This window comes from Sander vitreus, chromosome 21, assembly GCF_031162955.1.
Source record: "Sander vitreus isolate 19-12246 chromosome 21, sanVit1, whole genome shotgun sequence".
Lineage (NCBI taxonomy): Eukaryota > Metazoa > Chordata > Actinopteri > Perciformes > Percidae > Sander > Sander vitreus.
Window position 1 is genome coordinate 5,330,241 of NC_135875.1, and position 144,179 is coordinate 5,474,419.

Genomic DNA, 144,179 nt, shown 5'->3' on the forward strand with positions numbered 1-144,179 from the left:
CCTACCGTCCCTTCCTCTCTATCACATCTGTCCCTTTCCTCCTTCCTTCCTAAGTCTGCTTCTGATTCCTCCCTCTATCTACAGTCATAATGCCAAACATTCATCTCAATTTGAAGTCAAGTGTAAAAATGGCAAATGTTCAATTTATGAATGATTGAGAAATCAAGAAATCCATTCTCTCCAGTTACACAACAATACATTGTTCTTGTTTTTTGAATGTTGTGAATGCTGTGAGGACATAGCTTATTTTCATTTATTTTTTTAAGTGATTGTGCATAACTTTTCCTGTAAAATAACCTGAATGTAATAAGCAATTTGTCATAAAGTGTACTTTAAACTCTGAACATCTATCTAGCACAATAGAAGAAAAATGTAAATTGTTTTTTGATTTCAAAATTATTTGGTATTTATTCCCAAAGTACATGTTTTTTTTAAATAGTTTTATCTTTAAACTCTTTCATAGAAAAAAAGCTTTTTCTAGTTTAAAGTTCACGTTGGTGAAATTCATCCACCACAATGTTCTCCTTTTAAATGCTAAAATGTGTTTAATATGCCAGTTGTTTAGAAATAACAATAACCATGCATTAAACATAAAAAAACATTTTCCACCAGCTACCTTGTGAAGACCAGATCATCCTGTTGAAGGGCTGCTGCATGGAGATCATGTCACTGCGGGCTGCCATGCGCTACGACCCAGAAAGTGAGACGCTGACACTGAGCGGGGAGATGGCTGTGAAGCGCGAGCAGCTGAAGAACGGCGGGCTGGGCGTGGTGTCGGACGCCATCTTCGATCTGGGCAAGAGCCTGGCACAATTCAACCTGGACGACACGGAGGTGGCGCTGTTGCAGGCCGTGCTGCTGATGAGCTCAGGTTGTTGTTGACTTAAGAATATCTTTTCTAAAACTTAAAGCTGCATGACAGTGCCTGTGTAATTATCTGCTTAGAACATTGGTAGTCTAGGAGCTTTAGCTTAGTGTAATGTAAATTTTCATTCTTCTTTGCCCTTGAAGACACAATTCCCTGACAGTCCATATTCATTACCCGCTGCTTTACACAGTACATATTGTAGCCTATTATGAATCAGAATGTAATTATGGCCTGAAGATTAAAGTCCACATACATTCAGTGTTGGAAGGAGGAAATCTAAATCTCATCCTAAATCTGATTAGAGGCCTTAACTCTTGGTACATCATAGAAACTCTAACATGAGAATTTTGGGGGTGACAGACAGACAGTAACAGTAACTTTATGCTTCACATAAAACATAAAACATCACAAAACAGCATGAAAACATCGTGAAACTTAAGAGACATCTGACATTGACAAAACTGCAGCTTAAATAAACCTGTAAGAATTACAGTGCATGTGTATTTATTGCACATTGCTCTGTTGCACTAGGATTTAGCATTAGAATTCATCAGCTTCACGATGATGGGAACAAAACGATAACTTCAAGCGGTTGGATTTACACTTTGGCACATGGAGTCTTCTTCCAGATTGCAGAGGTTCGTATTTAGAGAAGAGGGGATCTTGAGAGTCTGTAGTGATTTGTGTTGCTTGCTTCATGACTGCCTGCTCATACAGGCTCTGTATGGGCTCATGTTATTTCTTCCTAATTACCTTCATAGCTGTTTTGTTGCACCGTTAGGTTACCAAACCATGCAGTGATTCCATATCTAATGATCCTCTCCAGGATTGCCCGGTAGAACATCAGAATTATCTGGCTGTTCACTCACTCCATACAGCCTCAATCGCCTTAGAAAGTAGAGTCTCTGCTGCACCCTATTGCACAGGTTATCAGTGTGTGTTTTCTACCATAGAATGTTGTCAATGTGGACACCTAAGTATTTGCACTAGGACACCTGAATGATTGTCTGTCTGGCTGACCACTGGCTCATCGTCAGTCACTTGCCTCGGATCGAGGACCATCTCCTGTGTTTTGGTAACATTTAGAATGAGATGGTTAGTGTCACACCACTTGATGGAGTCTTTCAAATCGTGGTACACAGAAGGGTCCATGTCCCTGTGGAGAAGGCTCAAAATCACAGTATCATCAGCACATTTTACAATGTAATTATGGGTATCCACAGGTTACTAAAAAGTCAGAAAATATGAATTTAAAAAATGCTACAAGCCCACACAGTGTTTCCCACAGGTAATTTTGTTCATAATAACACATGAAAGTGTTCACTGAGCTGACTGACAGTCAAATTCTCCTGCCACAATGTTGACATTTAATCAGAATCACATTTAGGTAATGGTTTCATATGCACTCATTTCCCCTCCCTCTCTTCTCCCCCTCTTGCTTGTCTTTGCTCTTTCCCTCCCTCCTTTTCCTCCACACCGACTCTTCCTGCCACCAGATCGTTCGGGCCTGACCTGCATGGACAAGATCGAGAAGTGCCAGGAGACCTATCTGCTGGCGTTTGAGCACTACATCAACTACCGCAAGCACAACATTCCTCACTTCTGGCCGAAGCTCCTGATGAAGGTGACCGACCTGCGGATGATCGGGGCGTGCCACGCCAGTCGCTTCCTTCACATGAAGGTGGAGTGTCCCAACGAACTCTTCCCACCGCTCTTCCTGGAGGTCTTCGAGGACCAGGAGGTGTGAAACACAGTTGCTGCCACGCAAAGGGAAGAGGAGGTTGGGGCAAACTGAGAGATGGGAAGGGCCATCATCTTTATAGGGGAAGGATGGAGGGAGAGTCCTCTCGGCAGGAATTTGCATTTCTCCATCATCACATTTAAAGGATGTGGTTTAAAAAAACTGGAACCAACAATAACGGAAACAACACACCAGGAACAAGAGAGTCAAGCAAACAGAGGATTTTGTTTTACGAACACCCTCTCCTCCACCTCTTTCTCCTCCTTTTACTTACCCCTGTTTTGAGATTTGTGTGGGGGCCCTTCTGTCTGAGCATAATGTCTTATCTAGTAAGAGCTGTAGCCATTTACCAAGACACATACACCGATACACACACACAACACACACACACACACACACACACACAGCCACAGCCTGTTCCACCTCAGTTTTTCAGAACAGCGCTCTTTGCAGGGGTCCGTTCCCCCCCCCCCGTGGTTCTTTTTTTTATCGGCCACAGAATAACACACCTTTTGAAGCCCATGTTTCCAGCTACCGATGCTGGCCAGCACCTTTCAGTATTATTTCTGAATAAGTGTTAAGGCAGTAATTCAGAAAATATGGACATCATTGACATATAATTGCTCACAGTCATGCAGGCACACGCAATCAGCAAACACTGCGCATTAAAATGTCAGCAGATGCTTTAAGCATACATTGGTGTGTAATGGCTGCTACCAGACCTAGTCTTTTATCAATTCCTCAACTCAATCTGAGCCGTTTCAGCTGTTTTTGGAGCTTCTTCTTAGATCCCAGTGAAACCGGTGCTATATTTATATAAGGCTACTCCAGTTTTATGAAATTGTGTTGTCTACCTTTGAAAACATTTGCAGAACATGGGTCATATCTACCTTCAGTTTTGTCATTGGACCAGCTCCTGTGACGCACACACACACACACACACACACACACACACACACACACACACACACGAGCAAACTTGCCTTGACATTGCCTGTGCTGCTTGTGCCAGAAGCCTACCGTCTTATTAATGACAATTAAGCCCTTCTCTCTCCAAGGAGTTACTGCATAGAAAGAAAGAAGGGAGGGGAGAGGAGGGAGGATCAGAGATTGAGGAAACCAGATGTAATAGCTGGCCTGTAGAGTCAGAGCCAGGGTCAGAAGTAAATCTCCCACATGCAGCCAGGTTTTCAATAGCAACCACCAGCGAGACGGCAAAGCTCATCTTATACACACACACACACACACACACACACACTTTCTCTCTCTCTCTGTCTTTCTCTCACACACACATAAAAGCATAAACATGAAAACATACAACATCACCTCAGAGTAACGTGAATGCCTCATTTTACTGTATGCACTGCACAGCAGTGTCAATATATACAGCCCTAACCTGCAGGGTTTGTTCAGAGTCCTCTCCTCGTGGACTCAGCTCAGTGTGGCCCCTCCAGGCTTCCATACACATTTGCCTTTTTTTAACCATGGGCGTCACTGAGCGCAGGCAAATGCCAATAAGGCTACCATTTACCTCAAAGTGGATACACCCTGAGGCTGGGGCAGCAATACTGCCCCTGTGGTGTCAGGCACTACCTCACCTCTGTGGACACAGGGCAGCTGCCCTCAGCCTACACACAGACATACACCATTCACCAAGTTGGCGCATGTGTAGGTTAACGCACAAATGTGCATAATATTTAAATTGGTGCACACTTGTAGTCATGGAAAGACAAAACACTCACGTTATATATACACACACACACACACACACACACACACACACACACACACACACACACCCTCAGTGCTATCACTTGGTTGAGGTTGAAGACAGGAGGGCCAGCCATCCCCCCGGAAGGTTTTACCAACTCCAGGGAATGGGACCCATTACATTCGGGTTATCTCTTTTTGTTATATGGGACCAAGTGTTGTCTTTTGAAATTTGGATTAACCTGTTCCTGTCTAAACAGAAACGGACTCACAGAAGCGACGAAGGACAGTGTAGATGTGCAGCCCAGCTGACACACATTTACGCAAGTTGCAAGAGGATAGATGACCTGAAAGAGTACCTGAAAACCCTGTGTTGGCCGGGCCTGTTGAATTAGCATGCAGAGAAAGGGCTGTTTCCTTCTGCATCATGGCAATCTTCCACAGTACACTCATGATGGCTGCCATTGGATATTGATAAATGCATTGACAGTGCATTAGACGTAAAAAGGTAGAATGTTCTCAACGGAAATTAAGCTTCTTAAGAGGCATTTCTTTTAGACTCGTGCACTTTACCAATGCTTACCACTACACCGGTAATATCTCTCGACAAATATCCATGGCAGATATCATAGTGTACTTGCCAAAAGACCATTCAAGAATGTTGATTCGATTATGAAAGCCCACTTTGTCCATTCCAATTCTGGGGCCAAGCTTAGTCTAACTGGGTTTACCACTCTTACGAGAAGAGAATGAAAGAAAAGAGAGACTGAGAAAATCTATTTTATATTCAATGCCAAGCAGTAGTTCATACTGGGCGCTTGTACAGGATGGGTAATCTGCACCCCTGAGAAGTACCTAAGCAGAGTAACGTGGCAGGGATCGTGGGGAATTGTCACAGATGGCCACGCCTCACTGCTTTGACATCTGGAGCAAAGCTGGGAGGAGAGAGGAACTGGAACACCATCTTTGGGCGCAATGGTGGAGTCTGGTCTACCTCCAAGAAGAAGAAGAAGCCCTTCACAACCATCATCACCACTTTCGGAGATCCATCACTCACGCTCCGCCTTACCCTACTCTAGCCTATGACAATGCCCTTACTGGAGCCTAGCTCAGACTAAATCGCACCCTTCCACCATTATAACAGCCCCCACCCAGCCAGGCTGGTGGGAGTTTTTGCACTACTGCAGCAGTCCCCCCTTCAGCCCCTTACTCTCAAACTTTAACCAACACCCCTTGTTGGATTACCCATTAGTTTCCCCTACCAAAACTTACCTCATTTGGGGTGAGTTTTGGTGGGGGATACTAATTTTGGGGTGAGTTTTGGTGGCTCTGTTTAACAGAGGCTGATTGTCGCAGTGGGCTCAGTCCCAAACCTGACCCATTGTCAGCACATGACCCTCACCCCTTAACCAACCCAACCAGGGTTGGAGAGAGACCGCTGCGTAAGAGGGCTGTATAGCACTTATTAATTCTCCCTGTATTACTCATTTTCCCATTATCCTTCCTATAGACACAGCCCAGAGACATTTCAAATTCTGAGCCCTCCCTTCCGTCATCTTCTCTCCCCCTCTCCTCTTCCCTATGCACCCTAGCTATCGCACCCACTCACCGCTGATGCCCCCAGTTTTTCCCAGAATCATTGACACCAAACGGGATCCAGGCCTCTCCCTTGTGAGACAAGGCTGGCCATAACTGCCCTTTTAGAGTGGCGCCACCGAATGAATGTGAACGGCAAAGCAGTAGCCATTGGAGCGAGAGACTTGAACGCAAGATTGTGAGGATGTGAGAGAAGAAGAAAGCGTTGGACAGGAGACAAAAAGCTGAGGGACTCAACCCTCACTGCCATCATTGACATGGGTAGGAGAAAGGGTGATGTGGCCGGTTGTAAAGACAATGTTAGCAAACACTTGTGGGAAGGAGAGACGGTGTTGTAGGAATATGTACAGTCTCCCCTTCAGTTCCCACACAACAACCGCATATGAGCCCCTGCTCCCATGCCAGCTGACAACCCCAAATGTCCCCCCCCTCAGCTCCCTCCAAAAGGATGACCTCCAACTTTCATATGGTGAGGATCAGAAAGAGATCCCTCATTCCAGAGATGCAGGTTTAGAATTCCAACACATCTTCGTAAAAATAACTGAAAAAGAGAAGAAAAAAACCGTATTGGTCCTTTGTTCTCGTGAGCTGCCTGGATATGTGTGTGACAGTAGGGGTTATAATGCTGCTTTACCGTCTGAGTCTGATTTAGATTAAGAAAAAAAGATATATGAAATGATTATGAATCTACAAAACAAAAAATGAAAAGAGATGACTTAAAAAAAAAGACTCCTGAACAAAAATATTGGAGATTTGTTTCATTTTATCATTGTTTTCTTATTTTTCTGTTTGTTTTTTGACGCTTAAACTGCTTTGTGAAAAAAAAAAGGAAAAAAACAGCTGTAGTCACTTTTTGACCATGCGTGCAGTGTAACATCGAAAATATTTCACTTCTTTTTCACATCTATACTTTGTGTTGATAAGCCAACTGATCTGTTTGTCTGTGTGTCTGTCCAGTTGTCCGTCCCCTTTTATCAGGAGGAATTTACAACCAACAAAACAGGAATTTCTTTTTTATATTTTTGTTTCTTTTTTTATTAAATACAACTTTGGAAAAAAAAAAAAAAAACACAAATCGGAAAAAATAATGCAACAGAAACTGAAAATACTAAAAAAAAGAAAAAGAAAAAAAATAATCTTGTCATACCTCACACAACACAAAACTCAAAGGAACTTGGGAGGAGTCATATTTTACAGGCACATGTGAAAGTTCAGAGATTAGCATTTATAGATTAAAAAACCATGTATATGTTAAATTAAATAATATGTGCTTGTGTGTACGCATCAGTAGAAGTTACAAAAGGACTCTTCTCTAAAGCTTTTCTGCTCTCTCCCTTATTTGGTTGTGAGATGCTAGAGATCATCTGCTAATGTGGGCACTTCTCCAACTTAAAGGCACAGTCTACAGACAGTAAACTTAAAAATGTGAATGGCCCAGTGTCTGAGGGATGATGACTTTTGTAATGGCTGAGAGTTTTATGGTATTGAATGTAGCTGACAGGAGGGGGCTGGACCTGAACCCGGCACCCACAACCCAACTTCCACACACCAGCAGAAAAGATAGTGGTGTCACATAGACGTTACAAACAAACAACAACATTGAAAATATACTGTATATTGCCCATCTGCAAGGTGCAATACTATGCTATGTATTTTTGTAAGTTTTCTGTTTTGATTTTATTTTCGTTTCATTTACATTTTATTTTTGGCCATAACCAAGGATGTAAATACAAACACATACAACACTCGAGATTTATTGCAACAAAAGCAAAGTAATGTATAATGCTTCATACATTTGTATGTGTGCACTCTCTCACATGTGCATGCTGATCCATATTCAGATGTGCCCCGTGACATTAATCATGAACCCTGTGCCTCCTGTTGTTTGCAGAGAGATAGATTTGTATCCCTCATATACACATGAATGGCTATAGTTGTGTGTGTGTGTGTGTGTCTGTTCACCTATGGAATCAGTTTCAATTATTCCAAACTATTGATGTGAGTGTTACCAGCAGCCACAGTGGCTAAAGGTTAGAAGGGAAGTGAGGTGGTTTTAATGAGTAAAGTGGGAGGTGGGGAGAGGGACATATGAATAGAATGTAGGCAGGTTATTGTTTGTTGTGAATGTTAGATGGCGTGGCTGCAACACACCCACATCAAAGTTGGAAAAAGCCAAAATGGATTTCCTCATTTGTTCGCCCACCACTGCCTCCCAGAATCCAGCCTAAAACTCTTGCAAGCATAGTTTTTGCTACAAGGTCATAAACCTGGTCCAGTTTACAACAGGGACTGGTAGAGAGGCCCCATTTACACTTATCATTTAAAGTGTCTTGAATCCAGATAAAATCAAAATGCATCATGTCTTGGTTTTCGTGGGCTACATGCAAATCTAAGTCAGCCCCACTGCAGTCAAGAGAGTGGTGGTAATGTACCTGAAGCTGTTTGGTAACTCCCAAAATAACTTGAAGCTTCAAAGGCTACTTCCATAGATAGCTTACTGATGTAGTTATACGTTTGAGGAGTAAAGATTTCAGATGCATTAAAACCGTAAATACATCTGAAACCACCTCCCGAGTTGACTTGAACAATCAGATTTCAATCCATCTTCAATGCCTCTTAGATACATTTCTAATTCTTTGAGATCCAGTAGCTATCCAATCTGCCCCCAGACATAGAAGTGAAGTGTAAATGCAGTCTTAGATGATGACAGTTTTTTTTGTTTGGTTTCAGCTCTGATTGGTTAAAGCTGAAAGTAATTTTGGTCTATGATGATACCCCTTACTCGAGCAAATTGACCACAACAAGCAAAGTGAGGGTTTTAAGGCTGGCTTTGCGGGGGCCTCCAAGCCCACAACTCCATAGATGATATGATCCTGTTTCATTCCCTCATGTTGACACATTCAACAAGGGTGGACCCCCAATGCCAAATGTAGAGTTTGTGAAGACATGCAAGTAGAAAGATGTCTATGCAATTTCCTTCCTGCTCCTTCCGAAAGACTAGCTCAATGTAACAAACAACGAGCCAGTCTTGCTTATGAAATCAAATTCGGCCTGGTTCTTTACGTGACCTAAAGGCCCCTGCTACTTTGTGTGGGTGAGGGCCAGGACTGCCTGGGTGAGCTGGCCTTTAGCCCAGCTGACTGGCTGGTCCTCAGGGTCGGTAACTTTCATAGTAGTTCAGGTCTCAGAGAACAAGTAGGAGGGGTACTGGGGATGTTGTGGAGAAAAAGGATTCTACGAGATGTGCTGTTTTTTGTGAACTGCTCAGAAAGTGGGTGTGTGTGTGTGTGTGTGTGTGTGTGTGTATGTATATGTGTGTTGTTTGGAAGTTTGGGTATGTCTACTCGATGCGATGCTCTCATTGTTTAGTGGGTTGATCCTTAAGGCCACAGATTCCAAGGTTTAGACAAGCCCCTACATTCACTCCTTCTGCAATATGTGTGTGAAGCTTTATTTTTTTTATCCTGCGACCAACTTAATGTACCCTTAAAGAGTATTCTGGGTAGTTGATGTCCATCAGTAGGATGTATGTAGCATGAGCAAGTTTACTTAACCCATTACCTCTGCTTTTGAGACGTGAAAAAAGGATTTGACTTTGCAAACACAAATCTTTAAAAGAACATGCCGACTTACTGGGACTTTAGCTTATTCACCGTATCCCCCAGAGTTAGATAAGTCCATACATACCCTTCTCATCTCTGTGCGTGTTGTAACTCTGTCTGACGCCCCCACCGCTAGCCTGGTTAACACAGGTCCTGGAGGTAACCGGCTCCAACTAGCCTACTGCTCCCAATAAGTGACAAAATAATGCCAACATTTTCCTATTTACATGTTGTGATTTGTATAGTCACAGCGAAGTTGGAGCTAGTTGGAGCCGGTTACCTCCAGGATCTGTGCTAACCAGGCTAGCGGTGGGGGCGTCAGACAGAGTTACAACACGCACAGAGATGAGAAGGGTATGGATTTATCTAACTCTGGGGGATGTGGTAAATAAGCTAAAGTCCCAATAAGTCGGCGTGTTCCTTTAAAAAGAAATCGACCTCACCCCACTGAGATAAACATCTACAACCTACTGACCCCGAGTTGAACTTGAGCACTTAACTAAAATGCACTTTCAATGGCCCATACCAACCCACAGTATGTGGAAAATCTTAAAGCAAAATAAAAAAATATGAATGGCACCCAAGCCAAATGCCTTTTGCACCATTCAATCTTTTATCAACCCTCAAATAAACAGAGTAGCACCCTCTATGCAAATAAACAGAGTAGCACCCTCTATGCAACAGCATTTAATAAGTAATTATAAAGTTTAAAACATTTTTTAATGAAGTGCAATAAATGAATGAGTGAACCTTTTGCCGCTTTTCTCCCTCAGCAGATCTTTTTTATGGGAAAATAATCTCATGGTTGGTTTTAAAATGTGCCCACCTGTGAGAGCATCAGCTTAGACCCATTCCACAAACACACACTCACTCATACACACACACACACACACACACACACACACACACACACACACACACACACACACACACACACACACACACATACATGCACACACACAAACACAGACCACTTTTTGTGACTGGGTAAAGGAAGCTATTGAAGGATTCTCTCAGGTAAAAGAACATTTTCTAATAAATGATGATGAACCTTAGATGAAAACCCATTGTTAACTCATCTTTTGTTTTTGTCTTCTCAATTTACAATTTACAATCAGCAACGTACCTTTTTCTGTTCTGTGTTCAGTCCTTGAAAATGTGTAGACATCCAGGCTTCAAGGATTTGGATCCTAAGTCTACCTCAAGTACAGAGTCATGTCCTCATTGCTTTCTTAGGTCCTAAATGAAAACATGTCCTCATGTGTGGAGGTGGGCGAGTGTTGTGTCTGTTTTGTTTGTTTGGGGGTTGTTTGGTGCTGCACTGTATGGAAGCCCATTCTTGCTAGGACAGGGGTCTCCAACCTTTCTTCATCTAAGGGCTACTTTAAAAATACTAAAGTGGCCAAGAGCAACTTGCATACATTTATTTACATAACACACATAAGCTGAATGAAGTTACTGTTTGCAATACCCAAAGCTTATGAAAAATCTTCACTTCACATCCAGGTTCATGACTTTTTTACACTTCTTTTAGCCCAAATAGTTAGCTACATCACTTAAATTTCCCCATCGTGGTCCAAGAAAACATTACCACTTTACACTTCTATGGCCCACAAAGTTAGCTACCTCACTTTTAATAGCGTCGTAATTTTGTGTCGTAGTTTGTCAACCTATTGGCAAATAACTGGAAACCTGCTAGCAGTAGAGAGGGCTGGTACGATTGTCAGCAGTGCCTGTCGGTGCAGTAAAGCGATGGAGCCAGGACCACAGGCAATCGCTCACCAAGTGCAGTAAAATTTGGCGGACCAATGTGGCGAGTGGTAAATACATCAGCACCAATATTTCAAGGACAGGCTAGTGTCGCTATAAATTTAATAAGAAAGTGATCTGACACCACAGATGTGACAGGAGAGCCAGTCGGAGCAGAAGCCTCTATGCTGCGTGATAGAAGTCCAGGTTGTTTCCACTTAGTAGGTTCATGTTCAAATTGAGTGAAACAAAGTATCAAGAAGTGACAAGGCTACTAGAAGATCGAAAGCTATATTCAGGTGAATATTAAAATCACCAATAATCAATATCTCAGTGAGTAACAAGGTCTGACACAAAGTCTCCAAATTCTTCTAAAAGTTGTGAATATAAGATCCAGGCAGTCGATAGAGTACTACAAGGTGGAATGGTTGGAGTTTGTTGACCTGGACAGACCGTAAACAGTGGCTAGCAATGGTAATTTAACAATGTGGGTAATGGAGTCCCTGATTATTAGCATGGACTACTAATAGGGCTAGCGAGGGTGGAAAACCTGTTGGCAGTTGGGAGAGGTGACTGCAAAGCGGGCCACACAACCAGTTGCTTCCCACACTGCGGAACAGGAATAAAACTCAGACGAAGCTATGCTAATGCTTTCAGTAATCTGCTATCAAGCCTGTGTCTGAAGCTATCTGGAGTGCCTGTGAAATCTAAGGTAACGTTAGCAAAGATGAGGGGTTTTTAACTGACGGCCGCGTCTCTCCAGAAGAGACACCGTATCTGCAAAGGTGGAACAGTTGACACAAACCATAGTAACACAGTTAGGAGGTTGCATTAGCTGTGGGTGAAAGAGGATAAGTTTGTAGGCTAGGATTGTGTAAACAAAATAAAATGAAAAAGGAAGATGAAATTTTGACTTAGCTCAACATTATTACAACATATTTTGTACTTAAACAGTCACAAATTAGTATGACATAATCTTAGAAAGTAACATTTTTAATTTACAATCTCATAATTTTGACTTGACTTGAGCGCGTTTATTTTTATCCCTAAATTGTCTTATTAATGACTAAGTATGACATGATCTTGATTTAAAAAGTAATTTATTTAATTTACAATCTAATAATTTGGAGTTACCATAAGTATTTTTTTTATTTCTATCATCCCTAACTTTTTAACCTTTTCTTTCTGGCAGAAATGGGCTTCCGTAGAACAGTGAAAACACACAAGATCTGTGTCTTTTTCAGTCAAGCCAACCTATTTAAACTTCAAAAATTCAGCTTGATCATGAATAAATAAAAGATTTTGACTTTTCTCATAAATGAGTGCCAGAGTGTACAAAGGCAAATTCAGCCCTAACTATCAGTAACAGTCTAGTCTTTGCACTCATCGTGCCAGCTGCAATATCCAGCTCTCCCTCACCCATTTGAGTAATGGTGTGTATATATATATATATATATATATATATATATATATATATATATATATATATATATATATATATAGCTGTACGTGGGTCCATCCTTTTTCAGTGTGGTTACAGTTTAACTTTGTGATGTTCTGAGAGGTTGGCATGGCTAAAACCAAGGCTGTGTATGTACAATGTTCATGCTCATGTGAGAGAACTGTGTTCTGTGTGTGAACGCTCTGCAACAAAAGTCCTGATGTCTGATCAACCCTTCTTCTCTTTCCCTCTCGAACCCCCAAAAGCACCTTTTTAGGCCGCGGTACATGGCTGAAGTCTGTGAAACACAGTCCTGTCATAGAGTTGTATTATTTATTTTGAAGAATGTAAATAATGTGTTCAGCAGGTATCAGTAAAAAAGGGGAGCCATTTATATGTGTGAGTGGTGCGGTTGTAGAAGATGAAAACGGAATTGCAAGAGTGGGTAATATTTAAGAAAAGCTGCAAGGATTCCCACAAACAAAATCCAGACCAGAGCAGAATACTGCCGGGCCTGCAGTTCAATGCTTTGGAGTGTTGTTTCTCTTTCCAAGTAATGGCCTTATTGATTGCAATAGTATCCCTCCTCTGCAGTATTGTTTTACATGCATGGCACTAGAGGATTTATTATAAAGGCTTGCACATAGAAAATGCATGCTGTGGAGTTGGATCTCTGGTAAAGAGTGAATTAGTGTGCTGGGTGGTAACAGTTGACGATTCCCGAGAGTGATTTTTAGGTGATCGCAACACACAATATTAATTGACTAAATCTAAGCCAATACTTCCTTTGTGGCCACATTAGCACAAAAAGAAATCAGTTGAGAATATTTAAGCCCTAATGAACTCTGCTTATTGGGCGCATCATCGACAGTTAAACATTAGATACGCGTTCAGTTTAAATTGTGACTTTTATGTGTTAATGGCTGAGTAAGAGGCATTGTGTAAATAGAGAGTTGTATTGATCATGAGATAACACTACACCACCTCACACCGTCCCTCCTTTAATGGCCCATGGACCTCCATTCGCTGCCCTGTACTACTATCTGGCCGCTAGACATTATGAAAAGCTTTGAGCGGATCACTTTCCTGTTTTCAAACCGTTGCCTAGTACACCAAATCCCAAGACAGAACTAAAAGCACTTACAGGTGGTGTTGTGGCGGTTTTGTGCTGCTCGGACGATCTACAAGGAGATTTATAGTCATGAGGATATTTTTGTAAACGGGTGGGAAATCACATGCCTGGACAGCTAAGAATGTACACAAATTAGCTCATCTTGTAATTGTCTAATCAGAGATATAGATCAGAGATTAGATACATTATGTAAATTGTACGGTAGTTAGAGAAGCTCTGTGCTCATAAGAAAAAATATGCAATGTTTGTCAGGTTGAAAATAAGGTTTTGAATTGGTTCAGAACTGCTCAGGTTTGATAAATCGGCCTCAAAAGGTGCTTTCTGTCCTCGTTCCTCCCTCTGCTCTTGGTCCAACATATCTCCCTTGTCTGTTCACACCCTCAGAGCACATACACTATCAGCTCTTTTGGCACATACGGTACAGAAGCCTATGGTTGTATGCAAAACCAGAGGAAATGCTCTCTGCTCAGCTCACCTTAAAGAAAGGGGTCAACTTATGAACCGTTTCCACTCTGTAGCAGGTCCAAGCCACTTTATACTGCACCAGCAAATCACCAACAACCACCTCTTTAAGGCTCCATGACCACTGGGAACATCTTCTCTACTGTACCACCTTTTTTTGCTCACACTGTTTACCATGGCAAGTGTTGCATGTACAGACAGCTTAGCATGCTTATAGTATGTTGTTAAAAACATTTAGCAAAAACACACTTTGCTTCAAAGTGGTTTCTTCAACAGCGGGACCAGTATTTCGCTAAAAAATACCTGGTGGACGCAACAAGTTCTACGTCTTGTATGCAGTGGCTGGTGCTGGTAGAAGTTTCCATGTCAGATTTAATTTATAGATGGGGTTATGTTGTACAAAGGTCTACGAACTGTCTATGTGTCTGTATTCACTATTCTACAACCCAGTGTCCTAGTAGATCATCTCAAAATGAAAAATGATTTCATGATAAATCAAGAAAAAGTAAACACTTTAATATAGATCTAAATGAATGGACTGTAAGCATCGACAGTGTGCAGAGTTTACTTTGTCTTGATTGAACACAAAGATGCCTGAAGGTCTGGACAGTGCATTTCAACCCATTTAGCAAACCGTGTGTTAAGATCTTTCAGCAAATTCAACCAATAGAGTAATGCTGAAAAGCAAAATCTGCAGAGGTGGAGTCCTCTCGGGGTTACGTTTTGATTTGTTGTTTCCTTTGGAATTGACTTTTTTTCTTGTATTTTCTCAAGGACCGCCTGCTCAGTATATTTGTGACTATTCAAACATACTATAACTTCATCATTTCTAACCAGCACTAAACCTACAAAAAAGAAACATGCAAACTAGCTAACTACCTTTCTTACTTTTGTATCACTCCTTCAAGAGTTCCTTGTTTCACTGTGACTGCAGAGGCTGCTGGGAAAACTATCATGTGTTCTGCAGACACTCAGGGGTCACAGCCTGTCCGGTCAGGATCAGGATAAGTCGGAAGGTGCCAAAGACGGGATGTGAGGTGTTTTTGTCTGTTATGTTGAAAGTGTGTTAGCCTGTTGTCGTAGCTCTCCATGCAAACTATAAACCAGGCAAGTCCTATTATCTCTACAGATACCTGGGAACAACTAAGTGCAAAAGACTGAAGCACTCGTTCTGATCCAGGGCCATCATGCGTATAACGGTCCTAGATGGGCATGTCCTGAAACCCGTACATTACAGTCACTCAGCAGCTCATCAAATTAGGGAAGGTTAAAGGCAATCTAAGTGACTCATAAGGTGGAAAATGATATGTTAAAGTAAAACAAAATCACACATTACTTTGACTGAGAAAGGTCTCCTCTTTTGAAGCCAATACATTCTATGTCATATTAGTGTTAGGCGAGTGCCAAGTACCCACAAAATAACCAAGAAAGGTCTCTAAAGTCAGTGTATGCCATGTGAAATCAATCAATCAGATGCCGCAAGATTTCTTCCTCTATATGTAAAGGAGTCTGCTGTTTTATTCAGTAGAATTGCTTTAATATGTCTTCTGGGCACCAGTTTCAGCATTTCTTACATGCTTTGTATTGACAATGAACATATTTAGGGAGCTGGATGCAGTGCTGCCACTCAGCCTTACTGCAAATGTGTCCCAGTGGCCATTACTGCCATGAAAAAAAACATTTACCCCATGGAGCGCCATTATAAAAGAGACCTCTGAAAAACTTTTGACAGGACGCCTCAAACTGCATAATTACTCTTTCCTCTTTGCCAGAGGCCAGAGATGAGCTCACGGCGAAATTTTCATTCAAGTGAAAGGGTGTCATCTTGGAGTTTACTATCCAGTTCTTATAATACATTATGACATTGACTTTAGAAGGATTTCTTGGTCAGAAAAAATTGTTTTGGAACTACGCTCACATACTTTTACCACCTTGTAAGTCACTAAGAAGATAGCATTCCATGATAATGGTATTGAATGAATTTCGTGAGCCGGTGGGTTACTAAAATGTCCAGGTTTGTACGTATCATGGCCCAATATTAGGACATGCTAAGGAGAGATTTCTAGAGAAAATAAGAAGCCAAAAGGGAATAGCAATCCAGAGTAAAATGAAAACATTGCGCTTGCAGCGTATAGCAGAGTTTGCAGATACATCCTAGGCTAGAGTCTACTGCAAAACACTGAACACAGGACATGCAGGGAAACACATAGACATTCAATGTACTAACAGTAGAGATCTTTCCTTTAGTCTTTATCCAGAGGTGCCAGATATTCATATATTTTCAGTGTAATACGAAGAGTAGGAGAAAGTATTTAAAAGTTGATTCTGTTTCTGTGACTGACATTTTACGGGATACTCTGAAATGGCCCTGATATCACAAACCCCAGCCTCCTGGTATTTGGTGCATGTTAAACCAGAACACGAGAAGTCGGTTATCTGAAAATATAATACATATTATATTAGTCCCAGGTTTTGTTCCTTTCATCTCTGTTTCTCTCTTTGTTTAACTCTCAGATGACACCACTTTCACAGTCATGCAAATAAATGAACAATAGTTAGGATTTATTTCAAATGACATACAGTCAAGCTTTAGGCAACACTCTCTGGGCTACATAATTACTCAGTCTTGTTTTTCAAATAAACACCCACATGCACAGGAAACCTCCGATTATCTACTGTGATCTCCTCTCACACCACCCAGACCTCCATCACACCAAACCCTTTCTCACCTGGACCTGTCCTCCCTGTGATTACCCAATCCCCTGCGGTTCCTCAGCACCCCTTCCCCTCCCCTGTTTCCCCCTCCTTCTCCGCCTCCCAAAAAGAGGCCAGTGGGTGGTGTGATGTCAGGTATTTGTGGTGGGCTGCTTACGACATGTCCAGACAATCAGCGTGTTCGTAAATGTCAATGTGTGATTTTCAAATCTTTGTTTATGGTCAGGGTTTTAAAGGAAGATATTTTTATGGTAATTGTCGCTGGTCTATTTTACTATATATTTATGTAATAAATATGTGACTAATCTTACATCTCACTGGCTCTTTGGGCTGTTATTGGCTCTCAGTTCTCCAGCAGGCTACATCATGTGCTGGAGGGTTTTAATTAATGGACTAATAAATTAAACCCACAAAAACCTTCTTCTTGTTATCACCTCATTGTCTCTTGTTATATGCAGTTGTAAATGTTGACTGATGGAGTCACTGTACAAGGGAATAAATGACATGTCATTTCTCTATCATGACTGTATCATGTGTTCAATCCAGATTGGTGAAATTAAAGATGGGATAGCTGAGTATGTTCGTAAAATAGAGGGCTATGTGACTCTGAATTGATCATTTGGCCAATATTAAAGATGCAAAGTACATTATCACTGCATCAACACTTTTAAATCCTCACTCAAACATGCTCTGCAGTCCTGACACAGGTTTCAGTAATAATAGATGAAAATGTAAATGTCCCCGCATAGCATAATCCAAGATTAGCACTTAATCCTACTTAGATTGAGGACAGCTATGTTTGCCAGTGGTATGCGAGAATCTCCATTTGGTGAAAAATATTTGCATAATTGGAAAAACAATGCTCTTTACAGTTTCATGCAGCAGAAGGATGTAAACTCAGTGGGCTGAAATAATGGCTAAATGAGGAGTAAACACTGTTTGTCTGGTCAAATCTGTGTCAGCGTGAAAGACAGGCGCTGGCAGCACTGCTCAGTTCATCAGCGCATGTCACAGCACGTCCTGTCTGACGTATCGACAGATCAAATCAGATGTCTTTCAGAGTGCCGTGAGGTTTCCCAGTGAGAGACAGCTGGTCACAAGGTTATGACTGCTAGTTCTTCAACCCAGAATGAGTTGTCGTCACAGATGGGATGGCTGTTGGCCTGCACACTTAGTCCAACAACAACAAAAAATCATTGTCTCTGCTGTTGATGTGTTATCCCCCCTCAGTGAGTGCCAGCCTGTTCTGTTTCACTGAAATGCTGGGGGAAAAAATCTACATTGTAACACTTGCCTTGTAAATCCTCATGTCATGGATGTATGATTCATGCTTTTGCTGCAAATTGGGGCAATTTGGATTAGCAACCCAGCAGCGCAGCAAATTGTAGAAAGCCTGTCATCAGCTTCCTTGTGACACCTTAAACTCATACGGTACAAAGATGGAGTAATATGTCTTTCTAAAGAAACTTATGAGGCAGAAAATGTACCACGTAAAATGGGATTTATGGTTGAAGAGTTATTGGTTTCCTGTACAAGTCCGACCTGTGGCACAAGACAATGTAAATGATAATGTGAAGTAAAAGTCTGCAGTGAAGAGTCAGGTTGTAAAGTGTCACTTGAGGGTGACATGTCCAGTTTCAAAGTGTATCACCATCTATCTAGTGGTTAAATGATAAAGAGCAAATGGTCAAAGACATAATCATAACCCTACTGTAAAATGTCAACTTTTAATAACTTTGAAGACAAACAGCTTTGTTCAAACTGTGTGCAGGAGAGTATAAGAACATAATAAAATAAAACACAGTATATGCAAAATACTAATGGAAAACATACAGACAATTGTAAATGAAGTAAATAAATAAATAAAAATATTTCCGAAATGGATTCTGCTAGATGACCCTATCCCCAACCTATTTGGGAGGGTAAATGGTATGTTCATGTACTACCGTAGACAAAAAGTAAGTATTCGTCTGACACATGTTCCATTTTATCTAAAGCTTTAGAATAATAAAAAACATATATATGTATATATATGTGTGTGTGTGTGTATATATGTGTGTATATATATATATATATATATATATATATAATTTTCCATTACATACAGTACTGTGCAAAAGTCTTAGGCAGGTGTGAAAAAATGCTGTAAACTAAGAATGCTTTCAAAAATATAAATGATTGTTTATTTTTATCAATTTACAAAATGCAAAGTGAGCGAACAAAAGAAAAACTATTAACACTTCCATTTTTGAAAGCATTCTTAGTTTACAGCATTTTTTCATACCTGCCTAAAACTTTTGCACAGTACTACATGTCTGTTAAGTCACTATCTATCGCAGAATGAGGTAACACAATGGTGATTGAGCAATGCATTTGCAGTATTACGAACTGGGTGTCTGTGGCGACATTCCGGGGAAAATTAACAAGCGGCACACAGTTATTGGCATGTTCTCCATCACCAGGCAGTGGTTGGTCAGCCAGAGAGGGTAGGCGGAGCTAACGCGACAACTCACTTGTTTTTTCCGGTCTCTGCTAGCATTGCGGGTAAACAGTTACTTCGGCTGAACAAACAAAGAAAAGAGCGATGCCTACAGATGATAAAACTGAAAAAACAAGTGAGAATGAGATCTAAAAACACACCTGCAATTACTGCTTATCACCATAGGTGCCGCCAAAGAAAACAGAGATCTTTGAGATTGCAATAGTGCATTCCATTTACCTCGGAACCTGGAAGCCGAAGCTGAGAATGACGTTACACCCGAGTTGAATGCGTTCCATTTACAAGTCGGATTTTCATTGTTTTCCTTAGCTCTAGCCAGGTTAGCCATGGTTAGTAATGCTAGTTTATAATATAATTAACGTAATAATAATTATATTACGTTGTTTTTTGTGCATTCAAACAGCGTTACATGTCCACAGATAGCATATGGACAGTACTGCGTGTACGACTGATTTAGTGAGACACAAATGACACAGAAGTGCTTATAACTGTGTGTTACTACATCTTTCACAACTCGATGCATGGAGCAGCCATGTTGGATTTTTATCTCGTGGTACTTGGTGGTTGCCCGAATTTGACCTCGGAGAATCCGAGTTCCGAGTACTAATGGAACGCACTATGACTTTAAGCTTGCTTAATTATTTATACAGAATATGGCGCCTTTTCAAGCCAGAATTAATAGATTTCTTTTGGCCACTTGGGGGCAGTGGAACTAGATGTTCACAGAACTTCGACATATAAATTTGTTATTGTAAATGTTTTAGCTAACAGCTGCCTATAAGTATTAGCAAATACAATGCAACATTAGCATTCCTTTGGATTTGTGTTTCTTGCCACCTGACGAACGTTAACCCAAGATTCACTCTCCTTTTTAGTTCAGTTTTTTGTCTCGATCAACTCCTGAAGGGGAAATATCTGCCTCTTTAGCTGCTAAATAGTCCACTATGTTTTTGTTTTACTATACATAAAACAAAAACAATGAGCTAAAAGACACTAAAGCGCTCCATAGAGCTGAGGGGAAACTGCAGAGTCTACTGATAATTCTCTTTGGGCTTTTTACATTAGGCTGCATCATTTGAAACAGTTTTAACATAAAAATATTGATTAGTTCAACTTTAAAGAAAAGAAGTTACTTACAGACTTTATCTCAAATTTGTGAAGTACTAGATAGTGAGCTTTTAGGTATTTGTTTTGAACACAACTTTTCTGCCAATGCCTACTTAGTTTTAACTGCATGTGTATGAAGGACAACTGTGATTCATGCTGCACTACTGTTCAGTATATAATGGAATGGAAAGGTCCACTCTGACTCATATATAGCTTAGAGTGTTATTGGGTTTACTAGTGTGCAGCACTGTGATGTGAATGACTTGAAGGTTGCACTTCCTTAAGAACACAGGTTTGTTTTTATTAACTTGGTGTGGGCAGCAGGGTGGATCTTTTTCACACAAAGTCCGCCATGTGGGTGGAAGCTGTTGTGGGGGCTGTGATCTCACAAAGGCAGCTTTTCCGCCAACCAATCCCACGCTTGCTGTTTGGACGATAGCCTGCCTCCTCCGATCGCCCTCCTCCTTTCCTCCCTCTCTCATGTGTGTGTCATGCGCACACCCCCTCTCACATGCACACACTTCATGCTCCGTCATGGCAGGAATTTTCCACTCAGCAGCAGTAGACCATTGCAGCCAGCTGTGCTGTCAATTTCAGTATATGCTTGAATCTCAAGGACTGTTTGCAGACACCCTTTTTTTTCCAACCCTGTTTTTTTTCCTCACGTGCTCAGCTACAGACATGCACACAACTACAGCTTCACAAAGTACATGGAGTACTGAACATGGTCCATGCATGTCAGCCAGCAGCTTTATTTTCATCTCTGTTTGTACTCTATTCTGTGCAAACTAAAAAGAACTTAAGACATGAACATGTGTGTTTACCAGGACAGTGGAGCAGAAGAATGCAAATCCAAGTACTGGGGGCCCAAGGGAGACAGGATGGCCTACTAATACCTCTCCCCCTGTCTCCCCCCCTCTGTCTCTTTCACTCTCTTGTACACACTCTTTCCTTCTAAAGAATCTTACATGGATCGGCTCCAACAGTAGCTTTCTTTTTCCTAGTCTCATCTCTATTTCTCAGTCTGTCTAATCCTCCCAGTCTCTCCGTCTTTTGTTTTCATTAGCGCTCACCATAGAGCATCAAGGACAGCCATGCACATGTAGCATGTGCTCTGTATGCATTAGAGGCCTCTTATGTAAGTGTGAGTCCACTCCCCTCCCCTTCCTGTTGCCCATACATTTTCCTCTTTTCTCTCAAATCAGGTCAGGTGAGGACGGCACAGTGAGTGAGACGACTGCCCTTAAACAGCCCCCTTCGGTGTAAATGTATACATGATCCTGGAAGCCTACACCACACAGGGGAGGCAAAAGGAAAGAAGAGGGCGATGTTTGAGGAATGTTTTTCATAAACATTGGCTGGATCCGCAGCAACATGAGAGAGAGAGAGAGAGAGAGAGAGAGAGAGAGAGAAAATTAATTCTGTATGAATCTTAAAAGCCCTAATTCTAAAAGGCGCTGATTGCCTAAAGTTATTTTAACTGGACATTTTGTCTACTTCCATAACACTATATGGCCAAAAGTATGTGGACACTCCTGTTCACTTTTGGTCTGGTTCTGTTTGTGGTTTGGACCAGGCCCCTTAAATTCAATTGAAGCAATAAGAGAAAAAAAACATTACTTCAACATTTTGGGAAATATGTACATATGTAGCTAGTGGCAGGGATTGGCTTAGCTTTGCATAAAGACTAAAAACAGTTAGCCTTGCTCTCTCCAATGTTCAAAAATACTTTCCTAGCACTTCTAAAACTGGATTTATAGTCGTAGCAAGGGGTTAACAGGAGTCCTGCCGTAGGTACCTGAGGTTTTGAATCATAGTTGAGTGTTGGATTTCACTCGTTGATCTCACCACTGCAACACTAGACACATGTATTGTTTCTAGTTTGGTGTGGAAGAACTTGACTGATCCACCCTGACTTCACCCAAGCAGTAGTCTATATCAACAATGTTTCATTTCCGGGAGTGCTCCGGTGCCCGGTGGAAATTCCGCCGGATGTTCCTCATGTTCGGCCGGATGTCCGACACCCTCCTCTTTCTTTGTGTTGGCATTTTAAACTCCGGTGGATTTCTGAGGACTATGGTTAACTGCTCCTCAGATCTCTGCAGGGTAAATCCAGACAGCTAGCTAGACTATCTGTCCAAACTGAGTTTTCTGTTGCACCACTAAAACAACTTTTGAACAGGCTCATGTTCCACCAAGACTAGTTTGGTATTTATACTAGGCTATAGTATTTTGCAGAGGCACCGTTGCTCCATCCGGCGCTAAGTGTCACCCAAGACGATTATGATTGGTTTAGAGAAATGCCAATAAACCAGAGCACGTTTTTCTCCCATCCCAGAATGTTGTGTGGACTAGTAGCCAGACCTTTCTCCGCAGCGCTGTGGAGGAAGGTCTGACAATGCGAGACTACCCAAGCAGCAACCTCCGGGCTTGAAAAGTGAATCCAATAAGGAAGTGCCTTAAACCTGCATTCTTTCTAATGGCCAGCAGGGGGCAATTCCACTGGTTACACATTAAAGTACGTACTGTATAAAATTCTATGAGAAAATGACCCTATTTCTCACTTGATTTATTACCTCAGTAAACAGATAGTTTAGCTAGTTACAAGTCGTCTTCAATACAGCATGGTGTTCATGTTGTAAATTATGGTCCCATTTAGAGAAAAATAGACGATAAAGCGGGGGATGCTTTAGAGCGTGGCTACCTTGTGATTGACAAGTCGCTACCATGGCTACAAACAAATTTGTGTTTATTAACACTGGAGTTCATGAATTATAGTAAACATTTATTTTTCTTTACTAGTTAACTGAACCCAAACAGCTAAATAAATTCCAGATTTAGTTTTTGACAGTACAAGGGGGAGAAAATACTTGGAAAATGAAAACTGCATTGACTTCGATCATGGGGGACTTCTGAGGAAAGCGACCTCCCGGGATGCATTAATGTCTGAGTCAACATAGGAAGACATAAACATGTAAAATGATGCTTTTAAAGTAAGCATGGGAATGTGAGAAATGACAAGTGAAGCAAAAATAATTACCAAAGATTGCAGAAGTTCAGTGCTTAAGTTTAACATACTGTAGCAAGACACATGCAGACGGCATCTCTTAAAATGATAAATGTCGGAGATTGTGTGAGCATGAAGTCATGCAAGAATTTATGAAAGGTTTCTAGATGATGAATTAAGCAGTAGTCTGTTGTAGCAAATAAGTGGCATGTTTATGACTGTAATGTGGATTAAATTTGAAAAGGAGATTAGGGGTTGACGGTCTGAGAGGAGAGTGCCAACTAGACACAGACAGAAATATTTAAACAGAGGTAGTGTGTGTGGGAGGGTCTGTAAGAATAGATTAAGGAGTTTAGTGTGTGCTGGGAGCTATATGGAGTGTGATCCCAGGCCGAGCTAAGGATGTCTCCTATGACCTGGATACCAGCATGTACTCCCAGCATTAACACCATACATCAAATGTAATACATTTAGACCTTTACGACAGCACGTACAAAGTTGTACAAAATGCAATACTGATTTACTGGTCCCCATTTCTCCCACAGTGAAACACTTCCAAGTCTCCATGAGTCAAAAACCTGTTATTGAGTACAAAACCATGAATCATGACACTTTGCAGTGACACTTTGTGTACTGGCCAAGTTAAAAAGATAAAGTCATAGTGGAAGCCTCAGCTAAGTGTTCAAGATTGCATGGTATGGTTCATTGCTATTAACTGTGTACAGTAGAGTTCATATGTCCTAATAGGTAAGACTTTTGGATAGCCTACTCTACATGGCCAAAAGTAAACGTGGACTACTGAAAATTACACCCAGATGCGATGTTGAACATTTCATTCCATAACCGTGGGCATTAATACATTCTTTCACGCTTTTGGGAATAATTTGGGGCCTGGTTGCAGAGATTAGTGAGGTCGGGAACAACTGGGGTACAATTAATCCCAAAACTGTTGGATGGGGTTGAGATCAGGATTCTGTGCAGGTCAGTCTGGCTGGACAACATTTTTTTTTATGGACCTTGTTTAGCGCATAGGGGCATAGTCATGTTAAAACGGGAAAGGGCCTTCCTAAAAAGTTGCCACAAAGTTAGTAGTCTATATTCTTGACGTTCCACTTCCGGTTTGCTATGTGGAGTAGCCAGACTCTCCTCCAGCGTGCTTTGGAGGCAGGTCTGGCAAAGCGAGACTACAAAGTTAGAAGCACAGAATTGTCTAAAATATGATTGAATTAATTGTAGCATTAAGATTGATTTGCTAAACGAGAAGTAACACAAACCATGAAAATCAGCACAAGACTAAAATTACACCTGTCCTCTTAAAAATGTGCATTTAACATTTACAAGAGCCATATCCTACAGTTCATAAAACAAGGACCAGGAGCATAATAAGGAGAAAAATATACAGGTTATATATTTATTTCACTTCATAGGTTAAATATTTATTTCACCTCAGAGATGCAATTGATTTGTTGGATCACTTTTATAAAATACAGATGATTATAGTCTACTGTCAAACCCCAAATGACAAATTGATCTTTGAGACCACTAGTATTTTACATTCATTGTTAGGGATTTTGGCGCCATCGTGCGACAAGTAGAGGCAAGACTGGCCACCCTTACGTAATACATCCATGCTACGTACTTCACGTAAAATACGGAAGTGAGGAAGTTGCCCAGTTGCCCACCACACATCCAATCAACATGTCTGCTGTTGTCTACCTTCTGTGAACAAAACAAGACTCGTGGAGAATGGCAGACGGTGGAGTTGACGAGCTATCGCAGCTTGAATATTTGTCTTTGGTGTCCAAGGTCTGCACGGAGCTTGACAACCATCTGGGAATAAGTGACAAAGATTTAGGTGCGTATTTTGTGGCCGAGAACTGCCGCTCAAATCGAAATATCCCAACTAGCTAGCTAACTAGCGAGCATATGCTAAGTAGCTAGCTGTTGTTAGTTAGTTAGCTAGCCACAGTGTTCTATGTAAACTGGCATGTTTATTTTCTGGACTGTTGCCATGCACAACATAATGTTAATTACCGTGGAATGTGTAGGCTTGTTGTAAAAGCGCAACATTGAAAGAATCTACGCTTCGTATTGTTTCAACGTTAGTTAAGCTAATAGGAGTTAACTGTAAATGTCCTGTTCATTTGTAACGTTAATTTGTTCATTGTTGCAGCTGAATTTGTCATCGACCTTGCTGAAAAACAGCCGACCTTTGATGGATTCAAAGCTCTTTTGCTTCAAAATGGAGCCGAATTCACAGTAAGTTCAACGCAAAATACTATATTAAGCAAATAGTCGTTAGCTAGCTAGTTAACTGTAACGTTACGTGGTAACTAACGGTTTTGTCTTCTGTTTGTTGTTTATCGTAGGATTCTCTCATTGGTAATTTGCTCAGGCTCATTCAGACTATGCGACCTCCATCCAAGTCATCTACGAGTAAAGGTAAGTTAATGTAGCTAACCGTTGAGCTGCCAAAGTAACGTTATTATTTAAGTTTAGTTTGTAACAATGTTTAACTATTAAAAATCGGATTGGGTCCTGCTTTGGTTGAACTCTACTCAGAGCTAAAAAAAAAAGCATATTTGAGAGAAATTTCCCCCAAAATACTGTGTATTTTGTACTTGTATGTTGTCTATTATTGTACTGTGCAACTGCTACATATCTCTAGTTTACTTGTACAATGTCACATAGTGTTATTTCATACATTTCTCCCTTGGGAATAATCAAAACTAGAATTAATTTATAACTGTCCTTTATCAGCCTCTGATGCTTTGGTCAAGCCGAAGACAGAAAAGGATAGGTTGAAGGAGCTGTTTCCTGCACTGTGTAGAGCAAATGATCCAGTGCCAAAGGTACGTTGCTTTAACACATTTGTAGGGGGTATTTGTTTGACTTGTAACCATTAATACAAAACAAGATCCTGACATGTTGACTGATTGTTTTTGTTAAAACACTTAAAGCACACAATTAAACATAAAAAGAGACAGGAGGTACATCTCAGTTCTCTTAAATTGCATCCCTGGCTCCTCCACTTGCCTCCCTACCATGGAAGGAGAGAGGTAACGAGGAAATGTGTTTTAGAGCAATGAGACGTAGTTTCCTCTGATGCGTCACATGAGTTTGTCAGCTGGACAACTGGACTGGTGGAGTTAGCAACCCTTCCAGCTCAGTGTTTCCTTTAGGAATTTTTTTAGCAGTGGGGGCAGGTCTGTCTGAACAACCCCGCCCCGCCGTCAAATGTTTTACGTATGAAACAGAACTGACACTTCGCTGCAACACAAACAAATATATTTATTCACCTCTATTCACACACAATGAGGCATATTTTCAGTTGTGATTGAACTGTATTTTTTGAGGGCATTTAATATCTACAACAGGTCTACACTTAGAACGGAACCACCGCGGTGACGTTTTTGGTGGAGCTGTTCGTTTAATAGTGGACTCGGAAGAAAGTGAACGTTTTGACAATAAACTACATCAACACAAATTAAACTGGACGGGCCCAATAACCTCTGAATAGTTCTACTTGTTGTTAAATTGCAATGTGAGCGGCAGGATAATTTAAAAGACAACCGCGACTACATTTTTTTGTACAGCCCTATTTCTGATACCGTGGTGGCAGAAATTTTGCCATGGTGGGCCGCCACTACAAAATCAACATAGAGGAAACACTGCAGCTGCACGGCTTCCGGGAAGGTTGCTCTTGTGTATCCGCACTTATAGCTTCTCGGTGATCCCTCCTCGATGCTCGCTCCTCGGGGCAGAAATAAGAGCTTTAAGACGGCCTTCACGAAGGAGGAGCAGAACAACTTCCGGCTCAGCAGAGGAGTGAGGAGCCATCAAATAAGAGACATGAGATGCACCTAATGTCTACAAATGCCTTTGCTGACATGTTTTTAATTTTGATGGGTGTATGCGTATTCTCAAAGTTAGAAAAAGGTGTTGTGTACCTGTGACGACCAACATGCCTGTAGCATAATGCAGTTTTCCAAAAATGAATTTGATGGGAGAACTAAACAAAGATGTTAACCAGTGAAAGTTGAATGGTACTGTACTGTGCTGCTAACTGTTTTTGTTTAATTGACTTTTTCTCAGAAGCTACTAGATGAAGATGATGTGAAGGTAGCAGCTGATGCCATGAAAGAGCTGGAGATGTTTATGCCCAGTGTCAGTGGGACAGACTCCAAAAGCAGCAAGAGCAGGTAAGATGACTATGGGCATCGGTCACATTTTTATTTGCCTTCTTGAAATGGATGTAAGTGATGTTTGCTTTGTTAAATATAGGAAACAAAAATACCACAACCAGCAAATATGCACTTCTATTAAGTTTGTGTGAATTAAACTTTTTTTTTTTTTTTAACAATTGCATGAAAACGGTGGCTTGTGAGGTTTACTTTATTGTACTTTTCCCACTCATTTATACAGGTCAGAAAAGAGCAGACGCCACAGCAGAAGTCGAAGCAGAGAAAGAGACAGGCACAGAGATCGGGACAGAGATCGGGAGAAGGACAGGAAGAGACGGCATCGCTCAAGGTCCAGGTCTCGCTCCAGAGACCGTGATCGGCACCGAGATGGAGACAGAGACAAAGATCGCGGCAAAAGAAGAGACAAATCTTCCCGCTGGTCTGAGCGCTCACCTAGCCCCAAAAAAGACCAAGACAAAGACTCTGACCGCTGGAAGGACAAACATGTGGACCGGCCACCACCAGAGGAACCTTCGGTTGGGGACATATACAATGGCAAAGTCACCAGTATTATGCAGTTTGGTTGCTTTGTTCAGCTGGAGGGATTAAGGTTAGTATTAAGTCACCAAAGTGCCATTAATACAACTTTGGCTTAGCCTACTGGTTACTAAGGAAACATTATTTATTTTTTTGTCCCAATTATCAATTCTGCAAATCGAATGAAACTCTTCAGGTCTGTGCTCCGGTTGCAAATGCAGTTCTATGACGTATACATGGCAGATAAGTGCCCAGAAAGGAGCTGTATTTTTCAGTGTTTTATTCCGCGAGTAAAGTTGACCATTTTGTTGTTTTCTGTATGTAGGAAACGATGGGAGGGTTTGGTCCACATTTCCGAGCTGCGTAGAGAGGGCCGTGTGGCCAACGTGGCTGATGTTGTCAGCAAAGGCCAAAGAGTCAAGATCAAGGTTCTCTCGTTCACCGGCTCTAAGACCAGCCTCAGTATGAAGGTATAAAGAACGGACAACAACGTATTGAACAGATTTACGTCAAGTTAGTCTGAAGCAGAATTTGTGGGTTTACAGATTTCCTTGTGTGACCCAGGTTGGAAAATTGAGATTTTGATAGCACCCATGGTACTTTATTAATTAAATGATTTAAAAGATTTGTGTCTGTGTGTTCAATTTAATCTGATATTCCATTTATATCAGAGCAGGTAATTGAACAAAATTGACTTAATTAGTGATTAAGCTTCTCTGAATTTCCCATTAGAGATATTTGGAAAGTGTATTTGGAAATATTAAGTTCAATCATCATGGGATCTTCTCTCAGGGTAGACTGACTGTTTTCCCCTGAATTTCCAGGATGTGGACCAGGAGACAGGAGAAGACCTGAACCCCAACAGGAGGAGGAACGTAGGCCCAGACGGAGGGGATGAGATCTCCATGAGAAACCCCGACCGGCCGAGCAACCTGAACCTGGGACACCCCCCTGAGCTGGAGCAGGACGACACCTTGGAGCGCAAGAGGCTCACCAAAATTTCTGACCCAGAGAAGTGGGAGATCAAACAGGTGGGTCTATAGAGTATGGATTTCTGCACACATTTAAGGTGGCAGAAGAGGCTTTGAAGAAAACACTGAATCCCTTTGTGGGTTTATTTTATCACATGCTAGTCTCTCATTGCCAGACCTATCTCCACAGCGCAGCCAATGAGGGTCTAGGCTAGTCCACAACATTCCGGGATGGGAGAAAAACGTGCTCTGGTTTATTGACATTTCTTTAAACCAATCTCAATCGTCTTGGGCGGCGCTAAGCGCCGGACGGAGCAACGGTGCCTCTGCAAAATAGCCTCGGGAAGGAACTTGTTTTGGTGGAACGTGTGTACGTTTAGTCATGCAACAGAAAACTCAGAGTGGAGAGAGAGTCTAGCTAGCTGTCTGGATTTACCCTGCAGAGATCTGAGGAGCAGTTAACCATAGTCCTCATAAATCCACCAGAGTTTAGAACGCCAACACAAAGGAAGCAGATGGTGAGGGACATCCGGCCGAAAATAAAGGACATCCGGCGGAACCTATAGCGGCACCGGAACAATCCCATTAAATGAAACGTCGTCTGTATAGACTAATCGCATGCCAATTCTCATGCTCATGTCTGTCTTTAGATGATTGCTGCCAACGTCTTGTCCAAAGAAGAGTTCCCTGATTTTGATGACGAGACAGGGATCCTTCCTAAAGTTGATGATGAAGAGGGTAAGAAGTGGCGCACTACAATTTATAACCAAATACCTGCAAAACTAATGCCATTTCCATCAGCATGCTAACACACTAAACTAAACTAGGGAACATTATACCTGCTGATCAGCAAGTTGGCATGCCAGTGTTAGCATTTAGCTCAAAGCACCACTGTGCACAGAGACGCTAGCATGGCTGTAGACTCATAGTCTATGGCTTGCTTCATGAAATATAACTTGTGGATGAGTGGACTGCTTGCTGATTGATCTTGTTCACTGCCATTCAGATGAAGATTTGGAAATTGAGCTGGTTGAAGAGGAGCCCCCCTTCTTGAGGGGACACACCAAACAAAGCATGGACATGAGCCCTGTCAAGATTGTCAAGGTATGGGGTTTGTGTGTTCTCACATATTTTGCTAAATACACAGGGGGGAGACTACACAAGAACTAAATTGAAACGCACAGTTTAGTTTAGATGTACTTTTGACACCGTTTCTGTGTGATTTAGGGAGAATGCTGAAATATTTAGTTAGATTTATTTCAGCCATCCATCCATACATATTTAGTAGATAATTTGTTCATTGACTGAGAAGCTGTTCAGCACACATTTTCAGTGACTGTAAATATATACAGCATCTATATCTAAGCAGCATGGTCTTGCCCATAGAATCCCGATGGCTCTCTGTCTCAAGCGGCCATGATGCAGAGCGCTCTGGCTAAGGAGAGACGAGAGTTGAAGCAGGCTGCACGAGAGGCAGAGATGGACTCCATCCCCATGGGGTTGAATAAACACTGGGTCGACCCGCTGCCAGACGGTAAGAAATCAATTAGATGTGTGCATTAAGTTATTTCTAAACCACAGATGTCGATGCTGAAGTACAATTGAGCAAATCCCAGTGTCTGCAATAAAAACATCTGCCAGCTTGAAATTTGCATACTGATAACCTTCACCTCTGTCTTCAGAGTTTTATGTTTGCTCTTGGCATAATCCAGTTTGAAAAACAATCTGTGCATGTCTTTATCAAAATCAAGCACAGACATGAAACTTGCTGAACGATGGCAGGCAGCACCCCTCAGGCTTGCCAGTACTGGAGATGGTTATCTGGTTTCCTGCAGCCCCATATCTGGCCGGATGGAATAGTCTTGCCATGGTTCAGTGTTCTTTTATCCCCTCCATGGCCCTAGGTGGTCTAGGCACTTTCCAAGTGTGGGCATTATCCTGCAATAACCATGAAGATCTCGCAGTGACATAGCTACAGATGCGATGAGATTTTAGTTGTTAAACACAGTTTTTCTTCATTATCGAGCACACTTCTACTCCTCTTTCACAGTTGATGGTAGGCAGATTGCAGCTAACATGAGAGGCATTGGCATGATGCCTAATGACATCCCAGAGTGGAAGAAGCATGCTTTTGGAGGCAACAAGGCCTCTTATGGAAAGAAGACCCAAATGTCCATCCTGGAGCAGAGGGAGAGCCTGCCTATCTACAAGCTGAAGGAGCAGCTCATTCAGGTTTGTCACAGTTTAAAAACAGATTTAGTTGTATGGTTCACATGGGAGTTTATACATGATTTTGATTAGGTTCTGTTGAAAATGTGATTATCCTTAAACAGGCAGATGTTGATGCTTAAGTATGCTCATGCTTTGAGATGTGTTAAATGGAAACATCTGCCAAATGCAAATTCCCAGATTTCTTCAATTTTGTTTGATATGCTTTTTATTCTGGTGCTGCTTAAGTTTGAACAACCCTCTACAGAAATGTGGCTAAAGGACAAAATACAGTACCGATTCCACAGTGCAGGTGGTTGCATCGTCTGTAGGTTTTTTTTTTTTTGTATTACCCATGTTAGTTTTACTCTTTTCTAAACAAAGACAAAATGCAAAAGGGGGAATGGCAGTGACTCAAGTGCCAGTTTGTAACATTTGCTCTCTGTGTTGATCTGTCACAGGCTGTCCATGACAACCAGATCCTGATTGTGATTGGAGAGACGGGGTCTGGTAAGACCACGCAGATCACTCAGTACCTGGCGGAGGCAGGCTACACCACCAGGGGAAAGATTGGCTGTACGCAGCCCCGTCGTGTGGCCGCCATGTCAGTGGCCAAGAGAGTCTCTGAGGAGTATGGTTGCTGTCTAGGCCAAGAGGTGAGTGCTTCATCATTTATTGTCTTCACATTTGATGATGATGGTAAAATCCAAAAAAATGTATATTTTGAAATTGTTTAGTTAAATCTCTAAAGAGCTAATATAGATATTTTTTTCGTCTAGGTGGGTTACACCATCCGTTTTGAGGACTGTACTAGCCCCGAGACGGTGATCAAGTACATGACGGACGGTATGCTGTTGAGAGAGTGTCTGATCGACTCTGAATTGGGCCAGTACGCCATTATCATGTTGGATGAAGCTCACGAGAGGACAATCCACACTGATGTTCTCTTTGGTTTGCTCAAGAAGGTAAGCCAGATGAGCAGAGGCTTTTGTGTTCATACATTCAGGGGAAAAAGTTGGGTGACATGTCAGTAAAAGAGACACTAAGTATTATTTTTTTGTCTTTCTCAGACTGTACAGAAACGCACAGACATGAAACTGATTGTAACATCAGCCACATTGGACGCTGTGAAGTTCTCTCAGTATTTCTATGAAGCGCCCATCTTCACCATCCCAGGAAGAACTTACCCAGTAGAGGTTCTCTACACCAAAGAACCTGAGACAGACTACCTGGATGCCAGTCTCATCACAGTCATGCAAATTCATCTGACGGAACCTCCAGGTATGATTTTAGACAAGACAGATGTCTTCAGTAGACCCAAACATCAGTCCACGTCTGAATCCACCCTTCCCTTGTCTCTGTCCAGGTGACGTCCTGGTGTTTCTGACTGGACAGGAAGAGATCGACACCGCTTGTGAGATCTTGTACGAGAGAATGAAGTCACTGGGGCCTGATGTTCCCGAGCTGATTATTCTTCCGGTTTACTCTGCCCTGCCTAGTGAGATGCAGACAAGAATCTTTGACCCGGCTCCCCCAGGCAGCAGAAAGGTGCCTATATTTAACAGTTCTCTTTTTTTAACATGGGAATATATATGTATATATTACATCTATTACAATTTCTGTATTAATTAATGTTTTGTTTGCTGCATGATGGTCCAAAAATATGCTGCTTCTGCAAATGATTATCTTGGTTATCTTTCTGCACTACTTATATAAATGGTCATTTATTTTGGTATGAAATGTCCTGTAATATAATCAATCAATAAATAGTCTGTGTTATAGCTTCTAATGTTGTCCCATTGGATCTTCTACTTACAGTAGTTTTTTTTTTTTTTTAAGTTTGATACGTCTTATAGTCTTACAAAAGCCACTTTACTGGCCAACGCTGGCATTTCTAGAACAATGTGGTAAAATGTAACAGAAATAGGCCCATGCTGAGTTTAATAGGCAGTGATGTTTATGTATATATTTTTTATGTGGAATAATCATTATTTTTTTTCCCTTAAGGTGGTCATTGCCACAAACATTGCAGAAACATCTCTGACCATTGATGGAATCTATTATGTAGTGGACCCTGGTTTTGTCAAGCAAAAAGTGTACAACTCAAAGACTGGCATTGACCAGCTGGTTGTGACTCCTATCTCACAGGTACTATATTTATGATGTACTTAATATTGCAGGAGAAGATATATCCTGATATTTCAGCATGATGTAATTAAAGCCATTGCCGAGCTTACTGAATTATTTTAAAATGTCAATTTCAGGCCCAGGCCAAGCAGAGGGCAGGTCGAGCCGGCAGAACAGGCCCAGGGAAGTGTTACAGGCTCTACACCGAAAGAGCCTACAGAGACGAGATGCTGACCACCAACGTGCCGGAGATCCAGAGAACCAACTTGGCCAGCACTGTGCTGTCTCTGAAGGTAAGTTACTGACTCTTCTAACACCTCTGTCTCTGAAGGTCAACAGTCACTCTGCAACCATCGTGTTACTTCTTATCTTACCCAGAATGTGTGGGTTTAGGATGAGCACCAAGTAGAAACGTAGCTTAGATGTCAAAGGAATGGATCGTGGATGTATATGGAGCAGAAAGTTAAAGGCAGAATATCGCCTCCTATCCCATAACTGACCCTGCAATGTTCTGCAAAGATGCTGCATTAAACATGGAGGGCCCTATTTTAATGATCTAAGCGCATGGCGTGAAGCGCATGGCGCAGGTGCGTTTAGGGCGTGTCCAAATCCACTTTTGCTAGTTTGACGACGGAAAAAAGGGTCCATGCCCATGCATGGTTCAAAAGGGTTGTACTTAGTGTCTTTATTAATTCATAGGTGTGTTTTGGGCGTAACATGCAATAAACCAATCAGTGTCATCTCCCATTCCCTTTAAAAGCCAGGCGTGTTTGTGCCTTGGCGCATTGCTATTATGATGGCGAATTTGCACCGTAATATTTTTATCTGTTTTATCTTTTGTGTGTGTGTGTGTGTAACAAGCATAGTGTGTGCGCGCTGTGCATAAGGCTAGGCACATTTTACTAATGCGCTGTTAAAATAACAATGAAATGCTGTGCTATTGACTTTAGACTAGGGCTGCAACTAATGATTATTTTAATCGGCCTAATTAATTTGAATCAGATAATAAAAAAAACATTAATTTACATCAACTCAATACATACTTACATGTTGCTTTTGTTAATAGTTGTGTAAAGGTAAGTAACCCAAAGAGCAGATACAGACAACACACACACACATTCACTTGAAGCTTATTCATTAAATTATTACCATCATTGTAGTAAGTGCAAGTTAAGTTCATTCGTACACCACATTTAAACACAGCTTAAGATGACCAAGTGCTATAAAAGAACTTTAAAATGAAATTAAAAAGTACAACACACACAAATATATTTGTCAACAATAACTGATATGGGACAAAGCACAGAATATATACATGACAATAGATTGAAAAATGAATGGGCCAAAAAAGGCGAGTGAATAAAAACGTGTCTTTAGTCTTGCAAATTATACCACCCCTGCTTTACTACTGTTATTAACGAGCTAACGCTAGCTTGTCATGCTAGTCAAGCTGGATAACGAGTAAATGCCACACCAGCACCAGAAGAGCTACTGGAGGGATGTTACGTTCCTCACTTCAAAACAGAACAAAAGTAGGATTCCGTAGTGACTTTACCCTGCTGTTGAACTCCCTTCCTCCTCATCAAGGACTCCAACATGTTTACGTTTTAGGTGCTGAATCATCACCGTGGTGCGCCTGTGCCATGCCATGTCTCTTTTGCTTATCTTGCAATTAACACGTTTCGCCATGTGTTTCAGAACAACGTTACGGGTCTCTCCGGTCTCTCTCCGTTTTTCTTCTACCCCCGCTCTGCTCTCTTTTCTTTTCTTTCGCGCTGCTCCACGCTGTGCTGCTCCGCTCTGCGCTCAACTCAATTTATTTATTTTTATCTCCGTGACTGGGTGGCATATTGATACAACGAACTGATAATGAAATTCGTTGCCAACTTTTTTTAATAATCGAATTTTAACGATTCGTTGTTGCAGCCCTACTTTAGACCAGGTTTTTGTTGGTCAATGGTGCGATCACTTCCCGCTGCCTCAAGATAGCAATACGCCCAGAATTCACCTGAACACACCTCCCTGTAAGACCAGCAAAGATGGACGCAGGTGCATTTGCTATTTAAACGACGTGGGGCTGGACGGGAAAATTGACAACTGCGTCGGGTGTAAGATAGGACCCGGAGTGTGTTTAAGTCAAGTCACCGGTCAGGGACAGCAGTTCAACGTGTGAATGTTTCTAGTATACTGCCACTTTATCAGTCAAATAAAGTTACTTTATGTCACGTTAATTGAAACATCTTATCTAATTTCCCCATTCTCATTATTTGTCAAAGTAATCGTTTTAAGATTTTAGTTACTCAAAGACAATTCATCTCTCTTGTATACAGGTTTGCAATGCAGTAGCATTTAAGTATTATTAATTAAAGGACCAAAAGTTGCAGCTGAACTTCCTCAGCCTTAAACTTAAGGTGTTTATTAATATTATGAACATAATACATTGCCATGGTCTTTCATCTTTTATTTATGTTCCGCCCACCAGGCAATGGGCATCAATGACCTCCTGTCTTTTGACTTCATGGACGCTCCACCCATGGAGACTCTGATCACAGCCATGGAGCAGCTCTACACTCTGGGAGCTCTGGATGATGAAGGCTTACTCACACGGCTGGGCAGAAGGGTGAGTAATGCTTTTACTTGGTGGTTTCCCTCAGCTCCCTCAAAGATGAAGAGAATAAATCTACATCCAATTACATTTATGCACTTTGTAGTTCGTTTAAAATGTTTATGCATCAGTGTGTGGTTGCTTGTTTTTTTTCTATTATGACCTTCACTTCCCTTTTGTCTTTATAAGCATTACCCCGATAATTGTTATCTTTTCTTCTCTCTGCATCCGTCTTCTAGATGGCGGAGTTTCCTCTGGAGCCCATGCTGTGTAAGATGTTGATCATGTCCGTCCATCTGGGCTGCAGTGAAGAGATGCTCACCATCGTGTCAATGTTGTCTGTGCAGAACGTCTTCTACAGGCCCAAGGTATGTCCGCCACGAAACCTTGTAGTAAATATGACTTTGAAGCGTTTTCTGAGTGGGCAGTTTTCTAATATATAAAACATATAAAAACAAGACATGGGGTGTTGAGGTATCAGATGAACACAGATTGAACACCTCAACACCCCATGTCTTGTTTTTATGTCTGTGTGAATGTCTCTTTGTGACTGGAGCCTTGTCAAAGAAAATGTTCTGTAACCCTTGTGTAACAGACAATAAATAATATCTTATATTTCAAGACCTGGGTCAAACTTCATTATGATCGTGTTTTTTTAATTAGACATACAACATTACTGTGTCACAGTTAATGAAAACTTATGAATGGATTTTTGAAAAGCTTATTTTCTCTGTCTATTCATAGGGTAAAAAAGAAAAACAGCTTGAAGTTTAATAAAATAACGTATAGACAATTTAGTCAATGGCTGTTTATATTTGTGGACCAATTTAAAAAATAAATAAATAAATAAAAAAAGGGAAAAAAGAAATTATAAAATGCTGCTTTTAGTTTTGTTTATAATTAATTTCTGTCTCTGGGTTTTTGCAAAAGATATGTCCAGGCAGTTTGGAATTTCCCTTTTTTGCATTTTCAAAATGATATTTGAGTTTATTTATCATGACAGTGACAGTTTGTCCCCTCATCATTTGATTTGGATTTTCTCAGAGTAAAGATCCAATTCAGTGTCTCGTTTTGTTTATTTCTTTTTCTTCTTGTGTTAAAGGACAAGCAGGCCTTGGCCGACCAGAAGAAGGCAAAGTTTCACCAACCTGAGGGGGATCACTTGACCCTGCTGGCGGTTTACAACTCCTGGAAGAACAACAAGTTCTCCAACCCCTGGTGTTATGAGAACTTCATTCAAGCTCGCTCCCTGCGCAGAGCCCAGGACATCCGCAAACAGATGCTGGGTATCATGGACAGGTATAATTGTTAAGATGGCAAGGCAGAACAACAATACATGTTAGCAACTGAGTCTGAAATAACACCAATATCTGACTGTCTGCTCATGATCCTCCAACATGCTCTCTCTTCTCTTCAGACATAAACTGGATGTGGTATCTTGTGGCAAAGCCACAGTACGGGTCCAGAAAGCCATCTGCAGTGGCTTCTTCAGGAATGCAGCTAAAAAGGATCCTCAAGAAGGCTACCGGACCCTTATAGACCAGCAAGTTGTATACATCCACCCCTCCAGTGCTCTGTTCAACCGCCAGCCTGAGTGGTACGACAGCACCTCAGTTCAACCTTTTAGCAGTTAAACAAGAAATAAATGTCCTTTTTTTTTATCAGTTAATTTCCAAATGTGACATCCTGCCTCTCTTATCTTCAGGGTTGTGTACCATGAGTTGGTGCTGACCACCAAGGAGTACATGCGGGAGGTGACCACCATTGACCCTCGCTGGCTGGTGGAGTTTTCGCCTGCCTTCTTCAAAGTGTCCGACCCCACGCGCCTCAGCAAGCAGAAGAAACAACAGCGCCTCGAGCCTCTGTACAACCGTTACGAGGAGCCCAACGCTTGGAGAATCTCTCGTGCCTTCAGACGCCGTTGATATGCGTGACATCACCAATACAGAACAACGTTTTGACAGTCATGAAGTCGGCTGCATCGTCCTGTACCATCTAGTGGTTGAAGTTTTTAGCATCCCAACTCAACTTCAAGCTGTGTATTCACTTCTCCTTTTAAATGTGTACACGTTGTACATTTTCCCCCAGAAGTTCCTACAATATGGTAATTTTAGTGTCATTATTTTAGGAAACCCAGAGCTATTTGCTTTTCATAGCACTAATACAGGAACAATAAGATCCAAATCTGTTCTGTTACGACAACAGTTTTATAGATAATCTTCTGAGGAGATTCTGAAAAACAGTGGACTATTTATTTTGACTGTAAATTGTAATAGCATGTTATGCCAAAATACAACCTGATGGGATCATAATGGAGTCTTTATGTTTCACTAGTCAATACTTGTCAGAGCATAAGGATTGAACGATTGTTTGATAGATTTTGTACTGTAGCATGGACAGCTTTCACTCACTTGTCTGTGTATCTGAGACTGTTGCTTTGCTTTACTTGCCAGTGAAACTATAAAAATATGTCCTCCAATAAATGCAAATTTTTCTTAACCCTGTTGGATTGTGTTGTGAACTTTAATTCGATGGAAATGTACAGTACTATGTTAGTGTTTGGAGATTGGTGTTGTCTGTTAACTAAGCCACACAGAAACAAAAAATAAAACTTAGACATTTGACTGGGAAAATTTTAAAAAATGACAAGAAATGCAACCCTTAGGAAAAGTCTTAAACTGGACGGTTTAATATATAACCCTAACACATTGTGGTCTTTTCTATGAATGTAGTAAATGTACTCATTATGCAGAACGGGCCATTTCAGAATCATACTATTATATGACTGGTTTATAATAAGTAATGCATTAATGTGTAATCATCACTAATAAAGGTGGGACTTTTAAAAAAAGAAGAAAAAAAAAAAAAATATATATATATATATATACACACACACACACTTCTGGGTAGCTTATCCATAATACATCATCATTTATTAGGTGGTTTGTATCTGTATTAATAATCTGAATCTGCAAAGTAACTAGTAACTAATTAAATATAGTTGTGTAAAAAGTACAATGTTTGCCTCCAAAATGTACTGGACTAAAAGTATTAGGTAACATTGGGGCATCCTGGTAGCTCACCTGTTTGAGAGTGCACCCCATGTACCAAGGCTCAGTCCTTACGAAGGGGGTCTCGCCCTGGGTGTAATTCAATGTAGAACCGACCCTGCTTGGTGCATTCCCACCACTAAGGTTTTAATGTGTTATCTGCCTGTTGACCGGTAGGGGGCAGCAGCAGCACTTAAACACTTTTGTTGGAGCTTTAACTAAAGAAGGAGAAGTAGAACCGTTTCCTGGTCCGGTCAAAATAAATACAGAGAAATGGCTGCTTTAGACGAAATAAAACGTCTTGAATATTTATCTTTGGTGTCAAAGGTGTGCACGGAGTTGGAGAATCATCTAGGAATAAGCGAAAAAGACCTGGGTAACGTTACGCTACATGACAACATTGTTTTTTCATCTACAGAGCTAACTAACTGTTTCAACGTCTAGCTATGTTAGCATGCAGCTAAACAGCAGTTGATGTTTTGCAGCTGAATTTATCATCAGCCTGGCCGAAAAACACCCAACATTTGAGGAATTCAAAGCAGCTCTGTTAAAAAATGGAGCAGATTTTACAGTAAGTGTGCAAACAAACACCTTCAATTTCATGTTTGTTGCTGTTGTATTGTATTTACACCCATGTTTCTTTTTTTAAGGACACCTTTGTTGGTAACTTACATAGACTTATTCACACCATGCGAGCCCCACCATCTACAAGTAAAGGTACAAAGACTTTTTAATTAATTTTATGTAACAATACCTTGTGTTTTACAGCTATGGGTCCACTGTTAAATGATCTCTTCTCTGTTGTGTATGACAGCTCATCAGCCAACACGTGAGGACAGGCTGAAAGAGAAATTCCCTGCCTTATGTAAACCAGATGATCCTGTGTGGAAGGTAGGGCTCATTAAAAACAGGGTGTCTACAAGTACTTAAAAAGTCTTAAATGTCTTAAATTAAATTGTATAAGTTGTAGGCTTTAAAAGTCATTAAATAGTCTGAGATTTGTGAGGTCTTAATTGCCACAAACATGTTATCTAAATTCATTTATCTTTTAATTTCTTATTGTAAAAATGGGTCAAGCTGTTTTGCATGCAAATCCACATTTCTGATGTAACTAATCTTTAAACTTACTACTGTCTTATGTAGATCAACCTGACTCACTCTAATAACCATATTCCTACATAAAAGCAACCTCTTCACGTGACCACATATATACTCTATACTTACCTGCAATACTTTCAAATGTCTTTAAAAAAGCATTACATTTGAGTGTCTGATACCTGTAGACACCCTGAAAAAGGATGGCAGGCAATTAAAGCATTCTTCTCTCAACTATATTTTAACCTTTGGAGCTTCTGGCAAACCTCTAAAGAAAAATACAACTCTTTGTCAGTGGGAAAAGTTTACAGTTTATAGTATTTCTGGAACTGTTGGCACTAATTATTACCTCTTCATCAGTTTCCACCACGCCACACAGATAAAGATGATGAGCAGGTTGCAGCAGCAGCCATGAAGGAGCTGGAGATGCTCATGCCTAACTTCTGTGGAACAAGCTCCGATAATAGGTAAAAACCTATAACACCTGCCACTTAGAAAAGAAGCTGATAGTACAAGAGAGTTTATGATATATTTTAAAATCGAATTGTCTCTTTAAAACTGACAATCAGAAAATCAGACTTGTCTTTTTCTTATTTGCTCCTCAGAAATTTGCCCAGTGACAGAAGTCGAGACACAGACAGGCAGACTGGATGTCAGCAAAGTCGTTCTCGCTCAAGATCAAGAGATCGGGAAGGAGAAACAAACCCTAAGCCCAAAAGGAAACGAGTGTCTCGCTGGAGTGACCATCCACCCAGCCCTCGCAAAGACGATGACAACAACAACAGTAGCAACAACAAGAATGATAACCGAGACTCTAACTGTTTGCGTGATAGACTTGTGGATCGCCCTCCGCCAGAGGAGCCTGTTGTTGGCGACATCTACAACGGCAAAATCAGCAGTATTATGCAATTTGGATGTTTTGTGCAGCTAGAGGGCCTCAGGTCAGTCACAGAAATGGTGTCTTTACAGCCATGCACACCAACACATGTTTTGAAAACATCTTGTTTTGATGTTTTTGTATTCCAGGATTTCAGTGTTGCTTGAAACATTTCAATATTTCTCCCTTTTGCACTCACATTTGAGTGTTTTTATATAATGTTCTGGTGTGTGCGCCCTGATCCTCCAGACCTGTATTATGAAAATGTTATTGTCTGAAGGAAACGCTGGGAAGGCCTGGTGCACATCTCAGAACTGCGCAAAGAAGGACGTATAGCCAATGTGGCTGACGTGGTCACCAAAGGCCAAAAGGTGAAGGTCAAAGTGCTGTCATTCACTGGAACCAAAGCCAGCCTCAGCATGAAGGTGAGTTGTGTAGCCGTCGTACAATCATACAGCCCGGGAGAGGGACAGTCTGGTCAGCCATCTCCCGGTGTCCGCTGTCATCCTTCAGGTAGTGAAGCAGAGGGGCCCGTAGGGTCTGCACGAGCAAACCCACGTTTGTTGTGGGTATCATAGCAACGTTTTTATCCGTTTTCCCTTTTTGAATGATGAATAGATTACCGCCGCCTGCTGGTATGGAGAATTATTTCCTCTCCTGCAGGCGCAGAATGTACGTGGTACTCGGCCGTCGGCTGTAGTCTGTGTGGTGTGTTCCAGTGCTAATTTTTGACCACTAGTTCCTGGCCGTCGGCTTGGTGTGTCAGGGCCTTAAGATCAGAAGAAAAGTTGGTTTGTACGTTACTCCGCAAGGAAACGAGAGAAATTTATTGACCGTGATGAAAACGGTCTGACAGTAAGATGTGTGCAGATAATGTGTGAAAAGATGCAATCCTCTCACACTTTCCTCTCTCTCTCTCTCTCTCTCTCTCTCTCTCTCTCTCTAACCAGTTGATTAAAATAAAGGAGATACTAAATACCCACCTTAAAATGTTGACTCATACAAACAGTAGTATTTGTTGCTATTGATTAGTTAGTTATTGTAGGTGGATCATAAATCATGCATTTTCTCCCGATTTTAGACAATGACTTGAAATTAGGTCAGGGCATTATATCGATATTATATCGATATCGTGATATGAGACTGGATATCGTCATAGATTTTGAATATCGTGATATGACACAAGTGCTATCTGTCCCTGGTTTTATTGGCTGGATTACAGTAAAGTGATGTACTTTTTGAACTTACCAGACTGTTCTAGCTTTTCTATTATTTGTCTGTACCCACTTAATTATTATATACACATTAATGATGATTATTTATCAAAAATCTCATTGTGTAAATATTTTTTTGTAAGCGCCAATCATATACAATATCGCCGCAATATCGATATTGAGGTATTTGGTCAACAATATCGCAATATTAGTTTTTTTCCATATCGCTCAGCCCTACTTGAAATCAAACGTAACTTTGCTGGTTACAATGCATACAACATGTCATACACATGTTAAAGTAATCCATACATGTATTTGCAAAAACAGTTTAAGCAACACCCAAGACAATAATTGGTTTCTCAAATGTTGGCTAGAAATAAGTGGTCAATGGTTTACATGTTGCCAGGATGTCAACCAAGAGACGGGGGAGGACCTGAACCCCAACCGGAGAAGAAACCTGGACACTGCAGTCGGAGATGAAGCCATGAGGAACCCCGACCGGCCTGTTGAAGCCAGCGTGGTGGAAATGGAGGAAAACCCAACAGAACGCAAACGGCTTTCCAAGATAACTGACCTTGAAAAATGGGAAATTAAACAGGTATTCATCAAACTCATTCATGTAAAATTGATAAATTTAAGTCAGGCTGATGTCTTCCTTGGCTATGTTTATAACCATTCCGTTAAAAAAACAACAAAAAAAACATGTTCTCCCAATCAGATGATTGCAGCCAACGTACTTCCTAAAGAAGAATTCCCAGAATTTGACGAGGAGACGGGAATCCTTCCTAAAATAGATGATGATGAAGGTAAAACTTTACACTTTATTCTTACGTTTTTTTTGCTAAAAAATAAATAAAGTAATGTTGCATGACGATGTCTCTTTTTCCTCCACAGATGTAGAATTAGAGATTGATCTAGTGGAAGAGGAACCACCATTCCTGAGGGGACAGACTAAATGGAGCACGACCATGAGCCCAGTCAAAATAGTAAAGGTATACATTCAGACTTGTTGTTTGGGGTGTGGGTAGATCTATACAGATCATACTTAATATCTATTTAAATAAAATCTCGTGGAACTGAGTTGTAACTCACTCACATTCTTTGTGTGTATGTTTTACACTAACATACAATAATTTATTGCGTCACAACAAGCTCTGGATATTGGATACTACAATTATGTAGTTGAAGTTAAACCAACACTGGATGTCAGCAAAAACAAGATTTTCAGAGGTTGTTAAATTACTCTTTAAGCTTTCAAAAATCCCTGTCCAGAGCTCAATTCTCAATTCTACCAATAAACAACCTCCAAATTTATAGTTAAGAAATTGCCCTCTTTTGTCCTCTGCCTCACATCCTTAATTCCCCCCTATGGACAAATAAAAAGTTCTGGAGGAGAGAAAACACACAATGACACAGTGTAAATTCTTCATTATACTACTATTCTAGTATCTATTCATGAAGGTTGAAATATACAATCTAAAAACACAGACAAACACACACACACTAACAGCAGCTATAGAAAAGAAAAATGACTGCATATTTAAGAAGTTTCAGAATTAGAGCAGCTAATACTATCTGTAGATGGTACCCATTGGCACATTGCCATCTGCAGTGCTACCAGCACCTGCTGCTGTTACTTTTATTGCCAGTAGGTGACGTAGTTGGATGATGTTGAGGATTTATTTAAAATGTAGTACATTAGATACCTGGAAGTATTTAGTTTCTTCTATCATCCTACCAATAATTGTTTCCATTTTGTCCATCAGAATCCAGATGGCTCCCTCTCCCAAGCAGCCATGATGCAGAGCGCTCTTGCGAAGGAGAGGAGAGAGCTGAAGCAGGCGGCTCGCGCGGCAGAGTTGGACGCCATCCCTACGGGTCTCCACAAGAACTGGATAGACCCCATGCCTGATTGTAAGTGAGGCTACACATTTGTAATGATCCAGATAAATGAGGCTGCAACACCCTGACTGTGTGATTTTCAAGCATCAGTGGAACAAACGTTCAACCGTAAATTAATGATAGGACAAAGTCAATCTATGTTGTGTCAGAAAATGAAATGTAACCATCTGTCTTGTGCCAGGCCAATTGCACTGTTACATTGTTACCACGGCATGACTGGAGATGATTATCTAGCTGCCCCATGAGTTTACGCTGGCACACAGAGTCATAATGCACTGTGACTCTGCATTCTGTAGCCTGAGGGGATATCGGAGGCTTTACAAGTTCCTTCCAGTCCTGGTCACTACCTCTGGCTCATGGTTTAATAAAAAAAAAAACTTGATAGGATGTTCGTTATCATTGCAGTTAATCTAGATTAAACAAAATAGTGGGATCTTGCCGGAACTTTACATTAGTCCTTGTTCCTGTCCTGTACAGATGAAGGAAGGCAGATTGCTGCCAACATGAGAGGCATCGGCGCTATGCCTGTCGATCTTCCAGAGTGGAAAAGACAAGCCTTCGGAGGGAACCAGGTGTCGTATGGCAAGAAGACAGAACTGTCCATCCTGCAGCAGAGAGAGAGTCTGCCTATTTTCAAGCTTAAGGCAGAGCTTGTTCAGGTACGAGCAGTGGAGAGATGATAGGAAAACTGAATAAGAAAGGGGGACTTATGAATGATGTTTAAAAGGTGTTGGACAAGACCTAAATACCAAATTATATCCTACAACATATATACATCTACCCACTGAGCCATCAATGCACCCATGTTTTATTTGTGATTAACAATTTCCTTTTTTTTTTTTTTTTTCCGAGAAAACATTTTTTTTTCTTTTTTGGGAGCAATTTCGCAGGCAACAGCATTACAGTTCCATGTAACAGACAGGGCTTCCATTCTTTAATTTTTTCCCTTGATCTTTTTATCCCTCCCACAATCCCACCCCACCCGAGAGAGAACAGTCATCACTGTCAGGCAGAGATGCTAAAGATTCAATATAATTTAAGAGAGGTCGCCAAGTTATTTCAAATGAATTTAAGGAGCCATTGAGGGAAAATCTCCACTTTTCAAGTCTAGCGGACAGTAACACCTCTTTCACCCAACTGCTATGAGATGGAGGTTGAGGGTGTTTCCAGTTGAGGAGTATAAGACGCCTAGCCAACAGGGTGGCAAAGGCAAGAACGGTCTGCATGACTTTGGAAACAAAAGGCTGCAAAGGGGCACCAAACAAAGCCAAGAGAGGTTCAGGAGAGATGGCAGTGTTATATGCTGTGCTAAGAGTTTTGAAGATTTCCGACCAGAATGTGGCGAGCCTGGGACAGAACCAGAACATATGGGAATGGTCGGCTGGGGATTGCTTGCACCTGTTACAGGAGTCAGATACATTGGGGTAAATCCGAGACAGCCTCAAATTAGTATAATGAACTTTGTGTACCACAAACAGGTCGTCGGCATGTAACGATAATTTATGAACTTTCCCAGCTCTGATAATTCCCTCAAACCCACCCTCCTGACGCAGCCAGATGGCTAGAGGTTCAATAGCTATGGCAAACGAGGGGGGAAAGGGGACAACCCTGTCTGGTTCCACGATGAAGGGGAAATGGGGCAGATTGGAGTCCATTTGTGTGGACTGAGGCGACTGGGCTGGCATAAAGCAATTTTATCCAAGATATGAATTCTGGATTGAAACCAAATTTCTGCAGAACAAAAAAAAGGAAACTCCACTCCACCCTGTCGAAGGCTTTCTCTGCATCTAGTGAGATAATCACTTCCGGAATGTTAGAACTAGGAGAGCTAATGATATTTAAGAGCCTCCTCGTGTTATGAAATGAGTGCCTTCCAAGCATGAAACCCGTTTGATCAGTTGTTACTATACTTGGTAGGATCCGTTGGAGGCGTTGGGCTAGGATCTTTGACAGGATCTTTAGGTCAACATTTAAGAGGGAAATGGGCCTAAAGCTACCACACATGAGAGGGTCTTTGTCACTCTTAAGCAGGAGAGAAATGGAGGCCTCCGACAGGGTGGGAGGCAGACGACCCTCAGCAAAGGATTCATTATACATCCTCTGTAGGGCTGGAGTAATAGTGTCAGAGAATAGCTTAAAAAACTCAACAGTGATCCCATCAGGGCCTGGACTTTTACCATTCTGAAGTGACATAACTGCCTCCTGTACTTCCTTGATAGAGATTGGGTTTCCCAGCTCCCTAATCTATCATTAAACTAGTTTGGACCCAACTTCTTATGCACTTATCCATCCCATTTAGGATTGATCCATCTCCTCGAACAAATAATCTTGGGCTGAATGGATGCTCCTTAATCTCATTTTACCAGTGAATTCTTCCTCTTGACAGGCTGTCCACGATAATCAGATCTTGATCGTAGTTGGAGAGACGGGATCTGGTAAGACCACGCAGATCACTCAGTACCTGGCGGAGGCAGGCTACACCTCCCGGGGGAAGATTGGCTGTACACAGCCCCGTCGTGTAGCCGCCATGTCAGTGGCCAAGAGAGTCTCTGAGGAGTATGGTTGCTGTCTAGGCCAAGAGGTGAGTGATCCTTCTTAATATGTACAATAAATTATTACTGAGAGCCTTTCCTGTCATTTATTTTTTTTAACCTTCATTTTAGGTGGGTTACACGATTCGTTTTGAGGACTGCACCAGTACTGAGACAGTAATCAAGTACATGACCCATGGTATGCTGCAAAGGGAGTGTCTGCTGGACCCAGACATGAGTCAGTATTCCCTCATTATGCTCGACGAGGCCCATGAGAGAACAATCCACACCGATGTGCTCTTTGGCCTTCTCAAGAAGGTATTCTACAAACCCATACAATGTTTTCAAAAAACAGTAAATTCATAGCAACAACACTTTCTCATACAACAACCTCCTCTGTCTCTTTTAGACGATACAGAAACGCAAAGACATGAAACTGATCGTGTCCTCTGCTACACTGGACGCCGTGAAGTTCTCCCAGTATTTTTACGAAGCGCCCATCTTCACCATCCCAGGAAGGACTTTCCCAGTGGAGGTTCTCTACACCAAAGAACCTGAGACAGACTACATGGATGCCAGTCTCATCACTGTTATGCAGATCCATCTAACCGAGCCCCCAGGTACGGTTGCGTCAGAAACAGGTTTCCTTACACCATCTTGAATTTCAAGTCCCGGGGAAAAGTGGTGATTATTTTAAGGCGTTTTATACTAACTTTAAACCTAGTCATGCTCTGTAGGACAACATTAATTTGAATTGGCTTTTATGTTAAAAAAAAACAACAACATTCATTTTCTCCCTGTTCTTAATCCAGGTGACGTCCTGGTGTTTCTGACTGGACAGGAAGAGATCGACACCGCTTGTGAGATCTTGTACGAGCGAATGAAGTCACTGGGGCCGAATGTTCCCGAGCTGATTATTCTTCCGGTTTACTCTGCCCTGCCCAGTGAGATGCAGACAAGAATCTTTGACCCTGCACCCCTAGGCAGCAGAAAGGTAATACACTCTACTGGATAAGATTAAAGCTGTTAGATTGTTGGGGGCGTTTTTAGAGCCAGAAACCAGTTCTTTTACTTCTTATTTAAGTTCCGAAATAACACTTTGAAAATACCTGTCTTTGCTGAATTAAAGTACATTTTACTATAGGGTTTGGTGGCTTTTAATTTGTATTTTAATCTAAAGCTCAGCACAGAACAAATTATTTACCTCAAAGAGTAATTCATTTCTGATCCTTTTCATCACTGCTTACCACCAGGTCATCATTGCCACAAACATTGCTGAGACGTCTCTCACTATTGATGGAATCTACTACGTGGTGGACCCTGGCTTTGTTAAACAGATCGTGTATAATTCCAAGACGGGCATCGACCAGCTTGTGGTGACTCCAATATCACAGGTATATCCATTTTAAACCCCCCAACCCCACCCCCATTATTGGTAATGATTTGATAGATGGACTCTAATCCTTAAAACATTTCCTTGATGTGTTTTCAGGCCCAGGCCAAGCAGAGGTCGGGTCGAGCCGGCAGAACAGGCCCAGGGAAGTGTTACAGGCTCTACACCGAGAGAGCCTACAGAGACGAGATGCTGACCACCAACGTGCCTGAGATCCAGAGAACCAACTTGGCCAGCACTGTGCTGTCTCTGAAGGTAAGTTCCTGACTCTTCTAACACCTCTATTAATCAGTTTCCATCGGTCTAACTGCTTTTTGTGGTTGTGATAAAACATAAGCAAGGGTGTTGCTTTGCCTTGTGATTAGGAGATTTCAATCTGAACACAATTCATGACTCTGTTGCCCAGTTATTATTATATTCTTTTAGGCATTACCATTATTGTCACTGTGATTTTCTTACTTTCCCCCCTTTGCTCTCCTCCCCTCCCCTCCCCAGGCCATGGGTATAAATGACCTCCTGGCTTTTGACTTCATGGACCCTCCACCCATGGAGACTCTGATCACAGCCATGGAGCAGCTCTACACTCTGGGAGCTCTGGATGATGAAGGCTTACTCACACGGCTGGGAAGAAGGGTGAGGAGAATAGTCTGCACTCAGTCAGATTGTTGCATGCTAACCGATGATACAGCTGTATTTACTCGTATAATCTGTGCAAGTTTGTTTGAATGACCAACTGAGAAATACCTAGAATACATTTGTCCACTGTGTTCCAAGATCTCTGTCTAGGCATTTTGGTTTGATCTTCATTCTGCATACTGTCTGTATTTGATTCACACCTGTCTCTGTGGTTCAGATGGCGGAGTTTCCTCTGGAGCCCATGCTGTGTAAGATGTTGATCATGTCCGTCCATCTGGGCTGCAGTGAAGAGATGCTCACCATCGTGTCAATGCTGTCTGTGCAGAACATCTTTTACAGACCAAAGGTATGTGGCTAACACACGATGACAGTCATACTGACCACATTAGACTAGACTTACTTCTATAACATAAACATATGATTACTCTCCAAATCTTTGATGGGAAACATAATTAAAGCATTTTCAAGGCAACATGCTTAAAACCTTTGTGTAATAACACGTATCAGACTCTATGCTTGGTCAAAAGGCACAAAAAAAAATTCAATCCTTCCATTTTCAGGACAAACAGCCCCAGGCTGACCAGAAAAAGACAAAGTTCTTCCAGTCCGAGGGAGACCACCTTACGTTGCTGGCTGTCTACAACTCGTGGAAGAACAACAAGTTCTCCAACCCCTGGTGTTTCGAGAACTTCATCCAAGCCCGCTCCTTAAAGAGAGCTCAGGACATACGCAAGCAGATGATGAGCATCATGGACAGGTAGTCTTCTACGTCTTAAATTTGACTGTGTTTCAATCATTTCTTTGATTTTACTTTCCATATTTCAGTGTTTCATAGACCGCATTTAGCCTCCTATAGTGTGGAATGGAGAAATGACTGTAGATGTAATCATGGTAATTAAGATAAAGAAATATGCAGCAATGTATTTGAATGTATGTCAGAATTGAATAAAAATAGTCACACAGTATTTAACCTCAATCAAACATAATCTTGTTGTTTGTCCCTAGACCAATTTTGAGTGTACAAATATTTAACAACACTATATATTCCATAGACACAAGTTAGACGTGGTATCCTGTGGAACCGCTACGGTGCGGGTCCAGAAAGCTATCTGCAGCGGTTTCTTCAGGAACTCTGCCAGGAAGCACCCTCATGATGGCTACCGTACCCTGATTGACCAGCAGGTGGTGTACCTCCACCCCTCCAGCACTCTCTTCAACCGGCAGCCAGAATGGTAAGTCCTGATTTTATTGCTGAAATACTGCAGGGCTGATTTGAGGAATAGTCTCATCTGACTTTGTCGACAAGATTTCAATCTGTATCCCACAAACGTTATTTAGGCCTTACTTAGAGCTGTGTCTTTCTGTAGAAGTAAAATTAAAAGAAATGTTCACTGATTACAGCTTTTTAGTGATGTATTGTTAATGAAAATAATCTTTTAGTTGCAGCCCTTATCAATATTAACTGTTTTTTTTTTTTTTTCCCTGTTATACTCCCTGCAGGCTTGTGTACCATGAGTTGGTGCTGACCACCAAGGAGTACATGCGGGAGGTGACCACCATCGACCCTCGCTGGCTGGTGGAGTTTGCGCCGGCTTTCTACAGAGTTGCCGATCCCACGCGCCTCAGCAGGCAGAAGAGGCAACAGAAACTGGAACCTCTCTACAACCGCTACGAGGAACCCAACGCTTGGAGAATCTCCCGTGCGTTTAGACGACGCTAAATATCTCCTGTGCTTCACACTTTTATACCAGGCAAACAAACTTTGTTGGGCATACTGACACTTCATTTTGCTTTGCCAAACCTTCGAATGGACAAATGGTAATTAAACCTTAATTATTACACAGCTTTGTTGAATACTTGATTCTTGATTCTGCTGTCAATCACAGCATTCAACGGTCTGTTATTTCTGTATAGCAGAGTGCTGCCATGGACAGAGTTTTGATTATAGATCTAGGAAAATCTGTTTTTAAATCAATATTTTGTGTCAAACTATTGATTTCCCTAGTAAGTAGCCGTGCCAGGGATTATCCTTTACTTAATTGTTGTATTGGAATGTTTTTCACAATATTTAAGCTTTAAGTTACTTCAGTTATACTGATTTTGCCATGATAGCTATGTTACTATGACCAAGTGTTAACACTGAAGTTGGTCAACATTTTCTATATTGTATTTTTCATTTAAATATTTAACATGGGTGATTGAGATCTTTTCTTTCCGTCTTTTAAATTGTTTGTTTTTAGTTATAAATAACACTTGGTCGGTGTACTTTTATTTGCTGCTGCCTTCTAATTATCACATCTTGTCTGCATGTAAATATGGAACATTTGTTAAATGTGTGCACAGTATTAGGGCCAAATGCTGTTTCAGGTAAAGGAATAGTTTGACATTTTTGAAAAAATGTTGCTTTTTTACTTTTTGTCTGTGCAGTAAATATGAGGCTAGCGGTCTTTATTCCAAGCTAAGCTAACCGGCTGCTGGCTGTAGCTTCATATTTACCGCACAGACATGGGAGAGGTATGTTTTGATTTAACTCTTAGTAAGAAAGCAAATAACATTTCCTGAAATGATGACTGTTCCTATAAACCGCCTGAGCAGCTGAATCACATAATTAATAGGGTTTGTTTGTTTTTGCTTACCATAATCCTCCTTGCTCATTAAATGGAGGGGAAAAGCAGACTAGGTAAAGCATACCCACATGTGCCTTATAACAAAAACACAGGAAAGAATAGTCTGGATTTCAGTTAGGATATTATTATGGGTATTTATTAAGCAATCTCTTCAACCACAGTCATGTTTATGGATTGAATAGGCCTCAGATGTGAGAATGCAGCTCTTAAAAACAAAACAATCTCTACTGAGAAATAAAAAGACCATAACCTATCTTTATGACATTTCTATCGACATACTATACTATGACTTTTTTTCGACATGCTATACTATGACTTTTGTGAACATTTTTTGACATACCACGACCCCGGATATGCGGAGGAAGATGTCGAAAGAAAGTACGTTGAAAAAAATCCTAAAAAAGTAATAGTATGTGTTGAAAAAAGCCATAAAAAGTCATAGTATAGTATGTTGAAAAAAAGTCATGAAAGAGTCATAGTATAGCATGTCGAAATAAGTCACAGTATTGTCTGTCGAAGTCATAGTATACTATTTTGAAAAAAAAGTCACAAAAAAGTTATTGTATAGTATGTCGAAAAAAATCATAAAATAGTCATAGTATAGTATGTCGAAAATTTTGAAAAAAGTCACAATATAGTATGTCGAAAAAAAGTCACAGCATAGCATGTCGAAAAAAAGTTACTATACTATAAACATACTATATAACTTTTTTTAACATACTATACTATGAATTTTTTTTTAGACATGCTTTACTATGTCTTTCTTTGGCATTCTATATACTATGACTTTTTATGACTTCTTTCGACATAATATCCTATGACTTTTTAATGACTTTTTTTTGACACTATATATACTATGACTTTTTTGGCTTTTTTTAAACGTACTATACCATGACCTTTTTTCCACATACTATACGATGACTTTTTTTCGACATACGATACTGTGACTTTTTTCGACATACTTTACTATGAATTTTTTATGACTAATTCAACATACTGTACTATGACTTTTTTATGACTTTAATTCAACATACTGTACTATGACTTTTTTATGACTTTTTTCGACATACTATACTATGACTTTTTTATGACTTTAATTCAACATACTGCACTGACTTTTTATGACCTTTTTCGACATACCATGATTTTTTTTTACTTTAATTCGACATACTATACTATGACTTTTTTATGACTTTTTTCGACATGTTCTATGAATTTTTAGGACTTTTTTCGACATACTATACTATGACTTTTTATGACCTTTTTCGACATACTTTACTATGAAGTTTTCATAGCTTTTTTTTTTCGACATACTATACTATGACTTTTGAATGACTTTTTTTTCCGACATGCTTTACTATGACGTTTTCAGAACTTTTTTTTCGACATACTATACAATGACTTTTTATGACTTTTTTCAACATGCTCTATACTATGAATTTTTTTGCTATACTGTTACGTCCTGTAGCTAGGGGTATCAGGACATAAACATAAAACCAGGTGTAATTGGTATTTGAAAGGACATTTATTTTGAATAGGGCAAATTTAACAAAAGAGCTTACAAACAGAAAAATGGGCCAATGGGTGCTGTGGAAATCAAAAACAGAATATAACAAAAAGATCCTCAAAAGGAAGACTGTTTCTACACTTATAAGAAAACAAAAGATTAAACAGAAATCCTCTCTAACTAAGGTACTTTGCAAAACAAAACACAATACTCACAGCACCCCTGAACCTAACATGACAAACCTGTTAAATGTAAAGATGTTGTCAGTTTTTAAATCTCAAGCCTTGGCCCACTTCCTTACTCTCACAAAATGAATCTGGTCTGGCAGCTGCCCTCAGCTGCAATCAATCAGGGCTTTTAAACTGGAGGCAGCCTTCCTCGATTGGCCGGTATGCCGCACCAATCAGCTTCCTCCTCCAGGAACTGGGCGGGACTTCCTTTGTCCAACGAATCTTCAGCATGGGATGCCCTACTGTCTATGGGGATGCCACAGCCAGCTTTGCATCTCACATCACACTCTGTTAAACATACACATGAGGGTGCCGACGGCAGCCGTAACATATACTATGACTTTTTTTCGAGATTCTATACTGACTTTTTTTCCACATACTATACTGACGTTTTTTTTTCAAAATTTTGACATGCTATACTATGAATTTTTAATGACTTTTTATCGACATACTATAATATGACTTGTTTTATGATTTTTTTTTACATACTATACTATGAATTTTTAATGACTTTTTCGACATACTATAATATGACTTGTTTTATGACTTTTTTCGACAAACTATACTATGACTTTTTTATGATTTTTTTTGACATACTATACTATGACATCTTTCAAAATTTTAGACATACTATGCTATGAATTTTCTGACTTTTCGACATACTATACTATGACTTTTTTATGACATCTTTAAGCAATGATGTATAACAAATGTACATTAATAAAAGTTTCCCTGTACAATGTGAGTTCTGTTTTAATTTCTTATTAAAAGTTCTGAAAGACACTTTGTTTTTCAACATACTATACTATGACTTTTTTCAACATACTATACTATGACTTTTTCATGACTTTAATTCAACATACTATACTATGACTTTTTTTTTAATTCAACATACTATACTATAACTTTTTTTGACATACAAAACTAAGACTTTTTATGACCTTTTTCGACATACTATGATTTTTTTTTACTTTAATTCGACATACTATACTATGACTTTTTTGACATACTATACTATGTCTTTTTTATGACTTTTTTCGACATACTATGAATTTTTATGACTTTTTTCAACATACTATGACTTTTTTATGACTTTAATTCAACATACTGCACTATGACTTTTTTATTACTTTTTTTTGAGATACCAAACTAAGACTTTTTATGACCTTTTTCGACATACTATGACTTTTTTTTAACTTTAATTCGACATACTATACTATGACTTTTTTATGACTTTAATTCGACATACTATACTACGACTTTTTTATGACTTTAATTCAACATACTGCACTATGACTTTTTATGACCTTTTTCGACATACTAAACTGACTTTTTTTTGACTTTAATTCGACATACTATACTATGACTTTTTTATGACTTTTTTCGACATACTATACTATGACTTTTTTATGATTTTTTTTGACATACTATACTATGACTTTTTTATGACATCTTTAAGCAATGATGTGTAACAAATGTACATTAATAAAAGTTTCCCTGTTCAATGTGAGTTCTGTTTTAATTTCTTATTAAAGTTCTGAAAGACACTATGTTTTTCAACAAACTATGACTTTTTTTTCAAAATTTCCGACATTATACTATAACGAATTTTCGGCATACTATACTATGACGTTTTTTCGACATACTATACTATGACGTTTTTTCGACATACTATACTATGAGTTTTTTTTGACATACTATACTATGAGTTTTTTTTTTACATACTATACTATGACATCTTTCAAAATTTTAGACATACTATGCTATGAATTTTCTGACTTTTCGACATACTATACTATGACTTTTTTATGACATCTTTAAGCAATGATGTATAACAAATGTACATTAATAAAAGTTTCCCTGTTCAATGTGAGTTCTGTTTTAATATCTTATTAAAAGTTCTGAAAGACACTTTGTTTTTCGACATACTATACTATGACTTTTTTGACATACTATACTATGACTTTTTTATGACTTTAATTCAACATACTATACTATGACTTTTTTGACATACTATACTATGACCTTTTTATGACTTTTTTCGACATAGTATGATTTTTTTTTTACTTTAATTCGACATACTATACTATGACTTTTTTATGACTTTAATTCGACATACTATACTATGACTTTTTTTATGACTTTAATTCGACATACTATACTATGACTTTTTTCGACATACTATACTATGACTTTTTTATGACTTTAATTCAACATACTATACTATGACTTTTTTTGACATACTATACTATGAACTTTTTATGACTTTATTTCGACATGTTATACTATGACTTTTTTTTACTTTTTTCGACATACTATACTATGACTTTGTTCGACATACTATGACTTTTTCATGACTTTAATTCAACATACTATACTATGACTTTTTTCGACATACCAAACTAAGACTTTTTATGACCTTTTTCGACATACTATGATTTCTTTTTACATTAATTCGACATACTATACTATGACTTTTTTATGACTTTAATTCGACATACTATACTATGACTTTTTTATGACTTTTTTCGACATGTTATACTATGAATTTTTATGACTTTTTTCGACATACTATACTATGAATTTTTTATGACTTTAATTCAACATACTGCACTATGACTTTTTTATGACTTTTTTTTGACATACAAAACTAAGACTTTTTATGACCTTTTTCGACATACTATGATTTTTTTTTACTTTAATTTGACATACTATACTATGACTTTTTTATGACTTTAATTCAACATACTATACTATGACTTTTTTATGACTTTAATTCAACATACTATACTATGACTTTTTTATGACCTTTTTCGACATACTATGATTTTTTTTTACTTTAATTCGACATACTATACTATGACTTTTTTATGACTTTAATTCAACATACTATACTATGACTTTTTTCGACATACTGTACTATGACTTTTTTTATGACATCTTTACAATGATGTATAACAAATGTACATTAATAAAAGTTTCCCTGTTCAATGTGAGTTCTGTTTTAATTTCTTATTAAAAGTTCTGACAGACACTTTGTTTTTTAGACATGCTATACTATGACTTTTTTAGACATGTTATACTATGAATTTTTATGACTTTTTTCGACATACTATACTATGACTTTTTTATGACTTTAATTCAACATACTGCACTATGACTTTTTTATGACTTTTTTTTCGACATACCAGACTATGACTTTTGTATGACCTTTCTCGACATACTATGATTTTTTTGACTTTAATTCGACATACTATACTATGACTTTTTTATGACTTTAATTCAACATACTGCACTATGACTTTTTTATGACTTTTTTTCAACATACTATACTATGACTTTTTTCGACATACCAGACTGACTTTTTATGACCTTTTTCGACATACTATGATTTTTTTGACTTTTTTTCGACATACTTTACTATGACGTTTTCAGAACTTTTTTTTCGACATACTATACAATGACTTTTTATGACTTTTTTCAACATGCTCTATACTATGAATTTTTTTGCTATACTGTTACGTCCTGTAGCTAGGGGTATCAGGACATAAACATAAAACCAGGTGTAATTGGAATTTGAAAGGACATTTATTTTGAATAGGGAAAATTTAACAAAAGAGCTTACAAACAGAAAAATGGGCCAATGGGTGCTGTGGAAATCAAAAACAGAATATAACAAAAAGATCCTCAAAAGGAAGACTGTTTCTACACTTATAAGAAAACAAAAGATTAAACAGAAATCCTCTCTAACTAAGGTACTTTGCAAAACAAAACACAATACTCACAGCACCCCTGAACCTAACATGACAAACCTGTTAAATGTAAAGATGTTGTCAGTTTTTAAATCTCAAGCCTTGGCCCACTTCCTTACTCTCACAAACAATTTCACAAAATGAATCTGGTCTGGCAGCTGCCCTCAGCTGCAAACAATCAGGGCTTTTAAACTGGAGGCAGCCTTCCTCGATTGGCCGCACCAATCAGCTTCCTCCTCCAGGAACTGGGCGGGACTTCCTTTGTCCAACGAATCTTCAGCATGGGATGCCCTACTGTCTATGGGGATGCCACAGCCAGCTTTGCATCTCACATCACACTCTGTTAAACATACACATGAGGGTGCCGACGGCAGCCGTAACATATACTATGACTTTTTTTCGAGATTCTATACTGACTTTTTTTCCACATACTATACTGACGTTTTTTTTCAAAATTTTGACATACTATACTATGAATTTTTAATGACTTTTTTCGACAAACTATAATATGACTTGTTTTATGATTTTTTTTGACATACTATACTATGACTTTTTTATGACATCTTTAAGCAATGATGTGTAACAAATGTACATTAATAAAAGTTTCCCTGTTCAATGTGAGTTCTGTTTTAATTTCTTATTAAAGTTCTGAAAGACACTATGTTTTTCAACAAACTATGACTTTTTTTTCAAAATTTCCGACATTATACTATAACGAATTTTCGGCATACTATACTATGACGTTTTTTCGACATACTATACTATGAGTTTTTTTTGACATACTATACTATGAGTTTTTTTTTACATACTATACTATGACATCTTTCAAAATTTTAGACATACTATACTATGAATTTTTTATGACTTTTTTCGATATACTATAATATGACTTTTTTATGACATCTTTAAGCAATGATGTATAACAAATGTACATTAATAAAAGTTTCCCTGTTCAATGTGAGTTCTGTTTTAATTTCTTATTAAAAGCTCTGACAGACACTTTGTTTTTCAACATACTATACTATGACTTTTTATACATACTATAATATGACTTTTTTATGACGTTTTTCGACATACCATACTATGACTTTTTTATGACTTTAATTCGACATACTATACTATGACTTTTTTATGACTTTAATTCGACATGCTATAGTATGACTTTTTTCGACATACTATACTATGACTTTTTTATGACTTTTTTTCGACACAGTATACTATGAATTTCTTTTATGACTTTTTTTCGACATACTAAACTGACTTTTTTATGACTTTAATTCGACATACTATACTATGACTTTTTTCAACATACTATACTATGACTTTTTTTCGACATACTAAACTGACTTTTTTATGACTTTAATTCGACATACTATACTATGACTTTTTTTATTACTTAATTCGACATACTTTACTATGACTTTTCATGACTTTTATTAAGACATACAATACTAAGACTTTTTTTCGACATACTATATTATGACCTTTTTCTGACGTTTAATTCGACATACTATACTATGACTTTTTTCGACATACTGTACTATGACTTTTTTATTACTTAATGCGACATACTACACTATGACTTTTCATGACTTTTATTCAGACATACAATACTAAGACTTTTTTTCGACATGCTATACTATGACATTTTTATGACTTTAATTCGACATACTATACTATGAATTCTTTATGACTTTTTTCGGCACAGTATACTATGACTTTTTTATGACTTTTCGACATGCTATACTATGACTTTTTTCGACATACTATAATATTACTTTTTTATTACTTTTTTTTGACATACTATACTATGAATTTTTTATGACTTTAATTCAACACACTATACTATGACTTTTTTTGACATACTATACTATGACTACTATGTTTTTAGACATAGTATACTATGAATTTTTCATGACTTTTTTTGACATGCTATAGTATGACTTTTTTATGACATCTTTAAGCAATGATGTGTAACAGATGTACATTAATAAAAGTTTCCCTGTTCAACGTGAGTTCTACTTTAATTTCTTATTAAAAGTTTTAAAGACACTTTGTTTTTCAAAATACTATACTATGACTTTTTTACATACTATACTATGACTTTTTTGACTGACTTTTTATGACTTTAATTCAACGTACTATACTATGACTTTTTTATTACTTAATTCGATATACTACACTGACTTTTTTCGACATACTATACTATGACTTTTTTCATGACTTTTTTCAACATGTTATACTATGACTTTTTTCAACATAGTATGACTTTTTTATGACTTTTGTTGACATACTATACTATGACTTTTTTCTGACATCTAAGAAATGTGTAACAAATTAATAAAAGTAATGTGTAACAAATTAATAAAAGTTTCCCTGTTCAATGTGAGTTCTGTTTTAATTTCTTATTAAAAGTTCTGACAGATATATATAGACAGATTTGAAATATAACAATATTACTTTTTTGACACTAGACTTTTTTCGAAATTATGACTTTTTTTTGACATACTATACGATGACTTTTTTCAACATACTATACTATGACTTTTTTCGACATACTATACTATGACTTTTTTATGACGTTTCTCAACATACCATATGACTTTTTTTTGACATACAATACCATTACTTTTTTCGACAATAAGAACATTTCCTGAAATGATGACTGTTCCTATAAACAGTCTGAGCAGATGAATCACATAATTAATATGGTCAGTTTGGTTTTGCTTACCATAATCCTTATCGCTCATAAAATGGAGGGGAAAAGTTAAAGAATACCCACATGTATCTCATAACACACAGGAAAGAATAGTCTGGACTTCAGTTAGGATATTATTATGGGTATTTATTAAGCAATCTCTCCAACCATTCATGTTTATGGATTGAATAGGCCTCAGATGTGAGAGGAATGCAGCTCTTAAAAACAAAACAAAATCAAATCCCTAATGAGATTAATTTAAAACAAAAACACCATAGCCTTATATACAAGTGAATGGGGTGGGCATGTGCAAGAGGTGCATGGGGTTTCAGGGTGTGTATGATGATGGTCGGTACAACAGGAAGCTTTCTGAAGGTGGGAGAAAGGAGGTAGGGTGGGGGCTGGCTTTAGTACATGTAGCCTTTGGAATAGGGCTGGGGGCCCATGTTTTGGGGGGCTTGTTCTGTGGCGTAGGGCACACCCTCATCCAGGTGGGACAGGGGCACTGTGTCCTCCTCGTTAACATAGCGCTCAAACTCAGCCTTCAGGCTGGGCCGCTGATTGTCGGGGAAGGCCAGGGAGATGAGGGCCTCAGGCTCACACACAAACTTGTAAACATAGCGCTCCCCTGCCACCTAGAGAGAGAGAGAGAGAAAAAAAAGAAAGAGAGAGAGAGAGAGTCATGTAGATACACATTCAACCCTTTTTTACCCTAGGTGTACAGTCTTCAAAAAGTTTTTTGGTGACAGCATTTTGTGTGCCATTTTTGTGCCACATACTATACTATGACTTTTTTTTTTTTTTTTACGACTTTTCAATATACTGACTTTTTTTCAACATACTATCACTTTTTTCGACATGCTTTTAAACTTTTTCGACATACCATACTATGACTTTTTTTCGACTTTCTATACCATGACTTTTTTCAACATACTATGACTTTTTGTTTCAACATAATATACAATGACTTTTTTCGACATACTATGACTTTTTCGACATACTATACTGTGAGTTTGACATTTTTATTGACATACTATACTATTCACATACTAGTGATTTATAAAGCATACGTACATAAGATACACTTTAGCAAATATTTACATATTCAAGACAATGCTGCTAAGGTTTAAATACTAAAATCATCTAAATAAAGACACATTTTAAATGACAAATTCAAAATAAAAAGGGGTGTGCGTTTTGTACCTTCTGCATGATTCCCTTCTCATAGTAATAGCGCAGAGAGCGACTGAGCTTGTCATAGTTCATGGCTGGACGGTTCTTCTGCATGCCCCACAGCCTGGCAACCTGAGCAGAAGGAAGGGAGAATGAGAAGGGGAGAAGATGGAAGAAAAGGAAATGGCTGTGGTTACACTTCTGGCTTAGTTCAGCTTTGGTGAGGTTTATCTAAAGGCGACTGGTTATTTGCATGCTTTTGAAGGCCTAAAGAATAAAGCCTTTATCAAATGACACGTCAACAGAAGAGAATAGTTTGTGTCAGCATTTTATTTTCTTGAATTTCTTATTCGCCAAATCAAAATTAGACACACTTGTGTGTATTTTCATACTGTGACCACTAGGAGTCCTCGGTGGCAAACCAACGTCCTCTCTGCTCTAGGGCGAGTCCCCACATGTGGATTCACTTCCTTTTTATGTAACCCATTACCACTTGAATGCAACCAGAGTCCTACGGTTTTCACAGTGAAATAAGAGTCATGGCTGGTTGTCAGAGAGAAGAGAGAGAAAATTAGTGTCTCACAACCCCACGCAGGCAAAGGGGGAGTAAATCTAATTATTATTAACAGTGAATGATCTTAATGTTGACAAACATTTGAGATAGAGGTAGAAAGTGTAAAGCTGGGGGAGGGGGGAGACACTGCGACTCATGACTCAGGAAGAGACAGGTTGTATCCCACAGTGGCCATCCAGCCAGCAGTACTGTTTGATCTCTGAGTGTGCTCTTAGCCCTAATTGCTCTTGTAAAACTCTTACCCCATTCATTTTTAATGTACAGTAAAAAGATAATGGAAAAACACAGTAGACCCAACCGTATTAGGACCCACCTAAATCGATGCTGTCCAATTAAATTCCAGACTTAAACATCGCAGAAATGTCTTGACTAAAGAAATGTGAGGAGGTGAGAGAGAACAGGGGGTGTTGGATGATTCTTTGATAGCGCTTGTCCTTCATTTATCAATCCAGCGTTTCATGTGTTGAATAATGAATGGGGGACTAATGGAAGATGGATCAGAGAATAGACCTGTGAGGAAAGTGGCCAAATCTCACTTCTAATCGCTAACATAAATTCATTCCGAGAATAACTCCTGTGCTGTCCTTATATTAACATTGTGATCTCTATCAACACTTCTGCTCTGTGAGGAAGGCGATACAGTAATACAAACTAAAAATAGTGCTGATGCATTTTAAACAGTATCTCTTTAATTCAAACAATTACTATGATAATTCTACCGCAGATTTAATAGAAAGAGGTTAAGGGCCAGTGACCCTAGAGATGCCCTTATACTGCTGGACAATACTGACCAACAAAATCATATTTTGCGATAAGTATACCTTCCTTCCTTTTTTGTTTGGATTCACACTACCAAAACCTGACGCAAATGCATAAAATTCTGCATCAATAATAGCTGATAGATGCTTACCACAAAACAAAAACTTAAACTGTATTGAAGTCAAATAAAAAGGTTCCAACTTCTATCTAAACATATAAATTCAAAGTGTTTAACCCCTGTGTTGTCCTTGGGTCAAATTTGACCCATTTTTATATCAGAATTATGGGTTTCTTTGAACCAAATTGCCCCAAAACAACATGAATGCGTGGATTTACATTGTATGGAAGCCATGTATCACTCTTGGAAGGTAAAATTAATGATTACTTTCATTGAATTGTGGGTGGGGTTTTTTTCCTCTTTTTTTTCTTCAATTTTATAGCATTTGAAATAAACTGTGGTCCACTCAACAGCCAATGATCTTAACTATCAGTCAAAATAATTCACAATTTGTTTTTTTAAACAAAAAATAAATAAATAATAATAATAATAATAATAATAATAATAATAATAAGTATTATGTCATTTAAATTACGTTTATTGACCATGTATTTAAAAAAGCGTCGAAAAAGTGACAAAAAACATTTCAAAAATTTGTGGAAAAAGAGCCAAAAAAAGTTCATTTGCAATTTTGAGCCGGAAGGACAACAAGTTCACGGTCTATGAGAAGACAACACAAGGGTTAAAATACTGTAACTAATCAGTGGAATGTTGTAAGACTACTGCTGTTTGGACACAATTTCCCCATTAATGTTGTCTCAAAAAGAAATAACTTTTTGATTAAAAGAAAAATGACTCAGGCATACCTCTTCAGGTTCAATGAGCTTGAACTCCATGCCGCGGCCGGTCCAGGCGATGAAGTGGGCATTGCCCGGGTCGTCCAGCAAGGCCACCAGGAACTGCCAGAGCTGCAAGGAGCCACGGCGCTGGTAAGGTGTGCCCTCGCGAAAAACACCACCCCCCTCCTGCTTCACCTCACCTGGAATGAGGAGAGAAGAGACTGGAGATCAGTGTGTTTAAAGGCTATGATCACACATGTCAAAATGTTTTCTTTGTATTACAAATGGACCAGGTGTTATTGAATCTGACCAGCTTATGATGCAACTATTATGTCTTTGTAGCTTCAGTTGTAGTTTACTCCCACCAAGATAATTCCAGGCATTTTTCAGCACATAAATCTGCTTCAGATTGTGAGATTCAATCATGAAATTAAATGGGTCTATATTACATGTACAAACAAGGAAATGTTAACCAGCTAAACAGCTGGGAAATCTCTGAATTCTAGTGAGGCCAGTACATTATTACTGTAGGTCATCTAATCTTAATGTTTCATGTTTACATACTGACATAAACTGAACCAAATGCTTATTAACTACGGCTTATCACACTGACCACTAAAAAGGGCAGCAGTGTGTTTAGTTGAGATGGAAGGAGGAACATTTTTAGGGCACTGAGAAAGAATGAAAATACAAAGCACATAGATATTTTAAAGCAAGACGATGCAAAACAATAAATGATTACTAATACTGGGTGAAGCAATATGTAGGTAAATGGACACTGATTAGTTCTTGGTTGTTTACTGGTTACTGGATATGTTGTACACAAGTGTGGGAACAGGAGAAGCTCAGCTAAGTTACTGCTGTCGTCTCTCAGAGAAGTTGCACACTTCACTGGTTCAACCAGTGCTGACACCCTCAGGCTGCCCACTCAATCTCCTTTAGTGTCAATCACCAAAAACAGCATGGGAAACTGTGTGTCTCTCTCCTCACTGTGACGGAGGAGCCCTACATCGTGTGCGCGGGGAAACCAAACCCACTAATTAAGCTTCTGCGTACACAAAGACCAATGTACCTATTACACAGGGATACTTGAAGTCGACATAAGACGATAGTCAGGTATATAGAGTTTCTCTCCAATACCTGCTATCATCCAACTATCCCCTTGCCAAGTGGACTGCAGCGTGCAAATTAAATTGTGAGTGAATGCAGAGGGATTATGGGTACAGCAGGCTCACCTTCGAACTTCTCTGGAACCACACGGGAGTCGTTTTCAAACAAATAGCCTGGGAGAAAAAGGGAGAATTGTGTTAGTTTCAAGGGGCCTTGCCCTTAGCACAAATAGGTTGTTCATTTGGGATCTGTGCCAAGATTTCAATACTATCCCAACAAAACACAAGGATCTATTCACACATGATTATAGTTAGGTCAATAAGTGTGTACTCTACTTTTACAAAAAAAAAGAAAAAACCGAGAGCACTTCAGTGACAATGATTTCATATTGGAAGCATTTGAAAGAGACTTGGATCTTTGTTCCCATTTTCAGGGCCAGTGAACTTATTGGGACATCTTTTGGGCCTTTAGCATAACATAATTGATGAAAAGGAATTTGAATTACCAAAAATGGTCCAACAAACAATGTGACTGAAGGGAAGTTGTTTTTTTCCCCCTTTTTTGCTGGGGAAATACTGTGCTTTTTCCAGGATATGTTTATTCAGGGATTCTTGAGGCAGGGGTGAGGCGAGAGCCTTTTGCCAATGGAAACATAGACACACCACTGGTTAGCCAATAGAAACACGGACACTCTACGCCGGTTAGCCAATGACCGCAGAGCACTAACCAGCAAAGGCTCAATGTAGATAATGCATTGGAGGGGAGATTCGATACATGCAATTAAAATATTGACATCACTAGGATTCCTTCTACTGAAAAACTAACTAATTTGGCAGAGGCGTCTAAAAAAACAGCGAAATGTGAAGGTTATCACAGCAAAAGTCAGGTTACCTTCATTGCTGTGCTGGGGGTTTGGGTAGCCCTCACTGTGGTGATACATAGAGGGACATCCAGGCACATCTGTAACAGAAATGAATAGCTAAAGGTCAAATTTGTGTTCATTTTATTGGTTTAACAGTAGTCTCGCATTGCCAGACCATACTCCAGCGCTGTGTCTGCGCTGGAGTATGGTCTGGCTTCACTGCTTATCTATTCTGGGATAGGGAAAAAAAAAAAAAAAAAAAAAAAACACGCCTTTGGCTCGGTTGTATTTATTTAAACCAATCACAACCATCCAGGGCGGATGCAGCAACAGTGCCATTGCAAAATAGATAGCGAATGGGGAGGGACATCTGGCGTGTCAGGCTGTATCCCCGGAATGTACATCTGGTGAGCCAGACTGGTTTAACACAATGAAAAATGATGGGGGGGGGGGGGGGGAACGACGACCGCATTTTATCAACCACTGATTAAAGTTGCATTTGCTTGACAATTTGAGTGAATAAAAACCCAAACTTACTGCTTACTTAGCCAATACGAGCTTGAGAAAGTGGGTGTATTACATGGATATTTTGTGTGATCACCCTGAGCATTGCAAGGACAAATGCTGCATTCATCATATCACTTCTCTCGTCTCTGGTGGTATTTTTAGGCCATGAGCAAGCACCTTCACCAGACCAGAAAAGCAGTACAGTATACAGTGTCTGACTGCACTTTATCTGGGCACTATTGACTGACTCAAATGGGTGCATTCACCGAAATAGATTTTATATTCCTCGTCATAAACCTTTAAGCAAAACTCTCTGCAAGTTGGAGCACATTTATGTTATAATGAGTTCTTATAAAGGGAGGAGTATTGCCAAGAGTTTTGTGCTCCATATCCTGTGACTGCTCTGCTAACCCGTTTGTATCTTTTACTTTGCCTGTCTGTGCATAAAAATACAGGCGTGACACTGATTATTCTATATGCGTTTTCATGCTGTCTGTCAACTGTATGAACGAGAAGATCAAGAGCATAAAAACAGAAAAGGTGTAGCTCTTTGCCTCTGGCTCTGGACGTGACTCACTCCTGGGGAATGCAGCTGCAGCACTGTGACTGTGATAAGATGCCACTGGGGAAAATCAAACCCTCCATTCTGGTGCAGCAGCACTCGATCATACTGTAAATAATATGTCTGCGAGCAATGGCAGGCTCCCAGCAGGGAGTGATCGGTCGATTGGGTGTGAGAGCAGCGGGGTTAATTGTGTACTGAGTGGCATGACCATTTTGTGTCTTTCATGCGACACAATAGCAGTGATTAACCGATACCAATTTGTATGTGAAACTAGTTTCATTCTCAAAGCCTGCTTTTAACTGTAGACTTGTGGTATTTGGCTTTCATTGTTCACATTAAACAAAAACACTGGTGTTGTCTTTACATGCTATTTTATTACAACTCATTTGTATGCTTCAGTGCCATTCTTCCATTACATGCCCATGATTTTACAGTTTGGGACAGGTTCTCTTTCAATTAAATAAACATAAATATATTATTGTTATAAATCAACAGCAAATAAACAACAATTGAAGGCATTTGTCTTTAGGAACCATATTAATGTTTTGTTTGCAGGATGCATTTATTCAAAAGCTCTTTTAAAAACGAAATCTCTAATTACCTGCCTGAAAAAAACTATTTTTTACTGTTTCTGCCATCTAAATTTACATTACTCCATTTAAATGGTGGCGCATTAGGTCTCCTGTTTATACTATTGTTTTTAATTAGACTGTTAAAGTATACCTGGAATCTCATGACTAATCCCTTTTTATTCATGCCTTCCACAAAATCCCTCTCAATCATCACTTATGACCCACTAGAAAAGTGTGGCAGTGTCTGTCTCTGCAGAGACTGTTCTCTTATTTTGCTGTGTTCAGGACGTCAACCTCTATAAAAACATAGCAACCAGGTGCCAGATTGAAAGCATGCATCCAAGAGGAAGCTACAAAAATGGACACAGTGCTGAAAAATAAATAAATATAGCAAGGCGGACAAATCTTGTTCCAAAACGAGAGTGTATCTGGGGTTGTCTTTTACCCGCTGGCAAGCACCGTAACCCTCATTGAGCTGGGGAGGAGGGGCCAACTTTGAATGTTGTTTAAAAAAAAAATAAAAATGATAGACAAATCCTACTCATTCTGTCTTTAAGGAAGGATAAGAATGAAATCTGTTGGCATTCTCTTTAGACGGAATTAATTTGACATTATCTCCAGATTCTAGGCTCCTGTCCCCCTGTATTATCGCATGAAAAGTGTGGTTTATTGTGTAACTGTTTACGAACGAATGATAAACTCTGATCTTTTATGTCTGATCAGCCTCTGCAGTTGGTCAAACTCATTTTAGAGACACTTATGAGGAAACTCCACCTAATTTAACTTTCTCCTCCTCCCAGCAGTTATCCACAAAAAAACATCCTTTTGTACTATCTCAAGGTTGTGTGATTCCTTGTCAGTGCTATCCGGTCCCCCTATCAAAAGTGCAAGTATAAAAACATAGTGAGAGAAAAGAATTAGGTCGCTTTTCCTTTTGGTTTTTATTATGCATTAAGTATGCTGGTTTCAGCGCTGGAAGGCATGCTTTGTAGCCATCCACTAATGTGCATGTGGGACTTTTGGGAATTTCAACAATAGTTTTTCTGCTCCAAGTCTATAGCAGCTTAAATACAGGTGAATGTGGACATCATGTATGCTGAGTGATATGTGAGTGTTAAAGCGCCTGCGCTGGCCACCCCACCCTGTACCCACCATCACCCCAATTACTCCCTCCCCTCACCCTCTCCCAAAGCCCAGCCAGTGAGAGGTTCGGGTTACTGCGGCCACGCTCATTTTTCCATTATGAGTTCATCTGCCTGCAGAAAAAGGAAGCCGCTGGTGCAACCTGAGACCCTGGAGCACTCCACCAGGGACTCTAGTCTTTCCAGTGCCCTCCATTTTCTCAATGAAATTCCTCTGCCTCTCTCGCTCACAGAGAGGGCAGTGGGGTGGGGGGGGGGGAGAGAGGGATAAGGAAGGAGGGAGGAGTGTAGCTGCAGCAGAAAAAAAAAAAAAAAAACTCCCCCCCCCCTTTCTTCGCAAAAGTGTCAGAGACTTGAAAGGAGGAGTTTTGGAGGCAGGGAGGGAGTCGTGTAGGAGTCTAGATACAGTGAAAAAAGTTGTTTTGCCTTTTGGACATTTTGTTCTTGTGTTAGCTTTGCACACAGGGGAAGGTTTGTCTTTAAAAAGGGATTTTTTTTAGGCAGATTGACAATAATTCTTATAAATAATCTCAACCACTGTCAAGATTCTACATTCAGTTCACAGGTACATAATGTATATGCCACACTCTTTTACCTTTGATCTATGAACACACTTCTCTCTGCCTCTATAATACACAACGTTTCAATGAGGTTTACTTTTTGTAGTACTAGCCCTTCAGTAACCTTGCAAGTTAATTGAATATCCCCCCTATAGTGCTGAAACAATTAGTTGATAAATCAATTTTTCGATCTACAGAAAACTAACTGTTGCTAATGGATTAATTGTTTGGCAGTTTTGGTTAATTAAATTAAAGCTGAACATTTGCTGGTTCTAGCCCATAAAAAATGTGAGAATTTGCAGCTTTTCAGTTTTAAATAATAATTGTTTAAAAATGTCTTTGGGGTTTTTGACTGTTTGGAAAATCAGAGATTTCAACCTTCAACCGCTTATCTTGGGACTTGGAGACTGATGAGCATTTGCACTTCTGATTTCACCAAAATAAATAAACTGTAGTGAAATGAGTCTATCACTCACCAGGTTCGTAGGTATAGTCTGTGGGCTCCTGCTTAACCATCATGTGGGCCGGTGGAAACCTGTGTGGGTGCGAGTGCGAGTGTGGATGTGGGTGGGGATGAGGGTGAGGTCCGTGCCCGTGTCCCGGTCCGCTCCCGTGCCCAGGCCCTGCCATGTGAGCCGCCCGCTCATACAACGGGTCTAGGTATTCTTGCTTAAAGCTCTGCTGAAGGTAGGGCATGCAGGGGTCGGAGTGCTGCCGATGATAACCTCCACCCCCACCCCCGCCCCCTGGCCCACCACCCCCGCCTCCACCAGCTCCACTGCTGCAATGTCCCGCTGGGGCAGATGGCATGCGCTGAAAGGCCTGGCCTGGTGGTGGGAACTGGGGGCACATGGGGTCTCCTGAAGGGCCCTGATACCTGGAGCTGAGAAATGAGATACAGTAGCTCATTTCACGATCTCAGTTATGTTAGTCAATGCAATATGCAAAACAGTGTCCTTGTGTTTTTGTGATCGGAATAATACAGATTTTAAACTTGAAAAAAAATTGTACGTGTAATAGAAGCATATAACCACAATGTCTATAGTTAAAATATCAACAATGTCCACTATTTACAAAACACTTCCTGCTCTAGTTAATAATATGATTTCTTTAAAAGTAATGACAAAATATCATGCATGTGGTAAAATGTCAATCACTGCTGTTGCCAAGACTTATGTGGTGGTGTGTCACCTGGCGTTGATGGGGTAACTGTTGCTGGGCAGTGGCTGGGAGGTGGCAGCGGGGTTCATGTAGCCAGCGTCGGGCCGTCCGGCCGTGGCAGGTTTCGGGGAGTAATGCTGCTGCATAGGAGACATGGGGGTCCCTGGGCAGGAGCTCTTGGCTCCTCCTGCAGCCCTTTTCTGCTCATAGGCACTGAAATACATGAACACACCCATGAAGACATGCATACATGCATAAATGTGCATTTTACAGCAGGGTTGTACATGTTACAAATGGAGAGGGTCAATACAACAAACCGAGATAATGTTTTTTTGGTGGGGATTTGGCAGTCAATAGTATTTGGTCAGTGTTTAGCTGTGCTGACTTATGCATGACAGCTGACCAGTGCTCGGTCATTGAACATGGATAAGGGTTGTATTAGAAATGCTAAAATAAAGAAATTGTTTCATTTGTTCTGCCATTGGTAACAAAGGATGTCAGTAAATATGCACAGAGACAATAAACCAGCCTATAAAAATACAATTTGAATTTTTTTTCAAATAAGAGCTGAAAAAGCTTAAAAGGAAGCCTGGTAGAGACAACATTTAAGAGGATATGACAAGCCTATTCTTTGCTCTTATCTAGAAAACAAAAACTGAGAAAGAAGATGGGAAACCAACACCTGATGTGAAGAAAAATAGTAATTCAAAGTATGATTCCCCATGCAAGTTTGTTCTTAGAGATATCACTAGAGGTAGAAAATGTTTATTTTTTTGGTTTAGGGACAAGACACTACAATCAACGTGTACTTAAGCATTTCAATAAGGAGAACCTTGAGGTACCTGGCATAAAGGCACTGCTCTCCACTGGGGTAGCTGAAGCTCTGCTTATGGCTACAGGACTGGCTGGGGTCGGATCCTGGGCTCTGCGGTTCCTTCTTGATAGTGACTGGAGGGCTGTGAAATGCCACCGCTACATGGGACAGTAAACAAAAAAAACAGAGATGAGGGTTTGCACACACACAGCGGGCTATGTATATTCTTTTCCTCATACAGCCCTGCCCGATACTACTGTCGTTAAGCTCAAACACAAAAGCAAATACTTCTGTCTGCACAGGAATCTCTTTTACGTGCCAGCCAAAATGCTTAAGAGACTGTCGGCTGCAAAACACAGGGCAGCAGACACGTATAAACACACACACACACGCACACGCGCTCACACACGACCGCATTCCAGCAGTCATTTAGAAGCTCAAAGTGTCCTCGCCCACTTTTCTTCACTCTTCCAGACACAACAGCAGCCAAAACTTCCTCTGTCAAAGTCAAGCTTAAAGCTTAACAACTCTACGGGCCAGAGAGACGTCTATGGACTGATGAAAGCAAATGTCACACCTCTGTTAGAACAGCATAAACTAATTCTGTGTCTCTGCATTCTTTCCTATTGGTATCCAGATGTTGGCCATCGCTTGTACGCTTTGCTATTTGCCTGAGTAAAGAGGGTAACAGGGATAACCTGATAATGCCACGTATACCCTCAAAGTCCAAAATATTAAGCAACATTTTTGCAATTTAATTGTTCCCCAAAGGCATCCATTCAATCTCCAGCACACCAAACTGTCTATCAAGCTGGACTGCTGGAGGGGACCTTTGCCTTGATGGCCACAAAAACCACCCAAAGTGGAGCTTCAAACTGTGCCGAGGGCTTGTGTTTATTATGTGAGGGGAGGTTTTCACCCAGAGAACTGTACAGGATGTTTTTCTGGTCCCGACAGGGTAAACAGCAGCAGCTGTGCACTTCCAGCTGGGGAGGCCTGTATTTATGTGTGTGTGTGTGTGTGTGTGTGTGTGTGTGTGTGTGTGTGTGTGTAAGTGTGCATTTGTGTGTATATTAGTAATCTCGGCTAGTCTGTATCCATGTGCATGCTTGTGAATGTGTGTGTGTGTGCTTAAATGTGTATCTAAGTGTGTGTGTGTGTGTGTGTGTGTGTGTGTGTGTGTGTGTGTGTGGAGCTGACGGAGCAGGCCACATTGAAAGCTCAGCCCAGGTAATTACATACGGTCGTTCATTCACAAGAAAAGGAGGAGAAATGTCTGGCTGACTAAATAAGGCCAGAGATGACTGCTTCACTAAGGCTAGAGATAGAAAGTGAAAAGACGAAGGAAGAAAAAGGAGGAAAAATGGAGTGAACAAAAAGTGACATAAACTACAAACAGCCTTGAGGATCTGCTGTCATGCTCAGGATTTAAACGTTAATATTTGAAAGAGTTTCATTTAGTTCTGACTTGATGAGTGGATCAACAAAAAGTTAAACTATGTTTAACTTACGTTTAAGTAATTTATAAAAAAGGTAAAAATGCACTGTCAACTGGTTCCTGCTTCTCGAATGCAAAGATGTATTGTTTAAATAATTGTAACTGTCGGTTAGTCGGACAAAACAAGCAAATACAAGATGTCACTTGGGGTTCTGGGATGTTTTGATTTGCATTTTTTAGTATTTTCTGATCATTTATAGACTAGAAAAAAAAAATGAAAAGTGATATGGAAAATAATTGTTAGCTGCAGCCCTAGTTTCAGTTTTTTTTTTTTTTAAATTGGTATCCAAAATGAGAGTGAGCAAGTAGTGATCAAACAGCTTAGGTGGGTTATCATTCATGAACACCTACATAATCTTGTGTGCTAAAAAAAGTTTTTAAATTTAAAGATCCTTATGGTACGTCTTTGACTTCGAACATGCATTAAAATGATAAACCGAGTCCAACTATCAAAACAGCACTACTCCTCATCATAACCTTCCTATTTCTAGTCTGTACTCACTCTCCCATGGCAGGCAGGCAGGTGAGGAAGTGTTGGCTTTAGCGGAGGATCAACAGGATTAGAGAGCATTTACCCAGATTTCCCAGACAGACGCGATGGGATTCCAGCCTCCTCTAAGTCTCCGACAGCTCGTCTGCTAGTACACAGAGGGTGGCACATGACTGCCGCTTTAATAATACGAGTGTGTTCGTCTATTGACATTCCCCCCCTTTCTCTACCATGGTCATGAACTGCAAACAGTCCTCCGAGAGTGTACACTCATGGTGCAGCCAAGTAGAGCCACTAATGCGATTGGCAGAAATATTTCCCTTGATGTGGCTCTCGGTTTATGAGGATGTTCCATTTCAAACAGTCCTGACTGGGAACAGCGTCGGCTGTGTTGAGGGGTCTGTGTATGTGTGTTTGAGCTATTTGTGTGTGACCTTTCTGGATTATTAATTAATTTGGTAAATGAGCATCAGAAAGCTTTTTGTGTTTGTGTATTTGTCTGTGATTGTAATTGCTGTCTGTTGCATCGCTTGCGTTTCCAATTAGATAGAGATGGTTGATGTTCCGATTCAGCAGTAGGAATTAGTAGGAACTAAAGAGAAAATAGAAAACTCAAGTCATCATACTTCTGAAATGTCTTATGATTTTGATTAATAAACAAATTTGAACAAAACTTGGGAGTCTACAGCCATGCTAGCAGCTCTTTGAGGCTGTCGGCATGCTAATATGCTCCCAATGACGATTCTTACATGCTGACGTTTACCAACTATAAAGTTAACCATGTTCACCGTAGTAGAGCTGAGGCTGATGGGCAAGCATTGGGTCATAAACAAAGTTTAACAAATAAAATGTACCTGATGGTAACGCTAGATAAAAGTCAGGAGACTTCCTGTTCAAAGAATAGACCTTAAATTAAAAAAAAAACAAAAAAAAACACCCATCTACAAACTATCTGGCATTTCACAGTAAATCTCCCTGCTAAAGTTTATAAGGTGGTGGCAGTCTTGTAAACGGATCCAGGGAGTTATGTTCTTCAGGTTCCCATCCCTTCCTGCATTTATTTGGGGCAATATGACCTCCTCTAACTCCTTTGTTAAATGTTACATCACCCTTTCACAGAGATCCTCATATTTCATAGGTTATTTTCTACACCAAGTCAGGGCGGGTTGGTTCATAAGCTTAAGCACAGAGTGTGAAGGACCGGAAGTGTTTGGAAGTGAAAAGACAGACACAGTACACAATAACTGTTGTCTTTTAAAACAGGCAATTTTGAGATAACGCAAAAAGGTATATGTAAGTATTTATGCGTGGGCCTGGGCATGCACGCTCCTTTAGATTACTGTCTGTACTTTCTCCTTCGGCATTGGGCTGCATGTGGCAGATTCCCAGCACCTCCTAAACTGATAAGGTCAAAGGCTTCTTCCTCACTCCAAACTTGTCTTATCTCCTCCTTCCTTATTTTGAGGTATTCTTTTCCGTCTCCCATTCACTCCCTATTATGAGCGCTACGTATAGAGATGACCCACAGCTTAAGGCAGGGTGGAGATGGACTTTTACATATGTAAATGTTGGCTCTTAGAGGGGGAGGATGCAGGGTGAAAGGTGATGGTCATGGTTGAGTGCTTTAGGAAGTAGAGGGATCATTACATAGGGGGGGGTCCTCATTCAACAGACATCCACCACAAACAAATTGCAGGGATGGCACCCCCTGCACACACATACTCTTCTCTACACAATGGGCCCCTCAGCTGATACCATACGGCAGTAGTGTGAAGAAGTTGGGAAACACTGTTGGATTCCTAGAAATCACAAATGGAGCTAACGGAGAGATGAACTAGAACAGCAGTTCGCACATAAATAATGGTGGTGGTGATACAATAAGATTACAATATTACAAATTTGATTTCTGACACTTTTTGTAAGAACCTAGATGGTATTGAAAGAGACTAGGGCTGAAATGATTCCTCGAGTAACTCGACTAATTCAATTACTAAAAATCTCGATGCAAAATGATTTGCCTCGAAGCTTCGTTTAATCAATGTTATCAACGTATCGCTCACGGTGTTCCCGCATGGAGGATTATTACTGGGCTGACGCTGCTTGCGCCACATGCCATGAAGACTGATTACAAAATGAAGAAAGAGTGTAAGGGGCTAAGAGAAGAGACAGGCTGGAGAAAACGACAGAAAGTGTCCAAAGTTTGGAATCAGTTCAAACTTAATTAAAACGAAAACTCTGTACAGTGTGTCTACTGCGAAATCAAACTAGCTTATCACAATAATAGCACGACGTCAACGCTTCAGCATCTCAACAGAAAACATTGAGTCTAACTTAATCATCTGTTCCGCGAAGCGGACCGGACAAAAGTAAATCACAGAGTCGTATGGACGATGAAACTACACCAAACACAACAACTACCAAAAACAAAGAAAATACGTAGTGGTGACCACAATTTGATCTAAAGAGACGACTTGTTGACTATCCCTTCGGAAAAACAGCCGATTGTTGCGCACCACTCTCTCTCACTCTCTCCCTTCACGGAGAAACAGCTGATCAACGATCTACTAGCATAAGTGTAACAGAGCTGTGTGACATTGTAATTAAATATATAAATGAAAATAGGTTGAGTAGAACTAATATTTACATATAGGCCTATATACAAAAAGTAAACCAAACTATTGTATATTATTGCTCTTCAATAAAACAAAAGTATTTTGTACAAAACCAGGGAATCAAACTCTTGTGTATAGCAGTCAAAACATTTTAATATCACTTGTGATTTAGCCGTTTCAAGCAGTGTGACAAGACCTCACTATGAACCCCCCTATCTTATTTTAGACAGAGAATTTCCTACCAAATAAAGGCTCTTGTGTAGGGAAATCCAATATGAAGACAGCAGTGGATCTGGAGAGTCTTACATTGGATGTTTATGTGCGACATGTCCAAGTCTTAAGCCTCTGGAAGTCTGCAGCACATGACAGCCTCGCTCACAATAACACATTGGACATCAGCCCCAGTGTCAAACAGGGTGACTGGATCTCTAGCTAAACCAAAGAACATGTGAGCGTAACGTAAATATACACTTAATAGGTCCAATCATAAAAATAACATTCAAGTCGTACTCTTACAGGAACTCTCTCAGTGCTATCTGGAGATCTGGTTCTTATCTCACATAATATGCAATGCACATGTGCAGTACAAGCGGCACAAGATCTCAGTATGCTGTACAGTAGAGATGTGACAAGATCTCATCTTGTCCCCATTAGTGCTGCAATTAATAAAATGCAGAGGAGGAGAAAATAGCATCTGTCTTCACAAAAATCATCTGTTGAGTGTTTGATGGTAATTCATTTGTGCTTACGAACGTAAACAATGTGAAACAATAGTACAAAAAACTATATTTCTCTCTTGTCTACTGTACAATGACAAATAAAAGTACAAAACATTTGGTCTCAACTTCTGCCAGAAAACGCTTAGTTATGTTGTAATCTCGGTTCTATGAGTGAAAAGACTCTCTCTCAACCATACATATGGAGTAAGTAACAGTGTTACTGTTAGTTATACAGATGAGAAGCCAGTCATCAAAGGCAAAACCTTTCAGTGCTCCGTTTTCATTTTGTGACTTTCGATTGAATAAAAAGGACTATTTTTCCAGTCTTAATTCATTAATTCAAGTTTTCTGTAAAATAGTGTTAAAATCTCGTCTCGATCTCGTGAACCCAATCTCGTGTCTCGTCTCGTGAGCTGGGTGTCTCGTCACACCCCTACTGTACAGACACTTAGAGAGGTTACACACCAACCAGACGGCCGACCGTCGGCAGAAAAGCCAGTCGGACTGATCAGTCGGGTCCCCGAGGTCCAAAAAAATGCCTCAAAACACACTGAGGCGACGATGACTTGAGCGTACGCTCTGTGCGTGCACGAAACGTAATACGTCTCTATAGCAGCAGGCGGCGCTTCTGTATTGTTTCCCAGAAAATGAAAACCGGCAGCTGATAGGACGAACGCGTCACGTGGGTCTTTTTTCTCCGGAAATTCACAGCCAGACTGTCATGGCGGCTTGTTCAGAATACGATCTCATATTGTACTAAAATAGTTCACCGAAACGTGTTTCTGAAAACATTTTAAGCGAGAAATAGGCCATGCAGTTGCTGAATCTGTCTTCATTTCATGAAAGTTCAACGGACACGTTACCGCGATCAGCTTTGTGGGAAATTAAGAATCAATGCCACCGACATAACCAATCACACAATGACAGACTCTCCACTTAGCACCAACTGCAATGTTTAACTGTAAATGAATGTAGCCTACTGGCAGTCTGGCACACGTAGGTGCTCAGTATTTTCATCGGCGCCTATGGAGTTGATTTTGGATTGAAAAAGTGAGAGAAAAGAGTTGCATTTGTCCACTGTGAAGGTTGTAGAAACTTTGTCAGGTGGCTTAAGAAGTTTGTTTATTGTAAAAAACCAAAGGAGCACACAAAAGTGAAAACCAAAACCTAACTGTAGGAGGCAAACATCAGTAAATATTGAGAAGTGTGAGCTGCAAGGTCTGTGGTACATTCCCATTGCAAATATGGCATTAACATAGAGTAAAAGGGCCAAAACTCGTCTACGTTGATTATAGCGCCCCCTAATGGCCGATCTTCGCCAAATTTGGTACAGAGCCTCAGAGCGGCATGCCGAACGAGCACCACAAGTTTCGTGTTGATTGCATTTACTGTGGCAGAGATATTCCAATTGCAAATTTCCCATTTAAATGCATTGAGTTATTGGCCAAAACAAGTAACGTTGCTTATAGTGCCCCCTAAAGGCCGATCTTTGCCAAATTTGGTACAGAGCATTGTAGTGGGATGTTGAACAATGATCTCAAGTTCCTTGCTGATAACATTTAATTTGGTCGAGATATGATATGATACGTGTGCGGTAGCTAACTAAGAAAATTTGTTTGGTCGTCAAATGCGCATACTTTAACGTAGCAATATTCCTTGAGTAACTTTTGGTCACGTCCATCTGGAGATGCTACGTACCAGGTTTCGTGCTGATCCGTCGCACGGCCTAGGACGAGTTCGAAAAAGTTGGTTTTGCGCATTGGGAAAATGCGAAAATGGGCGTGGCCTATATCATGTGATTCAGCTTGATTCAAGGAACACGTGGATGTAAGGATTTTTAATGTGTAATGTGGGAGTTAAAGGCAAAAAAATAAAACATAGCGCCACCTAGTGGTCCACATGTGTAATTTTTGGTAGGTGTTGTCCATGACCCCTTGTCTAGCTACGCTGTAAATTTAAAGTTGTTCACGTTAGTGTAAGTAGTAAATTTAGACGTGGGTCCCATAGGCCACGCCCACTTTGACCCCTCAGTACCCCACTCTAGGGTTGGCCTCAGGAGTGACCCAAGATGGTACCCAACAAATTTTGTAAAAATTGGATGAGCGAAAGTAAAACTTGCAATTTTTAGCCTATCAAAATTCTTTTTATTAACTTTTTGTCCAGCCCATCTGCAGATGCTACCTGCCAAATTTCGTGCCAATCGGTCGCACGGTCTAGGAGGAGTTCGAAAAAGTAGGTTTTTGATGAATCGCGATTTTTCACGCATAAAAGTTTAGGCGGAAATGGGCGTGGCCTATATCACGTGATTCAGTTGGATCCAGGGAATGCGTGGATGTATGGTTTTTGAATGTACGGTGTACGGTGTGGGAGTTATAGGGCCAAACGCGTTTTTTCTGCTATAGCGCCACCTAGTGGTGGAAGTGGGTGAATTGTTGATTGTTGTTGTGAATTGAATTGCGCCTGAGGTCCTTGCGGAGTTCTGGACCATTCCTGAAAATGCCAACCCCCCACCATGTACGGTTTAGGCTGTAGTCGGAGTTTTAGGCGGAGAAGAATAATAATCAGTAGAAAAACAATAGGGTTCTACAGCCCTGCTGTAAGAACATCATAGCTTTGCTATTGCCCGTTCTTGCAGACTCGGGCTTGGACCCCTAAAAAGGAAGCTAACGATTCAAATGGCATTAATTGCTAGCTGAATACATGGCTCTGTTGTGGTGAGATGGAGGCGTTATAGGGAAAAGCAGCAGTGTGATTTAAAAAGTAGTTCACTGTCAACATATGCATTATAAGTTAGATATAACCTATACTTTAAAAGGTAAGTTTGAAGGTGCTGCACACAGTGGTATGTTTGGCTTTCTCAGACCAAGTTGGGTGCAATTTCTCAGTTTCTAGCTTTGTTTTTTATTGCAAAAACGTTACGCCGCTTTAAGCATTAACATCATTTCTATGGGTGAATAATATAAGAAGTATACCCAGTAGATTAAAGAGACCAAAACCATTTTCTGTACCAGGGTGTAATGTTTTTTTCTGCTGAGAAGTTGGGATTTTTTAACATATATGGGTATATGGGGTTTCTTTTGCATGAACATTTAAAAGCATATTTTTCTAGTCTTTATGGTCAGAATGGTCTTATGGTAATATCATGGGTCTCACTCTGGAGCAAGATGGCGTCGGCAGACACGCATCTCACAAACCGGAAGTGGTATCTGCTAAGCTAGGCTACTTTTTAGCGAGACAAGTTGCTTATTCTCCTTCACGATACTCCCTTGTCAGTGGTGTTTTAGGTAAAAAGAACCGGTGAGGCAACAGCTACATTACACCAAAACATTACACAATTGCCCACACAGTTTAACACAGGTGATATTTCGAATGAGCAGCACATACCTGTTCTCCTCAACTTCCTGTGCGTTACTGCTTAAGTCCCCGTTTGTATGTGTTTGGGTAACGTTTGCCGAAGAAGTCCAACTTTACCACGTTTTTGTACTGCTTTCATGTTTGGTAACCCTCTCAGAAAAATGTTTGAGATACTTAACGGCACCATCCCCTCCGAATAACAAACGCGGGAAGCTAGCTAAACAAATAAAAAAATAAAAGTGTCTTCTCTGACAAGCTAGCAGTGAGCTAATTTGTCGTCGAGTGCCACTCCACGTTAAATCGGATTAAGTTTTACAAACGGTTTAGTTTATAACAATATCCCTTGGTGAGCACCGATGTGTTTAAGTTTTTCTTCCTAAAACAGACTTTAAATGTGTACTGTAGGAGATATTTCACATCATTCGTGGTGGGCGCAGTTGCTGTCAATGAACATATGACGACAACACTCCCACCTGGCATCATGCTTGGTTTGTGCCATCCGCTTTCATTGGTAAAGGCTTTGGGCATGCGCATTGTGGTTTTCCCACACCGGGTACTTGACATTGTGTCGGTCTCCACCTCTCCAGCTAAGTGCATCTAAAACACCATACAACTATTATATTAAGCCACTGAACTTTAATTGTAGACCAATGATAAATAACAGCAGCAAATTATGTTTTTTTTATGTCATGCATTAATCTAGAATTATATCCATTTCTAAAACCATAGCTTAGGCCTACTTTTTATGTTGTCAGTAGATAGGGCTTTACCTCACATATACACAAACTAAGGAATTAGAAAGCATGAATATGTGTATGTACAAGGTAAAAAATAAATAGACTCCTAACACCATTATACATATTATGTTTAGTATAACAAATCAAAAAGTCAGATTCTGTTGTTCACTCTATTTTGATCAAATATGTATTATGTGTTTTGGCTTTGTAGGTTCAGTGGAAACATTTAGAGCAAGAGGGAGAGTGAGATAGGCCTAAATAGAGAGTGAGAGAGGGAAAGGAAGCAAGGCTTAACAATATGATCCAGACCATTTCGACTGCAGAGTGTATGCAGTCATTCCACTGATGCATGGAAACATGTGCTGGACATGTGTGTGTGCTTCTCAGGTCACTGCACAATCAGGAAGACAGAAAGATAGAGAGCCTGACCAGCACTGACAAACTCATCCTCATCTCTGAGAACCAACAGGCCCAAGAGTGGCTTCAGTATCTGTCTGCTCAGGGAGCCCAGGAGTGTTGGATCCATTAGTGTCTGCTCTATCTGATTTACAGGTCATCCTCTCTCATCTGATAATGGTTCAGGCTCCTTGAATATTTAAAGAATGGTTGTCAGATACCTGCCAAACAAGCCTAACGAGATTGATGGAAAGTACAATGGTATTAGCGAGACAGATGATTGGCCTGGACAGCAGCACCGCGGCCCTTCTCACAAATGGGATTTATTTTTTTTATTGGTTAAAGCGGTGTTTGGTGCATCATGTTGTGTTGGCTAACAGGATGTAGTGTCTGAATGACACCAATCATGGGAAAGGACATTTTCTTTGAAAACATCAAAGTTTCACTTCCCTTTCATCAACTGGAAATATATTGCAGTATTTATCTGAAGTGATGGGAATGTTCTTGTTTTAACAAGTAGGCCTACGCTCAGATTTTTTCCCCTCACAATAACCTCTGCACTTTTAGCTTTGAGTATTTTAGCTTTGAACTCTATATCATTCAGCACTGATGAGGGATATCAGCCATGGACAATTAATCCTGATTTACTCTTTGTATAGTGCTGTAGATAATTGTTTTGTGCTATCCAGAAAAGATGGATACTCGGCCTAAGCAAGAATGTGATGGAGGAGAATATAAAAAACGGATTATGGCGGCAGAACAATAGAATTCTTTTAAGTACAAATGAGAGTTCACAGTATATTTACACAACCCTGACATTGTAAAAGAAGAAAATATCATGATAAAGTTAATATTAACTTAATTTTTCCATGGTCTTGGTAGAATCAAGGGATCACAATTTTAATCGGTAAATGTTCTGACATCTCACTTTTTCCCTATTGTCCACTTCACTTTCAATTGTGCCGCGTTGGCTTTTTATAAATGGCCATTGACCAGTCATAAATCGCACTGCTCCATTGCTGTTTAGTAGACCCGATACAATACATCCCTGTCCCGAGACATGTGCAGCGAGAGGGACATCTCGTCACAGGCGAGGGGTGGATGTAATTAATCTGGCACAATATTGACTCCTCACTCTCAATCCCTCAGCCCCCAATATAGCTGTCCCCTCTTAATGTTTAATGTAGCGATCGATCCACCCCCACACTGTTACTGAAATGATATAATGAGCTCCCACTGCCCACCAGGGTATCGTGGATGTAAGGGAGGGGTGAGAGTGTGTGTGTGTGTGTGTGTGTGTGTGTGTGTGTGTGTGTGTGTGTGTGTGTGTGTGTGGTGATGACACAGTAGTAGATTTATTCAGATGGCAGTGTAGTAGTTGAGTCACCAACTGTCGAGTCCAAATCAAGTCTTGAGTCCCCATATAAGTAGTCTATATCCTTCGCATTCCACTTCGAGGATTGCTCTGGTGCTACGTGTGTTTTGAGCAGGCGTTTCAAGGCGAAATCTGGCTTATCAGAGGAAGATAACACACACAGAAAGGCCCGGACACCTTGCTTGGAATTATCAGCGCACATGCCACATCCACAGTTCTTCTTGCTCTTCTTGCAAACCCCCACACCCCACACCCTCCCTTTCAGCCTCTCTCAGTTTCTTGATCAGGATCTCGACCGTAATTCTTGACGGCACGTTTGACCCGCTCTTACCACTCTCCTTCCCCTATCTGCCTTGATGCTGATTTATCTGTGCTTTATCTTTTATCAAGTCATCTATCAACCCCCTCCATCTCCTCTTACTCCTCTCCTGGATCAGCGAGGATCGATACGGCCGTACGCTGGCTCTCAGCTTGCTCTACACACCTACTGCTCTGTGTCAGCAGGTTACTATAAGGTCCACGTTCTGCAGCCACCTCCTCCACTCATGTGCAGTGTGTGTTGTGTGTGTGTGTTGGATTGTCAGGCATATGAAAGTGGGGAAACAGAGTGAGATCCGAGTATCAATTCTGGCCAAGAAAGGAAAGCAAAAAAAGCTCCTGAAGGATAACTGCGCTTTGTTACAACTTGGGTTTTATTTTCATAGTTTTGTCCATAAGTTTGAAGGGTTATGACAACACTGTACTCACAAAAGTAACTGCTAAGATCTGGGAACATGGTGGCATTGCTATAACAAAGAAACAGCATTTAGGTTTGCGGTTGGGGTTGAAATCAACTAGAACAAGGTGGAAAGCCTGTCACCGTAGAGAAGGGGGAGACAACATTATGGTTCAAATGAGGATAACAACAAACACTTTCAAACAGTCTTTGCTCGAAGGTATTCATGGTGTTGCACGTATGAAAAGTTGTGGGAAATCTGAACAAAAGTTCAAATCTGCTGAGAACGCCTTTGCACACCTGCCAGTGTTTTTTTGTTGTTGTTGAGTCATTTTCGGAAAGGTGTCGCAATAATCCCTCAATGGGATCCCTCAGTGTGTACAAGTACGGTAAATCTAGAAACTAGAAAGCCTGTCTATGAACTGTTTTCTCTTCCAAATAAGTTTGTCTAACCTTGGGGCTTGTTTACAACATCTCTGACCTTTCTTGCCCTGTCTGACTACTTTTACCAAAGTCGCCACATTTCCAGATCTCACTTTTATGATGGCCAAAACTAGACTAAAACCCAAATTATAATAAACTGGGATTATACTTCAACATGCAAAATGTCCAAACTGGACTTTATCCCTGCCATGTATGAATGATTGTACTCCCAGAATCGTATTATTAATGATTGCTCCAATTTCAACTACTGTTATTTTTATGGCCTCGCCCCTTCTCTTTCACAGCATCTGTTCCCCTCTTTGGTCTGCGCTCGCCTTCGAAAGAGAAAACATTCCAGCTGCAGAAAGCACTGAGCTGTCCTGCTGGAATGAACACCCCAACACAGACATAGAAATGCACATGCTCGCACATGAGCATTGCAGGGATGTACTAACACACACATACACTCTCTCTTTTCCTTGCACACACACCTCCTCTCACTCTCGTGTAATAAAACACACACTGCCGTCCATTCACAAAGCTATGCTGCTGACACTCGGGCTGTGCTGCCTGGCTCAAATCCCTGCGGCCCCCTGGCTTTGACAGGACTGTTCTGAATCAACACGCAGAAGTACAGCTTTTACTTCCCCAGTGGAAGCTGTTAAACGCCTATTACCCTACATGCCTGGCCTTTACAATGCTTTTTTCATTGGATTTGATTGACTAAAGATGACCAAATAATGTTGTTTACTAGCAATGACTTTTGGATGACTTTAGTGTCTTTTTTTTAGGATCCCAACCTGAAAACACACAAGATGTAAAGTGCAAATAAAAGCATGGATCTTATAGATAAAAAAAATAGAAAAAAGCTTAGATCTTGAAAGTTGAAAGCTGACAGAAAAGTAGGCCTGCACCTCTCATAGTTGTTAGTGGTGGAATAACGTCCCCCAAAGTCATGAATGAAGGTTCACTCCCCTTAACTCAATGTGCTGCCTCAGCCAGTCTTTTACAACCAACCCATTCATAAAACTGCAGGGCTAAAGTTTGTGTGTGTGTGTGTGTGTGTGTGTGTGTGTGTGTGTGTGTGTGTGTGTCCCAGGCCAAGTGTGTTTATGTGTGCGCAGAGTAAGTGGATAAGAGGCTGTCAAAAGAAATCATCTGTTCACGTAAGAGATAAATCAAACATTGTATTCATAAGCAAAACAAAACCAGCAACAAACACAGACATGGAAGAAGCCTCCTCTGCCCAGAGCGAGCGAGTGAGCGGTATCCATGCATATCTGGCAGGCACCTGGCTGTTTTTGAGCACTTTGTTGCATAGCAGCTGTATTTTGGAAAGTGGAGAACACAGGGCTGCATGTTTCTCTTTTGGGGAGAGAGGGAGTTGGAGAGGGAGGGGCTCAATTCGCCCATCGCCCCATGCTTCAAATAGGGCCTGATTGGGCCAGTTCTGATCCAGAAAAACAACCCAAACAAGAGGAAGGCTGTGAATTCATGACAAAGCAGAACACACAGAGCCAGAGAGACACACTGCTGGGAGGATTTGGACAGAGCTGGGTTACTGGAACTTTTCTTTTCTGTTTTTGATTATTATATATCATTTAAGTCCACATTACCTGGTTCTACAGCCTCAATTGTGATTAGTTTCCTTTGACTTATGTGATAGTGAACTGAATATCTTTGGGTTTTGGGCAGACAAAACAAGCCATTTGAAGCTACCACCTTGGACTTTAGGAAACTGTGATCAAATGAGCAATCAAGAAATTAATTTAGCAGCCCCACTGTATCATATACTGTAATAAAAGAAAATGTTGCAAACAAACCAACACAAAGACTATTTAATATGATAAGATGAGATGTAGTTTATCAATTGAATGAAAAAAGAGGCAGATTTTAAAGTTGAGTTTGTTCTTCTCTACTTCCTCTCCTCTGTTCTCTCCTCTCTTTTCTTGCTTTCTCTCCTTTGCTAAACTTGCTTTCTGAAAAGCACTGTAACGGCATTCTATAGCCACAACTTCCTATATAATTACTGCAAGGCACAAAACTAAACAATCGTCCCACACAGCTTCGAAATCGCTGGATTAGTTCACATCTTGGAACACTCAATGTGTGTGTAGAGAGAGACAGAGAGAGAGGTACAGAGAAAAGGGAAAGGGGAGGGGAGGGGGGAGCGTCCAGATTTTTAAATTCGACTTTAGTTTGTACAGACACAGGAAGGGAGGGAGGGGTTTGGAGTATCCACTTGGAGAGGAGGGGGTGTCAGAGGGGGGGGCTTTTTTTATGAATGAAGACCGAGCGAGACGGAGGACTGAGAGAGAGAGAGAGAGAGAGAGAGAGAGAGAGAGAGAGGGGGAGGCACACTTCCTCTTACGCACACAGGGAAGAAAATTTATGAATGGGTCACATCTCTTGAGCTGCTCCAAGTGTAAACAACATACTTGGACAAAGAAGAACGAGCTCTCGGCGCACGCAGTGCCTCGGTAAACCCTCCAACGCTGGCCTTTTAGTGTTTTTAACACAAAAAGTAAACATGTTCAAACTATTTTTAATTAAGTATCTGCACCATTAATTTGACTGACACCTCCATGTGTTTCTTCCCCGCAGGCAGTAAACAGACAAAGGAATCAGTTCAGCAGCCTAGCGTCAGGCGAAGGAGAACCCCTGAAGGTGCTGTCAGCGCCCGAAAATGAAACATGAGTCCTTAGCTCCTCTTGATGAACACAAGATTAAAATCACATCCTTCTTTTTAAGGCTTCTATGCAGGGCCAATCACATTAGTTCAATGGAAGAAAAAATTGGCGTGCTGTTATCACCAATGGCTCAATTACCTTTAAACACACACACACACACACACACACACACACACACACACACACACAGGCAGGTCAGCAAGTACATTAAAGTTGCATGTTTGCATAACCTTCTCTTAATAACAGCCTGCAGACAGAGCACGCTTGTTAGCTGTGAACTGAGGGAGAATGGACCAGATGAGATAGATTTACCAGATGTGCAGGTATTGCACAATGCCTCCTTTGCCCCCCCCCCAGACACACTCCTCTTTCCCCAATCTAGCATTCCAACATGTCCCAGTGTTTTTGCTTCTCTTCTTTTGCTGTTTCTCTGGCTCCCTCTTTCCGTCTCTCTCCCCTCTCCGTCAACACCACACCCATGCAGGTAACTACCTGACTCGGTAAACAACAATGTTTAATTTTACCAGGGCGCCGTTTTCAATGCAAGCCTCAATTATATTCCGGTCACCTGGGATTAGGGCTTTGCTTTTATGCTCTTTTTTTTTTTTTATGTGCTAGTTTCCAAAACTGGTGAGTCACCTGTTTAAAAAAAAAAGAAGTACGCCAGACACTGAGAATGCCTTTCAGCTAAGCATGGGAAAAGATGAGCCTTTTTTATGCATTTAATAGACCACATGCAGGATCTAGAACAAACAAAAAAAATGATTATATTTATAGTCGCTTGTCAGCTTCAATTTTCCATAAATCAAAGCTGAATAGAGTTGCTCGAAGTGGACTCTGCGGCTATTGACTGTGACCAGCAGGGACACTGTCTGTCAACACGGGAGTGTCTCTGCCGCGTATAAGAGAGCTGCCCGTCAAACTGAAGCCCCTGTGACCCTGCAAATCATACCCTGTTCAACCGTTGGCAAAGGCCTGACAGCTGATTGGCTGACAGGTCAGGGGGTTAAGTAGACATGACCCCTGCGTGCCCTGGGGTTCATCTGCACTTCCTGCACTGCATTGTTGGCCAACAGACAGCGACAATGTTGCACAGGGCATGTGTCACCGAGGGGCTAAGAAGTTGTGACTTGGAGCTGGTTAAATCAGATGATGTTTACACACAAAAGACACATGGGTTAGGGCTAGGGGAAGTGACTTTGACTGGGACTGAAAGGTTTCAGTTTTGCTTTGGGCGTGAGATTATTCCTGACTTATTTCCAGTTATCTCGCTAACCATTTCATGCCAACTGCTATAATTATTATGAATCATATTTCTGTATATCTGTATCTGTGTCTCTGTGTCCCAATGGCAGATGACCGTCCATCAAGAGCCTGGTTCTGCCTGAGGTTTCTGCTTGTTTAAAAGAAATTTTTCCTTGCCACTGTTTTCCTTGTTGTTGCTTGTCCAAATGTTTGCTGCTGGGGGGGAATTTTTGGGTCTCTGTAAATTACAGAGTGTGGCCTAGACCTACTCTATCTGTAAAGTGTCCGGAGATAACTTATAGCTGTTATGATTTGACACTATAAATAAATTAAATTGAATTGAAAATTTTGTGTCATTGCTAAAGATGGAGAAGCCCGCACTGCATTGAATGGGACAGAAAAAACTGTTTGTAGAGCAACGCGTACTCCCACCCAGATCCTGAATCGCCATTGTTAAGACAACAAGAAAGGGAAACTCATTCAAATAGCCACTCAGTTGTGCAGCCCAGGAATTTGCTTTTCCATTTTACACCTTCCGATGTGCACAAAGGGCCATCTTTGTACCTGGGCCCTGAATAATATTTTACTGGTTTCCTGGGCCGTACCCATTCAGCTTTTCAAAGGCATGCAAATGGATGACGGCAGCACATAATGTCGGCATCCAAATTTACTTCATGAGACTGGCTCATTAGGCCTTCTGTTTCTGCAAAGCTTTGTCTGCCAAAGAGATTACTGTAACATCAGCGGGTGACAGTATCCCCACCTAAGCCTCTGGCGGTTTCACAGCCCAAATTTGACCACTGGTTTCGTCCTCACTTTCTCATGACATGCATACTTTATCTGGAATTTATAAGGGCAGGCCGACTGGCCAAATCTGAAAGATGGGTGAGACTGTCCATGCACATGCTCTGTATGTTGCACAGAACAATGCATGATTGAATAAACAATAAAAAGAAGATATGATCTGTGCAATATATAGTTCAAAAAACTGATTTGGGTGAATGGAGACATACATTCAGAGGACACAGAAATTGAAAGTACTCACAGTTCTCAGAATGGAAATCAGGAACAAACTGCTCGTCACTGTCTGGAACCTGAGCTGAAATTAGAAAAAGAGAGACCATAAATTTAATAACATTATTATTATATTTTGAACAAAATCTGACCTTTCTCCGTCTCTCCTTTCTCCCTCATTCTGTCTTACTTGTTCTCTTCCTTGAAATCTGAGTCAGAGCCAGGCTGGGCTTCATTCCGGCAACCTTCACTTCATGATTTTTGCAGCATGTCAACACTTTGCTCATCCCATAGATCAATACACAAGAACATAGAGCTCCTGAATAGCAAGATGTTAACCTGCCGACCTGGTTTTACTTTGACTTAAGCTGAGAGATTTCTGCCAATTAAAAACAGACACGTTGGCCATAACCACAGGTGTTGGGTGGCCTTTATGTATGGAGACCCAAAGTGTTCATTATGTGATAAATAATCAAAACTAAAACCATGAAATTGTGAAATAATTCAATATGTTTTTAAAGCTCAGCTCATTACAAATTGTTAGTTCATCCTTATTCTTTTCAGAAGTTTATTGCAGGTAGTTTAATACAGCATTTTTATTCCAAAAAGTCCTTTTTCCAAAGTCTTTCCATTTTTTCCCAATCACCATTTTATTCCACAATGCCACTTTTTAATCACAAAATCTTTGTCCTTGAATTAAGACAAAAAGCACAATGCGACAAAGTGTCAAGTTGATATCCAATCAGTAGAAAGGTAGTAATAAGTAATGAGGTAAGTAATTTCCCCCCATCTCCAATAATAGATCTTATTTGAGGCATGCAACAATGTTATTGACTACTCAGATCAGTCAGACATCTGTACACCAACGGTCAAGATTCTTTCTATTTCCATTGTAGAAATCCAGACAGACTAAACAGGCTGTTCTGGATGAACAAGTGAGGAAGTCTGTCAAGCGGTCTGATGAATCAGCTATTCAGATTCACCTTGTCCCAAAGTGTTGGGGGCTCTGTCTAACAATCTATAGGTAGTCTGGATTTCATCTGCTGTGTACATGAGGAATCGCTCTTACAGTCAAACTAGAAGCAGAAAGAGAACAAGGAAACCAGACTAAAACCAAGAAGAGATGTAGGGCAGTTAAACAAGAGCAAGTTAAGGTTAAAGGTCTTCTTAGATAAGCTGTAAATGTGTGTGTTTTATACAGCTACACTTAAGTCCCTTTTACACATGCTCTGCAACAGTGAACTTATCTAGACATTACCCCAAGGAGCTGTATGTATGTACGAGAACGCAAATGTCCAAATTATTTGGACTGAACATTAAACTAACTTTACCCTGCCAGCACAAAAATCTGTGTAATGTCGGATTGATTTCATGTGTGAATAGAGCAGATCTTTGTCCAGTGATTCACAGCGAGCGTATGGGCGTGTTATTGGCGATGCTATCATGTGGCTGGCATAAAACCAAAAGAATACAAACATCTGAGGGGAAAGAAGAAGGCTGATTTACACAAAGATGCCAACAAAAATGTCTAAATGCTGAGACAATGAGATCTGGGAAGATCGGTCGGTAAGGGCCGACGCCTAAATCGTCAGACAAATTCATGGAACGGCATGAGACTCGGTTGTTAACGACCAAATTACGAACTGGCTACGTGACCGTGGTGGAATCGGAGAGTGGAGTGAATCGGTGGAGAACGTGTCTAAGACAGACAACCTCTTTACATCTTTGGAAACTTCGTACAATGCCCGAACTTCATACGTTGGGCGTTGACCGGAATTCATATGAGAAATCAGCTTAAGAATTGATCACACTACAGTTAATATATTTCAGTGGCCCCGATGAGACACTCTCTTATAATGAAGCTCATCTAGGATCAGTGATGCCAAGCCCAGGTGCAGCAGAGCCAGACAGACACTATTGTGCAGCTCTTTTAGGAATTCAAACGCATTCACAATTGTCCCTTTGGAGCTTTGAACATTGAGTCACACAAACAGATTAGAAAAGCCAAAATCATTTGACTGCCAACACCCTAGCAGGGGTGAGGAGGTCAAATTCACCCAGTTGTGTTTTCCTTCCCGTGAATTAATGATCTAGCCCTAAATGTAGAGCAGAACCAGGCCTAGCACCCTTTTAATCTGGCACCAATCCAGCTCTACAAGTTTCTAGACTTTTTAAAGTGTTTCCATTGCTTGGGCTTCACACTTACGTCATAGTGCGAGCTAGCTGGTAGGGAAAACTTGATGGCTATCATTAAATATCATGAACTCAATCAGGGGTGTAATGGGCTACAAAACAAAGTAGTACCATGTTGCGGGTACTTTAGCACCACTTGCTCACTAGAAATGGACAAAAGGCCATAAATAATAGAATATCCATGTAGATTTATCTCTGTATTTTCTCCCTAAATGTACACTATTGCAGGATCCACCATGACTCTGCACCAAGGGATGTGATTGTAACCTAACCCAACACCAGCATTCAACCTCAACAATCTCTTCTCTCTCACTCCATCCACCCATTTCAGACAGTCATACACAACACAGAAACCAAAACTCAAGAGAGAAAGAGAGAGAGAGAGAGAGAGAGAGAGAGAGAGAGAGAGCAACAGAGACAGAGGGCAAAAAGAGGAAATAAGAAATTCAAATCCACTTTCTTGTCGTCACACTCCTCCTTCCTGTACAGAGGAAACCGGATGATGCCGTTTTGTAGCATGTTCAGATAAATGACATCGATTTCTTATACGACGCTGCATCCTGTGGCTTACTATACCATAATAATATTACCCCCTTTTAACTTTTCAGTCTGTCGCCCTCAGGGGGGAGAAATAAAGCTGCTGTATGAGACAGAGCAGCGGCCAATATTTAGTTCTGCAGATCCAACAATCAATCATAGCCATAGTTTCAACATGTCCAAAACGGAACATGCTGGACCTCATAAAGAGGCAGGAGAAAAGAAACACGGATGATGAGCATCAGACATTATCGTAACCCCGGTGTGTGCATTTGTGTCTGTGCACTTTCCTGTGTGTGTGCACGAGCACTTGTATCTGATTTGTTTCCAGGAACACCTCGTCAGGGGCATTGAGATGCAAGTCAGCACAAGAAGGAAAGTGTTTTTATGCGAGCACAGACGCATGCTCTCCTCGATGCTTCCAGGCACCTTGAATGACTTTTTTTTTCTCTCAGTGGGAGATCCTGGGAGGAGCTAAAGCAGCTTCAGTCATATAAACCTAAAGGCCAAAAAGAGACAAGATGTGACAAGCTCCTGAACTCTTGCCATTCAGTACATCACCCTTTCTGTCTCTCTCTTGCTTCCGCTCTCCTTTGGCAAAAAAAAAAAAAAAAAACTCCCTCCAGCTACCCAGCTTTTACAATCTTGGTGAATCCCTCACAACTGCAATCAGTCATGATAAGGTCTTTAATTAATGCAACAGGAAAGAAGAGGTCTTAGCCGGGAAGGCTGAAAACAAGCCAGTACTTAGGGTTAAATAACACTTTGATAAAGTTACACTTCCATCATTCTGTCCTGCTTTTTTTGCCTCTGTGACTCAACAATAAGCTACCACCCAATTTGTACATAAAATAACGTGTCCTTTTCAAGGGACGGTTCACCAAAATTACAAAAAACATACTTTCTCGTTGATCTTACAGGGGTTTCTCGCCATATGGATAGTTTAGGTTTTATTTGCTCAGATTTTGAGATATCTGTCGCTGGGATTTTTGCCGCCACCTTAATACAATGGTGGTGAATGTAATTTGGTGCTTTTACCTATTAAACAAGCTGGTATCTCAGCCTGGGCAAATAAAACCAAAATAGGTAAGTGAGAAAAGCTGAACCTTTAGTGGTGGCCCTTTACAGTGAAATCTGTGAATACAAATAGGCTCCAACTTTGAAGTGACACCCATTGTTGCAGTTTTATGGGCTCTGGTCTTTGTCTACATGAGACGCTGGTGTGAAATGAACTTGCTGGTTTTTGACGCTGCATGAGAAAAGGTGAGAAAGCGAACATGGATACAGCATTGTTTCCCATGAACAGTAGCAGGCTGGGGAGTGGGCTCTATTTAAGTGTTGTGTCTTCAGGCCAGACACAACCGCTTCCACGGATGAAATGTCAGTTGTTCCTCTCACATAAATCATACATAGATACATTAGAAATGTGCAATGACTAATGAAATGGGTGTGATTGGATCTGCCCCACTTCCCTTTAGTTTGCTGATCTGCTGTATACTGTGTATAACTCAAAGTCTATACTGTTCTACTGTTTTAAGGTGACATATTTCTCATAAATATGATCATTTTTTGTTGAAATTCTGCTGTATAATCAATTCATGAGAGTAGCATTTACAGAATATACAATTTGCATAACTTTAAGATTTCCTCCAGACATCCCGATATAGGTCATTTCATATCTCGATATACTATATCCCAATGTTTTCTAGTAATTCAATGAATTAATAGTCTGTATGAAATAACCATATGGTTATGGCTATATGGCCATATGGCTATTGTTGTATTATCCTGTGTGAATTAAATACTTTACAAATAAAAAGTACTGAGTATTTTCAAATTTTATTAAGAAATGTATGTGAATGTAAAGAGTCGTCCAAATGATGTAAATATTGCCGTAACGCAGTTCGTCACATAACTGAGCCCTAATAAAAAGTTAAATAATTTGTGTCTGATATGGTTTTTCCACAAAACGTTCAATTACTTAGTTACAAATTCTTAATATTTCATCTAAACCTTAACCACAAGACCAAAGACATTCAATACTTCACTGAAAAGTCAACTTTCAGTGTTTGTGCACTGGAGGCTCCAACTTTCCACATCACACTCTTATAAATTGCATATTGGACAGTGATTGGTTGTGATTTTACAAAAATGCATGTACACGCACGCTTTAAAAGATTACAGGTGAGCACCGAGAAACTTTCGTTCTATAGCAAATCAAAGTTTAGCCTTTAGGTTCAAAACTCGGCACACATACTTCATTCTGCTCAGTGAAGCACAAAGTGACAAAAAGCTACTTTAAACAGGATTTATCAGGTTGATGTGGTAAATGTCAAAAAATGAGTGCCATTTCCCTTTAAACCTCCACGTCAAAGCACATCAAAGCAACTGACCCAACAAAATCCTCACCTCGTGGTGCAGTTCTCATTTTTACTTGCAGCTTTAAGCACATTTAGACTCACTGTCCTGCACAATGACTCACAGCTTGTGTTGTTTTCCCCCTCTTGACATACAGTATAATTACTCTATTAAAGCTTACATCATCATTGCAATTATTAAGTCTACTAGCTGACAATTGCCTCTGGCTGGGCCTCATTTCATTGCTATGTGCCTTTGAGTGACACAAGCCAAATAGCCTGTTTGTTTGCATTGGCTGCTGGACTGGCATGCATGCTACATGCCAACATGGCCAAAATAGGACATGCTCAAAGCTAATAATGTCCCGTCTGTGTTCTCTCTGGCCTCGTTTTTTTTTTTGTGCGTGTGTCGTACGGTTTATGAGCATGTGTGTTGCATCAGACAGTTTGGGACGACAGCTAAGGAGGTGATCTTTTTCAACAAAGCCAAAGTTTTATGAAAGCATGTAAATAAAAGTGCATTAATAAGACTTTGTTGTAACACTGTTGGACTGACAGAAAACCTAAAAGCAATGAGAGTCCATGGTGATAAAATACTTTTTGATGAAGATAAGCAGCATATATGTATAATCCCTTAAGAAAAATTAGAAAGGAATGTATTTTGTTGTTGTAATTTTAGCTCTCTGTGATCACCAATCTTTCCAGATAGACACATCATCAAACCACACAAGTAATTAATGTGAAATCATCACAGAAAAATAATTTAAGAGCCTGCAGGCAAATCTCACCTTCTGTGAGCCATGTCTCTTGGAGTTGGCTTAAATCCTGGAAGAGGTCTGAACAGAAAGATAAAAAAGAAAGAAAGAATAATCAGCACACTGCAGAATGACAAGCCAACCACTATTTGTCTTCGTCTCCTGTTTTTTTTTTGTTTTTTTTAAATGCAGTAACTAACCCTCAGACTGAGATTGCCTGGGGGTAATAGACCATGATGTCAACATGTGTCATGTAAAGAGATCAGAGGCCAAAAATTGTGGACTTCCACTATACTTTACCTTCCGATTCCTGAGGGGGTAATTCTGTGTCCATGTATTTCCTTTTCGCTGCCATCAACAGTCTATTTAGGGGCCCATTTCCATGCGTCTTCTGCAAAACCCATAGATGTTAACAGAGACGTGAGAAACAAGACACAAACAGGGCACATCAGTGTCAAAATACCATGTTTAATGTGGCACGTGTAAAGTCAAGCCATTTGGACACATTTGACAAAAAAAATAACAAGAAGTCATTATTATTATAATCAGTAATTTGGAATGAACTACAAATAAGAGTCTACTGCAGCTATAGGTGAACATGAAGCTCCCCAGAAAACAACACATTTCTCAGTTGTGGAGGCAATCTGGGAAAAAAAAACAAACGCGCTGTTTGCGTCTGAAGAAAGTGACCATTTGGCACACATTGACACGTTCGTCAACCAAAGTATCCCACAAAAGAAACCCGCTGACAAACATCCCTAAATGCAGTACTTGCTATGTTTTTAGTTTGTGAAGATTTTGTCTTAGTTTTATGCGGAGTGAGTAGTTTTCTATCGCGCGCACACACAGCTGCTTCAGCCAAAACTCGTGCAGACGCGAGAAGGGGAGAGAGAGAGAGAGAGAGAGAGAGAGATAAAGCCCGGTAGCCGACTCATTACAACAAAAACACGCAAAGTAAGCATTAAAGTAACATAAAGAGTGCATCCATACGTACATTGGCTAAAGTGTAAGGCACTTGCTGGTCCAAATATCCATCCATCTTATAATCCATCCGTTAACCGTTTGTGGTCATTTAGGCTGTGTTGAGTGAGATCCACGCAGCCAGCAGAGAGAGGAAGGAGCGCTGCTTGTGAATGGAGCTGCGTGGAGGCTGCATGCATAATGAGCTCCATTCACAAAAAATGCCGAGGGGAAGTGATGGCGAGTGATTACCCAGCGGGCTGCTTCCCTCTTTACAAATCTCTTTTTTGTGTGTGTGACAGACAGCTCGTCACATCACATATAAGTTTAAGGTAAAGGTAATTTTATACCTCAAGCAGCTCTTTCTCCACGTTTTTGCAGAGTAGTTCAGTTTTATTTGGTTTATTTTTGTTTTATTTGGCGCTTTCTGATTTAAAAACATGTCGGGCGGGTCATAAAGCGTGTATGAATTATGAGAGTTATTTAAGCTGTTTCTCGGGCTTTTTGCCACGTCTGCCCGGATTGCCAGGCTCCACTTTCTTTAAGAACCAGTCCAGCGCTGAAACTGTGACAGGAAACAGATGTAGCGCGTTTTAAGTGGAGACCAACAACCAAACTAAACTCTAGTTCGACGGTAGATAACTGATACAAGCAGTTAGAGTGAGTTTGTACACGTTTATATTGAAGTGAAGTGACTTTTGAGCGCCAGCTGTGCTGTCATTTCTGTACCAGACATGATTTGGGGGGACTTGCTTTTCTTGCTCGGGCCAGATGAGGCTCGTGATTGGTGCATTTCCTCTTTCAAGGGCTCGAATTTCTTGCCTTTGTCCGGTTGAATACTGACTTATGAATGAAGTCTCGGTTCCCCGTATGAACCAATCAGAAGACGGGTAGTCTGGATCTTAGCAGCAGTGGGCGGAGCTTGTGCCACAGCAGCCAATCACCTCCCGGCAGACTGCAGGCTTTTGTACAGGATTTTCCAGTTGTTTTTCATTCACAAAAAGAGAGAGAGAGAGAGAGAGAGAGAGAGAGAGAGAGAGAGAGAGAGAGAGAGAGCGAGAGAGAGAGAGAGAGAGAGAGAAAGAAAGAAAGAAAGAAAGAAAGAAAGAAAGAAAGAGAAAGTTAGAAAAAAATACTTCCATTCATAAAAACCTGCCCCAGCACGAATGTTGTTTTTCTTTTTCTGCCCGGACGAACTCAAAGAACCATCTCACTTTGTTTACTTCATGTCATGTCTCTCACCCTCTACTTATGACAAGCAGTGATCTCAGCCAGGCAGGAGGAAGTAGCACTACCTCTGCAGGAACCTTGTATGAGCATAAAACTGATGTAAATCAGTTCAGGAATATGCATTCTTGCATTCTTGTGGTTTTAAGTCCACACCACAAAAAAACCCACAGGATTCAAAGTCCTCTTCATGAAGCTTTGTACACAGAATGGTGAAATGCTCGCTGCTTATTGAAACTTAACTGCCAAAATAAAAGCCACACACACAGTTTTTAAAGAGGAGCTGGCAGCCAGGAAGACAGGACACAAAGCTCTGATGGGATTGGAGTTTTAGTTTCAGAATGAGATTGAGAGACGTACACATCAAGAGCATTCCTCTTCCTCCCCCTCTCTCCCTTGTTGATCTAATTCAATCTCCAAAACAGGTGATACTGCACATGTATTTTCTGCGTAATGATATTTAGATGCACATTTAGATTTACGCAACAGGCTATACATGTTACATCAGCTCTGTACAGCCAGCACTGAGCCGTTTTGCAACAGAGAGCAGGACACTTTGCCTAATTTTTTCCTATGGTTAAATACTGGTTAGTTTGACCTCTTTGACCGAAAAAGAAAAAAAATCCATAAAACGAAACAAGTAGAGGGAGGAAAAAACTGTCTTTGGTTGAATTCCACACTAACCAGTGACATTTCCCAGCTGGACTAAGACTTCCATAGTATGAACTGAAAGATAAATGGAAATCGGTTTGTGCTGATGGTTAGACTGATGTTTTTCATAACGTAACCTCATTTTATCTCAGACATTAAAGCACGACTAAACATTATTCTGTTGTTACCCCTGACAACCAACAGGGGTGGCAGTAGCTCAGTCCGTAGGGAGTTGGATTGAGAACCAGAGGATCACCGGTTCAAGTCCCAGTACAGACCACAGTACAGAGTGTGCATTGATAGCTGCAGAGATGCCAGTTCACCTCCTCTTGAGCAAGGCACTCTACCCCCCCCCCAACCACTCAGGGCTCATTCTGACATCTCTCCATTTGTGGATGAATAGGTCCTGAGCATGTGTGTGTATTTCAGGCCTGTGTGTAGTGATTTCTAACAAAACAGAGTGTAAATTGTAATTTCCCCACTGGGGATCAATAAACAATATTAAATAAATTAATATGTGGCTTCAGAGATGTGAGCTCTGGCTTTGAAAATTCCCACTTTTTAAGTTAAAATTATTTTTTACCGTGGCTCCAGGGATGGTGATTTTTGTCTGTTGGTTGATGTATTGCCATTAAAATGTTGAACAGATGTCCGTGGTCCCCAGAGGGATGAATCCTACTGACTTTCCTTCTAGCGCCACCACAAGGCTGACATTTGTCTTTCTGTCTGTATGTCTGTCCTTCAATTTCTCGACAACCGTTCATCCGATCAACTTCACATTTGACGGATGTATTGCTGAGGACTAGCCTGGATGCCAGCCGAACTTAGCCCCGCCCACAACATTTGAGGTCGGGAAGTTCGGTCTGGACTTGATCCGTTGTGGTTGTCGGTCCGTGTGTTCCGTGTGTTTCGTGCCGTCATCCGTCCGAGGAGCTGTCGGCCTTCATTTTGGCCGACTTGATATGATGCGTCGGAGGGCGGGCAGTCGGACTCCATGACCAATCTGATTGGTGGAGTGCTAACCCGGAAATGACGAGCGGGATTAGCGTGACTAACGCTTCTCAAAATATGACGAAAATCTTCTAAACTGATCTTTGTCGATCTGAAATGAAGACAGATTCAGCAACTGCATGGCCTATTTCTCGCTTAAAATGTTTTCAGAAACACGTTTTGGTGAACTATTTCAGTACAACATGAGATCGTATTCTGAACAAGCCGTCATGACAGTCTGGCTTTGAATTTCCGGAGAAACCAGACCCACGTGACACGTTCGTCCAATCAGCTGCTGTCGGCAGAAGGGCATCACTGCTCAGGGAGGCAGTCAGTCCGACTGCCTTTTCTGCCGAAGGTCGGCCGTCCAGTTGGTGTGTCACCGGCTTTACACCCCCAATGGTTGGGTACAGCTCGCGCTCTGTCGCTCGCTACAGCACATTCAAGAGCAGATGAAGAAAGAGAGATCGGAGATGGCAATTGTAGAAAACTCAAACATTTCAAGCATCATCGATGTAACTTTCGGAATTAACACTTTTGCTGAAACCTTGTTGAAAAGATTGCGGTTCGCTATGCTAATACCTCCTTCTTGAATGAACTGGGAGAAAAATGGAAAGCTGTTAAGTGCTAATGGTTTGATTCCCCTATATTTCATTTCTACAACCTTATTTTGTCCCAGATATTAAAGCATGACTTAACATTACTGTGTTACAGAGTATTGGCAAAGCATGTGAGCTTTTTGGACACAAAATCCCCCCTTTTCCATGTTAAAATGATTTTATTTGTGCTTGTCATCTCTTTTTCTCTCAATGTGGAATTAACTTCTCACTTGTGAAAAATATTTACACGGTTTAAGTGAATGAAATAAAAGTTCCTGTATAGAAAACCCCTCTGTCTCTTTTCACCTGATGTGAAAACTGTTGCATGTGATTTCAGACAACATACAAATAAGTTGACTCCTGAAATGTGGCACGTGTTTGGAAAGCACATGTGTTTTTAATTCACACGGGTTCACCTCTTTAAATTGAAAAAAGGGGTTTTAGAAACAGCCGCGAAAATACCTACACAGTGATGCATTTACTGTTGTGCTGATACAGCCAGGTTGTTACAGACACACGATCTGCAACTTCTTTATATGCTTTAGAATTAATTGAAATTGTAAAGAACATAGGCAGTTGCTATAGATCACCTATTTCATTTACAGTACACACACAGACACACGCACACACACACACACACACACACGCACAGAAATGCATTGTGAAATCTATTGTAATAGTCGTCCACCCCTGAGTCTATATAGCTTTGTCAGCAGAGAGATAAGTACTGACAGAGACAGAAGGGAGGCATTTTAAGTTCAGTGCGGTGCTGTAGAGTGGACTGAGAGTGCTTATTGATCAAAGCTGGCTGTGCTTGATGGATGGATGAAATGTTATTATAGCTTCAGCTGTTCTAGTTATTGACAGACAGAGAGAGATGTGTCGAAATGGAGGCAGACAGAGAGAAATATTCGGAGAGAGTAAGATACTTTCAAGAGGCATATTAAAAGAGTGAATGGAAAGAAAGAATGAGGAAGCAAGACAGATTGAAAGAAAAAGAGGATGTCGAGAGAAGAAAGACATGAAGGAGTCAGAGGCTGAGGCATCTGTGGGGGATGGGGGTTGTTAGGAAGGCCTGTCGACAACACCTCTCCGTCTGTCCTCTCTTCCTCTCGCTGGAGCTTGGTTTGCCTCTCTCGTCCCTCCTACTCCTCCCTCGCTCCTGATAAGGCTGATGGTGACTGATAGACACATAAAGATCTTTGGTAAAACAAGGGTACAACACATGGATTTACTGAAAGCATGCTGCGCCATCAAAATGTCCAATCACAATCACAAAAGTGATTGTGATTGGATTTTTCTTCTTCTTTCTTCTCTCAAAATTACCTGTGTAAAAATACTAAGATCTTTTTAGGATTAATTCATTTTGATGTAACCTTCGCACACTGCAAGCCAAATTATTGTTGCATTTAGTGGTTGTTCTGGAGCTTTTAATCACATCACACTATCTTAAAGTGTGTCCGGTTGTCATGGAATTGTAACTTCCAATTTCTATTTTGTTCCGGGGCACTTTAAAAACATCTCGTTCACGTTGGCTTAAAAGTTGAGTTAAACCAAGATGGACAAGAAGGTCAAGAATGACAGATTTTTCATTCCTAAATTTTGATTTTAAATATAAATTGATGGTTTCATTTGAGCATGGTTTTGCAGAAGAAGTTGTGTCGTTACTCCTACATGATGAAAAACCAAACAAACACATACAGTACATGTTCATCGAAACATAACAAGCTATCCCAATCCAAACCTGCTAAATATAATTGTAATATATAATATAATTGTTTCAACACGTCCTCGTACCAACAGGCACACGTTGTGAAACGGTCGCAGTTTTAAACACATGGCTAACGTTGTGAATTGATACAAAACTTCTTGGTTAGGTTTACGTACATAAGTGAAGTACGTAACGTAGGCTACATGGTCGTTAAAGGAACACGCGGACTTATTGGGACTTTAGCTTATTCACCGTATCCCCTAGTTAGATAAGTCGTAACTCTGTCTGACGCACCCACCGCTAGCCTAGCTTAGCCCAGATCCTGGAGGTAACTGGCTCCATCTAGCCTACTGCTTCCAATAAGTGACAAAATAACGCAGACATTTTCCTATTTACATGTTGTGATTTGTATAGTCCCAGTGTGTACAAATACCATGGTCACATGAGACACAGCCATCTTCTAACCGTATACAAACTGGGAACTATATTCTCAGAAAGGCGAAGCACTGCTACTTCTGCTACTTGGGCGGAGTGATTTGCTTGCAGCCACTGAGTGAACTCCAGGCGAACTCTATCGCGTTATTTTGTCACTTGTTGGGAGCAGTAGGCTAGTTGGAGCCGGTTACCTCCGGGATCTGGGCTAAGCTAGGCTAACGGTGGGTGCGTCAGACAGAGTTACGACACGCACGGAGATGAGAAGGGTATGTATGGACTTATCTAAGTCGGCATGTTCCTTTAACACTTGTATATAGCGCGGTCTACTTGTGATACGATCGTCCAAGACACATTTTAAATGTTTCCGGCCACCAGATGAATGTAAGTCCAATATTGTCTATAGCTCTTGATGTCGGTCTCCACCATCTCCTGAGGGAAATATCTGGCTCTGTAGCTGCTAAATGCTCCACTATGTTCACTAGCTAGTTGCTTTGTTTGTCTGGTTGATCATTATAATGATTATGTGTTGGTTCAACACTATGAGAGACCCCTTTCACTATTAATCATACAATCCATATGATAAGTTGTCATATGATTCATTCTTAATATAGAAATATTCACTATTGCTGCTTTAAGTGTTATTCACATTTCAACTTTTGTCAAGTCTCAAAAAAAGAAATCAAACTTAAATAAAACAGGACATTCACTGTATATGGGTGACATTAGCTCTCATTATGAACGCTGGGCATCACAGGAGCATTAAAACAAACAGGACTTATTCTCAGGCTGGAGGCCGTCAGGGCTCTCTGGTTTGTTTGGAGTGTGGATCGAGCTTCCGAGGAAGAGCAGCCTCTCTCACGTGCCATGCCAACTGAAAAATGATTCCTAATGCAAACACTCATCGTGTGAAACACAGGGCAGTCTGTGTGTGTGTGTGTGTGTGTGTGTGTGTGTGTATGTGTGTGTGTTTCACATGCCCTTGAAGCTTGCTTGCGTGTCTGTGCCCAGAGACAAACCTTTTCCAGTTTCTCTTCCACGGTGACCAAAAATAATATCAACTCCACACAAGTTTCCTGATTCATCTCATATCCTTACTATGCCACATTGCCAAATCTGGACCCCCCAGGGCTGTTCCCCCATGTCCTGCTTGCGCAAAAGTTCCTGATTTACATCCAGGATAATATTTCCTCATGAAAACAATAAATACCTGAAAATAACTCCAGACAAAATAGAGCCGGCTATGTTTGTTGTATGTTTAAAAAAAAAGCAAAGAGCCCTTCCTTTAAAGGTCAAGCTGGATGATTTGAACTTACAACCTTCCTGGATATATACCATTGTTTAGGGCGTTAAAGTACTCTATATCATGTTGCTCTTGGAGAGCTGCCCTGGAAAGACACACATCAGTGTCTTGATTATTAGGGGGCACCTAAACAGTGAGTATACTGTATTTCAATGTGTACAAGGAAGCTAAAAGTTGATTTGTGTGTCACTTCTGTTGACATGATTGGTTGTTAGCTGGGAGCTTTTCCAGAATTTTGATTTACACCTCCTGGCGTTGTGCTCCTGAGGCTGGTGCAGGGGATTGTCACTGCCTGCCGGAGTTTAGACCACAGAGACACGTCGAGTGATTTCCCACCCGTGCACCGCCCCTGTGGAATTCCTGGCAGTGATGTTCAGTCAGCACCCCAGACAGGCTTCGCTCTGCCTGCTCTCAGCAACAGATGAGCTTCAGTGAAGGTGTGTGTGTGTGTGTGTGTGTGAGGAAAAACAGAGAGAAAGAGATCTTTATTAGTGTGTTTATGAGAAAGTGTTTCATGTTTAATGCATACAGTCCCATCCATCTCCTCCTCCTTTGCATGTGTGTGCTGTAAAATCCGCCCAGGGCCTGTCCTTCATTCCCCCAGGACACTGCACCGTTGCTGGGATGCCTGCTTGTGTATAGCCATAGTCAGGAAATGTCACTGTTGGCATCTGACGAGAGCTAGTGCGCCAACCCAAGCGTGCCTCCTAGCCACCTGCGGCCCAACCTCCTCCGCCGCAGACACTGGCTCGCTTGTTTGTTCACCGACCATTCCTCGCCATTCCCCTCCAAAGTCAGCCTGCCTGGCCTGCTCTGGGCCTGTGAAAGATCAATCAGGTGAGCACAATAGCATTTATAGGGGTGTTTTTGACTGGCAGCCCTGAAGAGAAGTAGCTGCCATGCAGCTGCACCGGCCCAGCTGAGCTGCCAGATAAAACACAAAGCTGACTCTAAACTCTCCCCCACACAGCCACAACACCCGTTTAATGGTTTGAAACAGGCCAAAATAAATCATAAATGTAAACCCTACCTTTTTAGCCTGCTCAGAATGTTTTATATTTATTTTGTTTCTTTCTTTTATTTTAATATTTTATTTTTGGCTTGCATTGTTTTATTGTTTATCTTTTTTTTACTGATTTTTATTAGTCAGTTGATAAATGACAGAAAAATTCCAGCCTTAGTCTTATTGGCAACACATTTCACTGAAAGACCAAAACCAATGATGTGTCTGTGGCCTTCAGCCCTAAACCAATCCTGCTACAGATTGCAACATTTTCAGATGTGGATTAAGACACATTTGGTGCTCCAGTGAGTATTTGTGGCAGCAGGACGGTGTGTGTGGGATTGCCTCAAAATAATCTACAGTGTGTGTGTTCTCCCAGTGCAACAGTGTGGCTCATTGATGTGGTTTTATTAGTTTTTCAATGGAGCTCTATGGCACAGAGGAAGAAGATGTAGGCCTATCAGAGTTTGACCACGGTTTTTGCTAAAAAATAAAAGATGATATATATATTTTTTCTTGATATGTTTTGTTTATTTTTTAAATGTTCTACATCAAACTATTTGTTCAAATTGGGTTAACATTGTTAAAGACATTTGCATGTATTCACATTCATGTGTATTCACACATTCACACTATAAAACCGGCCCTCTATTAGCAGCCAAAGGCACATCGTGGAGACCAAAGAGTGCTGTGGGATACATTGTTTTGTTCTGAAAGAAGGATGACTTTAAGGAGACACAGAGGAGCCTTGTTGCTGTCTCTGTCTCTGTCTCTCAATCACTCGTTCGCTGCCCACATAACGCTGGTTTTGTGTAAACCCTCCTATTGTTGCCACAAGCCCCCTCTTCAACCCACATTTCCATTTATATCCCATTTTCCACTTCATTTCCATGCTAATTTGAGGATGGGGGACATCAAAAAATCCCATGTTATGTCATTTATGTTGCAGCTGGTCTATCTATCCATACAAGGGGAAATCCAGTGGGGCTGGCCTCAGGGCATGGCGGACTGACGATAAAGACATCTCTTATGAATGTAACATAAAGGGACACTCAGTATTGAGTTAAAAATCAAACAAAAGTTATTTTAGCTTTTCTGAGCTCTGCTCCACATTTTCTTCTGGGGTTTCATGGTTTTGCAATCCGTATTGTTGTGTTTTCACAAGGGAGCCTGTCTAATTTTGTTGGATTCCTGCTTGTAATGACTCCCAATCCTTGTAAACTCTGTGTTGTAAACAATGCCTCCAGATCTTTCCACCAAAACAACACACAAGCCTGTTTGGAGGCCTGAACAAGTGGGCGGTTGTGTTTAGTTTGGGTTTATCCGGTACTAGGAGAGCTGATAACACAAGGTTCCTCAGCTTGACCGCAGATGTCCCACCATGGGTGACGGTGAATTTAATAGGATGTGAAGCTTATAGGTAAACTCGACTTAATGTTCTATATGGAGTATGTGCTGCTTTCTTGTTGTTTATGAAGAAATGTTTTTGTTGCTTTTTAAAAAAAATTTTTTTTTGTGATCCTCAAATAGCAATGGAAAAAAAAGATTCTACAGCCACTTTAGCATCTCTGTGAGGCTGGAATCTAAAGAAAACTGATCGACTTGGACTCGCACACTGTTGACTTAGACTTGGACTTGAGGATTTATGAAATCGGACTCGGAAGTTGGATGAAGTTTCTAATTACTTTTATGTCAAATAGGTCATAAAAATGTGATATAAGATAACTATTATAGACTCTACTCGGACTCTTCTTTGGTAGTCTCGCTTTGCCAGACCCTCCTCCAAAGCTCGCTGAAGGAGGGTCTGGCTACTCCCCATAGCATTCAGGATGGGAGGAAAACGTGCTCTGGTTTAATGGCATTTCTTTAAACCAATCAGAATTGTTATGGGCGGTGCTAAACTCCACACAGAACTGCTGCAAAATAGTCGTGCGAGAGAAAACTCATGTTGGACAGATAGTCTAGCTAGCTGTCTGGATTTACCCTGCAGAGATCTGAGGAGCGGTTAACAATAGTCCTCGTAAATCCACCAAATTTAAAATCCCAGCACAAAGAAAGCAGAAGGAAACGGAAAAAACATGCATCCGGCGGAATTTCCTGCAGCACCGGAGCAATCCCCGAAGTGGAACGCGAAGGACATAGACTCGGACTCGACAGTTGGTGACTCGACTACAACACTGCCATCTGAATAAATCTACTACTGTGTCATCACCACACACACACACACACACACACACACACACAATCATAACTAGCAAATCAAAAGATAAAAGGTGACCTACTATAAGGAACAGCTAATGCTCTACATGTATGAAATGCCTGGCATGCCACGCTGACTTTGAAGTGAGAACAGGGGGAGAAGTATGCGAGACTGGCACCTGTGCCATCCTGTGACATCTGGGACTTCACCAGGCCAGGAATGTGCACGACTGCCCTTGATGGAGGTGCATGTGCTGTATGATGGACTGATGGCAATGAGGAAGTGGTTTAAGGGCTATTACCATAAGCTGTGTCCTTGGAGGTGAAAATGCCAGCGGGTCTCTGTGATGTGGGCCTAATGAATGGTGTCCTTTGACAGACACTGGATGCCTCTCAGTGATATTAGCACTACATGTATGGTAATTGCGGGTTACTTTTAGTAAAGGCTGTTACCTCGATATGAGCACGTACTGTCCCGAGCTTTGTTATTTTAATGTCTCATAAGAGCAGCTTGGACGAAAGTCAAACACCAAACTTCACAACTATACCCAGTGGAGGAAGTATTCAGGTCCTTTACTTAATTAAGTAAAGTACTAATTATGAACCAAACTGTGGAAATACTCCATTACGTAAAAGTCCTGCATTCAAAACCTTTAATAAGTTAAAGTATGTATCAGCAAAATTTACTTCAAGTTTCATTGTGCAGTAAAATGTTCCCTGTCAGTGTTTTCCTATTATTATATCTGATGTTTCTGGACTAATATTAATGCTGCATTAATGTGTATGTTGTATCTTTAAGGTTTAAGGTTGTGCTAATTTGAACTCCTTTATATACTGTTGGGTAGTTTAATCTACAGCAATGCATCATATTCTATAAGATCATCATATTTTTGTAGCGTTGCTGTCCTGTGGGAACCATGTATCTCTATAAAGGTTTAAAACTTTTCAAGGTGTTAAAAAAACAGCCCTGTTTCAGCTTTATGACGATGCATTTTTCGGCTGATCCAAAAGGCTTTTTAAAGACTTTATTTAGCTTAAGAAGTATTTTCTCAACACATAAAATAACACTTCATCCTTCGGTTTATCACAAACATTCAACATCAGCACATCTGGAGATACATGGTTTTCACTGGACAGGAAGGGGATGAGAAACTGTCATCTGAAAAGTAACTACAGCTGTCAGACAAATGTAGTGCAGTAAAAATCACAATATTTGCGTCTGAGATGTAATGAAGTAGATGTATTAAGTTAAAATGGACATACTCAACTAAAGTACAAGTACCTCAAATTTGTATTTAAGTACAGTACTACTTGAGTAAATGTACTTAGTTACATTCTAACTCTTTTGATAGGTCTGAAAGACAAAAAGCTGCATCAGCTCTGTAAGTTGATCAAGTCTCGCATCAACTCAAAATGAACTCTTACAGACATTTCTTATTCATGACTTTGGAGATTCCCCATCATACCCGTTTTTAACTTTAGAACACAATGAGGCTATGAATTATGGGTAATTGCCTCTGATGGAAATTGTGCACGAAGGGCCCCAAAACAACAAGAAGGAGCCCGTAAGCACTTGCCGATTTCATACTGGGAGAGCCCTGAACTGTCAGGATTTACAGTAAAAGAAGGGGTGGATTTTGAGACCGGGAATATGCTGTGCTCACTTAATCAAAAAAATATGTTAGAAAACCCCATTGCATACACAGTACATGTTTACAACACACTTCAGGAGTAGGCTATAGGTGTCCTTCTTTCCAAATCTCCAAAGATAGGCTGAATAAAACATGCAAATTTGAGCCGGAATCTTTTTTGCAATGTTGTGTTTCCAGATCACAGCAATTGCATTGGTTATCTTAGCAGAAAGATAGAAACGATGGCCAAAACTAAGAAAATAAAGTTGAAATAAACTGAAATTATCCTTTAACAAGGCTGCATAGCTCAGATGTTAGAGAAGTAGAAACAGTTTTATGTAACATGCCACCATGTTTTCTTCTTCCTCAGAAAATGTTTTGAGGGTATAGCTCCATGCAGCATGACGTAATAAAAACAATATTCCTTTAAGAAAACTTGGGCCCCGTATTGTGGGAAATGCTAAGACACCACTCCCTTCTCGTGTCATGCTATATTTGCTCTTCTCAGGTAAAGCTGCACTGATGTCAGCCCTCGAACATCAGGGGATGAAGTCAGTGGTGTTTGAAGGAGTGAGATCATTTTTCCATTGACTGCAGAGTGGGGCAGTGTAAGGGACACCTCTTGTGGCAATCAGGGAGATGCTTGTCTGCCTGCTCGGCTGTCTATCGACCTGCCTGTCTTTCTGCTTTTATACTTGCTTTGTGCGCTCAACTGTCTGTCATTCATGTCATTCCAAAGAGAGGATGAACGTGGTTTTCTTTTCTTTATTTCTCATACTTTTCCTCTATTTTATTTTGGTGGACGTGTCCATTCACATATAGTAGAGACTTAGGGAAGAGGATAAGGGCCATTGTGAAAAATCTATTTGAGTTCTGAGTTTAAGTCAGAATTCTGACTTTATTCTCACAATTTGAACTCAGAAGTTAAATACATTTTTCACATGTGGCCCTAATCCTATTCCGTAGAGACTCAATACAAAAATGCCTAAACTTATATCTGGAATTACACTACTTTGACGTCGACACGTCTAAAAGATCCGATCTAGCATCTACCACTGTTTGCTGCCGTGGCTCCACGATGGTGGAACGAGCTCCCCACCGACGCCATGACAGTAGAAACTCTACACGTCTTCCATCACAGACTGAAAACTCACTTGTTCAGACTTCATTTTTGCCCATGAAAAGATAAAAAAAAACCGTCCTCTATCTCTTGTTTCTTAAATGTAGCACTTGACGAAGATTTGCTTATTTGATTAATTCTATAAACTTGCATGATTTTAGCAATGTTTGTGTGGTAAATTTCATGATTGATTGAACACACGTATTGTAAGTCTCTTTGGATAAAGCGAATTAATAAATTCACTGAATGTAAATGAATGAATGTAATGTATTGTTATCGCCTCCTGGCTTCAGGCTCCCTACCTAACAAACAGATACGAGAGCGGTATAAATGTTCTCATCCAACTCTCAGCAAGAAAGCAAAGAAGCATATCGCCAAAAAGTGTTCCTTTAAGAGCTCGGGTCACCACTCAGAACCTAATAAACACATTTGAGGATTTAAAGATTTATCGTGACGCATTATGGTCATGGTTTTCTTACTGACAGAGTAAGAGAGATTGCTTACTCTTCTTACTACTGTACTACACACAGATACTGGTTCGTGCATTCTTTGCCTTTGTACTCTTTTTCTCTCTTGCACACACTCAAATACACACTAACACATATACGTGTGCATATAAGTGTCCAAGACACATGTAGTAACTGACATACTCTAACTGGAGTACAGAGGAGCCGTGCAGAGGCACATTACACCTGTGATCACGAGCACACGGTAACAAACAACATGAAACAAAACACTCACAAACAAACAGGACTACACACACACACACACACACACACACACACACACACACACACACACACACACACACACACTCCTCCCCCCCTTTACCCATCTCAGCATGACATCAGCTCGTCCTGGGTTACTCGGCCTCCCGAGTGTCCTGATGGCAGAGATAAGGCAGGAAAGTCACTGATTAGCTGGGAATCTCGTTACACAGGGAGCAACGGATCCCTCCTCCTCCTCTTCCTCCTCTAGGCCAAATGATGAGCAGATGAAGCGGAAACCAAACACAAAAAAATAGATAAACAAAACACACACCTCATTACCAGACCAAACTGAATCTGCAGATTTATTTTATTTATTTATTTTTTTTTACAGTTTTTTCAAAATGAAAATCTTTGGAATTAAGCGGACTGTTTTTCTGCTTGGGGTGGAGATTCTGAGTTTTATTTGAATTTGTTTAATTGTTTAATTTGTTTAAAATCTGCAGAAAATCTGCGGAAAACTCTGCAGATTACCTGCGGCCCTGCTCAGTCCTTGATTTATACAAAAACACCTTGGACATCGGTGAATCTGTGGGTTGGGTTACCATGACATTTTTTTTTTTACTGATTTTTATGTTCCCCAGCATTAGTCTTGCTTAAACCTAAACCAGAATAATAGGACATGAAGTTAGATTTTTACTCTAAAACCTGATAAAGTTGGATCCAGTCCTGTTGTATTTAATCGTCTACAAATAATTTATTTATTTATGTATTTTAAAGATGAGTTTTTTTGTCATTTTAGGGCAGCTTAGACATGAAAGGGGAAAGAGTGGGGGAATGGCATGCAGCAAAGGCCTGCAGGTCAGAATCGAACCCATGGCCACTGTGTCGAGGGCTGAGCCTCTGTATATGGATGCGTGCTCTACCAGGTGAGCTACCCAGGAACCCTCATTTATTTGTTTATTTATTCAGTTTATTTCATGTGTTTATCCATTCATTTAAATCACATTTATTTAAATAATGAAATAATGTGAAACCGGCTTGTTTATTATTCACTTTATTAACAATCAACCAATCAACCATGGTGGTATTTTTATTTATGTTCAGACTGTAAATCAGACTGAACCTGTATGAGATGGATGTGTTGTTGACTTAAGCGCCCTATTCTTCTGATGTTACAACATTTCCCAGTAATGTTGCGAGGGCGTTGTTGCTTGGCTTTGCTGCCGTTGGGCTCATTGTCTCGAGTACAAGGGGAGCAAACGTATGCTTGAAGGAGCCCCATTTAAGACTCAATCAGTCCTTTGGTGGGGTCCACTGACCCAGAAAATGGGTTTCCACAGCTAGAGGAAATGATACTCAGTAATCACCTTACTGGCAACACTGGGGACGGAATGCACAGAGATCTCACACAGAGTTGCAGAGTAGGTGAACCTCTAGCCTTATTATGCCTGAGATGTAATATCTCATCAGCGTCAGTCAGAGTTAATTGAAAACGTTTTCAAACCAGTTTCTTCCTTGGCCAGTAATCCACACGTTTAGTGGTTGTATTGTTTACAGCTTTGGTTGCTTCACCCTTTGGTGCGCATGTTTCCCACACATTCCTGTCATAAACGTTTTGTACAAAAGAATTCTCCAGAGCTGAGAGCAGGTGTATCATGTGTCCCTCATGTTACTTTCTCATGGGAGACAAAGGCAAACGATCATCACTTGATGTTTGTAAAGCTGTGTTAGAGTAAGAAATGTACAAAAATATTGTGGTGTCTGGTCTTATGTATAGCCTACCTAAACCATGGTCCTGGTCAAGTGTCGATTTTCATTTATTTATATACATTTTTTAACCACGCTACATGTTGCAGCACAACTCTATGCCGAACAGTGTGTTTGTAGGTCCACCGCTTTGGTTTAGACTGAAATACATCACAACTATTGGATGGATTGCCATGGAATTTAGTACAGACATTCATTTTCTTATGCAACAGTTACTTTGTATGTAATGTTTGTATATTTGTTTTTTCTGTATTTATTGTTTATTTTATATTAATGTTTAATTTGTTTGTTTGTTTGTTCATGTATGCACGTTTCACCAAGGGAAATTCTTATTATTATCTTAATTATTGTGGCTTTAAAACCTTTTCTGATTCTGATTCTGGTGTCTCTCTCAGGATGAATTGTATCAAGTGTGAATTTGCAATAGCTGCGACCACGTACGCCCATGCAGCCACACGTCCATGCATTCACACACAAATACACACACCACTGATAAACATATCCTGCTTGATCTAGTTCGACACAATTAAGGCAATTTTTTATGTACGGGGCCATGGAAACCTCATCCAGCGACCCTAAAGGGCTAATGTGTCCGACAGCGTCCCATTACATCTTGTTAAGGGAAAATGCACAATGTCATGTGATTTGAACAAATGCAGATCAACTTCAAAACTAGTTACATTCATGTAAATATACAAACTAATGATATCATATATTTTGAATTAATATCACTGATTTAAAGTGGCTATATGTAACTTTCAGTTTGTGTTGATTTCAGCGGCCCCTTTGGACAAAAGCGGTACTGTTTTTACCACACCTGTTGTCGTAAAGATCTAGGAGTTAGTGTTACCGGGAGGCCATATAGTTGCGATGAATGTTTTGCTCTGACAGATAATCATTCATTTACCATAAAAGAATACATTACAGATGCGTCGTTGCATTTCAAGTGTTGCTTACGGTAACTTAGCCTACTTTGGACGTATCGTGAGCTAAACCGGGTATCACTGTCACTGTGTCACGAGCCAAAGAATTAAAAGTGTTGTAGCAACGAACGTAGTAATAACTTAGATTAATATAGCACATTTCATGAAACCCACGGACGCTTTACACAGGTACAGGGGGACAATGGAATAGAAACTAGTAGGCCAACACAAACACGGACTAAAAGGAATAAAACGTCTGCGCTAAATGGAAGGGGGATATAATTTAATGTCGGCTACTGACGTACAACCACATCGCGCATTGTAAAGTTATCTTATGAATGAAATACACATATTACATACCTAAGGGCCAATTCTGGGTTGGTTTTGAATAATTTCCAATCTCATAATCAATCCCGTAATTGTCTTTTACTTTCCATTTTAGCTTTTAGTTGTTCTTCGTTTAATTTCCTTCTTTCCTGTGATGGTGCTGCCGCCACATAACTTCTAAAATAAAAATACAATTAGATCTATATAAAGAAATCTCCTGCTACCTTTTTCCAGGCTGGACACACTAACACAGCCTTTTCCGGTGTTATGCTGAAATCTGTGACCCGTCAGAATGTGTGCTCTGTAGCGCCTACTACCTGCTGTAAATCATTTTGTGACAAAACGGGAAAAATCGGACCAGTACAGAGGCATCAATAAAAACTATATAAAAATAGTGATCTTTTCACTGTTAGTCTCGTTTGCTGTTACAGCTCATTTATGATCATCAGATGGAAAACTACACAGTTTCAGAAACATTTAAAAGTTACATAGAGTCACTTTAATTATGCTACATTTACATCCGCTCAGATTTATTAGCATTTAGCTCAAAGCGCCGCTGAGCCTCACAGAGCTGCTGGCTGGCTGCAGACTCTCAGTCTTGTTAAAACAAATATGATGACATAATAGATGCAATCCTGCACAGAGAAAGGAGTAATGAACATGTCACTCAAACCTACAGAAGCCTGTTCCCTAATGGACAAGGCTCAACAGATAGCTTTTACAAATAAACCTCAAGTGACCTTCCTTGCTAAACTTCAGCATACTGCATGTGAAAAAAAACACAACCTTTCTTTATTCCTGAAGCTGATAATGTCATATTATGACACAGAGCACAGTGGATACGGGTGGGTCTGGTTCAGTGAAAACATTTTCCCTGTGATATTCAGTTACACATGCCATTACATAATCACAAGTGATTCTAAATAGGTCATTCGGGCACTTGTTATTTAAGATCTTCGCAGGACCTGTTTTGACACTCATGGCAATTGATCTGGCTTGGAGTCCGGTTTCACATGGGAATTGATTGTGTGATAAAGATAGAAAGATTGATTGACTTCTTCATTCAGAAAGCATTATATGCAACAGACAACTCAACTCTTATTACATTCTTTCTGAAAATTAACTTTATAGCTTGATAAAAGAGTTTTATTTTACTGATGTGGTCTTATAACATAACTTAATTTACAATAAATTAAAGTGAAAATCATTTTTAAATCCAAGAACTTCTTAAAGCAAGACTATATTTAAAACAAGAAATAGCACATTCTTCTTCTTCCAAATCGAAAAGTTGAAATGATAAGCGATAAAATGCATCCTTCCTCAATTTAATACACTCAGGGATTTTTGCTGATAGAATCTTATTTGGTCTGGTATGACCATGGCTTATGGTGGCTAATGTTATCTACTGCTGTGTAAATGACATTTCTGAGTGAGTCCACCGACTGAATGACTCTTCTGTTCTTGTGCTACTGTTTTAATATGTACTAATATCTTGTAATTGTCACACCTGTAAAGAAATAGTTCAACATTTTGGGGAAAAAAATGCTTATTTGCTTTCTTGACAAGACTTATATGATAATATTACTGATTTTAACCCATGATCTTTTTCTAAACCGAACCAAGTAGTTTTGTTGCTTAAACAGGTTCTGCACTGCAGAGGCTTGCACTGGCTCACTGACTGCTGGTGTTGCTGGACGTTTCAGGAAAAAAAATTGCAAAACATTTTGTAAGATATCATACGAACCGTTGTACAGTCTAAGAATAAGTTGCAAAATAATCTGTTATATATCCTTTGTCTATCCTGGACAAAACCCAAAGAGTAAAAAGTGCAAGTATTTTTGTTGTACTGCACATTGCTGCAGCTCCTCTTTTCACCCTGTGTGTTGAGCTCTCTGTTTTAGCTACAGAGTGAGACATCTCACTTCTGTTCCATCTCTGTTGGGAGTCGCACATGTGCAGTAAGTACTGCTAGCTTGTCAGTTGCAGAGTATGAGGGAGAGCCACGCTAGCAGCTAGGCGAGCATTATAACATGTGTTACAAAGTGACGCACGTTCGTCTCTGAAGTAAAGGCTGGACTACAATAGAGCTGTTTGGAGCAGTTTGTGAACAGTGTTTTCTGTTGGAGATGGTAAGTCCCTTTGGGGTGGACTTTGGGCTTTTTCACTTTGTAAACCTATAACGTGCACAAAAAGATATATAACACAATAAAGGAAAGGGGAAAAGCCAAAAAGCACAATATGAGCACTTTAAAGTAAAAGATCTGAATACTTCTTCTATCACTGGTGTAGTCTTGTTTTCATTTTGTTCATCTGTTAACTTTTAGCTTCTATTGCTAAGCTCACAACACAGGACAGTGTCAAAAGGAAAAGAGACGTGGAAAACATGAGGATAAAACAACATTGTGATTGCTTCCATCCACTCTCTGACCGTGCATCTACCTGAGCGAGTGGCTGGATGTAAGTGAGAGCAGATGGCCGAGGTGATGGACTGAGAGAGGCCGATAAGATTTATGGTGACGTCCCCAGGCAACACACAGTGTGTGTGAGTTAAAATTCTGCTGCTGTGTTTGGTTTGAGTAAACATTTTGGAGGGTGGATGGTGGCAATCGCGTGACTGGTCTGACGTATTCAGTGACACTGGTCATGAATGAGGAAAACTTTGTATTCAGCCCCTCTATGATGTTTTATTGTGGTTATTCCCCCCCCTCAGTAATGATCACTTGACAGGAAAGGGGGGAGTTTAAAGACTTGAAATTGTAATTTCAGTGGTCATGTTGTAGTCACAGACGCCACCATGAGTTCACTTCTGATAGAGCACAATATCTCCACTGGCCTGGAGATGGATATTCATGCAATGTTTGTCTTATTTGGATCAAAGGTCAATCACTTGGAAACCTTTATGAATCAAAATAAATATTTATTTTGTGCAGAGTAACATTCACACCTTTTGCAGCTTCACAGGGATACAGCATGCTCTCATAGGTGGGGAGCAAAACTGTCACATCTGTCACAGAGTGAGTCACAGATGCAATGGTTCCGACTCGTGTGTCGCCGTTTGTCGGCATGTAGTTGTGTTTGCACTTCTGTGACTGACTGTGCAGCAAAGACAAACAACGCTCTTTGGTGTTATTGTCACTGGCAGAGAAAAGAAAAGAGCTAAAAAAAGAACTGTTCAGGCTGGAGAAACTGAAATAAAGGCAACTTAAAGACAACTGTTTACATTGTTATCATTGAATTTGTCATTGGATGAGGAGAACGTTTTTAGATAACAATTTTATCAGTTCATGACACTACCTTTATATGCCTTTTTATTGCACATAGGGGAGACTGGGGATAGCTCTTTTAAAGCTATAGTGCGTAGTTTCTGTCTCCCCCATGAGGAAATTTGAAGTAATGACAACAAAAATGTCGGCGCGTCCACATGATACAAGCCTTCCGTGATAGCGCACACGCCCCCACCCCTCCCCACGCAGTTGCTAGTAGCCATGGAGGACACGGAGGATTAAAAAAACATGATGGACTCTTCAGAAGAGGTCATTATCTTCAGTCAAGTTTCTGCGCACTAAAGTCACCAGATGACACAATCTTCTGAACATAGTCATACTGAGAAACACAGAGAGAGTTGTGTGGAGCTGATAGTCTTAAATAGCTTTGTAGCAACCCAAACCGAAAATGCATGGTTTACTTTACAAGGAGGAAAATGTTAAAATGTACCCCGTAGTCCAGGTTAGTTCTACCATACCCTGGGGTGACATGGCATGTAACATATGGTATACACTGGGGTGAAATGGAACATCATGAAAATAGGATTATGACAAAAACTTGAAATTGAAACTTTCATTCAACATTTAAATTACTTTTAAATATAATATTTATGTGTGTATATGTTGAGAGGCATGCCTGGGCTCATCTTTTTTTTTCCAAGACCGAAATTTAAAGAAAAAAACATAAATACAACCAAACTTTAACTTGAGGGAAGTTGTAACATTTTGTAACCCAGACTCTTGTTACAACTAACCCAGACTGTTGTCTGTTATCTGAATTTACAGCTAACAGCTAAAACATTAGCACTAACAACCTGCATGAAGGATATCCATAAAAACACACAATAAACCAGAGTTAAGTTTGTTGAGTTTAAATACAAAGCCGGCAATGCTATCACAAAAATAATTGAGGTAAAAACAAATACTTTCTTACCTAAAAATTTATTTTTTCTTTCTAAAATGTGCAGTGTCTGTCACAGGGGGCTGATTCTTCACAGGTAAGGACTAAACAGAGCACGTTTAGAGTGAATCAGGTGATTCGAAGCTTTTTCCTGATTGGAGAAATTGGACGTGTTACAACTATCCCCGGTCTACTATATATTTCTTTGAATTATGCACCCAACCCATTCAACCTCCTTTCTCTTAAACTAAACAGCTATTAGGTATATATTTGTTTCTGTTTCTGTATTTATTGTTTATTTCATATTAATGTTTTACATGTTTGTTTATGTATGTATGCACTTATCACCAAGGCAAATTCCATGTAGGGTAACTAGTCACCTAGGCAATAAACCCCTTTCTGATTCTGATTCTTTTTCACAGAAGACACTTGTCAAGTACAGATGTAAATAATAAAATGAATGATGGCTGTATTCCATTTAGCTGCTTGGGTTTCAGGGGGCTGGTATTGTGCATGCTGGCTCGCTGCAGTGGGTAAAGGTAGCAATAACACAATGTAGAAATCTAACAAGTAAAAGTCAGGCATTCAAAACTGTATTTCAGTACAAGTGAATACATATTACCAGCCAAATGCACTTAAAGTATCCAAGTAAACATACTCATTACGCATAATACATAATACTCATAACGCACCTTTTCAGAGTGTCAAGTTATGGAGCCCCCAAGGTTCTGATATATTATTATTTTTATTTTTTTTAAATCTTATTCAATTCAATTCAATTTTATTTATAGTATCAAATCATAACAAGAATTATCTCGAGACACTTTACAGATAGAGTAGGTCTAGACCACACTCTGTAATTTACAAAGACCCAACAATTCCAGTAATTCCCCCAAGAGCAAGCATTAGCAGTGGCTAATGCGACAGTGGCGAGGAAAAACTCCCTTTTAGGAAGAAACCTCTGACAGACCCAGGCTCTTGGTAGGCGGTGTCTGACGGTGCCGGTTGGGGGTGTGCTGAACAGTGGCAATAATAGTCACAAAGATAATGGAACAGTGACTACAAATGGTAGTCGTAGTAGTTCATGTCATAACAGGGCACTGAAGGGCGTTACAGGATGTAGCATGGCATAGCAGGGCATGGGTGGACGTAGCAAGACGCAGACACTTGGCAGGACGCAGCCGGACACTGCAGAGCATCGCCGGACACTGGGGCGTTGCAGAGCGTTGGACCACACTGACAGCTCCAACCAAGATCGTGGTGCAACCCTAATCCAAGGGAATATTCTGGGCGGGAAAAGAAACATAAGGACAGTAACAAGCATTTCAGGGGCAAGGATGCACACAAATGGAAACAGATGGAAAGAGAGAGGAGAGAGCAGCTCGGTTTGTCACAGGAAGGAAGGAACTTCCCCCGTAGTCTAGAACTATAATAGCATAACTAGCATAACTAAGAGAGGCAGGCCAAAGAGAGACCTTGTCCGGGCTGTATCGGCCTGCCTCCCTCTACTCTATTCTATTCGCTCCCTAACTATAAGCTTTATCTAAGAGAAGTGTTTTCTTATGTTTTTTTTTTTATTTTATAATTTGATTCTAAGTAACCAATAATTATAGCTGTTAAATATTTGTGGTGAAGTAAAAAGTTTCTCTCTGAAATGTAGTGGCGTAGAAGTTAAAATATACAAATATATTTCAGAACAATTAAACCACAGATTGTTCCCAGAACATGTGGCATGTACATCCACTTGTTCATCCAGTCATGTGAAGTGCAGAGTGCGGTAACTGACCATTAGGTGGCGTCAATCACCTATCACACTATTACATTCTTCAAGTCAGCGCTGAACCCACCAGTCTAGTAGCACAGAGGGATGAGAATAAACCATTTAAAAGGTTACAATTCAATATCACAGAGTTTCTTTTTGGAACGATTTGCAGTCGGGGGTCAAACATCTAAGAAAAAAAGAAAAGCGAGACGCATAATCAAGTTAAATGTTTTAGTGACTGAATCAAAATGTGATTCATTCATAATCAGTTTGAAAATGTGCAGCCAGCGTTAAAACACCACACTAACAAATAAAACAAGAAGACAGTGTGGGACAACCACTCAAACAGCAATGCAGGTCTTACGGTGTTTATAAAACATAATACATACTAAAAATCACTTTGTTCAAAATTTGACCTAGTTTAAGTCAATATAGCACAGATGCAATTTATTTTTGATGTTGCTGTTAAACTAAAATGTGGTTATTTTTACACACAACTTGCTCACATTTCACCCTAAAACTGTCAAATTGATTGTTAATTGTATAACACGATGTGCATATATGAAAAATTGCAAAGGATACAAATATAATCAACAATCAGTAGCAAACAGTGGCGTGTTAGGTTTTGTTTTAGCTTATAACACCCAAAATTTTGGCCCAGCGATTTTTAGTGTGTATAAAACATTAATGTCGAGTCTAGTGTGTGCAGATTCCCCGCTTGAAAGGGATTTGATGCATCCAGCCCAAAGTTATGAACTGGATTTCATTCAGTGACCAAACAATTCTTTTCCTTTTTTCCTCCTCTTATTTTGGCAGATTTGGCACTTTAATTTGCTTCATTGTTTCAGCCATTAGTTTGAAGGCATTAGGATAATAGTACTGTATCATTAGGTCTCAAGATGTTAAGTTCTCTATGTTTGGCTGTTTAGTATTCAGGTGAAAAACATTTAAAAAACAAAGAGAATAATAATTATAATTCTAATCTGTTTTATTCACACACACATACTCATATAAATGAGGCTATTTAAGGACATGGTCTGATGGAAAATCTCTATTCTTATATATAGGCAAAGCAAGTTGATTTACTGTATGTAGCACCTTTCAACAACAAGGCATCTCAAAGTGCTTTACAGGAGACATAAACGGTATTAAGGCAAGATACAAAAGAAACAAGACGGAAGAGAAGAGTAAAATAAAATAGAAGAATAAGACAGAAGAGGAAGAATGACAGCACAGCGACAGTGAAGTGCAAGATGTGAATAAATAATCCCAACTTCAATTTGATTAAAAGCAGCGATCAAAGAGAAAACTCTTCAGTCTTTAGTTAAAAGAAGTGAGAGTTGGAGTAGACGTAAAGTTTTCTGGGAGTTTGTTTTAGATACGTGGTGCATAGAGACTGAATGCTGCTTCTTTAGCTGTGACTCTGGGGGCAGGACAGTTCATAACAGAGCAGCAGATCAGAAACCTAAAGTGCTTTATGAACCAAAAAGAGTATTTTAAAATCACACAAATGCCCTTTCCTGGTCTTAGTGAGGACTTTGGCAACACGACATCATTGGGATTTATCTTATATTCTTATTTTTGCTTACAATAAGTCCTCACCATCCTCCACTATAATCCTGAAATCTCTGCAGCACTATGCAGTACATTTCTTTTCTGGGAGCCTTTATCCATTTATATGATAGATAATATCCTGTTATGTTATTATATCAAGATGATGTCCTAACTTTCAGCTCAGAGCAACAGATCAAATAGAAGTGGAGGTTGCGTAGATGGGTTCGCTGTCTCTCTCTATTTCTTCTACGTCTTTCAGATGTTTTAGATAACGCTTTTATTTTTTGAAGATATTGCAACAAAAAAAACCTCCATCGAACTACTCTGTGGAGGTTCAAGATTAAAACTGCATGAATATTGCCCCCAAGTCCTGCGCAGTGTCAGTTACATTCACCGGTGATGGAGTTATCATGGAGGCAGTGGAGAGAATATATCTTTGCTCCATGGATCTGTTTCCTTCACCGCATCGCGGAGCAGTATTTCAATCTCGCCCGCTTGTTTGACCTCTGGGGGAAATCCAGACAATCTGGTAATGATGTCACTTTTCCGAGCCTATCAAGACCAATTAGTGTACAACACAAGGACACGTGCACACAGGCGCAGACAGACGCACATAAACACACATAGAAAAGCGCACACACACACACACACTATAATTAAGAAATAGACTTACATAAACAGAGTAATACAATATCTTAAAACCCATTTAGAGGGAGCAGTGAAATAAACCTTTGGCTTATTGCATTTGTCAGGCCTTTCAAACTGATTGGTCCTCTCTCAGACATTTTTTTCCCCGGCAGACTGATGAAATATTGTACAGGAGATGAGTGAAATCTTGCCTGGTCTGACACACAGAGGTTGTTAGAGAGGTCTGGGAGGAAGCAGACCGAGGAGAGGAGAAGCAGGTAATAATTGGTGAACTTTTTTTGGAGCAGGTTTCACCACGGTGCTCTCTCTTTTCCTTCTCAGAGTGTGTGGGTGTAGAATAACACAGCGCTGTGACCCGGTGTCTCGTCCCCGTGACAGATTGACAGAAACACTATTTCTCTCAGTCCTTTTCTTACAGTCGAATGCAAATCTCTTAAGCATTCTTTACTTTTAATGAGAAAGTGAGTATGAAGAATGAAAGGGATACAGACAAGGAAAGCCACTGTGGCCCTTTAGACTCTGGAACAGTCTGCATGAGGATCTAGGGGACTCCACTCCACTTCTGTGGACATTTTTAAAAGAAGGTTGTTGAAAATTATATTTGCAATGAAAAATTAATTATTAATTAATTAATTAGGCTTTTAGTTTGTGTGTATTGGAAATTCCGGTGTTGCAGCAGCAAAATAAGAAAGGGTAAGCAAGCTGTCTCTATGTATTTGTAGTGTATGTTTGTTATGAAACACTGTTCTGTTTGTATGTGTTTTTATAATTTTGCATTTGTGTTTATAGGACCCCCTTGGAAATTAGAGGCTACATCTCAAGGGGCTAGGCTTTCAATAAATTCAAAGTCATCCTTGGTTTTCATTCCTCCTGCATCCCTTTATTCTATTGACTTTAATTTATTTTCAACATTTACATTTTTAGTCTTGCAAACTTCTATTTATTGTTGTCTATTTTTGTCTGTGCTGTTTTAATCTTGCTCTGTGAAGCACTTTGGGCTGCATGATTGTATGAAAGGTGCTTTATATATTATATAAAAGATCTGGTGGGATTCAAGCCAACAGAGTCAAGTTAACAGGGAACACTGGAGAGTTTTAGATCAAATGAGCCCAATGTTTGTGGTAAGTGAAGTTCATGCATCAGACTAAATGCTTTGTCTGCAACGTAGCAGAATATATGAATACACAATAGTATATAGGCTACTATACTATACTATGTACTGGTCGGAGTATTGGAAACTGTCAAGTACTGAAGATGACATTGAATATCTGGTTGGATTCATAGGCTGTCTGCAATCACCGCCTATTTACTATATAATAATAATAATAATAATAGACTTGATTTGTATAGCACCTTTCATACAAGAAATGCAACCCAACGTACTTTACAATGAGTAGAAAATGACATTAAATGCCATAGAAATACAAATAAGATAAAAAATGAGATGAAATAGAATAAATCCATAATAATCCATAAGATGGAAAATAAAACCCACTGAATCATAATAATAAAAATAAAGTTAACATTTTTTGAATCAGTACCCACTGCAGCAGCATCAAAAGGTCTCCATTCTCTTCTACTCTCTTTTCTACATCATGGACATGTCACTTTTCAAATATTTCTCTTCGAGTGCACTCTTTATTGATTGGCGCCCAGGCCTCTGAAATATAAATAAACACAACAGAACTGGTCTTTTCCGGACGGACACACACTCACCAGCAGTCTTAATATCTTGTATTATGCTTAGCCTCTACTATTTTATTTATGTATCCCAAGTCTGAAAAGTAGTGGCCACGGCATGTACAGAACTCACTGCTGACAATCCCACAATGCAATGTTCCCCATTTTAGCAAAGCAAAAATTACAATAGTGTGACACTTGACCTAAAAAAATGTCGATGAACCATAATTGTCAAAGTCTAAATTCAGTGCTCACACGAAACCATTGAGTGTCAATTCTAAAGTATACTTTTATGTATTAAAAGTCATCATTTTGGTACCAAAAATCAGGTATCGTATTGGCATTAGTTAAAAAAAAGACTTGGACTGCATCTCATTGCATCACAAAGAGAGCTAATTCAAAAATACTGCTGCCAGAGTTTTAACAAGAAGGATTTTGACATTTGATCACATCACACTGTTCTGAGATCTCTGGCATCCAGTTAGTCTCAGATTGGATTAGAAAAGTTTATCTTTGAAAAGGCTTTACAGACAGCCTTACACGGCCGTGCCCCTCAGTACCTCTCTGACCTGCTTATCAAATATGAACCTATTACTGCAGGTGATCAAGGTCAGGGCTTTCTGGTTGTTCCGAGGGCCGAATCAAAGCGGCTTTTGGCTTTTACGGCTCCATGAATACTTTGCCAGATTGTAGATTTTTTTTATTGTTGACAATTTTGCATCTACTCAAGTGTGTAGAGTGTAGAGACAGACAGGAAACATGAGGACACAGAGAGAGAGAGAGAGAGAGAGAGAGAGAGGGAAGGGGATGACATTAAAGGTCCTCGGCTGTAATCTGACCAGGACGTTGCAGTTGTTAGTGCATGCATTTATGTGTAAATACATTAATGAATAGGTTCACATTTTTTTTTAAGTCTAGCTTAAAGCATTACTAATAAGCCAATGTGTACATAGAAATCGTGATTGGTTGCTCTAATTGTCCCTCTTGTCCATACTGGCTGGCTGTGATGTGATCCCTTCCTAAAGCGAGTTATTGCTTTTCTGTAAAGCACATGGAATCTCCCCTTGAAAGAAATGAGCTCTAAAAAATAAAGTTCTGATTGTTGCTTAGGCCTGAAATATTTCTAATTAACACATCTCACTGACAAAAACGTTTCAGACTGATGGTATTTTGTTCTCAAAATGGAAATTGTGCTGATCCATGCTCATGGATGTACTGTACACATAACTTTGCATCACTTTTGAAAATGCACACTGAAGAAACAGCCTTGGGTTCATGCACTTGCATTGGGTGTTCTGTTTGCATCCGGCCAGACAAAGAATGTACCGTAGATTTACAAGCCTGTGCAGCCATGCAGATGTGGAACCAAAGAGCAAGTGTTATGGTGTATCCCCTGGTGTGCGAGTCCACCGTCTCCTTTCCCCATCCACACCCCTTCTGGCCTTCCACCTACCCCACCACACCACCTCCTTTCCCTCCACACCGTCCACCTCTCCTCTGTCCCTTCCCCCCATCAGCGGCAGGAGCTGCAGCATCCCTGCTGGGCCTTGCCTGTTTATCTCTTCCGAAGCAGCCATGATTAATGAGGCCCTGAACACATCCTCTCTTTCCCCTGGACCTGGGGAGCCCCACAGCTGAGTAAACAGGCCCAGTCGCTGTTCCACCCCGCTGCCACGGCGATCCTGGGCCTGCCTGAGGTGGGTCGACAGGGAACCCCCACTGCAGGTAGCGACTCACGAGATCTGTCAGGACTCTGCTGCTCATATCACTGAAAGTCAAGATATATATCATGACTTGTGTAAAAGATCCAACAAAAAGTCATGTGGGTGTCAGTTGGTGAAGGAAAAAAAACTATCCTTCCATTCAAACTTAAAAAAAAACCTTTAAATGCTCACTCTCCCTGAACATGTGTGGCACACACACACACACACACACACACACACACACACACACACACAGTCAGTGGCTCCTTATGGTCAAACAGTTCATGAGAGACTTTAGAAAACATGCTGTGGCTGCAGATTTATGACTTTCTACATGTTCTTTAAAATGCATGCAATGAGAACGTATAGTGTCTCCTGAAACCTGCAGAGAAAAAAATGTAATGCGTTTGTATGATGACAATGTAATGTGTGATCAGTGATGTGAGTGAATATATAACATAAAATAAAGCTGTGCAGCGCCATGCAAGCAAGATGGCAAATCCTTATTTCAGTTAGTTAGTTACATAAACATGCTTTGTCTCAATTAAAGTTTAGTGCAATGAAAAATATATTTCCTATTCCGATGAAAGTATTTGGCAATTATACCATAAAGAAAGGGTACTTTCTCTTTAAAATATACTTTAAATCTCATAACATTCATGTGGAGGTTTATAGAAACCATATGAATTTTTGGGGGATGAATATTGTCTACTTATTTGCAAAAATATCCACTATGAGCAATACCAGATTCTTGCAAAGATTTTCTTTTGGCAGCAGGTCTGGAGATTGATCTGTTGATCCTTGTACACTGACAGGACAGCTAATCAAAACAGATACCTTGACGACAAAGGCATTACTTGCGGGTAGAAAACAACATAATTGCCAGCAGCATATGGAATTCAGAACAGCTTTATTTAGTTGCTCCCAGAACCACCAGAACACAAAATACTTTCCACGTCTAGGAATACCACGTGTCAAATATAATATGTAATCGTGACAAATTCCTCCTGACTTGTGTACTCGGATACTCATCACGATCTGCCTCCACTTGTGTCCAGCAGAGCTCCCAGTTTGTTTAGGACAGTCCCTGGTGCCAAAAGTTTGTTTCTCATGTCAGGCTGCGGTGTCAAATGTTATGTTCCAGACCCAGCAGGGGAGCTTTCTCCACTAACAACCCTGAACTGGATTTAACAACTCTAACGCCCACTATTCTCCACTTCTTCACAGGTGAAGTGACAGAGGCACGCTATATAGCGGACACTTCACTTTTGGGGCCATTTGTTGATCGGCATTTCCTCTTTTGGGTGTGTTGTTTTTTGAAAGTGTTGAACGCAACACCCTACACCCCACAACACTGCTGCAGCAGTTATATAGCGCTGTAACAAACAGCTTTATTACACCTTTGGACAACATTTGATTCAGTAATTTGTGTAATTTCATTTTATTTATTTCTTATTGTAGCTATGTTACTTTATTTACTTCATACACTTGCTCTTTTCTTACTCTTATTTTTTACCTTGAATGTGACTGTGAGCAACTGCTACTAACTAAATAATTTCCCTGAGGGGATCAATAAAGTATTCTGATTCTGATTAATGCGTCCCTCCACTGCCACTGAATATTTACTTAATCGTGTATTTCTCCTTTGGGAAGAGAGAGTGTGATGAAACAGTTGGAGCAGATGTGAAACTTTCTTGCATAAATAGGATAATTCCAGTTATTATAACATTGTACTCACTAGTAAGAAGTAAGAAGTACGTAAGAAGTAATAAAAAAGTACTACAAAAATATAGGCCGTTCTCATTCACTGCGTACACCTACGGAAAGTAATGCACTATTTAATTTGTATGTAACCCACATAATCGTGAGCCAGGACGTGCAGGGCTGCCTCGGAGAAATAAGTCAGGCGACATAGTATGAAGAGTGACAAAGCGTCAAAGGGAGGGAGGAGGTCGGGCAAAAAAACCCAAAGGACTTTCACCCAGCACACCAGTGTTCGTGCCCTGCTTGAAACCAAAATTCAATGCTGACTTATTTTAACTTACTTTTGTTACGTAACTTACATACTTAACTAACACCACTGTTCTGTCCCCATCAGGACATTAGTTCACTTAAATGCTTTTCTTCTCCCATTGCTGGCAGTAGTTTCCTCCACATGCGTGTGTGTTCCTTTAAGAACTGTAGGACCTTTGCACCATGGGATTTAGTCAGGAAGATGAATGTGAGCAGGACAGCCTCATGGTTTGTGTTATCATCTCTCCATACTATCCGCTTCAATCTTCAACGTTCCATGCCCATACGTAAGTCACAAAACAAACATACATATTTTAACCCAAACCACGATGTTTCCCTAAACCTTAGTAGTTTTGTTGCCTAAACAGGTTCTGCGCTGCAGGGGCTTGCACAGGCGCACTGATCGTTTGCGTTGCTGCGCATTTGTAAGATAATGTACGAAAAATTGCGTATAACTTTTCAAAAGATATACAGACCGTTGAGGATATGTTGAAAAATAAGAAATGGAATTATCCTTTAAAGTGCAGCGATTTGATTTAGTATTGCACTTACAGAAAGTTAGAAGAATTGTTTGAATATTTTTTTTCAATATCTGTACAACTGAGATCAAGATATCTTGACCTGACCTTTAGTCGCTAGTATGGGTCAGTCTTAAAAAATGCTGGATCCTACATTTCCCATAATGCAACTCAATACCATCTTTTCTTAGACTTTCCCTGCCTGGTAAATGCCTACATCTTTCATAGTCCAGGCCCCAGTTTGTAAACCGGTTGACATTTATTTTCTCAGACTTCATAAAGTTCCCTTCAGAGACACAGAAGACATTAAACAACTGTTTTCTCAGGCTCAGTGGTACTCCGCCATGATGGGCAATCTTCATGTGTAAAATCATCAGAGAGCCCCTTTAAATGCTGATTTTTATTGGATGAAAACATTACTAAACCACATTAATGGCTGACATGTGCTGCAGTTTACCGTCTGATTAAAGGTCTTTATATGCGCTGCCTGGTGGTGTTTTTGAAACATCTTAGAGTGATGAGAGGTGAATGTGTCCCCCTCAGTTCTGACGCTGCTTCATGGCTGTTTGGAGGAGTGCACTGGATGCACACGTGTGAGTATGTGTTTGTGTGTGTGTCTGTGCATCAGTGTGAGTGTTAAGGAATCCCCTGGTAACTATGCCATGGTGTGGGCTCAAGGAGCTGTTTTTTCATGAATGTGTGTGTGTGTGTGTGTGTGTGTGTGTGTGTGTGTGTGTGTAATAGATACAGTGTGCAGCATCATCCAGGGCCTTCTTTCCAGGACTGACTGGTTGGCTGGCTGGCTGGGGGCGCCTGGCCTGTCTGTCCCCATGTCTGCCCATCTGTCTCTGGGCTTGGCTTGGAGAGGTGTGGGGTGAAGGATGGGGAGCCAGGCAGATGTACAGCCATTAAGTGGGGACATGGGTCTGGGAACCTGTGGGAAGGCAGAACCTGGATTAAATAGAGTTAAACCTGGTGGCCATTCAAACGGAAACAAAGAGCCCAAATTATACACACATATACATATATATATATATATATATATATATATATATATATATATATATATATATATATATATATATATAATCTTAATGTATTTATATTTTCATTGTCAGCCAATGTTATTTAAATTTTATTTTGTCTGTACTTTCTTTATCTTGTTTACTTCTGATTATTATGATTTGTTATACTGAAAAAGGTCAGTTTTTCTTTTCTTTTTGTCTGTTGTCTGAAAAAGCACTGCTGATGCCACATTTTTGTGCACAGTTTTGTAATATATTTAAAATCTATATATAAAGTTAAAAAAGGACAAATGTTGAGGTCAGTCAGTCAGGGCTGACGCCAAATTCAGATAACGCACTCGTTATTAGTTTTCACACGTTATTCTTCGAAAGAAAGTAGCTCCAATGAAAAGTTTCACAGCAACGTTTGTGGATTATCTAGAAGAGACTAAATAAAGACAAATATACCATTTATCTTGGGAAAATAAAACCCACAAATATGGTTTGTGCATGGCTAGAGATACAACTGTAGGTGTAAGTGAGGAAATATGACTTTTGGGTGCACTGACCCTTTAAACTTCCAATTCAATCATTGCCCTAAAAACAGGGGATCCAACAACATCACGTTGAACTCTTAGTGTAGTTCCTTTGTGAATCTAAATACCCTGAAACTGAACGTATCTGAGGGTGCAGCATCTGTCTACTACTGTCTGAAGTGGCAGTGAGAAACAGCTGGGCTGAGGTTAGATGTGAGTGCGTGCTGAGCTGGAGATCTTGTTTCAACTCGGGAGAAGATGTAAATGGTGTGTTATGGTGTATGTGATCATATGTAATGTGTATGTTTGCGGTTGTAGTGGTGTGTTTGTTTGCAGATGTGCATGTGTTCAGCATCTTGGTTTGTGAGAATATTTGTGTGTCTGGCAGTGTGTCTCTGTATTGTTCTATGCGTGGTCATGTGGTCATTTGTGAGGTTAAATGATCACGGCCTGTCTGAGGCTCGCCTCCCCCAAGAGGCCTGTGCTGTTCATTGGAAAAGCTCTCTGACGCTCTTCCTCTGTCTTTCATTCCCTCTGTCTGTCTGTCTCTCCGGCTGGGAGAACACAAACAGAGGTGCTGCGCCTTCGTGAGGCACAAATCCCCACTTCCTCTGAAACTTCCAGCGCCGCTTTTTTCCTGTCCAAATTCCACAGCCATTAAACTTTCCTGGCAGGAATTCAGAAAACAACTCAGAGGAGAGAAGGATGGAGGAGGGGAGGGGGGCACTCTACCCCCCCCTTCTTGTCTCCTCTCCTTTGGATATCACAGATCTGTGCTCCTGCTGACTACCTTAAATAAAGATCTGACTTCATACTTGTTTTCGTTGCTGGTCAGGTTTCCTCAAAAGTGTCCACTGGTTTTCGCAAAGGGTCAAGACGAGGTCCCCCCCGTCCTCCCCCCCCTCCTCTTCGGATGATATAAACCATGGTCAGATTAGTCTAAGGTAAATATTCAACTAGTGGCTGTGATTTTTTGGGGGCTTTATTACCGCTGGAGCTTCGGTTCACCACCAGTGGTAGTTACACAACACAAACAACATGGCCTCCCACTCAGCGGGACGGCTGAGGGAGAGGTGGTGCTACCGTGTTGGACAGTTTCTCACTTTCTCACTTTCTGCGGATTGTGTCGGAGGGAAATTACGCAGAGCTTAAGTGACTTTATGGCCATTGCGGTGCCACAGCTGGTGTTTGAAAAGAAAAAAAAGAAAAGCTGGCATTACAACTGCACACAAACATTGACATATTTGAGTATTTTATCGCCTACACTGAGGGTTACTATCCGCAGTGGAAAACGAAATAGAGAAAAGCACCTGGTGATCCGTGCTAAACCATGCAGTGGAAATGGGGCATTAGTCTGTGATGGGACACGCATTCTGATACCTGCATGAAAGTCGACTCAACTGCATGACCACCACGACTCTTTGTCATCTCAGCCACAAATTTGGTTTGTCTCTGCCCAAGCAGCGCTCAAACATCATTCTTAATTAGTTTGCACCAAATTTGAAAGAGAGACTGACTAAGTAACAGATATAAGAAAAGACCCGGTAACATTTTTAATGGCTTCCATGCTGCTTTCTGCTGTTTACTAACCCTGTTTTCCAGTGTGTTTGTGATGTTGTGGACGGACAGCGTTTTCAAAATGAGCTGGCTGAGTGTTAAAGACGATAGGGTCACATAGGGCAAAGGCACTTTTCTTTAAGCCTCCACCCAACACCACACACATACACCCAAAAATCAACCTTTGTAATGTGCCTTGTTTTTGAGGGTTGAACTTTCCCTCTGTCACCTTCCTCAAGCTTTATCTTTTTAACTATCCCAAATCCCCAGAGATTTAGTGGCCAAACCAGCTGCTCAGACTTGTAAAACCAACAGAAGAATTGATGAAGAAAGGTGTGTGTGTGTGTGTGTGTGTGTGTGTGTGTGTGGGCGCGTGTGTGCGTGCGTGCATGTGACAGAGAGACGGACAGCATGCAAGCTCTGGGGTCTGCAGCGAGATAGTGAGCCCTGAACTCACCAGACAAATGAGAACAATCTGGACTGCCAGTGTGAGCCGACTAACCCAGAAAGAAATAGAGAGTGAGAGAAGGAGCGTGGGAGGGAGCGAAGCAGTGAGAGGACAGGGAATTAAAGCTCTCGTCAAAGAGGAGAGGGATTGACAGGAGGAGGAGAAGAAAGTTTCAGACACCTGTGGCGGAAGCTCTCAGCCCAGTGTTGGGTTGGAGACGAGGGGGGAGGTCGAGGGGTGAGGTGGCTGACTGCAGAGCTCAGGACCAGACCACGCTGGGCTAGCACTGCTGTAAACAGCCACGGTGTAATAACTCAGGGACTGGGGGGGCTGAAAGGCGATAGCCTGGCAGGAATTGGTTTACAGCCAAGGCAGCCAACACTTGTGGATGCTGAGACTTCCCCCTCAGACAGAGGCAAGCTTAAATGTAATCGGTGTAAGAGTAGCTTTCCTGTCTACGAAGGCTTGTGTGTGCAGACCTGCGGCGAGTCGAGCAATGGAAACTAGTTGATGGAAGAGGACGGAGTGATGAAGACTGGCTATGAGGTTATGAAAGCTGGTGATGATGATGTATAACAGGGAGGTGGCATTTGTGGCCGTCGGCTTCACCAGGTGTTTTGGAGGGTTTTTGGACAGTCTCTGTGAGAGTTTCTTTCCTCTTTGGGATGGGATTAAGGAATACAGGCAATTGGTTTCACAGCAGCTGGTGCCCGCGATTGTAGCATGTGTTTGGTTTATCTAGCACTCTTTTTGATGTAGTGTTAAATGGCCATAATAATCTGACAGTAGGAAGTGTTGAGGCCTAAAGAGATTAATTCCAAGCCGTGACTACAGAGTCGACATGCTTTCCTGAAGACTTCCTCAGATACATTTCTTATTTTACAGTGCTCACGTCTCAACAGATTTTCTTCAAAGCTATGATTGTGAAGTGGTTTCTTAAAAAAAATGAACAAGGAGCCAAACAATCTTGGAGGTTTTAGGCTACACTCAGACAGACAATAGCTCTGTGAGAAGGATTTTTAAAAAAAAAGGCATGGTCGACCGGAAAAAAAGTTGAACCTGTCAACTTTTGTGCCACCGGCAAGGTGCTGCGTTGTCCAATCAATACTTTGTACCGTGAATGGCGTCTTACTGTTTGCCTTGCCAATCATTGTGACAAAAGATAAATTATTTTTTTTCTGCCATCATAACTTTCCAAAGTTTCAGAGTATTAACACTGTGCAGTGTTTTGGAGTCTGATGAGCCAAAACACTGGATCTATTACTCAAACTGGACTTCCTGGATCATATTTCATCGTCTCACTGGTACATTAAAACACCTGCCCAACTAACGTAGCCCAACAGCAGGACTGTTTTCAGTCTGAACACCCACAGTAACGCCTCAGAACACAGCAAGCTTGAACCCAACACACAGGCAGACAGGTTCAGATAAAAGTTCACGTTTATGTGAGTTGATGAAGCAGACAAGGGTTAAAACCAGGAGGGCAGTCAGAACAGACACATTTATGCAGATAGGCATTAGGCAGAGAATTATACCAAGGCTGGAAAGCTAGGGTGAATGCAAACATGACATACTGGCAGAGAATGAGTGGAGATGAGCTGGTATATATACTGCTGGGCTGATTAGGAAAATGGGAAGCAGGTGAGTGTGTGGGCAAGGATGATGGGAATAAGTTTAATGCAGGGCAGGAGGGAGTGGCTGGATCAGCAATGACAAAGAGAACTCAAAAAGTTCAAACTTTAAAAGTGCCTAAACTGTTGCTTTCTGGTAAACTGATTAGGCTGATTAAAAAAGCATTATCTTTGGTGTGCATAGTTTAAATTGTCAACAAAATAATAACAAGATATTCTAACAGCGCGCATTACTTACAGTTATTTACTTGTAATGCAGAAGGGAAAATGTGGCCTTTGAGCATTTTTGATTTTGGAATGAATTAGTCATTTTAGTTGTTAGTTCCTGGTAATTTTATGTTTTGTGCATGGAATAATTTTTTTAGACTAAAATACGTTTTTCTGAGAGGTTGTCAGTATATTACTTTTGTTGCATCACTGAATCCTGATCTATTAAATAGATCCCATTAAAATCATCAAATCATCAAAATTAGAATATGCCAAGTCATTTTCAAATGTGGCTTAATAAAGGGTTCTAAAGTCTAAAAAGTACAGACATGCACCATGTTTCCTTATTTGTGTTGCTGCTGGTCTGACGGATTCCCTCTGGATGGAGCTGAATGGTGTTTAGAGAGCGGTAGGTCAACATTGACCCGTGTCCACAGATGGTCTGCAGTAATGGCTTGTGTTGCTGTCAGTGGGGAGGGGGCTCACCTGGCCCAGAGTAAACAGTTAAACAAACAGAGGTAATCCCACGGTTGTTTAGGTTAGGCCCAGATAGCCTGCAGACTGACATAACAGCCTGTCAGTTTATTTCGGAATCACATCATGTGTCAGAGATGTTACTATTCAAATCACCTTCTGTAGCTTTACTTGATTGATCCAACCCCATAAAAATAATGATCATCATTTCTGTTAATATAGTATTGTCCATACAAAGAAAGGAAACCTTTATGCTTTACAGTAAGAAAAAGAGATGCATAAAATATATATCTTCAAAACAAAGCTGTTACACATAAAATAAATAAAGACTATTGTGAGGGTAGGGTTGGATGTAAAACTACTTGATGAAAAATAGCAGTCAATATATATGAGTTCAAATATATAAGCGAAACCAGAGGGGGACCAGGATGCTGTCTTGAGGAACTCCAACATTTACATTTACATTTGCGATTATCAATCAACAGAGAGAGATGAAGAAAAAAAATTAATGACTGTACTTACTCTACACACAGAGGCCTATGCACATGGGGTTAGAGGCAGCACAGGTACTTATAAAAGAGAAATTAGAAAATGCTATTAAATTCTTTACTGCCATGGTCTTGGGGTTTTGCTTTAGTCTGTTTCCCGTTTTATTTTGTAATGCCACTCTCCTCATGTGTCATGTCTTGTTTTACTTCCTGTCTTTGTGTTTTCAAGCCTGTTTATCACCCCACCTGAATGAATGAATGAATACTTTATTTTGAACATGTAAAAAATAATACAATAAAAACTAAAAGAACAAAAACAAAATATTAATTTAACATGTCCGAAAAGGAATAGGAAGAAGCAGATTATTATTTAATCCTACCCCTTTTCCACTACTATATAATAATCATCATCAATTGTTTCATATTTATAACATATATCTTTAACAACATTGTTTACAATTGTACATTGTTTTACAACATATTTTCGAACTGCTTTTTAAACTGGGTCATGCTTGGACATTGCTTTAATGATGAGTTTCTCCGCCTATCTTAGCTGCACTTCATCCCCTCATCAGATTAGTTTGTATTAAAGTTGGATATAAAAGTGGATCCTTGGTTTTGTTATGTTGAGACCACAGTTTTGCCTTGTCTGCACTAAATCTGTAATAAAAAGTTGTCTTCAAGTTCTTGTTGTCTGCAGTGTCCTGCGTTTGGGTTCACCTGCTCCACTTAACCGCAACAATTCACAGCTGTAACAATTTGTAAATAATATTTTGAGCTGTTTCCACTTTTTTAAAAGAAGTGGAGAATAAAAATTACTACTACAGCCATTTTTGGTGCGACAAACTTCTTATCGTTTGCCAATAAGAATGAAAAAATGGCTGTTCTGTTTGGAATAGTGATTGCAAAGAAGGTAATCTTGCGAGTGTGGAAAATGGACTCTCTACCCACGCAGGCCATTAGGCCAATGTATGATTTGTTGTCGAGACAAATCGCAAACACAATACATTTTGAGAGACTAAGATTTTAAAATGAAGATGGAGGAGTTGTTTGATCGAAGATCTGGGACCCTGTACTGAAATTCTTTTAGGGTAAGGTCTAATGTGTCCAGTGTAAAGCACCTTAAATGAATATACACTTGTGTACTTAAAGGAAAACTGCTTCGTATTTAATTTAATTATGACTGTGGTTGTTGCTATTATTATTATTATTATTATTATTATTATTATTATTATTATTATTATATTCCAACTGTGCTCTCAAAAAAAGAATAAACTCATTTTGAAAATAAGAAAAACAAAGAATCACTACCACTACATTGCTTTCCTTATACTTTAAAAGGGCATTCCCACTGCTTGACATGTTTCTGTGTGTAGAATGGAAAGCTGTACATTCCCACAGGTCGCCCCTACTCTTGGGAGTGTCTGAAGGCATTGACTCCCACTGAAATCCGAGGGTGTGGAGGCTACCAGCAACACACAATGACCCTGACCAGTTAACAATGGCCACACACACACATGCTGTTGGTTTTGCCCAGTGTTGCGCCTCCCCCTCCTTCTGTTCCTCCTGTGAACCACCACTGATGGATTGCTTTCCTCACTCTCAGTGCATGGCGTGTGCTGTGGCCTCGCCGGACTCCAGCCGACCGTTGCGAACTGCCCTGTTTTTCTTCTCCCTGACTCAAAACCTCCAAACAGTCAGCAACTCCACTTATTGCACAAGCTGCCCACATTCCGTGCTTGCCTTTTTACCACATTGTGTTGCTTCTTATTTTTCCAACACTGGCAGACAAGCAGGTTGGATTTTGTTGTCGTTTTGAATCTGCTTCTAGACAATAAAGAGAAATTAAGCCAATGTATGTATTTTAGTCCAAGAGGTGGAGAAAGAAGCAAAAAGATGTAACAAGAGTGGTATACAGTAACTGGCTATCATCTTGCAAAAACCTTTTAATGTCCTACAGATACACCACGCATACTGTATGTGCCTGCACGCTACACAAACACAAATCCAGCCCAGCAAACCTTGACAAATAATGTTCAAGATAAAATCAACATAATCATGTGGACATTCTGCCAATGTGCTAACATGCAGACTATCCACTAGCCCACGTAAAGCTGGAGTGCTGGTTCTCACTTTCAGGGAGGCGGAGGTGTCACAGGATGTCAGATTGCTATCCACTGGGCGTGCAAGAGGTCTGCAGCTGGAGAACGGCTGCTCTGAGAGGACTAATCCTCTAGGCTTTGAGTGGGATTTTGGACATACAGGGTGCACACACATATGAGTGCGTACACTTAGGTCTGTGTACAGTCATACACACAAATCATGCTGGCAGACTAAGAAGACAATGAAAATTGGATTTAAAGGGAAATACTGGCATCACATAACCTGGGTCTTATTTTTATAGTTTTGGAAATAATTTCTATTTGTAATAATAATATTGCACAAACCAAGTTAATTAGATATGAGAACACAGTCACAAAAAAGAGGTTCAATACGGCAAGAAACACAGACAATCAATGTTTACCAATGTCATTTAGTTTAGCGCGTCAACATGCTAGGATTTGATAAAACACAGCTGTACTGCACTAAACAGTACAGCTGAAAATGACGGGGATGTCTTTCGTTTGTTTTTCGTGTTTAAAAACTGATGGATCAATTCATTCAAATTTCAAGCCAATCCATCTGGTAGCTGTCGGGACATTTCCCTCAAAACCACAAATGGCAACCTCATGGTGGCGCGAGATGAAAAGTCAAGGGATCACCAAAGTCCTTAGGATACATACCATGAATGTGTACGTATACCAAATTTTGTAACAATCCATCTAATAGTTGTTGAGATATTTCAGTCTGGATCAAAGTGGCTGACTGACCGGCAGACATTGCCATCCCTAAAGCTGGTAGCACGGCTAAAAATAAGACGCAAGTTCCAGAAATGGGGACTCGAGTTGCACTTCAGTCGCACACACAACGTTCAACTTCCGGGAGTGCTCCGTTTCCGCTGGAAACTCTTTTCAGCCGATGTCCGTCACCTTCCGCTTTCTTTGAGTTGGAATTTTAAACTCCGGTCGATTTATGAGGACTATGGTTAATGGTTATGGTTGCTCCTCAGATCTCTGCAGGGTAAATCCAGACAGCTAGCTAGACTATCTGTCCAATCTGAGTTTTCTGTTGCACGACTAAAACAACTTTTGAACGTACACATGTTCCACCAAAACAGGTTCCTTCCCGAGGCTATTTTGCAGCGGCACCGTGGCTCCGCTCGGCGCTTAGCACCGCCCAAGATGATCGTGATTGGTTTAAGGAAATGGAACGCAGCAGGTGATACAAGACTCAATATAAACACAAGAGACTTGAGATTTGACTTGGACTCTAGGTCAGAGACTTGAGAGCATCTCTGCCAAGTTCTTAAAAAGCTGGAATCTTCCTTTAAATGTGATTTGAGATGAGGTCAATGGGTCTTTTACTGTGTATGCATGCTCATGCACATTTACAGTAGGATCCAATGATGAGATTAAGGGAGATTTGTATTTAGTCTTTTTTTTTTTTTTTTTACTTGTGGATGCTTCTGTATGTGTGCATGCATCCCTGTGACGGAGAGCCAAGAAGGGGCGGATGAAGCGTGGGTGGGTGTGAATGATTCTGACATCATCACCGCCTGCCGTCTCGTCCTCTTCCATTGCCCTAATGCTGACAGGTCCTCTATTGTTCCAGCATTGCGTGGGCTCCCAAGGTTCCCATGTGTTAGAAATCATCCACCCACGTGCTACAGCAGACGGGGGCCCTAGACTATGAAACTGTATACTGAGAGTCTGTGGGCTGCAGGACGAGGCCTGATGAAAGACAGTGTGACTGTAGAGAGAATAACAAACACCAGGCTCCTTGACACCGTACACTAGACACACATGTATCTGCAGGCACATACACCCACACACAGATATACTTTCAGGTACACACACACACACACACACAAGGTAGACAAACACATACCCACATTGTCACGCTAAAGGCTCATACAGCCAAGACCTCAGGGCCAATGGGAGTTGGAGTGTGGGGGTGGGTGGAGAGATGGGTAGCAGGATAGATGGATGGATGGTGGTGGATTGGATGGATGAGGAGATTTAAAGAATCTTGGTTCATGATGGTTTGAGCCCATTTCTGGTTCTGCTCAAAGCTGGTTTGGATGCAGGCCAGGCTGAGTGTGTTGGCACAGGTGAACACAGTCACACTCTTGGCTCACAGTCTCCCCACAGATCATTAAAATACAGAGAGGACAGAACTGGAGAGTCTGTATATTTTCAAGTTGGAGCTGGGCTCATTGTGTGGCTGGATCTGCATTTACTGAATTCATCTGCAGACCTGGATGAAATACTATTTGCAAATATTTTTGTAGATTCTTTTCTGAGTACCAGATGGTTGGGGAATTTTACACGATTAGAAAATGAATTTAGCATGTGATCACCAACGTAACCGATGTTACCGAACAGATGTTTTCTGCGACCTAAGACCAATTTTAAAATTTTCACAGCATTTATTAAGAAACAAGCCACAATGTGATTTTAGTTTAAGCACATTATAAAGCAGTCATGTGTGAAACTGGTTTTCCAAATTGTTCCCATGACTAAACTGTTTACTATACATGGAAACTCAGAAGCAAAGCCTTTCACATTTCACCTCAAACCCTTCAAAATAACACCTTGTTCAAACACAAACTGTGACCTGCTGGTGTTGATGCAACCAAGCCTTCTTTTTTTGATGGCATTACCTAATACAGGCTCCTCATTGTTAAATCTTGGTCATCTTTTTTTATGACAACACCTGTACTTGAAAACCTCTGCCATCTTGTGTCTAAAACTTTGCATGGAAACTCAAAATCCCTGGAATTTATTGGGGGCAGTAAAGGTGTGGCTGATACTCTATTATATATATTATACTCTATATGCTATTTATTGATCAGCCAGAGTGTTAAACTTCTACCCTTTCATTCTAACACAAAAGGCTCTTTCAAAATCGAGTCCTGCTTATGGTGCTGACATAATACAGTATATGTATTGTGAAAAACCCTATATTTCATTATTACAATAATAGTAGAAAAGCCCTACAGCCTTTTATTGTTTATGCACGTATATGTTTAATATATATTGTAATATTAGAGCAGTCAAGTTTTCACAGTATCACAGATACTTTTCCCATGAAGAAAAAGCTTATTTGCAGCCTACACTCCACAGGCCTTTCTGAAAACAATGAACAAACTCTATTTTAGGGTTATCTGTTGTTATGTTCAGTTTATATAATATTACAGAGAGTTTCAAAGATCATCATCTCGCGAGAGTTTTTACAAATCTAGGGTTACCTAGACACAACCCTAACAGACAGTCATTAGCATAGTTCCCCAAATATCCTGATATCAAATCAGATTTTTTTTTTTGCCACTAGGGGGCAGTGGAACAAGCATAAAACACAACACTGCATATTGTTACCTTAAAAAGATGTCATGGTGAGTGTGTTAGCAAAAAAAAAAAAAGAAACATTTGAATTCATTTGGAGTCACGATTCTGTCCACTCAACAAATGTTAAGTCCATTCACTCTCCTTTCAGCTCTGTTTTTGGTCTTCACCAACTGCTAAGGGAAATAGTTAGCAGGCCGGGAAACCAAGACAATGAGCTGAAAGACACTAAAATGCTCCCTAGGTCTCATGGGAACAACAGAGTTGGATGATAATTCTCTGCAGCTGTAGCACTAGTGCAGCTTTTCGGAAGACAACATACTAAGATCTACATGACAGCAATCTTATCAAAACAACTCTATCATAGTGCTTGGAAGTTAAAGTTTGTGTGATCTACAGATATAAGACCTTACCTGGGTCTTGCATCTACACTCTAACCTCACAGTGGCCTTATTCTTCAGATGCCTCCGTGCAACTAGACCCCAAACTCCAGACTCTCATTGGATCCCTATAGTCAAGAGACATGGGTGTCTTTGTTGTCCTATAGGTTCGGTTGTCTGGCAGCCATGACACCTTTATGACAGCAGTCTGATCCTGGTGCACTCTGGGAGCCCCTGTGTTGATGGATGATTCCCCTGCTGCCTGATGCCAGTGCCTCCAGGACCATTTCCCCAGCGCTCCTCAAGCCGGGGCTGTTTGGACAGGAGACCTACGAGGTAAGAGGGTGAATGAAGACCTGGTCACAATGGCTGAATGAGCTTTTGTGTATGATGAAGAGGCTTGCTGGCTGCACCAGAGGGTTAGAAGTTCTAAAGGTGGGATTGTCTTACCATGAGTACAAAGTCTACTGTTCAACAGAGAGAGTGAGAAGCTGCTGATGTATCTGATTGATGTGTTTTTCTATACACTTGTTTTACTGTTATACAGTTTTCCTGGCATGGTAAGGACTTTGTTGCAATGCTGTGACATAAATAAGACTAAATTGGGGATCAGGTTTATGATCCATCTATGTCACGTTAATACGAGCAGCAGTTCTAAAATGTTCTGAAACCTAACCTTTCACGAAATGTCCCACACCACAGTCCAAGTTCTGGGAAGCTACTGTGCCCTGGGAAATCTAAAGCCTTTATGTATAAACATCACATGCTATCGACTTTAGGTAACATTTCAAATGGATGAACGCCTTTTCCTGACAGAATACAGGTAAAACAACTAATTGTGCAAAATGGGAGCAGTAGCTTTTTTTGAGGGTGGCAGTCATACAGTATATCACCCAGGCCTCTGGTCCTGCCCACTGCCTATGCCTATAGGACGGGTTAAATGCAGAATTTTGTTTCACTGTGTATGCTTAGAAATGAAAACCTCAAAACGACCATTTCAATTATCAGAATTTGATCTATTCCTATAAAAAGTTTAGAAGATCAGTAAATTACCTCATTCCACTCATGTGTGAGGAGAGCCGGCCAGAGGCTGACATGAATGTTCACTAACTCTGCCATATTTCAAGATGGCACCCCAATTATTCCTTAGAAAATACACTGACTTTCGCCTCAAAGCCAAAAAACTTTTTCAACATATGTGCTAAGTAATGGCAATTATTTGGCTGCCATCTTAGAATGCGGCATCCAGTTTCCTTGATACAGCCATGCCCCAAACACTCAATATACTGACATTACGAACGTTAGCTGTAGCTAGCTAGACCTCAGAGTGGGTCCTGTTGTCCTATCAGCAGTCAATATTGCTTTTATAAACTATGAAATAGTAGTTTTAGTTGCCTAAACCTAACGAAAGAAGTGGCAAATCAGAAAGCGCCCACATAAGTAGCTTTGGTAAAGGTCTTATCTTATTTTTGTTCAGGTATGGGGACTTCCAACTAAAAGTCTGAAGGTGTCAGAAACGCTAATGTGGACACACCGCAAGGTATGATTGTTTTTCTCTGGTTTTGTTGATGTCTTTGAACCAGACAGTGAAGCCTCACTCTCCAGCTTACACGCTGCGTGGACTTGCTGTGGGCTTTCTGGCGAACAAGGCCCTCTATGTTCACTTTGCTCAGCAAACTGTGTGATTGAGTGGTCCTCTGTGTGATGATTTGCAGAGTCAAACTGCTGCTGGATTTCCTGGCTCCACACCAGGCAGGACACAGCAGGTCAGAAGTACCAACCAGAGGGAGCCATAGACCAGAGTCCCACGGCTCGAGGTTCTGGTATCCACTTTGCTTAAGACGGAACATCCAAAGGAGCCTTTGCAGGAAGTCTCTGATAATTTAATGTTGTGCAGCTCCTCAACTTTGGCCCTTCTCGACTGATTATGCAATGGAAATTGAAGATTTATAACTCCTGCAGGAGTCGCTAATCACCGGAGACGAGAGGCTTGGGGGGGGGGGAAGGATGAGCAGAGGTGGACTGCATGAGTGCCCAGCACTGACTACCTCTGACTGACTACAGTCAGGCTAAGTCACCAGGCTTGTTCCTTCACCCACAGGTACACAGACTGACACGCAAGCTCACACACATGTAAACATGCCTTACTTGTATGCCTCCTTCAACACAACGGCTGTCTTGGGAGGATGTGCGGAAGAGATTGCATATTTTCTTCCTCCCTTGATTCTGTCTTGTATGTGTGAGAGGCTGAAAACAGACACACAAAACAGAGCGGCTAAAACAGAGAAATAGATTTGCAGGTGGCCTAAAATAACAATAAGGATGAAAAGAAAGAGAGGATGTGTGTCCACTGCTCCCAGTAACTGGATGAAGGATTACAGAGAGGAGGGCAGAGCGGAGGGCCAGGAAGACAGGGGAACAGTCTTGTTACATTAAATTCCTCCTGGGTCCATTTCACTTGATGAAACCCAGTGTACGTTTTTCTTTTGCAGCCGACGGCGAGGTGAGACAGACATGTTCAGGACGGTAAGAGTACCATCAGATTTAAAAAGATGACAATTAACAAGAGGCAGAGTCTAAAGACTTTCCTGTTGAGCATTCCCAAGGCCATGTCGGATGAGTTTAAAAAAACGCAAATACGTTCTCACAAACACACACTTACTCGCACACACCACCCCTCCTCTTCCTCCTTCAGACACCCCAACAACATTATACCATTATAATGTTATCTTAACTCTCACCATCTCACATTTTCACAGCAGTGTCTTTTCATATCGGCCTGTCGGAGTCTTTGATGTGACCAACGAGCTGCCGTCTCCAAACACAATAACAGTGTGCAGATGGAGCTCACGGAGCAGAGAGCAAAGGGCCCCAGTAGGAGAAGGACATGCTTTAATTTCTGCGGACGCCTCTTGTAGAGCTGACCTTCACACCTCCGGCGATCCATCAAGATCTTTTTTTCCCGCCAAGAGCAGCTGGAGCCTAAGCAGAGCACTGGGTTTTCAAAATAAATGCGTGGTGGCAAGTGAAGATGCACAACGTGTGACGTAAAAAGGATCGTAAAAAGTAAAGCTGATGATACTTGCCGCACGTCACCTCTTCACTTTCTCTTTCCAGCTTTCCTTTCAGTCACCACAATCTGGAAACAAAAAAAGCATTTAAAGGCAACTTAAATTCCACTTTTAAGGCAATACTTTTTTTTTTTATATAAAGTTCAAAAATGTCTGTCAACTAATCTTTTGTTCAAATAATGTACTTGAAGAAAACTGGAAAATGTGAGATATTTCTAAGACTGTGGAGTGAACTCATAAAAGCACATACATTTAAACTAATGATTAAAAATCTCTGCAAAAGTTCTGAATGTGACAATAACTAATGTACTTACGTTTATTGATCAAAAAATAAATAAAGGAGGAAATAAGTTGCAATTGTTCCACTCACGCATTTTCTTGGATCTTCACACATTTTCAAAATGTCCTCTCCTTCTTTTCGCAGTCACAACTCAAATCCATTAGAGTAGTTAATAGAGCAGGATCTGCTGTATTAACTTTTTATGGTGCAGTTTCAACAAAATATAAAGACACAGAGGCTAAAATACAGCTAACCCACATACTCACGCTGCAACATTATTCTTACTGTTATTACAGTGAGAATAATGCTGCAGTGTATCACTCAAAGCATGATGAGAACCCTAGTGGGAAAAAACTCAATGTTTACCCCAAAAGAAAAGTGACACAATACATAATAATTTGCTTTTTTAGTTGTTGCTGTTTTTAAACTACAAGTTTATTTATATCCCATCAACATAGTTAATATACAGGAAGCCTTAAACACTGATATTCCTTCAATAACAGTGTTTGTATATGCAGGCAAAAATTAAAGTACATTGCACATGTGAAATGACAGCTTTACCGCGTGTTTCTTACTGTCTAATAAAGTCACTGTGTTTAAAACGTAACCTGTTTTGCTAATGATACATTTGGGTCATATGAGATTATATATAGTGAAATGCACCATAACAACTGGTATATAGACTGTGTTGTCAACTACAAATATGTTTGAATGCTTTGAGGTTAACTGTAGGCACACCAACTTTTTCATTAATACTGTTCCATCCAGATGAATGATTCACATTGGAAATGCTTTAAAAATGGAAGCGGTGTAGCGCAGCTGCTCATGTAATGTCCACAAATGCAACATTTTTAGCATCGTGCCGGTGACGTGGTCTGCTTGAGAGCCTGCTCGCTTAAATCGAGCAATTGGCTGAATTTACTGGTAGTCTGTGCTTTTAGTGGCAATACCTTCCGTATGCTGAAAGCTTCTTTTTTTTTTTTAAAGAATATTCCTGTTGAGTGCTGAGAGTGAAGTCACCGACTGCTTCCAACTCTGACGAATGTTTTCTTATTGCTCTTTGCCCACAGAGAAGGTTGCATTCAAAGACCAGGAGTTATTTCAAGAATGTTTCCTGCAGCTGAATTTATAATCACAGCTCGGGAGATTTTACTGGGACTACATCCATCCTTATTTTCGGTGGCTGCCACAGAAATGTGTTCAACTTCAACTTGTACTTCTCTGTCTAAATCAATTTATCCTAAATCAATAAAAATAGAACAAGGTGTTCACAGCTTATGGTGGGGTAAGAAAAGTGAAAGGGAAACCTACATTCTCTTGGGTGTTTTGGCATGGTCCAACATCCCACAATCACAATACCACCAATTAAATCTAATCCTGAAATTTGGCCACCCCCGTGCCTTAAAAAGGAACCTCTATGGTGGAAGAACAACATTCCAGTTTCATTAGTTTACACTGCTGATATTAATACTATCATTACAGTTGGACATGGTTTATTTTGACTACTATTACCACTAATACAATAATAGACCCTAATAGAGGCTGAGCGAGGGGGGGAAATGGGCACAGGATCGACTTGGAGTTATTCCACCTCCAGCAGCTGCAGCAGGGGCCCAGAGAGGTCAGACGTACAGTAACACTTGACCCCGACTCTGTGTGTGTGCGTGGAACAACCACCCCACCCTCCCGCCAACTTGGGTCCCTGCAGACCAGCAGAAAAGGGCAGTAACCTCTGAAGGCTTTGTTTGGTTGGCCGGAGTCTGAGCATAGGCCCACCATTGTAAGTCTGGGGACTCCTATGCTCAAGCTCTTGTTTTCTTTGGGAAGCAGGAAATTGGATGACTGGCTACCTGCTACAACAACATCCTGTACTTGAGAAGCTGTCTTTTCACCCATACCCACCTATTATTTCCCTTTTCTATCATACGCAAGTGGTCAGCCAGCAAGCTTCTCCCCCCCCCCCCTTCTTCTTCTATGGGTCCTGGGGGCCCCGTGCGTGGGTTTGTCTAGGTTCCACTCAGGTTGAGATCAAATTGGCCCCATCCAGATGCTTCCGTTGAAAATAGTGTGTGGGGGCCAAATACTTTAGCTTTTTGGAGCCCGTCTCCACCTTGTCAGGTTAATGGCCCTTTGTGGGCTGACAGTGGTAGCCAAAATGAATGTTCCTATTCAAACGTGTGCGCACACACACACATACACACACACACACACACACACACACACACACACACACACACTCAAATCTACTTATAGCTCTGTCAGTGCCTGTCAGGTCACTTCAGACCAATCAGAGTGATCTGCAGGAGACCACTTGCCATTGTGAAAACATCCTTAAGGATTATGGTGCTACAGACTAGGATCTAGTTGGACGTTGATGAGAGCTGATTCCGATCTGACCTCGGGGACACCGGACCTCCATGTGAGATATTAATGGAAATAATCATGGCATCATCTGTCGCAGGAGCTCTCACTCAAAACCCATGTTACACATTAGGGCTGCGTAATCCCTCCTGATAAGATTTTGTCATTACGACCCCCAGACAGGAAGATTTCACTGAAGTGTGTGACCTGGAACAATGTAGCTTTTAGCCTAACCAGACAGAAGTGCTGTTAGGGTTTCACGTTATTATTATGTCTGACATGATGTTCATGTTAATGTCTGATATTTGCATGGAGGGGGTTATGGGTTATGTTGCCCTAGCCAATCAGACCCACTCATGACATTTTCAGTCAACACGGAAGCTAAAGCGATAGCGGTTGCTACGGGCTTACCATACCCGTTACCTTAAAGCTATAGTATGTTACATTTCTGCATTAAAATGTCTAAAAATGACTACACCTTTGTTATATATTTTGTTGAGTTGTGTACTTACATTATCCCAAATGTTTCCAGCAATGTTCAAACCCAGGTAAATCTCCATGGGTTTGTGAGTGTCTTCTTTACAAATACATATAAAAATATTGATTCGTGCAGCTTTAATGTTTGTTATGTCCATCAAAGAATTTAGTAGTTATTTATGAATGTTGACTCACAACAGCCTTTATAGCTGCGTCAATCGCATCTTCACTTGTTGTCTTTTTATGGTTTTGACACCATTTTTTGGGGCCTTTGGCACAGAAAGATGACATCTCCATTCTTAGTCATGCCTACAAAGCTCTGATTGATTAGTTTGTTTTTCCGCCCAGGGAAACAGCCACCTATGATCACAACACCAGACCAGTTTGAAATGCTACAAAAAAAATAAATTGGGAGCTATGGCCTGAATATCTCTGGAACCAGGCGAAAAATACTTTTGACACACACACAGACACACACACACACACACACACACACACACACACACACACACACACACACACACACACACACACACACACACACACACACACACACACACACACACACACACACACACACACACACACACACACACACACACACACACAACCTGGAAACGCAGCATTTTAATGCACCACATATATGAAACAAACTCCGAGAAAATTGCAGGTCCGCTGCAACTCTGTTCTTTTAAATCACAGAAGT

At 40.4% G+C, this 144,179-nt stretch overlaps 4 protein-coding genes across 9 annotated transcripts in view; 3 read left to right on the top strand and 1 right to left on the bottom strand.

The window, feature by feature from the left end:
* The window catches only part of thrab (thyroid hormone receptor alpha b), a 42,756-nt gene extending 35,091 nt beyond the window's left edge, over positions 1-7,665 (top strand). For all 5 annotated transcript variants that reach the window (XM_078278595.1, XM_078278598.1, XM_078278596.1 and 2 more), the window contains 2 exons: positions 613-871; positions 2,365-7,665. In XM_078278595.1, the coding sequence (XP_078134721.1) occupies positions 613-871; positions 2,365-2,615 (510 nt within the window). In that variant the 3' untranslated portion in view covers positions 2,616-7,665. The remainder of the gene's footprint in view (positions 1-612; positions 872-2,364) is intronic.
* A 17,632-nt stretch (positions 7,666-25,297) lies between these two features.
* Positions 25,298-38,766, top strand: LOC144535811 (ATP-dependent RNA helicase DHX8). Its single transcript, XM_078278485.1, has 23 exons — positions 25,298-25,485; positions 25,804-25,889; positions 26,000-26,072; positions 26,391-26,482; positions 27,726-27,832; positions 28,056-28,424; positions 28,677-28,821; positions 29,176-29,382; positions 29,973-30,060; positions 30,329-30,426; positions 30,709-30,856; positions 31,373-31,554; positions 31,992-32,186; positions 32,310-32,495; positions 32,601-32,811; positions 32,897-33,078; positions 33,538-33,678; positions 33,795-33,950; positions 36,140-36,277; positions 36,502-36,630; positions 37,365-37,561; positions 37,680-37,859; positions 37,968-38,766. The coding sequence occupies exons 1-23, from the start codon at positions 25,377-25,379 to the stop codon at positions 38,185-38,187; spliced, it is 3,639 nt and encodes a 1,212-aa protein (XP_078134611.1). The 5' UTR covers positions 25,298-25,376; the 3' UTR covers positions 38,188-38,766.
* A 783-nt stretch (positions 38,767-39,549) lies between these two features.
* On the top strand, positions 39,550-51,344 carry LOC144535854 (ATP-dependent RNA helicase DHX8-like). Its single transcript, XM_078278590.1, has 23 exons — positions 39,550-39,688; positions 39,798-39,883; positions 39,963-40,029; positions 40,127-40,203; positions 40,768-40,874; positions 41,013-41,348; positions 41,565-41,709; positions 42,905-43,096; positions 43,217-43,304; positions 43,393-43,490; positions 44,265-44,412; positions 44,878-45,059; positions 46,787-46,981; positions 47,064-47,249; positions 47,341-47,551; positions 47,744-47,925; positions 48,185-48,325; positions 48,424-48,579; positions 48,820-48,957; positions 49,178-49,306; positions 49,521-49,717; positions 50,013-50,192; positions 50,461-51,344. The coding sequence occupies exons 1-23, from the start codon at positions 39,586-39,588 to the stop codon at positions 50,678-50,680; spliced, it is 3,564 nt and encodes a 1,187-aa protein (XP_078134716.1). The 5' UTR covers positions 39,550-39,585; the 3' UTR covers positions 50,681-51,344.
* Positions 51,345-59,906: 8,562 nt separating this feature from the next.
* Positions 59,907-94,782, bottom strand: etv4 (ETS variant transcription factor 4). Of its 2 annotated transcripts, XM_078278591.1 has the most exons (12): positions 94,515-94,779; positions 93,821-93,911; positions 93,554-93,601; positions 87,710-87,763; positions 70,439-70,568; positions 69,627-69,809; positions 68,912-69,318; positions 65,119-65,187; positions 64,353-64,400; positions 63,145-63,317; positions 60,978-61,079; positions 59,907-60,409 (listed from the first exon to the last, which is right to left on the bottom strand). In XM_078278591.1, exons 1-12 carry the CDS (start codon positions 94,569-94,571, stop codon positions 60,182-60,184), a joined length of 1,590 nt encoding a protein of 529 aa, XP_078134717.1. In that variant the 5' UTR covers positions 94,572-94,779; the 3' UTR covers positions 59,907-60,181. The 2 variants fall into 2 exon arrangements, with proteins under 2 accessions (XP_078134717.1, XP_078134718.1); XM_078278592.1 differs by lacking the exon at positions 65,119-65,187 and having other exon boundaries at positions 94,515-94,782.
* Between the last annotated feature and the right edge of the window lie 49,397 nt (positions 94,783-144,179).

What these genes read in the sequence shown, in the direction of transcription:
- LOC144535811 (XM_078278485.1), top strand. Translation starts at nt 25,377, where the DNA reads ATGGCAGACGGTGGAGTTGACGAGCTATCGCAGCTTGAATATTTGTCT. An exon ending in TCATCTGACGGAACCTCCAG is followed by an intron (nt 32,812 to 32,896) that starts GTATGATTTTAG and finishes GTCTCTGTCCAG; the next exon opens with GTGACGTCCTGGTGTTTCTG. An exon ending in GCACTGTGCTGTCTCTGAAG is followed by an intron (nt 33,951 to 36,139) that starts GTAAGTTACTGA and finishes TCCGCCCACCAG; the next exon opens with GCAATGGGCATCAATGACCT.
- LOC144535854 (XM_078278590.1), top strand. Translation starts at nt 39,586, where the DNA reads ATGGCTGCTTTAGACGAAATAAAACGTCTTGAATATTTATCTTTGGTG. An exon ending in AAAATGGAGCAGATTTTACA is followed by an intron (nt 39,884 to 39,962) that starts GTAAGTGTGCAA and finishes TCTTTTTTTAAG; the next exon opens with GACACCTTTGTTGGTAACTT. An exon ending in GGAACAAGCTCCGATAATAG is followed by an intron (nt 40,875 to 41,012) that starts GTAAAAACCTAT and finishes TTTGCTCCTCAG; the next exon opens with AAATTTGCCCAGTGACAGAA.
- etv4 (XM_078278591.1), bottom strand. Translation starts at nt 94,571, where the DNA reads ATGGATTATAAGATGGATGGATATTTGGACCAGCAAGTGCCTTACACT. An exon ending in GAGCAGTGCCTTTATGCCAG is followed by an intron (nt 69,810 to 70,438) that starts GTACCTCAAGGT and finishes CATGTATTTCAG; the next exon opens with TGCCTATGAGCAGAAAAGGG. An exon ending in AGCTCATTGAACCTGAAGAG is followed by an intron (nt 61,080 to 63,144) that starts GTATGCCTGAGT and finishes CCTTCTGCTCAG; the next exon opens with GTTGCCAGGCTGTGGGGCAT.